The 143,033-nt window shown below is 48.7% G+C and overlaps 9 protein-coding genes and 2 long non-coding RNA genes across 14 annotated transcripts; 6 read left to right on the top strand and 5 right to left on the bottom strand.

Moving 5' to 3' along the window:
* Positions 1-23,756: 23,756 nt before the first annotated feature.
* On the top strand, positions 23,757-27,585 carry LOC127305334 (uncharacterized). The gene is made up of 2 exons (XR_007853835.2): positions 23,757-24,245; positions 27,108-27,585. It is a non-coding gene; the product is annotated as an uncharacterized lncRNA (long non-coding RNA).
* Positions 27,586-27,991: 406 nt separating this feature from the next.
* On the top strand, positions 27,992-28,573 carry LOC127309815 (CASP-like protein 1U3). Its single transcript, XM_051340537.1, has one exon. The coding sequence runs from the start codon at positions 27,992-27,994 to the stop codon at positions 28,571-28,573; it is 582 nt and encodes a 193-aa protein (XP_051196497.1).
* A 17,763-nt stretch (positions 28,574-46,336) lies between these two features.
* On the bottom strand, positions 46,337-47,377 carry LOC139832722 (BTB/POZ and MATH domain-containing protein 1-like). Its single transcript, XM_071822542.1, has one exon. The coding sequence runs from the start codon at positions 47,375-47,377 to the stop codon at positions 46,337-46,339; it is 1,041 nt and encodes a 346-aa protein (XP_071678643.1).
* Positions 47,378-47,635: 258 nt separating this feature from the next.
* Positions 47,636-53,947, top strand: LOC139831881 (uncharacterized). Of its 3 annotated transcripts, none has more exons than XR_011746202.1 (7): positions 47,636-48,021; positions 48,119-48,185; positions 50,824-50,935; positions 51,201-51,244; positions 51,546-51,655; positions 51,874-52,631; positions 52,712-53,947. It is a non-coding gene; the product is annotated as an uncharacterized lncRNA (long non-coding RNA). The 3 variants fall into 3 exon arrangements; XR_011746201.1 differs by having other exon boundaries at positions 51,201-51,655; positions 51,874-51,929; positions 52,214-52,631; XR_011746200.1 differs by having other exon boundaries at positions 51,201-51,655.
* Positions 53,948-77,256: 23,309 nt separating this feature from the next.
* LOC127309814 (BTB/POZ and MATH domain-containing protein 1-like) lies at positions 77,257-78,351 on the bottom strand. The gene has a single exon (XM_051340536.1). The coding sequence runs from the start codon at positions 78,349-78,351 to the stop codon at positions 77,257-77,259; it is 1,095 nt and encodes a 364-aa protein (XP_051196496.1).
* A 22,247-nt stretch (positions 78,352-100,598) lies between these two features.
* LOC127309813 (BTB/POZ and MATH domain-containing protein 1-like) lies at positions 100,599-101,645 on the bottom strand. Its single transcript, XM_051340535.1, has one exon. The coding sequence runs from the start codon at positions 101,643-101,645 to the stop codon at positions 100,599-100,601; it is 1,047 nt and encodes a 348-aa protein (XP_051196495.1).
* A 767-nt stretch (positions 101,646-102,412) lies between these two features.
* On the bottom strand, positions 102,413-104,935 carry LOC127305333 (uncharacterized). The gene is made up of 9 exons (XM_051335744.1): positions 104,812-104,935; positions 104,604-104,670; positions 104,462-104,527; positions 104,233-104,326; positions 104,030-104,146; positions 103,759-103,859; positions 103,257-103,331; positions 103,052-103,144; positions 102,413-102,945 (listed from the first exon to the last, which is right to left on the bottom strand). Exons 1-9 carry the CDS (start codon positions 104,823-104,825, stop codon positions 102,673-102,675), a joined length of 900 nt encoding a protein of 299 aa, XP_051191704.1. The 5' UTR covers positions 104,826-104,935; the 3' UTR covers positions 102,413-102,672.
* LOC127305332 (putative pentatricopeptide repeat-containing protein At5g40405) lies at positions 104,840-109,377 on the top strand. Of its 2 annotated transcripts, XM_071821237.1 has the most exons (6): positions 104,840-107,147; positions 107,687-107,768; positions 107,869-107,986; positions 108,110-108,294; positions 108,496-108,695; positions 108,780-109,377. In XM_071821237.1, the coding sequence occupies exon 1, from the start codon at positions 104,984-104,986 to the stop codon at positions 107,141-107,143; it is 2,160 nt and encodes a 719-aa protein (XP_071677338.1). In that variant the 5' UTR covers positions 104,840-104,983; the 3' UTR covers positions 107,144-107,147; positions 107,687-107,768; positions 107,869-107,986; positions 108,110-108,294; positions 108,496-108,695; positions 108,780-109,377. The 2 variants fall into 2 exon arrangements, with proteins under 2 accessions (XP_071677338.1, XP_051191701.1); XM_051335741.2 differs by lacking the exon at positions 108,496-108,695.
* Positions 109,378-115,602: 6,225 nt separating this feature from the next.
* Positions 115,603-116,665, top strand: LOC127305331 (uncharacterized). Its single transcript, XM_051335740.2, has one exon. It carries the CDS (start codon positions 115,758-115,760, stop codon positions 116,433-116,435), a length of 678 nt encoding a protein of 225 aa, XP_051191700.1. The 5' UTR covers positions 115,603-115,757; the 3' UTR covers positions 116,436-116,665.
* Positions 116,666-119,631: 2,966 nt separating this feature from the next.
* LOC139832721 (uncharacterized) lies at positions 119,632-130,029 on the bottom strand. Its single transcript, XM_071822541.1, has 3 exons — positions 129,450-130,029; positions 128,991-129,372; positions 119,632-119,737 (listed from the first exon to the last, which is right to left on the bottom strand). The coding sequence occupies exons 1-3, from the start codon at positions 129,625-129,627 to the stop codon at positions 119,632-119,634; spliced, it is 666 nt and encodes a 221-aa protein (XP_071678642.1). The 5' UTR covers positions 129,628-130,029.
* Positions 130,030-138,234: 8,205 nt separating this feature from the next.
* Positions 138,235-139,261, top strand: LOC127305330 (uncharacterized). The gene has a single exon (XM_051335739.2). It carries the CDS (start codon positions 138,413-138,415, stop codon positions 139,055-139,057), a length of 645 nt encoding a protein of 214 aa, XP_051191699.1. The 5' UTR covers positions 138,235-138,412; the 3' UTR covers positions 139,058-139,261.
* The last annotated feature ends 3,772 nt before the right edge of the window (positions 139,262-143,033 follow it).

Genomic DNA, 143,033 nt, shown 5'->3' with positions numbered 1-143,033 from the left:
CAACTCGTGGATACGAGCCATCAAGGTTTCTGTCGACGCCCTTTCTTCTTCGGTGGCCTCCGCGTCCCAGGAGCGGCGGCGAAAGATTTTCTCGGCACCATCAAAAGGAGGGATGTTGTCCTCCGCACATCCATGGTTCTCCTCCTGAATGTACAACCACTTCTTGCGCCATCCTTGAACTAAGTCAGGAAGCTTGACGTCGAAGTAGTCGACAGTGGGCCGAACAGAAATCACAACGCCGCCTATATTATAGGCGACATTGGGCGAACCATTACGGCGGCAGAAGAAAATGCGCTTCCATAGCACCCAGTTAGGCTGGACGCCAAGGAAGGCCTCGCACAGAGTGATGAAAATAGAGATATGGAGGATTGAATTTGGCGTGAGGTGGTGGAGTTGCAGACCGTAGATAAAAAGAAGTCCACGGAGAAAAGGATGAATGGGGGCGGAAAGACCGCGGATGAGGTGGTCGACAAAACTTACCCGGTACCCCATTGGAGGGGTTGGGTAGCTTTCCTCCTTGGGGAAGCACAATGCCTTGGGTTTCTTGCTGATCCCAAGCTTCTTGAGCATGTTGATGTCTTGAGTGGAAATCTTCGATCTTTCCCACTCCGCCGCCCCAAGATCCACGGCGGCCATGGAGGACTCCGGCGTGCTGTGCCTTGTCAATCGACGAGGTGGCATCAACAATGGCGCAGGGTTTGCAGCTTGGAGGCGAGGAGTTTAGGAGGCTGTGGATCGCAGGAGGAATTTGAAGATGAGAGAAGGAGGACGGCGCGAGCGGAAGTGCTCAAGGAGGAAGAAGACGAACTTATATAGGGGTGCGGTGAACCGGCGGACCGTTGGATAAGGAAAGTGTGTGGCAGATGATAGCCACGTGGCAACAAGGGTAAAAAAGTAATTCAACGTTGGGGAAGTTACGGTACGTGCGCCAGAAAAAGTGGAGGACGTGTGTCCCCCACTTGCACGACGTGTCAAGAAAGTGGATCAATTGGGCCCGCAAGGCAGTGGGAGAAGGCTTCTCGCGATTTTCGGATCGCAATCGTGGCTATCGTCAGCAACAACGTCATCTTGGCAGAAGAAAACAAAAAAAATTTCGACTCAACAGCTTCATAAAAGGCGACACGGAAAAATAATGCTGAGCCTTTGATCAAATACAAGTTTTTGATCAAATACTCGGGGGCTACTTTGGAAAAAAGGAAAAGATCCAGAAGGACAAGATGGAAATGGCGTGAGCCTATGACCAAATATAAATATTTGTTCATAGCCTCGGGGGCTACTCCCATCGGGAGCGCTGTTCGCGCACCCGAGAAATTATAAAACTTCGGGAGATAAAAGAAAATATATCGGCATAAGGCGTGGAGCCTACACCCAAGTACAAGTCCTTGGCTGTAGCCTTGGGCGCTACTCCCATCGGGAACGCTGCTCGCGTGCCCGATGAAATTATAAAAAAGAAAGAAAGAAAGAGAAAAAGAAAGATAGAAGAGCAAAAGAGTATATTTCGAGTTATAAATAACTCTACATATACTCCCATCGGGAGGGCAATATAAGTCATCTTTGACTCGATAAAATGTGCCATTCCAACAGCCGAAAAAGCACTCGACAATATATTCTCAGAACGCCAAAGTTGCGATCAGTTTCTGAATGCCGCAAATTTGCGAAGATAAGACCCCAGATCCGTTCTGCTGGGCGTGGCATCGCCGAAGACTGCGCTCTGCTACTTTTATCCGTATCAACAGATACGAAGAAAAATCCTAACGGACGCGTTAGCTACCCGATAAATTTTACTGGGACTCGACAGAATGGTAAGACCTTAAGCGGCACCTGTCGAAGTTTACACCGGTATCCCGAGGTCATGTCCAGGGACGTGATCTTGAAGTAGGTTTTTGCGGATTGCCACTAGAGCAGTTAACTAGTACCTGATCCGTCAGATGAACTAGCCCCAACTACCATTATCCCTGTACAATATAGATGTTTATGAGAAGAAATATAGAAAAGTCGAAGCTGTCGAATAAAAATAAACAGTGGAGATTTTCCTTGACCCTACGATTCAAGCAAAATCTCGGGGGCTACTGACATAGGCATCCCAAATGGGCCTGCCGGAGATAGTACCCGGGGTTTACTGAAGGCCCACTACCCGAAGAATAAGAAGATTCGGAAGCCCAAGATATTATTAAGGAAAGCTAGAGTTGTAATAGAAAGTCTTATTTGTAATCTTGCGGGATGAGTTAGAAACCTTCCCGGACTCTGTAACTTGTACGGCACGAATCCCTCGGCTCCGCCTCCTATATAAAGGGGAGTCGAGGGACGCAGAAATCATCGAATCATTGTTTACAAACCCTAGTTTTCATAATCGTCGAGTACTTTTCGGCTGAAACCTTCGAGATCTACTTGTCCTCTACTTCCAACTAAACCCTAGCCTACAATCCATAGGCATTGACAAGTTGATACCTTGTCACCGTGGGCCGCAGTCAAGTTGTGCCACAGGTGCTTCGTCTATTCCAGGAGCACAAAACTCTGCTGGAAGAATGAACACCATGTTTGTACTAGCCGATGTCTCATCATCGGCTTTCCTTTGCTTGGGGCGCCACTCCATCTTTTGTGGTCGACCCTCTTCGTCCAGGGTTCGTTGAATTTTTGCGGCCAGATCGGGCCGCGCCTTCCTTAGCGTGTGCAGGTATAACCTTTCGGCTTCCTCCAAGCCACGCAGTCGTTGAACCCTACGCTTTTGGGAACGGCTGAGTCCATCAGGGCACCACCTTGGCCGGTGGTACTTGTCCTCTTCTTCTTCGTAGTCATCTTCCAACTCCTCGAGGTCTTCTTCCCGAGAGGACTCAGTTTGCTTGTTCCTAAATGGGAGAGGTCCAAGACGTTTGAACACTGACACGTCTGTTGCACCCTTCTTCTTCTGTCCACATCCTAGGCAGTTGCCGATTGTAGGCAATCGGCTCATTCCTGAATCCCAGCAGTGTTTGAAGAAAGGACAGTCCCAGTGCTTGTCCACGTTGTCTTGTTCTCTTGACCTTTCCTTGGCACGGCGCTCGTATCTCTCCTCATTGCGATCATGCCGACGGTGTCTCCTGGCGTCCCTGCCAGCCAGACGATCTCTTTCATCGTCGTTGTTGTACCGCCGGCGCTAGTCGTACTGACTTACATATTTGTTGAGGAGATGATCAGAGAGAGGTCGTTGATATCGCACATTCTTCACTTCTCCCTCTGTGATGTAGCGTTTGCCATCGTGCCAGAGCCGATCGCGTGGAGCGGCTTCCTCTTTGTCCTTGCTACGAGAGCGGCTGCTCTCGCCTTTGTCCTTACCAGAGTGGTGCCCAGGCTCGACCATGTTAATGCTTAACGAGAAACCTGGCTGGCACCCTTCGGGGTAAGCGTACTCCACCGTGTTAACGGCGGGGAAGGGGTGTGTGTCGACTTTCATGGCGTACTGGTTGAAAATTAGACGTCCTTGTTCTATCGCCATTTGGATCTGCTGACGCTACACCCTGCAGTCGTTGGTGGTATGGGAGAACGTGTTATGCCACTTGCAGTATGGCTTTCCGTTCAGCTCCTGTACCGTGGGGATTTTGAGGCCTTCAGGTAACTTCAGCTGCTTCTCCTTAAGTAAGAGGTCAAAAATTTGCTCAGTTTTAGTCACGTCAAAATCAAACCCTCTGGGCGGACCTGGTAGCTTAACCCATTTGCAGGATACGGGGGTTGCCCCCCGAGTCCATTCAGCCACTGCTACCTCTTGATCTCCCGCAGACCCTTCATCTTCCTCTGTCTCAACCAGGATTACTGCACGTTTGAATTTGTCCTGGTACAGCTCTGGGTGGCGCTGCTCATATAATGACAGTTTCTGAACCATGTGCGCCAGTGAAGGGTAGTCTGCTTGGGAAGCCATATCCTTGATCGGTGAGGCGAGACCCACCACCGCCAACTCGACTGCTTCTTTTTCAGTCAAACGAGCCGAATAACATCGGTTCCTTACGGTCCTGAAGCGTTGGATGTACTCTGACATTGTTTCCCCGCGCTTCTGTCGTACTTGGGCTAGATCGGCAATGCCAGCCTCGGAAGCTTCTGAGTGATACTGCATGTGGAATTGCTCCTCCAACTGCTTCCAAGTCCGGATCGAATCTGGTGGCAGTGATGTGTACCACCCAAAAGCCGATCCTGTGAGGGACTGTGCAAAGAACCTCACGCGTAGTGCATCTGCAGCTGAGATCGTGCCCAGCTGCGCCAAATATTGGCTTATATGCTCGATAGAGCTGGAGCCATCCGACCCACTAAACTTGGAGAATTCAGGGAGCCGATACTTGGGTGGTAGTGGGATCAAATCGTAGTCGTTGGGGTACGGCTTGGAATAGCCGATTGCCCTCCTTTTCGGCACCATGCCGAATTGGTCTCTCAAGATCGTGCTGATCTGATCCGCGGTGCTAGCTGCAGGAGTGGAGCTCTGAAGATTCGCTGGCGTGGCATATTTAGCCAGCCACGCTTGCTTCTCAAGATCTGAGCTAGCTGCAGGAGTTGGGCTCTGGACGTTCGTCGGAGTGGCATACTTAGCTAGCCACGTCTGCTTCTCAAGATCTGATCCAGAGGCTCCTCCTGCTGTTCCGGAAGTCCCTGCTGTTGCAGCCTGGTTCGTAAGTGCCCAGTTACTGCTGTCTGGCACGTATGTGCACGTGTATCCGTGAGGGATCTCCTTAGGCGCCTTATACAAGAACTGGTAGTCGCTAGGATCGCCACCGATCTTGTAGACAACGAATGCCGGTGTACTCGGCACCTCTGGTGCTGCCAGCGCGAACGGCAGCAGTGGTCGGCTCTGGAGTGGTAGCTCTCCTTGGTGAGTCCCTAGAGCAGGTCCTGACGGAGAGTACTGATGCCTCAAGATTTCATGGAGCACCCGAAGGGCGACACGCTCCAAAGTGTTCACCAGGCTCTCAGAATGGCGGTGTAGCGAATGAGCTACCATGAAATTGATCTCCTGGCGCAAGGACCTGGTGCGTTCTTCTGAAGGGGTGGACAGGTCCACTCCATCGAGCGCGACTTCAGGTGTGAACCCTCTCCACCTGATGTCGTGCGAGCGGGTCCTGTGGAAAGAGCCGATGAGGTCGGCTTCGAGGATAGCTTTGACGTCGTCATACTTCTTCTTGAGCTCCTCGGGCAGATCCTCGTACGTGACTGGAGTACCTTCCGCCATCTCAGACGTAGATGGCGATGCAGTTGATGTCGAAGACTGTCCCACCGGGCGTGCCAGATTGTGTTGGCTTCCGAAACCCACCGGCGAGCTACGGCTGGCAACACGAAGAGCCCGGAACAACCTTAGGGCTGCGGCTGGCCCTGGTCCCTCCGAGCGACGGCCCGCAAAGCTCCTGGTACACACGTCCCGATGCTGGTGCAAGGGCGTGCCACCTGATCTATTTGCTTCGCTTAGTTTCCTGCATGGCATACACGTAAACATTAAATACGAGCCTCGATCGGCTCTCAGGTTGTCCTGTGAATCGGCTCAAGGAGCCGATCCACCCATGGTTCGTATGAGGTCTACGATCACATGGTGGTCCTGCTTGATCAATACGTAGCTAAAACGACCTACGACGATTTAGGGTTTTCACCGCATAATCGGAACATCCTACTCGTGATTGAGCCTGGCAGCTACGCACGGTGATAATAAACCGGCCCTAGACAAGGCCTAAAAACCAACATTAAGTTGATCCCCGGAACATCTTGTCTAGGGTTAGCAAACTACACCCTACGTACCACTGGATCATTCAACCCGTTTGTAAGGCCTAACTATGCAGATATTAAACTAATCCTTGAAGAATCAAGGAGCAATCATAACAGATCGGATCTACTAAACAATGATCAAGCAAGGTGCCGCCCTTACACCTAAGAAAGGTGTAAGGACGGCTAGACGTCTAAGGGTTGCATGGACGAAAACATGTAGCACGGTAAAGCAATGCTAACCCTAACACATCTATGATAACTACGTTGCTCGCCATAAAAAAGGTTTCAATACGAGCAACGCATGAACAACGAATAAACGTATACTGCCTAGATCGCAAGATGCGATCTAGGCAGCATGATGCTTACCCGGAAGAAACCCTCGAAACAAGGGGTCGGCGATGCGCCAAGATTGGTTTGTGATGAACGTGATTGTTGTCTTTCTTGATAACCCTAGATACATATTTATAGTTCGTAGACTTTCTAACGTGGGAATAATCCCAACCGTGCACGAGCCAAACTCTAACTAACCGACACGTATCCTACTATATTTACAGATACAAGGGCAAACTAGCCCAAACTTCGTGTACAAGGCCGGTTCACGTATTCTTCCATGTATATTCTTTAAGCCCAATCTTGATCGCGGCCCACCTCTGACTCGGTCAAATTCTGGTGATAACAGTAATGTAATCAATAACTACATCCTCGGACATAGCATCGATGTTTTATCCCTAGTGGCAACAGCACATCCACAACCTTAGAACTTTCTGTCACTGTCCCAGATTTAATGGAGGCATGAACCCACTATCAAGCATAAATACTCCCTCTTGGAGTTACTAGCAAAAACTTGGCCAGAGCCTCTACTAATAACGGAGAGCATGCAAGATCATAAACAACACATAGATAATAGATTGATAATCAACATAACATAGTATTCTCTATCCATCGGATCCCAACAAACACAACATATAGCATTACAGATAGATGATCTTGATCATGTTAGGCAGCTCACAAGACCCGACAATGAAGCACAATTAGGAGAAGACGACCATCTAGCTACTGCTATGGACCCATAGTCCAGGGGTGAACTACTCACTCATCACTCTGGAGGCGACCATGGAGGTGAAGAGTCCTCCGGGAGATGATTCCCCTCTCCGGCAGGGTGCCGGAGGCGATCTCCTGAATCCCCCGAGATGGGATTGGCGGCGGCGGCGTCTCTGGAAGGTTTTCCGTATCGTGGCTCTCGCACCGGGGGGGTTCGCGACGAAGGCTTTAAGTAGGCGGAGGAGATAGGTCAGGGGGCCACACGAGGGCCCCACACGCCAGGCCGGCGCGGCCAAGGGCCAGGCCGCGCCGCCCTGCTGTGTCGCCACCTCGTGGCCCCACTTCGTGACTCCTTCGGTCTTCTGGAAGCTTCGTGTGAAAATAGGCCCCTGGGCGTTGATTTCGTCCCGAGTAGAGGTAAACGATAACAAAGATAATTTCTGGAGTGACATGCCATCATAACCTTGATCATACTATTGTAAGCACATGTAATGAATGCAACGATCAAAACAATGGTAATGACATGAGTAAACAAATGAATCATATAGCAAAGACTTTTCATGAATAGTACTTTCAAGACAAGCATCAATAAGTCTTGCATAAGAGTTAACTCATAAAGCAACAATTCAAAGTAAAGGCATTGAAGCAACACAAAGGAAGATGAAGTTTCAGCGGTTGCTTTCAACTTGTAACATGTATATCTCATGGATATTATCAATGTAAAGTAATATAACAAGTGCAATATGCAAGTATGTAGGAATCAATGCACAGTTCACACAAGTGTTTGCTTCTTGAGGTGGAGAGAGATAGGTGAACTGACTCAACATAAAGTAAAAGAAAGGCCCTTCGCAGAGGGAAGCATTGATTGCTATATTTGTGCTAGAGCTTTGGTTTTGAAAACAAGAAACAATTTTGTCAACGGTAGTAATAAAGCATATGTATCATGTAAATTATATCCTACAAGTTGCAAGCCTCATGCATAGTATACTAATAGTGCCCGCACCTTGTCCTAATTAGCTCGGATTACCTGGATTATCATCGCAATACATATGTTTTAACCAAGTGTCACAAAGGGGTACCTCTATGCCGCCTGTACAAAGGTCTAAGGAGAAAGCTCGCATTGGATTTCTCGCTTTTGATTATTCTCAACTTAGACATCCATACCGGGACAATATAGACAACAGATAATGGACTCCTCTTTAATGCTTAAGCATTCAACAACAGTTGATTTTCTCATATGAGATTGAGGATATTTGTCCAAAACTGAAACTTCCACCATGGATCATGGCTTTAGTTAGCGGCCCAATGTTCTTCTCTAACATTATGCATGCTGTAACCATTCTAGTGGTAAATCTCCCTTACTTCAGACAAGACGGACATGCATAGCAACTCACATGATATTCAACAAAGAGTAGTTGATGGCGTCTCCAGGAACATGGTTATCGCACAACAAGCAACTTAATAAGAGATAAAGTGCATAAGTACATATTCAATACCACAATAGTTTTTTAGGCTATTTGTCCCATGAGCTATATATTGCAAAGGTAGAGGATAGAAATTTAAAGGTAGCACTCAAGCAATTTACTTTGGAATGGTGGAGAAATACCATGTAGTAGGTAGGTATGGTGGACACAAATGGCATAGTGGTTGGCTCAAGGATTTTGGATGCATGAGAAGTATTCCCTCTCGATACAAGGTTTAGGCTAGCAAGGCTATTTGAAACAAACACAAGGATGAAGCGGCGCAGCAAAACTCACATAAAAGACATATTGTAAACATTATAAGACTCTACACCGTCTTCCTTGTTGTTCAAACTCCTTACTAGAAATTATCTAGACCTTAGAGAGACCAATTATGCAAACCAAATTTTAGCAAGCTCTATGTATTTCTTCATTAATAGGTGCAAAGTATATGATACAAGAGCTTAAACATGAGCACAACAATTGCCAAGTATCAAATTATCCAAGACATTTTACCAATTACTACATGTAGCATTTCCCGTTTCCAACCATATAACAGTTTAACGAAGAAGATTCAACCTTCGCCATGAATATTATGAGTAAAGCCTAAGGACATATTTGTCCATATGCAACAGCGGAGCGTGTCTCCCTCCCACACAATGAATGCTAGGATCCATTTTATTCAAACAAAAACAAAAACAAAAAACAAACCGACGCTCCAAGCAAAGTACATAAGATGTGATGGAATAAAAATATAGTTTCACTAGAGGAACCTGATAATGTTGTCGATGAAGAAGGGGATGCCTTGGGCATCCCCAAGCTTAGACGCTTGAGTCTTCTTGAAATATGCAGGGGTGAACCACCGGGGCATCCCCAAGCTTAGAGCTTTCACTCTCCTTGATCATGTTGTATCATCCTCCTCTCTTGATCCTTGAAAACTTCCTCCACACCAAACTCAAAACAAATCATTAGAGGGTTAGTGCACAATGAAAATTTACATGTTCATAGGTGACATAATCATTCTTAACACTTTTGGACATTGCTCAAAGCTACTGAAAGTTAATGGAATAGAAAAATCCATCAAGCATAGCAAAGCAGGCAATGCGAAATAAAAGGCAGAATCTATCAAAACAGAACAGTTCGTAAAGACAAATTTTATTGAGGCACCAGACTTGCTCAACTGAAAATGCTCAAATTGAATGAAAGTTGCGTACATATCTGAGGATCACTCACGTAAATTGGCATAATTTTCTGAGTTACCTACAGAGAATTAGGCCCAGATTCGTGACAGCAAAGAAATCTGTTTCTGCGCAGTAATCCAAATCTAGTATGAACCTTACTATCACCGACTTTACTTGGCACAACAATGCAACAAAACTAAGATAAGGAGAGGTTGCTACAGTAGTAACAACTTCCAAGACTCAAATATAAAATAAAGGTGCAGTAGTAAAAACATGGGTTGTCTCCCATAAGCGCTTTTCTTTAACGCCTTTCAGCTAGGCGCAGAAAGTGTGTATCAAGTATTATCAAGAGACGAAGCATCAACATCATAATTTGTTCTAATGATAGAATCAAAAGGTAACTTCATTCTCTTTCTAGGGAAGTGTTCCATACCTTTCTTGAGAGGAAATTGATATTTAATATTACCTTTCTTCATATCAATGATAGCACCAACAGTTCGAAGAAAAGGTCTTCCCAATATAATGGGACAAGATGCATTGCATTCAATATCCAAGACAACAAAATCAACGGGGACAAGGTTATTGTTAACGGTAATACGAACATTATCAACTCTCCCCAAAGGTTTCTTTGTAGAATTATCAGCAAGATTAACATCCAAATAACAATTTTTCAATGGTGGCAAGTCAAGCATATTATAGATTTTCCTAGGCATAACGGAAATACTTGCACCAAGATCACATAAAGCATTACAATCAAATTCATTGACCTTCATCTTAATGATGGGCTCCCAACCATCCTCTAGCTTCCTAGGAATAGAAGCTTCACGTTCTAATTTCTCTTCTCTAGCTTTTATGAGAGCATTTGTAATATGTTTCGTGAAAGCCAAATTTATAGCACTAGCATTAGGACTCTTAGCAAGTTTTTGTAAGAACTTTATAACTTCAGAGATGTGGCAATCATCAAAATCCAAACCATTATAATCTAAAGCAATGGAATCATTATCCCCAATGTTGGAAAAAATTTCAGCAGTTTTATCACAGGCAGTTTCAGCAGTTTTAGCAGTTTCAGGCAGTTTTTCGCGCTTTGCATTAGAAGTGGAAACATTGCCAACACCAATTCTTTTACCATTAATAGTAGGAGGTGCAGCAACATGTGGAGCATTAGCATTACTAGTGGTGGTAATAGTCCAAACTTTAGCTATATTATCTTCTTTACCATTTTCTTCTTTTTCCCACCTAGCACGCAATTCGGCCATCAATCTTATATTCTCATTAATTCTAACTTGGATGGCATTTGCTGTAGTAACAATACTATTATTATGATTTTCATTAGGTATAACTTTCGATTTCAAAAGATCAACATCAGCAGCAAGACTATCGACTTTAGAAGCAAGTATATCAATTTTCCCAAGCTTTTCTTCAACAGATTTGTTAAAAGCAGTTTGTGTACTAATAAATTATTTAAGCATGGCTTCAGGTCCAGGGGGTGGATTCCTATTATTGTTGTAAGAATTCCCATAAGAATTACCATAGCCGTTGCCATTATTATAAGGATATGGCATATAGTTGTTACTAGAATTGTTCCGGTAAGTATTGTTGTTGAAATTATTATTTTTAATGAAGTTTACATCAACATGTTCTTCTTGAGCAACCAATGAAGCTAACGGAACATTATTAGGATCAACATTAGTCCTACCATTCACAAGCATATACATAATAGCATCAATCTTATCACTCAAGGAAGAGGTTTCTTCGACAGAATTTACCTTCTTACCTTGTGGAGCTCTTTCCGTGTGCCATTCAGAGTAATTAATCATCATATTATCAAGAAGCTTTGTTGCGTCGCCTAGAGTGATGGACATAAAGGTACCTCCAGCAGCTGAATCCAATAGGTTCCGCGAAGAAAAATTCAGTCCTGCATAAAAGGTTTGGATGATCATCCAAGTAGTCAGTCCATGGGTTGGGCAATTTTTAACCAAAGATTTCATTCTTTCCCAAGCTTGTGCAACATGCTCATTATCCAATAGTTTAAAATTCATTATGCTACTTCTCAAAGATATAATTTTAGCAGGGGGATAATGTCTACCAATAAAAGCATCCTTGCATTTAGTCCATGAATCAATACTATTCTTAGGCAGAGATAGCAACCAATCTTTAGCTCTTCCTCTTAATGAGAAAGGAAACAATTTTAATTTTATAATATCACCATCTACATCCTTATACTTTTGCATTTCGCATAATTCAACAAAATTATTGAGATGGGCAGCAGCATCATCAGAACTAACACCAGAAAATTGCTCTCGCATAACAAGATTTAGTAAAGTAGGTTTAATTTCAAAGAATTCTGCTGTGGTAGCAGGTGGAGCAATAGGTGTGCATAAGAAATCATTATTATTTCTGGTTGTGAAGTCACACAACTTATTATTTTCAGGAGTACCCATTTTAGCAACAGTAAATAAAGCAAACTAGATAAAGTAAATGCAAGTAACTAATTTTTTTGTGTTTTTGATATAGCAAACAAGATAGCAAATAAAGTAAAACTAGCAACTAATTTTTTTGTGTTTTGTTTTAGTGCAGCAAACAAAGTAGTAAATAAAATAAAGCAAGACAAAAAACAAAGTAAAGAGATTGGAGGTGGAGACTCCCCTTGCAGCGTGTCTTGATCTCCCCGGCAACGGCGCCAGAAATTTAGCTTGACACGCGTACATCACGCGACCGTTGGGAACCCCAAGTGGAAGGTGTGATGCGTACAGCAGTAAGTTTCCCTCAGTTAGAAACCAAGGTTTATCGAACCAGTAGGAGTCAAGAAGCATGTTGAAGGTTGATGGCGGCGAGATGTAGTGCGGCGCAACACCAGGGATTCCGGCGCCAACATGGAACCTGCACAACACAACCAAAGTACTTTGCCCCAACGAAACAGTGAGGTTGTCAATCTCACCGGCTTGCTGTAACAAAGGATTAGATGTATAGTGTGGATGATGATTGTTTGCAGAAAACAGTAGAACAAGTATTGCAGTAGATTGTATTCGATTAAAAGAATGGACCGGGGTCCACAGTTCACTAGAGGTGTCTCTCCCATAAGATAAGTAGCATGTTGGGTGAACAAATTACAGTTGGGCAATTGACAAATAAAGAGGGCATGACCATGCACATACATGATATGATGAGTATAGTGAGATTTAATTGGGCATTACGACAAAGTACATAGACCGCTATCCAGCATGCATCTATGCCTAAAAAGTCCACCTTCAGGTTATCATCCGAACCCCTTCCAGTATTAAGTTGCAAACAACAGATAATTGCATTAAGTATGGTGCGTAATGTAATCAATAACTACATCCTCGGACATAGCATCGATGTTTTATCCCTAGTGGCAACAGCACATCCACAACCTTAGAACTTTCTGTCACTGTCTCAGATTTAATGGAGGCATGAACCCACTATCAAGCATAAATACTCCCTCTTGGAGTTACTAGCAAAAACTTGGCCAGAGCCTCTACTAATAACGGAGAGCATGCAAGATCATAAACAACACATAGATAATAGATTGATAATCAACATAACATAGTATTCTCTATCCATCGGATCCCAACAAACACAACATATAGCATTACAGATAGATGATCTTGATCATGTTAGGCAGCTCACAAGACCCAACAATGAAGCACAATTAGGAGAAGATGACCATCTAGCTACCGCTATGGACCCATAGTCCAGGGGTGAACTACTCACTCATCACTCTGGAGGCGACCATGGCGGTGAAGAGTCCTCCGGGAGATGATTCCCCTCTCCGGCAGGGTGCCGGAGGCGATCTCCTGAATCCCCCGAGATGGGATTGGCGGCGGCGGCGTCTCTGGAAGGTTTTCCGTATCGTGGCTCTCGGTACTGGGGGTTTCGCGACGAAGGCTTTAAGTAGGCGGAGGAGATAGGTCAGGGGGCCACACGAGGGCCCCACACGCCAGGCCGGCGCGGCCAAGGGCCAGGCCGCGCCGCCCTGCTGTGTCGCCACCTCGTGGCCCCACTTCGTGACTCCTTCGGTCTTCTGGAAGCTTCGTGTGAAAATAGGCCCCTGGGCGTTGATTTCGTCCAATTCCGAGAATATTTCCTTACTAGGATTTCTGAAACCAAAAACAACAGAAAACAGCAACTGGCTCTTCGGCATCTCGTTAATAGGTTAGTGCCAGAAAATGCATAAATATGACATAAAGTATGCATAAAACATGTAGATATCATCAATAATGTGGCGTGGAACATAAGAAATTATCGATACGTCGGGGATGTATCAGTCGCGCACCCGATAAAAATGGAAAAGATGGAAATTTGACAATATAGCGACAAGACAGCTAAAAGGTGAGCCTACAACCAAGTACAAGCACTTGGCTGTAGCCTCGGGACTACTCCCATCGGGAACGCTGGTCACGTACCCGATGAAATATAAGGAGTCAACTTGGACATATTCGAGTTAAAACATAACTCTTCATATACTCTCATCGGGGAGTCAAGATAGCAAGTCATCATATGACTCGAGTAAATATGCCATTCCAGCAGCCGAAAAAAGGCACTCGACAAATATATTCTCAGAGCGCGTTCGTCGCGAATAAATCTCTGAATACCATAATACTTTACGAAGGTAAGACCCCGGGATCCGTCATGTGTGGCGTGGTATCGCACATGAATGCGCTCTGCTACTTTTTTCCGTATCAACAGATGCGAAGAAAAATCCTAACGGGCGCGCTAGGTACTTGATAAAATATGACTGGAGTTCGGTATATGGTAAGACCTTAAGCGGCGCATGTCGAATTACGCCAGTATACCGGGGTCGTGTCCAGGGACTTGACCTTGAAGTACGTTTTTGCGGGATTGCCACGAGAGCAGTTAACTGGTACCTGATCCGTTAGATGAACCAACCCCATTTACCATTATCCCTGTGCAATACATGATTATTTTATGAAAGATGTTTAGTGTCTCGAGGAAATTATGTGTTAATTGTAATGATGGAGATTTTACTCGATTCTCCGATTCAAGCAAAATCTCGGGGGCTACTGACATAGGCATCCCCAATGGGTCTGCCGAAGAAGGTACCCGGGGTTTACTGAAGGCCCATAACTCGAAGAATATAAAGCTCGGAAGCCCAATAAAATGTCTATATGGAAGATAGAGTTGTATTAGGAATAAAGACTTGTAACTATACGGGACGAACTAGAAAAGTCTCCTGCTATTTGTAACTTGTGCATCACGAAACCCTCGGCTCCACAACTATATAAGGGGGAGTCGAGGGAGAAAGAAAGGATCGATTTCATTGTTAACACAACCCTAACTTTTAGCAATCGAGTACTTATTCGGCTGAAACCTTCGAGATCTACTTGCCCTCTACTTTCCGCGAAACACTAGTCTACAACCTGTAGGCATTGACAAGTCAATACCTTGTCACCTGCGCCCTCCTCGTCTTCGCAGGAGGACCGCTGCTTCGAGTTCCTCCTCCGCATCGACGACAACCCACTCGGCATCAAGCGGCTCCCAGACAAGTTCGTTGAGTTTGTCGATGGCGTCGAGCCGGCGCATTTGCAGCTACGGGAGACCAGCTGCAACTTCTGCCGCTGGACCGTGGAGGTCTTGTTCGACGGGCAGGGCAAGATGTACCTGCACACGGGGTGGGACAAGTTCGCCCGTGACCTCGCGCTCGAGCCCGGCTGCTAGCTCACCTTACTCTACGAGCGGGACGGCGAGATGATCGTCAAGGTGTTCGACGATACAGCCTGCTGATGTCTACGGGTGCTTCTATTCTTGTAGACAGTGTTGGGCCTCCAAGAGCAGAGGTTTGTAGAAGAGCAGCAAGTTTCCCTTAAGTGGATCACCCAAGGTTTATCGAACTCAGGGAGGAAGAGATCAAAGATATCCCTCTCAAGCAACCCTGCAACCACAAAGCAAGAAGTCTCTTGTGTCCCCAACACACCTAATACACTTGTCAGATGTATAGGTGCACTAGTTCGGCGAAGAGATAGTAAAATACAGGTGGTATGAATGTATATGAGCAGTAGTAACGGCACCAGAAAATAGCTTGATGCTACAACTGGCGTGTGGTTGATGGTGGAAATATTGCAGGCAGTAGAGATGCAGTAAAACAGTAAACAAGCAGCGATGATTGCAGTATTTGGGAACAAGGCCTAGGGATTATACTTTCACTAGTGGACACTCTCAACATTGATCACATAACAGAATAAATAAATGCTATACTCTACACTCTCTTGTTGGATGATGAACACCACTAATTGCGTAGGATTACACGAACGCTCAATGCCGGAGTTAACAAGCTCCACAATATTCGATATTCATGTTTAAATAACCTTAGAGTGCATGATAGATCAACACAACTACACCAAGTACTAACATAGCATGCACACTGTCACCATCACACTATAAAGGAGGCATAGATCACATCAATACTATCATAGCAATAATTAACTTCATAATCTACAAGAGATTACAATCATAACCTACGCCAAGTACTACACGATGCACACACTGTCACCATTACACCGTGCAGGAGGAATAGAGTACTTTAATAACATCACTAGAGTAGCACATAGATGAATTGTGATACAAAACTCATATGAATCTCAATCATGTAAGGCAGCTCATGAGATCATTATATTGAAGTACATAGGAGAGAGATTAACCACATAGCTACCGGTACAACCCCTTAGCCTCGATGGAGAACAACTCCCTCCTCATGGGAGACAACAGCGGTGATGAAGATGGCGGTGGAGATGGCAGCGGTGTCGATGGAGAAGCCTTCCGGGGGCACTTCCCCGTCCCGGTGGCGTGCCGAAACAGAGACTCCTGTCCCCCAGATTTTGGCTTCGCGATGGCGGTGGCTCTGGATGGTTTCTCGTACCGTGGCTTTTCCATCTCGATGTTTTAGGTCAGGGACCTTTATATAGGCGAAGAGGCGGAGTCGGAGGGCTGACAAGGCGACGACACAATAGGGGGGCGCGTCCCACCCCCTGGCCGCGCCAGCCTAGTGTGTGGGGCCCCCAGGGCTCCCCTCTGGCGGCTCTCGGGTGTTCTGGAAGCTTCGTCCAATTCTAAGACTCTGGGCGTTGATTTCGTCCAATTCCGAGAATATTTCCTTACTAGGATTTCTGAAACAAAAAACAGCAGAAAACAGGAACTGGCACTTCGGCATCTCGTCAATAGGTTAGTTCCGGAAAACGCATAAAATCATCATAAAGTGTGAACAAAACATGTAGGTATTGTCATAAAATAAGCATGGAACATAAGAAATTATCGATACGTTGGAGACGTATCAGCATCCCCAAGCTTAGTTCCTACTCGTCCTCGAGTAGGTAAACGATAACAAAGATAATTTCTGAATTGACATGCTACCAACATAATCTTGATCATACTATTGTAAAGCATATGAGATGAATGCAGCGATTCAAAGCAATGGTAAAGACAATGAGTAAACAATTGAATCATATAGCAAAGACTTTTCATGAATAGTACGTTCAAGACAAGCATCAATAAGTCTTGCATAAGAGTTAACTCATAAAGCAATAATTCAAAGTAAAGGCATTGAAGCAACACAAAGGAAGATTAAGTTTCAGCGGTTGCTTTCAACTTGTAACATGTATATCTCATGGATAGTTGTCAATGCAAAGTAGTATAATAAGTGCAATATGCAAGTATGTAGGAATCAATGCACAGTTCACACAAGTGTTTGCTTCTTGAGATGGAGAGAAATAGGTGAACTGACTCAACATAAAAGTAAAAGAATGGCCCTTCGCAGAGGGAAGCATTGATTGCTATATTTGTGCTAGAGCTTTGGTTTTGAAAACAAGAAACAATTTTGTCAACGGTAGTAATAAAGCATATGCATCATGTAAATTATATCCTACAATTTGCAAGCCTCATGCATAGTATACTAATAGTGCCCGCACCTTGTCCTAATTAGCTCGGATTACCTGGATTATCACCGCAATACATATGTTTTAACCAAGTGTCACAAAGGGGTACCTCTATGCCGCCTGTACAAAGGTCTAAGGAGAAAGCTCGCATTGGATTTCTCGCTTTTGATTATTCTCAACTTAGACATCCATACCGGGACAACATAGACAACAGATAATGGACTCCTCTTTAATGCTTAAGCATTCAACAATTATTAATTTTCTCATATGATATTGAGGATATTTGTCCAAAACTGAAACTTCCACCATGGATCATGGCTTTATTTAGCGGCCCAATGTTCTTCTCTAACAGTATGCATGCTCAAACCATTCAACTCATGGTAAATCGCCCTTACTTCAGACAAGACGGACATGCATAGCAACTCACATGATATTCAACAAAGAGTAGTTGATGGCGTCCCCAGGAACATGGTTATCGCACAACAAGCAACTTAATAAGAGATAAAGTGCATAAGTACATATTCAATACCACAATAGTTTTTAGGCTATTTATCCCATGAGCTATATATTGTAAAGATGAAGAATGGAAATTTTAAAGGTAGCACTCAAGCAATTTACTTTGGAATGGCGGAGAAATACCATGTAGTAGGTAGGTATGGTGGACACAAGTGGCATAGTGTTTGGCTCAAGGATTTTGGATGCATGAGAAGTATTCCCTCTCGATACAAGGCTTAGGATAGCAAGGTTATTTGAAACAAACACAAGTATGAAGCGGTGCAGCAAAATTCACATAAAAGACATATTGTAAACATTATAAGACTCTACACCGTCTTCCTTGTTGTTCAAACTCTTACTAGAAATTATCTAGACCTTAGAGAGACCAATTATGCAAACCAAATTTTAGCAAGCTCTATGTATTTATTCATTAATAGGTGCAAAGTATATGATGCAAGAGCTTAAACATGAGCACAACAATTGCCAAGTATCAAATTATCCAAGGCATTTTACCAATTACTACATGTAGCATTTCCCGTTTCCAACCATATAACAATTAGCGAAGCAGTTTCAACCTTCGCCATGAAAATTAAAAATAAAGCTAAGAACACATGTGTTCATATGAACCAGCGGAGCGTGTCTCTCTCCCGAACAAGCATTTATTCAGACAAAAACAAAAATAGAAACACACAGACGCTCCAAGTAAAGTACATAAGATGTGATCGAATAAAAATATAGTTTCAAGAGAAGTGACCTGATAATTTTGTCGATGAAGAAGGGGATGCCTTGGGTATCCCCATGCTTAGATGCTTGAGTCTTCTTGAAATATGCAGGGATGAACCACCGGGGCATCCCCAAGCTTAGAGCTTTCACTCTTCTTGATCATATTGTATCATCCTCCTCTCTTGTCCCTTGAAAACTTCCTCCACACCAAACTCGAAACAACTCATTAGAGGGTTAGTGCATAATCAAAAACTCACATGTTCAGAGGTGACACAATCATTCTTAACACTTCTGGACATTGGCTAAAGCTACTGGAAGTCAATGGAACAAAGAAATCCATCCAACATAGCAAAAGAAGCAATGTGAAATAAAAGGCAGAATCTGTCAAAACAGAACAGTCCGTAAAGACGAATTTTATAGAGGCACCATACTTGCTCAAATGAAAATGCTCAAATTGAATGAAAGTTGCGTACATATCTGAGGATCACTCACGTAAATTGGCATAATTTTCTGAGTTACCTACAGGGAAGTAGGCCCAGATTCGTGACAGCAAGAAATCTGTTTCTGCGCAGTAATCCAAATCTAGTATGAACCTTACTATCAAAGACTTTACTTGGCACAACAATGCAACAAAACTAAGATAAGGAGAGGTTTCTACAGTAGTAACAACTTCCAAGACACAAATATAAAACAAAATTACTGTAGTAAAATAAACACATGGGTTATCTCCCAAGAAGTGCTTTCTTTATAGCCATTAAGATGGGCTCAGCAGTTTTAATGATGCACTCGCAAGAAATAGTATTTGAAGCAAAAGAGAGCATCAAGAGGCAAATTCAAAACAAATTTAAGTCTAACATGCTTCCTATGCATAGGAGTCTTGTAAATAAACAAGTCATGTAGGCATAATGCAATAAGCATAGGAAAACTAGACAAGCTCAACTTCAAAAATTTCAGCACATAGAGAGGTATTTTAGTAACATGAAAATTTCTACAACCATATTTTCCACTCTCATAATAACTTTCAGTAGCATCATGAGCAAACTCAACAATATAACTATCACATAAAGCATTCTTATCATGAGTCTCATGCATAAAATTATTACTCTCCACATAAGCATAGTCAATTTTATTAGTAATAGTGGGAGCAAATTCAACAAAGTAGCTATCATTATTATTCTCATCATCAAATATAGGAGGCATATTGTAATCATAATCAAATTTATCCTCCATAACAGGCGGCACCAAAAGACCACTATCATTATAATCATCATAAATAGGAGGCAAAGTATCATCAAAGTAAATTTTCTCCTCAATGCTTGGAGGACTAAAAAGATCATGCTCATCAAAACCAGCTTCCCCAAGCTTAGAATTTTCCATATCGTTAGCAACAATGGTGTTCAAAGCATTCATACTAATATGTTCCATGGGTTTTTTAATTTTTGCATCAAACCATCCATGTCTTAACTCTGGAAAAAGAATAAAAAGCTCCATGTTGCTTTCCATTATGCCAAACAAGTGTAAAACAAGAAACAAAAAGATGCAATTGCAGGATCTAAAGGAAATAGCTTCGAGTACTTACAACGGCGCCGGAAAATAGCTTAGTAGCCGAGATCCGGAGTGTGAGTACCTTTTACCTTTCCTCCCCGGCAACGGCGCCAGAAAAGTGCTTGATGTCTACGGGTGCTTCTATTCTTGTAGACAGTGTTGGGCCTCCAAGAGCAGAGGTTTGTAGAACAGCAGCAAGTTTCCCTTAAGTGGATCACCCAAGGTTTATCGAACTCAGGGAGGAAGAGGTCAAAGATATCCCTCTCAAGCAACCCTGCAACCACAAAGCAAGAAGTCTCTTGTGTCCCCAACACACCTAATACACTTGTCAGATGTATAGGTGCACTAGTTCGGCGAAGAGATAGTGAAATACAGGTGGTATGAATGTATATGAGCAGTAGTAACGGCACCAGAAAATAGCTTGATGCTACAACTGGCGTGTGGTTGATGGTGAAAATATTGCAGGCAGTAGAGATGCAGTAAAACAGTAAACAAGCAGCGATGATTGCAGTATTTGGGAACAAGGCCTAGGGATTATACTTTCACTAGTGGACACTCTCAACATTGATCACATAACAGAATAAATAAATGCTATACTCTACACTCTCTTTGTTGGATGATGAACACCACTAATTGCGTAGGATTACATGAACCCTCAATGCCGGAGTTAACAAGCTCCACAATATTCGATATTCATGTTTAAATAACCTTAGAGTGCATGATAGATCAACACAACTACACCAAGTACTAACATAGCATGCACACTGTCACCATCACACTATGAAGGAAGCATAGATCACATCAATACTATCATAGCAATAATTAACTTCATAATCTACAAGAGATTACAATCATAACCTACGCCAAGTACTACACGATGCACACACTGTCACCATTACACCGTGCAGGAGGAATAGAGTACTTTAATAACATCACTAGAGTAGCACATAGATGAATTGTGATACAAAACTCATATGAATCTCAATCATGTAAGGCAGCTCATGAGATCATTGTATTGAAGTACATAAGAGAGAGATTAACCACATAGCTACCGGTACAGCCCCTTAGCCTCGATGGAGAACTACTCCCTCCTCATGGGAGACAGCAGCGGTGATGAAGATGGCGGTGGAGATGGCAGCGGTTTCGATGGAGAAGCCTTCCGAGGGCACTTCCCCGTCCCGGCGGCGTGCCGGAACAGAGACTCCTGTCCCCTAGATCTTGGCTTCGCGATGGCGGCGGCTCTGGATGGTTTCTCGTACCGTGGCTTTTCCGTCTCGATGTTTTAGGTCAGAGACCTTTATATAGGCGAAGAGGCGGAGTCGGAGGGCTGACGAGGCGACAACACAATAGGGGGGCGCGGCCCACCCCCTGGCCGCGCCAGCCTAGTGTGTGGGGCCCCCAGGGCTCCCCTCTGGCGGCTCTCGGGTGTTCTGGAAGCTTCGTCCAATTCTAAGACTCTGGGCGTTGATTTCGTCCAATTCCGAGAATATTTCCTTACTGGGATTTCTGAAACCAAAAACAGCAGAAAACAGGAACTGGCACTTCGGCATCTCGTCAATAGGTTAGTTCCGAAAAACGCATAAAATCATCATAAAGTGTGAACAAAACATGTAGGTATTGTCATAAAATAAGCATGGAACATAAGAAATTATCGATACGTTGGAGACGTATCACCTGCCGTAGGCACTACCACACCGGTGAATCCGGCTCGGACACCGATAGTTAGAACTTATAGAGTGTTCTTTCTTTGCAGCGAATCTAGCTACGGGCCAGACGAAACCAGTAGTCGAGGTTTCTGGATGTTCGTCCCCGGTAGAACCAACAAGGGCACCATCTCACGCTGGATTTTCCAGTTTGGGTGACTGGGTGTGCCCTCGAATGTTCTTTCTTGGCAGCGAACATATGAAAATCAACACAACTGGTTTTCTCATTTTACAATGTTTTATTTGTGTCCACCATGGTTCAAACTATGTATTAGTTTGTGTAAACCATGTTCCCAATTATGTATTAGTTTATGTAAAACCATGTTCCAATATATAATATTTGGAACTATGTTTAAATAGAGAAGAGAAAAAAAATAAGAAAAATAAATGCATCGCCCCGCTGGAGCCACCCCCAGACGAGACGCAAACGGACGCGCGGACAAAAACGGTCATTTTAGCGTCCGCGACGCGACACAAACGGACGCTCGTGGACAATAAAATGCGTCGCGCCGCTGGAGATGCCCGAAGGAATTATCAGTCGACTGCTCCCTAGGCATTCCCTTGTAAAAAAACAAAATAGTAGTTGCATTTTATTAATTTGGCATGACGATGTACCTTACCTGGCCATACATGCTTGCTGGCTATACTAAACATAACATGTTCAATTGTACCGCTCTACAATATTAGAAGAGCTCCGAGTTGATCCTAACCAACTTCTGTTAGAAGTAACACGTACAATGCAGCCTGTAATTAGTTGCAATTGTATAATGAGATAATAATTGAAGAACATGCAGTTCGAACTATATATAAACTAATTAAACCGAATTACTAAGTCGATCACAGACCTTCAATCAGTGTATTTATTTAATAATGAGAGAAGAGAAGTTCCTATCGAATCAAATACTAGACCTGAAGATTACAGAATTTGGAATAAGCTACGTTGGTGCCAACCTACCGAGCTACCTAATCGATTAACCAACGTCTCATCAACAATATAAATCTCATCATCTTGATGTTAGGATAAGACCTACCCGTACTAATCATTTATCACGCTCACGCTCGCGCGCAGAGCCCGGCCTTACAATTAGAGGCTCGTTCTCTCTAGCTAGTCTTGCTCATTCATGGTCGTACGTGGCCTCAAGTCTGAACTGAACCACTCCTTGCCATGGCTCGTGACAAAAAAGTATCATTTTTTGAAGTGGGGCTGTGCAAACTTAGACCAAGTTTATACAAAAAAATATTAACATCTAGAGTATCAAGTCAGTACCATTTGATTAATTATGAAGTACTACCTCTGTTTCAAAATATAAACCTTTTTAGAAATCCACTTCAGATTTCTAAAAGGCTTATATTTCGGAATGGATGTAATATATTTTTAATATGGTATACATTTGGTATTGTAGATATCTATAATTTCTTTTAATAAACTTGGTCAAAAATAATGGAGTTTGACTTTCCCAGAAACCATTAGAGACTATATTATGGCAAGGAGTGAGTATTGTAAAAAACAAAATAGTAGTTGCATTTTAATTAATTTGGCATGACGATGTACCTGCTTACCTGGCCATACATGCGTGCTGGCTATACTAAACATAACATGTTCAATTGTACCGCTCTACAATATTAGAAGAGCCCCGAGTTGATCATAACCAACATCTGTTAGAAGTCACACAATGCATCCTGTAATTAGTACTTGCAATTGTATAATGAGATAATAATTGAAGAACATGCAGTTCGAACTATATATAAACTAATTAAACAGAATTACTAAGTCAATCATAGACCTTCAATCAGTGTATTCATTAATGAGAGAAGAGAAGTTCCTATCGAATCAAATACTAGACATGAAGATTACAGAATTTGGAATGCTACGTTCGAGCAAGTTGCCAACCTACCGAGCTACCTTAATCGATTAACCAACGTTATCTCATCAACAATATAACGCAATTTCTATTTCTTGCCTGGGCACTGTATTGTCTACCACGGTGCTCCCTAGTCCGGTCCGTCAGATCCCCATCTAACGATCCAAAGGAAAAAAGACAGTAACGTCCAAAACATCGCTAGTAGAATTTCCCTTCCTCTTCTCTTTTTTTCCCGTGCCCGTTCCAGTTCATCCCCATTCTCCTCTCTGCTCGCCCCTCCTCGACGTCCCTTCCCGATCTCCACCGCTGATTCAACCTTGTCGGGGGCGAGCGGTCTGACGAAAATCCTCGGCGGAGTATCCCTGGTTGGTTCGAGTAGTGGTGGACCAGTTTGGTCGGCGCGGAGAAGCGGATCAAGGAGTTCGGGCGCGGGTGAGGCCGTTCTGGGAGGGTCCTGTCTGCGGCGGGGCGCCGCCAATCCGACGATTCTGAGGCGGCGCGAGGTCCTTGGTGAAGGATATCTTCGCCGCTGCTCCAGGATATATTCGACGCTATTGTGGCGTCGCGACCGTCATCGTAATAGTGGTCAAAGGAGAGCATCCGCGTAGAGGCGCTGGTGAGTCCTTCGTTCCTCTCTGATTTCCTGCATGCTCATGTTGATTTTGGGGGCGGCGTTTGGTCGACGCGAGTTCGATTTTGGTCATGGCGGTGCTAATTTCTTATGTACCCATGTTTTTGCCCATCTAAATCAGGCAGCTGTGCTCGATTTTTACCCATGGATGAGAATGATCTAGTTGTTCTGTGTGTAGTAATTAGGTTCTCTTCTAGTAGCCACACAGATATGCGTCCATGTAGTTACAGTTTAGATTGCTATATGTCCAGTTCAGTGTATCTGTACATCCGAACTTTTTCAGGTATATGTTAATTGTAGGATGTACAATTTTGGTAGTTTATACATCTTAGGCATATTGGAAGTAGTATATGTACGCTCATAGGATGTATTTTCTATACACTTGTTCGTTTGTATAAATCAGAAGAAATTACTGAACCTGCTTTGGACCTGCTTTTGTCATCCCACTGGATGTATATTTGAACAATTTATACATCTTAGAATTATGTATCCGATCCATATATATGTATTTAGACATATTATTGGTATAGGTACATCCACACTAGTGGCAAGTAATATGAATCGGAGGGAGTAGTTAGTTTATGCGACACATGTAGGATGTATTTTTTGTCACTCAACATCAATTTGTAAGCTGAGTTCCCCGACTGACAGTCAAACTGTCTCGCTATGTATCCGCATCTGCTCACATGTTCTTGTACATGCATACAAATTGATGTTGGCTGTCTGGTCCAGTTTCTTTTTGTTCGGTGGTGTTAGTTCATGGAAGATAGAGTAGTTTTTCAGTGTTAATCATGCTACTGTAATTGTACAATATTTAGTTTTTGGTAATAAGGGCATATGGGTCTTCAGATTGTCCGCTCATAGGATGTATATTTTCCATCCTGGGCTAGGTTTTCAGATTATTTGTGTGCTAATTAATACATTCCGCCATCTAAAAGTATATACTCAGGATATATTCCCCACCCCCCCCCCCCCCCCACCCCAGGTTTTGTTGTTTCTTTCATAGCATGTATTATTTTTTCCTGCGCGTTGATGGGCGTAACAAATCAAAGGAATCATGTACCCGACACAGGCAGGAGCATGTCTTACACGGTGCTCATGCGCGTGAGTCATCGGATTAGAAATGGGTGGTCGATTGAAAGCGGTGGGTGAGGTCCGACGGCTTTTGGTGGCCAGCGCGCACGTGTAAGTGGAGCTCCAAAATTTCCCCATTCTTGTTCGTTTTCTTCTCCTTGATCTCCATCCCCACTCTCCAATCGATTATCTGCGGCGGCGTAGCGGCACAGGCAGGAGCACACATCGGCCAACCTAATCCCAACGCCGGGGCTATCCACCACCCGTCCTCAGCCTCCCTTCCTCCTGGTGATCGTCGGGTGGAGCACCCCCACGAGCAGGGGAGGCGACACGCGTGGTCCCTGGTGGTTGAGAAAGGGCGGCGCGTCGATGGCGAGAGGCCAAGATGGGGGAACGTGGGCGGTGGGAGGAGCTTGCGGTGTGGAGGAAGACCTGGTTGTGCTTCTGCTGCCGGTAGCGCTACTCCTTACTGTCAAGATCTGAGGCGGGCATCGGCGGCATGGTTGCTGCCTAGGCTCTGCCTCGGCGGTGGTCGGTTCCACGGGTCGCGGTGCGGATATGCTTCCACGGTACGGCCATGATCCATGCGTTCGCAGTTTGTTGATCTCGCGGGCGATGCAGCCTTGGAGACGAGGATGCTGCGGTGGGACTCGGGCATGTCGGACTGCACGACCACCACAAGTAGGTATGCCGAGTCTGCCTTGCGCAGGCCCTTGGCAAGCCCAGCCACACCCATCCAATAATCACCGTCGCCGACTAGGAATGTCATGAATTCCTGTCTCGATTAGGTGCTTATTTTCTTGTAGCTTTTTGTGTGTCCAAATGCAATTTACTTCAGCATCTTATGACTTCTTTTTTGTTCATCCATATCTTCATGATTTCATGTAACATGTTTGTGTTAGGATGTTCTGTTTGATCGAGCCGCATGGCTAGGTGTAGGAGGGCTCCATCTTCTCCCTCCGCTTCCGCTCGATTTATATATCTCTGCTTCTCCGCCATGTCTCTACGCTTTGTGCTGCCGGTGGTAGTTGCGGATGTGCTATATTACTGCTAGTCTGCTACTACTTGCGTTGTGGGTAGCTGTTTGTTGCTAATGTAGTGATGTACTGTGTCTGCTTGAAATCTGCATGATTGCTTACTACTTGCTGTTCTAGGGCCTGGGCAAAACATAAAGACACCAAGCTAGCGTTTTTCTATGAAAAGAAGTATTTTCCTAGGAAAATCAACGGCAAAACAATGAGGCTTTGCTGCACTTTCTATTGAGTTTATCAGCTGAGCCCGGGTAGCTGCTTGCCGGGAGGTGCCTTCAACACTTTTTAGGTTGATCTGGTTATAGGGCAGTAGCATAGTATTATTTGAACTAGGATAGTATCTCTTGATCCCGTTCTATGTATTTTTAGATCCAACATGTAGTTTTTGCATAGATTCTTGTATTTTGTTGCATCCGTCGATTTGGTTTGCATAAATCTCTAAATTTTATTACATCTAAATACTATTTTGTTACATGTAAGCACTATTTTGTTACATGTAACATGCAATTGGATATCTCTGGATTTTATTACATATAATTAGCATTTTGTTACATCTAATTAGTATTTTTTTTACATCTAATTAGCTTGTAGCTACACTTTTTGATACATCCAGTTCATCTATTTCTACTTTTCAGAATTAGCTTATTATGTAAAAGTTGCTAGTCTCATTACTGAATTTCTGTTTATACAGTACAACACCAACTATGTCTTACTAACATGTATGCTTGTCACTTTGTTACAGTTAATAAACCATGGCGGTCTACACTTGGAGAAAGCAAAAAATACTAAGAAAGTACATTCAGTTCTTATCGGTGCACAAAGTTGGAAAGGGTTCGTTTGATTTTGGATCAGTTCTCGTCTGTACACTCTGTCCGTCTTTAGTGTAGTTGGATTTAGGAGGTGTACATTGTGTGTATCTATTTTCCTTCTGTTTTCTTAGTTTGAATCTGGTAAACCTCGTCTAGATTAGGATGTATTTTTTGCGGAAACAAACTTTTATCCTGATGCTTGCTTTGCTTTGGTGCGCCTGGTGGAGTAAATCTAGTGCTTCTCCAAAAAATATGCATGTAATTTCTGGTTCTGACTGGGGCGCACTCTACCGTGCCGGAAACTAAGCGAGAAAAAGTGGTCCTAGGCCACATTTTTCTCTTCTGTTAATGTGTCACTATCAGGTGACGGGACCACTTTCCCTTTCTGTTGTTTGGTTTTTCTGGAAATAACTGGTGTGTGCGTGCGATGGGGGGGGAAACTTTCTATTTTGGGACGGGCAGATACAGTCCTTTTTCTATTTTTGGGTGGGGCACCCCGTAAGACCAAATAGTGCCTGGGCACTGTGTAGCAAAGCCCACAATATAAATGTCATCATCTTGATGTTGGGATAAGACCTACCCGTACTAATCATTTATATATATGAGACTTCAAAATAGTACACAACTTGATCATTCAGTGTCAATCATTGTTACTCTATTCCTGCGAATAGGACCTAATATGTTTTCACAATTCTCACGCTCGCGCGCAGAGCCCGGCCTTACAATTACAGGCTCTTCCTCTCTAGCTAGTCTTGCACTCTTGCTCATGCTTGTACAGTTGTACTTGGTCTCAAGTCCGAACGAACCACTCCTTGCCATGGCTCGTGACAAGTCCGGCGCTTCGAACGCGACCAGCCTCGCGCTGCGCATCGCCACGGTGGCGCTTTCGGTGGCGTCAACGGTCATGATGGCCTCGGCCTCGGCCTCGACCACCGGGAGCCCCGCTCCGACTCCGGCGAGCAACGTCTCCTACAGCGACTACAGCTCCTTGAGGTATTCATTGGCCGCCAACGTGGTATCCGCAGCTCTGCAGGCGCTGGCGGTGTACCTGACGACGACGAAGGTGCGCGGCAACATCGGGGAGCATGAGGCGAAGGCGGCCAAGTCGCTGGCCCAGCTCGTCGACACCGCCGCGCAGGTGCTCCTCTACTCGTCGTCGGCCATGTCGTTTGCCGTGGACGACTTCGGCTCCTGCGGCCAGAGGCTCAACGGCGTCTGCAAGTTGGCGGGGGAGTTCTGCCGTCAGGTCCATGTCTCCGGAGCTATCTCGATCGCGGCCGCCGTCGCCCTGTCCGTGTCGCTGTACATCGAGGATGTTGTGCCCATCTCGGTTTCATTGGACGGAGATGGATGTAAGTCAGGAGCTGGTTGTGAGCGTGGCTGCCATTGCGACCATTAGTTAGCTGTTTATCATCTCCAACTTCTTTGAGTGCGAACTTCATGTTGTTACAACTTGCAACAAAATTCAGAAACAGGGAGCGGTGAGCAGTACCACATTCATTGATTATACAATTTCAGACAGCGATTGAAATCATTAGGTTTCAGATTTTTGAAACACAACAAAACTTAATGTTACTCTCTCCGATTCATATTAGTTGATGCTAATATAAATGTATCTAGACACATTTTAGTTATAGATACAACTATTTTAGCATCAAGTAATATGAACCAAATGAAGTACTTGCGGCATGAATCTAAAAGCAGATAACAAAACGAATCAGAGGGCAACCACATGCACGAAGAAAGACATTTCTAACAATTTCAGTACATCCGGCAAAAGATCACAATACCGTAGCATTCGTTGGGTTACTATGCATACTGTAGGAACACACAATACTCTGTCACTAATCTAGTACCTATTGAAGTTAGAAACTTGTGTGATTAAGTATGACATAACGGGAAAAGTGTGCCTTCTCATTTTTTGTCCTTTTATTTTTTTATCTCTTTAATTACATAATATTTTGATTAGATTTTTTTGCAAGTCACTAAAAAAACAAATAGAATGGAGAAAAAATAGTTCGGAATTTTTTTGTGTAAATTTAAATTTTAAATTATTTAAAATTCAAAATAAATTCTTGAAATACATATATAGATAATGACATGAAAAATTCAAAATATTTTTCCCACATTTCAATTGTTATGTTTAAGTGATCTGCAAATCTTTGAGTTCAAACAATATGTGGTGTGAGAGACATAAAAATGAGAAATTTTTTGAGAGAGGACAAAAGAATTTGCACTTATGCAGTATACACGGCGATCTAGATATGGGTGCTTGGTACTAAAAGCATATGCTTGCAGCATTGATATATACCGTACATTGTTGCTGATTACTAATAGTCAATTGGAAGTAGTTAGCAGATCGACAATGAGTTTACTCTCTCCGGAGGGGCCGCGGGATGCCATGGCTTCTGGAAGCACACGGCTTCTGATGGTCACTTAGGATATCTTGTGTCAGGTTGGTTGGTTGGCGACATACTAGAAGACTATATCGATGTGTAGTTATAGTATGTGTTATTTTCGATGGTTGATTTTGTATCAATCCTCGGTGATACGTGTGTTGTAAACGATAGTACTTTGAACTTTTTCTAATAAATAACCGTGTGCATCGTCATGATGCAGAAGCCACCCCATTTCGAAAAAAAACTCCTATGTAACTTAGTGGATTCTAAGGATGCTGGCGACTGCCTTGCAGAAACATCCGAGGAAAGTAAAACAACCGAGCTGCTGGTCGTGTGGGTGATCCTCCCTGCTTGTTAGCACTAAGCCATTGTCCATGCCTAATGTGATGATGAACTCAACACAAGCATCCTTAAGCTGGTGGCAGCCATGCAGATCAGCTAAAGCCAACGTAGCAACAGTGTGCACGTTCAGGCTCGTTAACAAGATGTGGCTCGTTGACAAGATGTTGGCGCACTACGCCTTGAGCCTATCCATGTCGTACCGATCAGCTGCGGCGAGCAGATGCCGCGCGAGCTCTCGGCTGTAGTCCTCATTGAGATCGTGCATGGCAGCAGGGAAAGCGTCCGTGTAGATGACGTCGAGCAGGACCTTGAAGACGGCAGGATCCCACGTCTTGGATCGTGATGCACCCGCTCTCGCTCATCGGCCCAAAGAGCTCCCCCTTGAACACCGGGGACCTCATGGCGAGCACCATCCTGTGCGCGGCGTACCTCGCCCCCCGCACTTGGAACGTGACGTCCGCCAGCTCCCCGGACTCGAGCAGGCGCCCCACACATAGGGTTGCACCACACACATACATGTGTAGCGCGTGCGCTCGCGTGAATATTCGCGACTTAAGACTTTGAACGCTTAGCGACGACGCGGCCATCGAACTAGCAAATAAAGTTTATACTATTTTTAGATAAAATAAATGTTTTACTTTCCTCGGATGTTTACTTAATGCAAAATTCTGGCTATTTGGGGCTACACAAAGATGAAAATGTCTGATAAATTTTCAAATTTTGTGCCGCTCAGTATCCATACTTCTACTATATTTGTGTAATCTATGATGCGTGTGGTTGGCACGTCCGTTGGGAACCCCAAGAGGAAGGTGTGATGCGCACAGCGGCAAGTTTCCCTCAGTAAGAAACCAAGGTTTAATCGGACCAGTAGGAGTCAAGAAGCACGTTGAAGGTTGATGGCGGCGAGATGTAGTGCGGCGCAACACCAGTGATTCCGGCGCCAACGTGGAACCTGCACAACACAACCAAGATACTTTGCCCCAACGAAACAGTGAGGTTGTCAATCTCACCGGCTTGCTGTAACAAAGAGTTAACCGTATTGTGTGGAAGATGATTGTTTGCAGAAAAACAGTAGAACAGTATTGCAGTAGATTGTATTTCAGTAAAGAGAATTGGACCGGGGTCCACAGTTCACTAGAGGTGTCTCTCCCATAAGACGAACAGCATGTTGGGTGAACAAATTACAGTTGGGCAATTGACAAATAAAGAGAGCATGACCATGCACATACATATCATGATGAGTATAGTGAGATTTAATTGGGCATTACGACAAAGTACATAGACCGTCATCCAACTGCATCTATGCCTAAAAAGTCCACCTTCAGGTTATCATCCGAACCCCTTCCAGTATTAAGTTGCTAACAACAGACAATTGCATTAAGTATGGTGCGTAATGTAACTAGTGACTACATCCTTGAACATAGCACTAATGTTTTATCCCTAGTGGCAACAGCACAACACAACCTTAGAACTTTCTCACATCGTCCCTGTGTGTTAATGCAGGCATGAACCCACTATCGAGCATAAGTACTCCCTCTTGGAGTTACAAGCATCTACTTGGCCAGAGCATCTACTAGTAACGGAGAGCATGCAAGATCATAAACAACACATAGCATAACTTTGATAATCAACATAACAAGTATTCTCTATTCATCGGATCCCAACAAACGCAACATATAGAATTACAGATAGATGATCTTGATCATGTTAGGCAGCTCACAAGATCCGACAATTAAGCACAATGAGGAGAAGACAACCATCTAGCTACTGCTATGGACCCATAGTCCAGGGGTAGACTACTCACACATCACACCGGAGGCGACCATGGCGGCGTAGAGTCCTCCGGGAGATGATTCCCCTCTCCGGCAGGGTGCCGGAGGCGATCTCCTGGATCCCCCGAGATGGGATCGGCGGCGGCGGCGTCTCTAGAAGGTTTTCCGTATCGTGGTTCTCGGTACTGGGGTTTTCGTCACGGAGACTTTTTATAGGCGAAAGGGCAGGTCAAGAGGCGGCACGGGGGCCCCACACCACAGGGCCGCGCGGCCAAGGGGGGGCCCGCGCCGCCCTATAGTGTGGCCCCTCCGTGGCCCCTCTTCGTCTCTCCTTCGGACTTCTGGAAGCTTCGTGAGAAAATAGGCCCCTGGGCTTTGATTTCGTCCAATTCCGAGAATATTTCCTTACTAGGATTTCTGAAACCAAAAACAGCAGAAAACAAAGAATCGGCACTTCGGCATCTTGTTAATAGGTTAGTTCCAAAAAATGCACGAATATGACATAAAGTGTGCATAAAACATGTAGATAACATCAATAATGTGGCATGGAACATAAGAAATTATCGATACGTCGGAGACGTATCAGCATCCCCAAGCTTAGTTCTGCTCGTCCCGAGCAGGTAAAACGATAACACAGATAATTTCTGGAGTGACATGCCATCATAATCTTGATCATACTATTTGTAAAGCATATGTAGTGAATGCAGCGATCAAAACAATGTGTATGACATGAGTAAACAAGTGAATCATAAAGCAAAGACTTTTCATGAATAGCACTTCAAGACAAGCATCAATAAGTCTTGCATAAGAGTTAACTCATAAAGGAATAATTCAAAGTAAAGGTATTGAAGCAACACAAAAGAAGATTAAGTTTCAGCGGTTGCTTTCAACTTGTAACATGTATATCTCATGGATATTGTCAACATAGAGTAATATAATAAGTGCAATAAGCAAGTATGTAGGAATCAATGCACAGTTCACACAAGTGTTTGCTTCTTGAGGTGGAGAGAAATAGGTGAACTGACTCAACATTGAAAGTAAAAGAATGGTCCTCCATAGAGGAAAAGCATCGATTGCTATATTTGTGCTAGAGCTTTGATTTTGAAAACATGAAACAATTTTGTCAACGGTAGTAATAAAGCATATGCATCATGTAAATTATATCTTATAAGTTGCAAGCCTCATGCATAGTATACCAATAGTGCCCGCACCTTGTCCTAATTAGCTTGGACTACCTGGATTATCACCGCAATACATATGCTTTAACCAAGTATCACAAAGGGGTACCTCTATGCCGCCTGTACAAAGGTCTAAGGAGAAAGCTCGCATTTGGATTTCTCGCTTTTGATTATTCTCAACTTAGACATCCATACCGGGACAACATAGACAACAGAGAATGGACTCCTCTTTTAATGCTTTAAGCATTCAACAACAATTAATAATTTTCTCATTTGAGATTTGAGGATTGTTGTCCAAAACTGAAACTTCCACCATGGATCATGGCTTTAGTTAGCGGCCCAATGTTCTTCTCTCACAATATGCATGCTCAAACCATTCAACTCAGTGTAGATCTCCCTTACTTCAGACAAGACGAACATGCATAGCAACTCACATGAAATTCAACCAATGAATAGTTGATGGCGTCCCCAGTAAACATGGTTATCGCACAACAAGCAACTTAGTAAGAGATAAAGTGCATAATTACATATTCAATACCACAATAGTTTTTAAGCTATTTGTCCCATGAGCTATATATTGCAAAGGTGAATGATGGAATTTTAAAGGTAGCACTCAAGCAATTTACTTTGGAATGGCGGAAAATACCATGTAGTAGGTAGGTATGGTGGACACAAATGGCATAGTGGTTGGCTCAAGTATTTTGGATGCATGAGAAGTATTCCCTCTCGATACAAGGTTTAGGCTAGCAAGGCTTATTTGAAACAAACACAAGGATGAACCGGTGCAGCAAAACTCACATAAAAGACATATTGAAAACATTATAAGACTCTACACCGTCTTCCTTGTTGTTCAAACTCAATACTAGAAATTATCTAGACCTTAGAGAAACCAAATATGCAAACCAAATTTTAGCATGCTCTATGTATTTCTTCATTAATGGGTGCAAAGCATATGATGCAAGAGCTTAATCATGAGCACAACAATTGCCAAGTATCACATTACCCAAAACATTTATAGCAATTACTACATGTATCATTTTCCAATTCCAACCATATAACAATTTAACGAAGGAGAAACTTCGCCATGAATACTATGAGTAGAAACCAAGGACATACTTGTCCATATGCTACAGAGGAGCGTGTCTCTCTCCCATAAAGTGAATGCTAGGATCCATTTTATTCAAACAAAACAAAAACAAACCGACGCTCCAAGAAAAAGCACATAAGATGTGATGGAATAAAAATATAGTTTCAGGGGAGGAACCTGATAATGTTGTCGATGAAGAAGGGGATGCCTTGGGCATCCCCAAGCTTAGACGCTTGAGTCTTCTTGATATATGCAGGGGTGAACCACCGGGTGCATCCCCAAGCTTAGAGCTTTCACTCTCCTTGATCATGTTGCATCATACTCCTCTCTTGATCCTTGAAAACTTCCTCCACACCAAACTCGAAACAACTCATTAGAGGGTTAGTGCACATTATAAATTGACATATTCAGAGGTGACACAATCATTCTTAACACTTCTGGACATTGCATAATGCTACTGGACATTAGTGGATCAAAGAAATTCATCCAACATAGCGAAAGAGGCAATGCGAAATAAAAGGCAGAATCTGTCAAAACAGAACAGTTCGTATTGACGAATTTTAAAATGGCACCAGACTTGCTCAAATGAAAATGCTCAAATTGAATGAAAGTTGCGTACATATCTGAGGATCATGCACGTAAATTGGCTTAATTTTCTGAGTTACCTACAGGGAGGTGGACCCAGATTCGTGACAGCAAAGAAATCTGGAACTGTGCAGTAATCCAAATCTAGTACTTACTTTTCTATCAACGGCTTAACTTGGCACAACAAAACACAAAACTAAGATAAGGAGAGGTTGCTACAGTAGTAAACAACTTCCAAGACACAAAATAAAAATAAAGTACTGTAGGTAAAACATGGGTTGTCTCCCATAAGCGCTTTTCTTTAACGCCTTTCAGCTAGGCGCAGAAAGTGTGTATCAAGTATTATCAAGAGGTGAAGTGTCAACATCATAATTTGTTCTCATAATAGAATCAAAAGGTACCTTCATTCTCTTTCTAGGGAAGTGTTCCATACCTTTCTTGAGAGGAAATTGATATTTTATATTCCCTTCCTTCATATCAATGATAGCACCAACAGTTCGAAGAAAAGGTCTTCCCAATATAATGGGGCAAGATGCATTGTATTCAATATCCAAGACAACAAAATCAACGGGAACAAGGTTATTGTTAATGGTAATGCGAACATTATCAACTTTACCCAAAGGTTTCTTTGTAGAATGATCAGCAAGATTAACATCCAAATAACAATTTTTCAGCGGTGGCAAGTCAAGCATATTATAAATTTTCTTAGGCATAACAGAGATACTTGCACCAAGATCACATAAAGCATTACAATCAAAATCTTTAATCTTCATCTTAATGATGGGCTCCCAACCATCCTCTAACTTTTTAGGAATAGAGGCTTCACGCTCTAGTTTCTCTTCTCTAGCTTTTATGAGAGCATTTGTAATATGATGCGTGAAAGCCAAATTTATAGCACTAGCATTAGGACTTTTAGCAAGTTTTTGCAAGAACTTTATAACTTCAGAGATGTGGCAATCATCAAAATTCAAACCATTATAATCTAAAGCAATGGGATCATCATCCCCAATGTTGGAAAAAATTTCAGCAGCTTTATCACAGGCAGTTTCAGCAGTTTTAGGCAGTTTTTCGCGCTTTGCATTCGAAGTGGAAACATTGCTAACACCAATTCTTTTATTAGTATGAGTAGGAGGTGCAGCAACATGTGTAGCATTAGCATTACTAGTGGTGGTAATAGTCCAAACTTTAGCTATATTCTTCTCTTTAGCTAGTTTTTCATTTTCTTCTCTATCCCACCTAGCACGCAGTTCAGCCATTAATCTTATATTCTCATTAATTCTAACTTGAATGGCATTTGCTGTAGTAGTAATTTTATTATGATGATTCTCATTAGGCAAAACTTTTGATTTCAAAAGATCAACATCAGCAGCAAGACTATCGACTTTAGAAGCAAGTATATCAATTTTCCCAAGCTTTTCTTCAACAGATTTGTTAAAAGCAGTTTGTGTACTAATAAATTCTTTAAGCATGGCTTCAAGTCCAGGGGGTGAACTCCTACTATTGTTGTAAGAATTCCCATAAGAATTACCATAGCCGTTGCCATTATTATAAGGATATGGCCTATAGTTGTTACTAGAATTGTTCCGGTAAGCATTGTTGTTGAAATTATTATTTTTAATGAAGTTTACATCAACATGTTCTTCTTGTGCAACCAATGAAGCTAATGGAACATTATTAGGATCAATATTAGTCCTATCATTCACAAGCATAGACATAATAGCATCAATCTTATCACTCAAGGAAGAGGTTTCTTCGACAGAATTTACCTTCTTACCTTGTGGAGCTCTCTCCGTGTGCCATTCAGAGTAGTTGATCATCATATTATCAAGAAGCTTTGTTGCTTCACCAAGAGTGATGGACATAAAGGTACCTCCAGCAGCTGAATCCAATAAATTCCGTGAAGAAAAATTTATTCCTGAATATAAGGTTTTGATTATCATCCAAGTAGTCGATCCATGGGTTGGGCAGTTTTTAACCAGAGATTTCATTCTTTCCCAAGCTTGAGCAACATGTTCAGTATCTAATTGTTTAAAATTCATTATGCTACTCCTCAAAGATATAATTTTAGCAGGGGGATAATATCTACCAATAAAAGCATCCTTGCATTTAGTCCATGAATCAATACTATTCTTAGGCAGAGATAGCAACCAATCTTTAGCTCTTCCTCTTAAGGAGAAAGGGAACAATTTTAATTTTATAATGTCACCATCTACATCCTTATACTTTTGCATTTCACATAATTCAACAAAATTATTAAGATGGGCAGCAAGATCATCGTAACTAACACTTAAAATTGCTCTCGCATAACAAGATTCAAGAAAGCAGTGTTTAATTTCAAAGAATTCTGCTGTAGTAGCAGGTGGAGCAATAGGTGTGCATAAGAAATCATTATTATTTGTGGTTGTGAAGTCACACAACTTAGTATTTTCAGCGTTGGCCATTTTAGCAACAGTAAATAAAGCAAACTAGATAAAGTAAATGCAAGTAAACTAATTTTTTTGTGTTTTTGATATAGCAAACAAGATAGCAAATAAAGTAAAACTAGCAACTAATTTTTTTGTATTTTGATTTAGTGCAGCAAACAAAGTAGTAAATAAAACTAAGCAAGACAAAAACAAAGTAAAGAGATTGAGAAGTGGAGACTCCTTGCAGCGTGTCTTGATCTCCCGGCAACGGCGCCAGAAATTTGCTTGATGCGTGTGGTTGGCACGTCCGTTGGGAACCCCAAGAGGAAGGTGTGATGCGCACAGCGGCAAGTTTCCCTCAGTAAGAAACCAAGGTTTAATCGGACCAGTAGGAGTCAAGAAGCACGTTGAAGGTTGATGGCGGCGAGATGTAGTGCGGCGCAAAACCAGTGATTCCGGCGCCAACGTGGAACCTGCACAACACAACCAAGATACTTTGCCCCAACGAAACAGTGAGGTTGTCAATCTCACCGGCTTGCTGTAACAAAGAGTTAACCGTATTGTGTGGAAGATGATTGTTTGCAGAAAAACAAGAGAACAAAGTATTGCAGTAGATTGTATTTCAGTAAAGAGAATTGGACCGGGGTCCACAGTTCACTAGAGGTGTCTCTCCCATAAGACGAACAGCATGTTGGGTGAACAAATTACAGTTGGGCAATTGACAAATAAAGAGAGCATGACCATGCACATACATATCATGATGAGTATAGTGAGATTTAATTGGGCATTACGACAAAGTACATAGACCGTCATCCAACTGCATCTATGCCTAAAAAGTCCACCTTCAGGTTATCATCCGAACCCCTTCCAGTATTAAGTTGCTAACAACAGACAATTGCATTAAGTATGGTGCGTAATGTAACTAGTGACTACATCCTTGAACATAGCACTAATGTTTTATCCCTAGTGGCAACAGCACAACACAACCTTAGAACTTTCTCACATCGTCCTGTGTTAATGCAGCATGAACCCACTATCGAGCATAAGTACTCCCTCTTGGAGTTACAAGCATCTACTTGGCTAGAGCATCTACTAGTAACGGAGAGCATGCAAGATCATAAACAACACATAGCATAACTTTGATAATCAACATAACAAGTATTCTCTATTCATCGGATCCCAACAAACGCAACATATAGAATTACAGATAGATGATCTTGATCATGTTAGGCAGCTCACAAGATCCGACAATTAAGCACAATGAGGAGAAGACAACCAACTAGCTACTGCTATGGACCCATAGTCCAGGGGTAGACTACTCACACATCACACCGGAGGCGACCATGGCGGCGTAGAGTCCTCCGGGAGATGATTCCCCTCTCCGGCAGGGTGCCGGAGGCGATCTCCTGGATCCCCCGAGATGGGATCGGCGGCGGCGGCGTCTCTGGAAGGTTTTCCGTATCGTGGTTCTCGGTACTGGGGTTTTCGTCACGGAGACTTTTTATAGGCGAAAGGGCAGGTCAAGAGGCGGCACGGGGGCCCCACACCACAGGGCCGCGCGGCCAAGGGGTGGGCCGCGCCGCCCTATAGTGTGGCCCCTCCGTGGCCCCTCTTCGTCTCTCCTTCGGACTTCTGGAAGCTTCGTGAGAAAATAGGCCCCTGGGCTTTGATTTCGTCCAATTCCGAGAATATTTCCTTACTAGGATTTCTGAAACCAAAAACAGCAGAAAACAGCAACTGGCACTTCGGCATCTTGTTAATAGGTTAGTTCCAGAAAATGCATGAATATGACATAAAGTGTGCATAAAACATGTAGATAACATCAATAATGTGGCATGGAACATAAGAAATTATCGATACGTCGGAGACGTATCAATCTACAATGCAAAATATTTATCATTTTGTATTGATATTAACTATATATCCCTATATGCTAAAATATAGTGCGTATAAGATTTTTTTCGAAGTCAAACCGTGTAAAGTTTGATTAAGTTTATACAAAAAATACTCCTAGAGTATCAAATTAGTACCATTTGATTAATTATGAAGGATATTTTAATATGGTATATATTTGCTTCTCTAACACCTGGGAGACCCAGTCGGATCTGCATTGGTCTTCCACCGTAATTTCCTGCTCAGGGGCGGATTGGGTGGGCGCTGAATTTTTCAGATCTAAGGCGGATTCTTCCTTAGGAAGTTCCTGCATCTCAGATTTTCCTGGAAGTGATGATGAGAAGACAATGGCCGATGTCAAGCGCGGTTTCACCCTATGGTCCAAGAAATACATCGTCCTCGGGCGCGTGAGTACGTCGATCGGATCAACAGAGGCAGCCGCAACATCCCATTCTTCCCTCATAGTTTCTCCAAAGTTCTCTTCCCTGAACCACTTTGCTTCAAATTTGTTTAGCTGTATTGGCCGATGTGAATTAGTTGATCCATGGTATTCTGTATCAAGCAGCAATGGTCCATGATCCGAATGGTTGTACTCCAGGTGGACACGGCAGCGTCGCCATGCATTTGAGTCCAGCTCGAATTGCCCACCGCTCTGTCAAGTCTTGACCTCATATTTCATCTACGCCATGTAAATAGATCACCCACATAACCAAGATCATGCAGATTACAGTCCTCAAGTGCATTTTGAAAATCTTGCATATATCTCGGGGGTTGTCGCCTCCCCCCTTATTTTTCATGATCAAACATAATTTCATTAAGATCACCCATGATAACCCAAGGAAGATTATTATTTTGATGAATTGCTCTCATTCTGTCCCGTGTCTTATACTTCTCCTCCCACTTAAACTCCCCATACATTCCAGTGAATCTCCAACTATTATTCGCATCTTCGTCAATACGAACATCAATAAAATTTGGTTCAACCCTTATTTGATAGAGTTTCACTTCCTTTTTCCAGAACAATAGGATTCCTCTCCGCCTACCATCACAAGCTTGCACAATCTTGAAGTCCATCCAAGTTCTCCTCCTAAGACATTCTGTCGGATATTCTTCAAGGTGGGTCTCCGACAAGAACACCACATCGGGGTTATATCGTTTCAAGACATCAAGAAGCGCTCGAACTGCCGCGGCATTACCCAAACCGTGGCAGTTCCAAGATAGAATTTTCATTGCAACCGGACGGGACCCTCAAGGGATCCCGCCAATCCTAGTGAAGGGGAGTCAGCTCCATCCTTCTTTGGCCTTTTTGTCCTTTCTTTCTTTTGCTCTGTCTCAGTTTTCTCTGGTAAAGCTCCATTACCTGTCATATCACCAGTCTCGTTTGGATACTCACTCTCATCCATAGCCTTCTCATTTTCATTCTCCTCCACTTGTCCGAATTCTAAAGGCCTTTTTGTTTGACAATTTATGACATCATTCTTATCCACCTCCATATTTTGTCCCTTGACAGGGCTAGTTGCTGTATCTGTGAGCTCCGGGTCAGAATTCATAGTATTTGCAACACCAATAGCATTGTGCCTCCATGGACCAACAACTCTTCAACGCCCCACGGAATCTCTTCCAAAATTTCCTTCCCGACCACACCCGGTATGGCCATTTGTTCTACCTCCTCCACGACCAGCGCCAAAACCACGGCCATGCCACGTATCCCAATCAGCTCTCTGGAAGTCCCCCCACTTGAGGTTATTCTCATCATGCTCTCCCGAACCACATTCCAGATGCGAGTGCCCAAAGAATCCCCAGGTGCGCTGGCAGGTCCGACGACGACGGCGTGATACGTCTCAAACGTATCTATAATTTCTTATGTTCAATGCTACTTTTATGATGATACTCACATGTTTTATACACACTTTATGTCATTATTATGCATTTTCCGGCACTAACCTATCGACAAGATGCCGAAGAGCCAGTTGTTGTTTTCTACTGTTTTTGGTTTCAGAAATCCTACAAAGGAAATATTCTCGGAATTGGACGAAATCAACGTCTAGGGTCTTATTTTTCCATGAAGCTTCCAGAAGACCGAAAGGAATACGAAGTGGGGCGACGAGGCGCCACCACAACAGGGCCGCGCGGCCAAGAGTGGGGCCGCGCTGCCCTGGCGTGTGGGGCCCTCGTGTCGCCCCTAAACCTACCATTCCGCCTATAAAAAGTCTTCGTCGCGAATACCCCAGTACCGAGAGCCACGATATGGAAAATCTTCCAGAGACGCCACCGCCGCCAATCCCATCTCGGGGGATTCAGGAGATCGCCTCCGGCACCCTGCCGGAGAGGGGAATCATCTCCCAGAGGACTCTTCATCGCCATGATCGCCTCCGGAGTGATGTGTGAGTAGTTCACCCCTGGACTATGGGTCCATAGCAGTAGCTAGATGGTTGTCTTCTCCTCATTGTGTTATCATTGTTAGATCTTGTGAGCTGCCTATTGATACGTCTCCAACGTATCAATAATTTCTTATGTTCCATGCTTGTTTTATGATGATACACACATGTTTTATACATACTTTATGTCATATTTATGCATTTTCCGGCACTAACCTATTAACAAGATGCCGAAGAGCCAGTTGCTGTTTTCTGCTGTTTTTGGTTTCAGAAATCCTAGTAAGGAAATATTCTCGGAATTGGATTTAAATCAACGCCTGTGGGCTTATTTTTCCACGAAGCTTCCAGAACACCGAAAGGGAAACGAAGTGGGGCGACGAGGCTCCGCCACACTAGGGCGGCGCGGCCCAAGGGGGGCCCGCGTGGCCCTAGCGTGTGGCCCCCTCGTCAGCCCTCCGACTCCGCCCTTCCGCCTACTTAAAGTCTTCGTCGCGAATACCCCAGTACCGATAGCCATGATACGGAAAACCTTCCAGAGACGCCGCCGCCGTCAATCCCATCTCGGGGGATTCAGGAGATCGCCTCCGGCACCCTGCCGGAGAGGGGAATCATCTCCCGGAGGACTCTTCACCGCCATGGTCGCCTCCGGAGTGATGTGTGAGTAGTTCACCCCTGGACTATGGGTCCATAACAGTAGCTAGATGGTCGTCTTCTCCTAATTGTGCTATCATTGTTAGATCTTGTGAGCTGCCTAACATGATCAAGATCATCTATTTGTAATGCTACATGTTGCGTTTGTTGGGATCCGATGAATATTGAATGCTATGTTATGTTGATTATCAATCTATCATCTATGTGTTGTTTATGATCTTGCATGCTCTCCGTTATTAGTAGAGGCTCTGGCCAAGTCATTACTTGTAACTCCAAGAGGGAGTATTTATGCTCGATAGTGGGTTCATGCCTCCATTAAATCTGGGACAGTGACAGAAAGTTCTAAGGTTGTGGATGTGCTGTTGCCACTAGGGATAAAACATCAATGCTATGTCTAAGGATGTATTTGTTGATTATATTACGCACCATACTTAATGCAATTATCTGTTGTTTGCAACTTAATACTGGAAGGGGTTCGGATGATAACCTGAAGGTGGACTTTTTAGGCATAGATGCATGCTGGATAGCGGTCTATGTACTTTGTCGTAATGCCCAATTGAATCTCACACTACTCATCATAACATGTATGTGCATTGTCATGCTATCTTTATTTGTCAATTGCCCAACTGTAATTTGTTCACCCAACATGCTATTTATCTTATGGGAGAGACACCACTAGTGAACTGTGGACCCCGATCCATTCTTTACATCGAATACAATCTACTGCAATACTCGTTCTTACTGTTTTCTGCAAACATCATCATCCACACTATACATCTAATCCTTTATTACAACAAGCCGGTGAGATTGACAACCTCACTGTCACGTTGGGGCAAAGTAATTTGGTTGTGTTGTGCAGGTTCCACGTTGGCGCCGGAATCCCTGGTGTTGCGCCACACTACACTCCGCCGCCATCAACCTTCAACGTGCTTCTTGGCTCCTACTGGTTCGATAAACCTTGGTTTCTTACTGAGGGAAACTTACTGCTGTACGCATCACACCTTCCACTTGGGGTTTCCAACGGTCGCGTGCTGTGCGCGTGTCACCTATCATGATCAAGATCATCTATTTGTAATGCTACATGTTGCGTTTGTTGGGATCCGATGAATATGAAATACTATGTTATGTTGATTAACACCAGGGCAAATGCTGGTTAGTAGTACTACTAGCAGCACAATGGAAGAAAGTCTCATGTACTAATTAATACCATGGAAAGCTTGGATGTTTCCGGTCTACGCCCGTACTACTTCAACTACTCCCTCCGTCCCAGTTCGCAAGGCAACGTTTTCAAATATCTTGGCCCAAGGTGAATTCTCATTGGCTCTAAATTTTCATGTAAAAACATTAACATCAATGCTGCAATTAATTGGAAAATTAAAAAGAACTTTATTTTCTATCTTTTAATTGGTGGGATACGAAAGTAGGAGTCTTTTGCATGCAAATGAATCAGTTTTACTCCCACATTAAATGCAAATGTGCCTAGGAGGTGAGCTATTTTGGGACAAATATTTTTTAAAACTTTGCCTTACGAACTGGGATGGAGGGAGTATCATATGTTTATATATAATATCAACGACCATGTGATAGGGGAGCGCCATATAGAGCCGTAGCAAGTTGTTGCCTGCCACCGGCGTCAGCATGATACGTACCCATAGGTGGATAAAGGCATACTCCTATGTCAAATAAATTAGAGCACGCATGATTTGCATTGCCTTTTTCCCATGCATGCATCAACATGGTCTTTTTCGTTGGGATGGCATGCAAGTATTTAAGCCAATGGATAGACAAGAGTGTGGAACGTATCAGTGGGTGAGTATAGAGGCCCATTTGAAGCACCGGTGGCCCATTGGCAAAATACTGAGAACTCTAGTGGCATGTCCAAACTTTAGTCCCACATTGCTAAGGGAAGAAAGTTTGGACCAACTTATAAGGAGAACTCTTGTTGACATCTAAAATGGTAAGAACACACATAGAGTTGCACCACACACACATGTCTGTGTAGCGCGTGCGCTCGCGTGAATATTGGCGACTTAAGATGTTTGGCGACGGCGCGGCTAGCAAACTAGCAGTATACTACCTACATTTATTAAGGTGCTCCATTTTGTTTCTGGAAGTGAATTTATGTTCTGGACCTTGGTAAAACTTTTGTAGGTTGTAGTTTGGAGTCTAGCTACCGTGGCTTTGGGTCAGTCGAGTGGTTGCAAATGACTCGTGACAAGTCCGGCGGTTCGTACTGCCAACGCACTAGGGCTATGCCGTCGGTGTAGACCTTGCCGCGTGTCCCCTGCATGGCCCATGCAGACGCCGAGGGTCTGGCCGTCGGCGTAGACGCCGCAGATGGCAGCCTCATGACGCGCCACGTCGCTCCACGGCGCGCACTTCGCGTGGCTACGCCGAGGGCAAGGCCGTCGGCGTCTGATGCACCTCCGTTAACGGCGACGACGCGCCGTGGCCAGACGCCGAGGGCAGCGATGCCGAGGGTGAGGTTGCACCATCGGCGTAGGCGTCGTACGCCGACGGCCAGGCCTACGCCGACGGCACGGAAGCCTATGCCGAGGGACCCAGACGCCGAGGCTACGCCGAGGGCCAGGCGTGGCTACGCCGAGGGCAGCCGGCCGTCGGCGTCTACGTCGATTCCTGCAGTGCAAGTGAGATGTTGGCACATGGCGCCACAACACGGTCAAAATGTTTCTGTCTTTTACAAGTTGCTAGCTGGTCTCACCACCCAAAAAAGGATCCACCTAGGTTTACACCAGAACTCCAGGACGACTCCATCTTCAGTTTCGTCCTATCGTTCTCACTACTTAATCTTCTCACCAGGAGAGCTGACCTCAGATGGTAATCAGGCCTGCATCCACTGACGAACCTTATGCTACCGTTACCTGAAGCTGGATCTGATTGTTTTGGTCGAGCATCTACAGGCCATCCCCTCCTCCCCTTGAGCGCCGTCATCCGCGTCCATGGCCAGCTCCATGCTGCCCCGGACGACGGCACAAACTCGCAGCCAACAGAGGCGCAAACGTCGGCGAGGTCTTTGACACGTCGTGCTCGACGCCGGTCCAGCAAGCTCGCCCCTGGGTCTTTGCTGGTGGGGTTATGCAGAAAGGGTGGCAGAGTGGACGTGCCGGTGAGAGCCACCACAGTCAAGCGGCAGAGCGGAAATGTCCCAAAGAGAAAGGGGATCGAAGTCACTGGCGTGCATCACCGTCAGCCACACGTGGCATGGTTTCTTCCCGGCCAGGCACCTGGGCTTGCGGAAGCGGCGGTATAGGAGGTCAGGCTCGAGGCGATGCACCTTGGCGTGCTAAGCGGAGGAATACAACGGACACACACGATTTGTCGGGGGTTGACACCGTGGAGGTAGGTGGCCAGGGAACGACGCCGGGGCGGTGCGGTGCAGGAAGGCAGGGTAGTGGCGATCGATGACAACGGAGGCTCTCGGGTTGTCTAGCGAGCCTCCAAGCACTCTTTAGCAATTGAGACCATTTGTTTCTATATATATCAACGACCATGGAATAGAGGAGCGCCATAGAGATACCCTGCAAGTTGTTGGCTGCCGGGGGCGGCAGCATGATATGTACCCACCGGTGGGTAAGGGCAGACTCCTGTGTCAAATAAATTAGAGCATGCATAACTTGCATTGCCTTTATCCCATGCATGCATCAGCATGGCCTTTTTTGCTGGGATGGCATGCAAGTATGTAGGCCGATGGATAGACAATAGTGTGGAATATCTCAGTAAGCAAGTAGAGAGGCCCATTTGAGGCACCGGCGGTCCATTGGCAAAATTCTGAAAACTCCAGTGCCATGTCCAAACTTTAGTCCTACATTGCTAAGGGAAGAAAGTTTGGACCAACTTATAAGGAGAACTCTTGTTGACATATAAAATGGTAAGAACACACATAGGGTTGCACCACACACATGTGTATGTAGCGCGTGCGCTCGCGTGAATATTCGCGACTTAAGACTTTGGACGCTTGGCGACGGCACGGCTAGCAAATGAATTTATACTTTTTTAGTTCTCACAAACTGTGTGATGTAGAAGCGATTACTCATACAGTAAAGCAAAATAGAATGGAGGAAAATTAGTTCTGAATTTTTTGTGTAAATTAAAAATTTAAATTATTTAAAATTCAAAATAAATCCTTGAAATACATATGTATATAATGACATGAAAAATCCAAAATATTTTTCCCATATTTCAATGGTTATGTTTAAGTGATCTGTAATTTTTTTTAGTTCAAACAATGTGTGGTGTGAGAAAATAAAAATGAGAAATTGTTTGAGAGAGAACAAAAAGAATTTGCACAAACTTGATGCAGTATACATGGTCTAGATATGGGTGCTCACCAAACACCTGCTCTAAAAGTATATGCTTGCAGCCTTGATATATACTGTACATTGCTGCAGATTACTAATAGTTAATTGGAAGTAGTTAGCAGATCGACAATGAGTTAACCACACATATTCGACTTAGTGGATTCTAAGGATGCTGGCGACTGCCTTGCAGAAACATCCGAGGAAAGTGAAACAACCGAGCTGCTGGTCGTGTGGGTGATCCTCCCTGCTTGTTAGCACCGAGCCATTGTCCATGCCTAATGTGATGATGAACTCAACACAAGCATCCTTAAGCTGGTGGCAGCCGTGCAGATCAGCTAAAGCCAACGTACTAGCAACAGTATGCGCGTTGAGGCTGGTCGACAAGATGTTGGCGCACTGCGCCTTGAGCCTATCCATGCCGTACCGATCAGCTGCGGCGAGCAGATGCCGCGCGAGCTCTCGGCTGGAGTCCTCGTCGAGATCGTGCATGGCAGCAGCAGGGAAGGCGTCCGTGTAGATGACGTGGAGCAGGAGCTTGAAGACGGCAGGATCCACGTCTTGGATCGTGATGCACCCGCTCTCGCTCATCGGCCCAAAGAGCTCCGCCTTGAACACCGGCGACCTCATGGCGAGCACCATCCTGTGCGCGGCGAACCTCTCCCCCCGCACTTGGAACGTGACGTCCGCCAGCTCCCCGGACTCCAGCAGGCGCCCCAGGTGCGCCGGTAGGTCCGACGACGGCGGCGCCGGGACGCCCAGCCGTGTCGCCGCGGACGTGCGGGGCTCGCCCATGACGGTGAGGGTGACCTCGATGACGAGGCGGTCGCTGTCTCGGTCGACGTAGGTGGCCTCAAGCGCGGCCGTCGTCATGGGGCTGATTCCTTCCCTGGCATGCGCCGTGTTGTATTGCCCGATCCCGCTGTGTCGGATCCTCCGCGACCGCCCCGTGGCCGGGTTCACGAACCGCGCGACGAAGGCCGCCCTCGCCGTGGCGCCGCTGGTCATCAGCTCGAGGTAGAGCGACATGTTGCCTGCTCTGGGCGCGTAGAGGCATCCCGAGGGGTAGAAGACGACGGACCAGTCGTAGCCGCCGACGGGGAAGGTGCCGGACCTTACCCAGTTGGCGGCGGAGATGCCTTTGATCAGGCTGTAGTTGCGGACCTCGAACCGGTGGAAGCCGTCCACCTTGTCCATGGTGCACGTCGACTTTGTCCCCGTTTGGCTAGACGGCGGCCAGGCGGCAGCCATCCTCGATCTCGATTCGGGCGCGCGCGCGACTTCCTGCTTGCCTAGTCTGCACGTTACGGACATTTGTTTTGTCTTTCGTCGGTTAAAAATCCGCGGTGCCGGTGCGGTTCAGGAGCTTTCGTCGCCAATTCGACTCCTTTGCTTCCGCGCCCAAAACAAACCCCCGACGCACCGAAACTCACCTCTGCCACGAGTGCACACGCCTCCCCCCCTCTCTCTCTCTCTCTCTCTTGCGCACCCACCCACCGCTCTCCCTCCACCAATCAATCCCCAAATCCAGACGCCACCCTCTACAGCCACTTCCATGGCCACGGCGACGGCGCGCCTTCCCGACGCCGACGGTGCTGCACGCCGGCGACCTCGCTGCCCTTCCTTTCGTGGACCTCGTCGCTGCCACGGGCCCCTCCTCTGCTCCGCCGCCAAACCCTAGCACCACCAGCGGGAGGACATGCCGCCGCCCCGTGTGCTCCCCTCAGACGGCGCAGCCCCAAGGCCAGCTGCTCGGCCCGCCTCCGACTCCTTCCTTCACCGGCCAACGGCGCGGCGCCGCCCTCCGCTGCTCCTCCACCTCGTCCCCAATCCAAACAAAGGTACCGCTTTTCTTTTTTAGATTTCGATTTCCATCCTCTTCCATTACTTGCTTGCCTCCCCCCATCTACCTTAACGCCAAGGCTTATTTTCCACCAGATCTCGATGCTGTTCCGGTGCTGCTCCTTCCGCTGCATCACGGCCTTCACCCTCCATCTATCTCAAGGTCCTGTCTCCATTCCGGCCTAGTTCTTTCTTTCTTTCTTTCTTTGGACAGACACGTGTTCCTATATGTATCTATCTTTGCCTACACATTTGCCATCATAAGAGCATCTCCAGTCGCGTCCCCCAAACCGTCCCCCAAAGGGATTTGGGGCGCGCCGGACAGAAAATGCGTTCCAGCCGCGTCCCCCAAAGCCCTTTTTTGTCCGGCGCGCCCCCATACGGTGTCCGGCGCCCCGAGCCCGTCCCCGTCCCACAGGGGACGCTCCGGGGACGCCGGACACAACGAAAAGCGAGGCCAACCGACGCGGGGCCGACCCGTCAGCGGCACAGGGAAAAGTCGTCTCACACTCCCGCCAAATCCCGCCGCTCCCGCCAAATCGCGCCTATACCGCCGCGCACAGGCCTCCCAAAACATATCCCGCCGCCGATTCATTTCTCCTATCCCGCCGATTTCTTTCTCCCTCCCGCCGTCCACCCGCCGCCGCTACCCTCTCCCCATTCCATGGCGCCGCCGACAGCCCCCAAAAAGATGGCGAAGAAAGCGGCCAAGAAGCCGCCGGGCAATGCGACGATAGGGGCGAAAGCGCCGTTCGCGAAGCCGCGGAAGGCGCCGGCTGCGAAGAAGAAGCCTGAAGGAATGACCGAAGATCAATGGCAGCAAGATTGCCTGCGCCGGAAGCTATCGACGGCGGAGCGGAAAGGACGGAGGGCGGTGGAGCTGGAGAAGAAGGCTCAGGCGGCGCGCCAGCACCAGCACGTAATGGCCGGGTGTATCGCCGCCACCAACGCGAGCCCATGGAGTACGTCCATGCCGGTGTACGTTCCCGGAGTGATCTCTCCGTCGCAAGCCGCCTTCTACAACGACGGCCCCTCCGCCACTCCCGGGTGCGTGACGCCTAACTTGTCGCCGCACTACCAGGATGCGCTGCCGCACGGCGGCTTCAACCCCAACAACCTCTACTCCCCGGCGTACGAGCAGCGCGAGCCAGGACTCGGTCCGGACGGCGACCCTTTCACCGGCCGCAGGGGTCCGCTCGAATACGACGGCGCCGGTGCTGAGGAGGAGGACGGGGTTGAGGAGGAGGACGACGAGGAAGAGGAGGGGGTGGAGGACGACGAGGAGGACGACGATGAGGACGAAGAGGGCGTTGACGAAGAGGACGACGAGGGTGCCGGTGACGATGATCTCGTGGAGGTAGACGCGGACGGCGTGAGGACGAAGAAGAAGAAGAAGAAGGCGTCGGGCACACGAGGCCCGAAGTGGACGCCTCTGGAAGATCTTTGTCTGTGCGAGTCGTGGGCGACGGTGAGCCATGACTCCATCATCGGCGCGAACCAAAAAGGCGGGAAGTATTGGGCGAGGATCAAGGCCGAGTTCGATGAGCGCAAGCTCATCAACAGCGACTACCAGAAAGTGACAATGAAGAGGAGCCAGAAGGCAATGTCGACGCGATGGGCCATCATCCAGGCGTCGGTGAACTCCTTCCATGGGTACCATCAGGACTTAGAGACCAGAGGCGACAGCGGCGCCGACGTCGCCCAACTGGTACGACTGTTTCTTCCATAATCTGTAGCGCCTACATTGTGTTCGATGAAATGACTCTGCTTCCTTTGGTTAGTTTGATAGGGCCATGGAGGTTTACGCGAGGAATTCAGATGGGCATAAGCCGTTCGCGCTGATGCATTGCTATGGCAAGCTCAAAATGAATGAGAAATGGCGGCTGACGCGCTTGTCGCTGTCCAAGGGGAAGGACGCCATTGATCTGGACGCGCCGCTGGCAACTTCGACAGGGCGTCCTACTGGCAACAAGGCTGCCAAGGCCGCCTTGGCCGACGCTGCGTCGTCTGAGAAGACGCAGGCGTCGATCACGAAATGCCTCGCCGACGTCTCCTCGACCTTTATCTCCCGCGACAAGAAGGCCGACCAAAGGTGGGCCGAGCTGCTCAAGAGGCAAGAGGAGAAGCTGGAGCTCAAGAAACGCAGGGACGACATGTCCCTGCTGAGAACGTCGACAGAGGGAATGTCTCCCCGGACGCGAGCGGCGCACAACTTCTTCAAAGGCCAGATCCTCGACGACATCGAAGCCAAAATGGCGGCGGCGGACGCGGCGGCCCTGGCAGCGGCAGCGCAGCAAGAGCAGGCTGACGCGTCTTCTACTGCTACACCTGCGTCGGCCTCCGCGTCGGCGACGGAGCAGACGCACCATGCACAGGAACAGGCAGATCGCGACGAGGTCGTCGTGCTCGACGGGCCTGCGTCGACTCAGGACACGACGCCGTCCACCAACCCCTGCCCCTTCTTCTAATTTGCATGCACCACCGGTCTGTAAATATGATCGCGCGCCAAGATTTCTTTGATCGATCGCCGCTACTCTGATCACGACGAATCGGCGGGAACGATCTCTTTTGAATGCATCTATTTGAATTTCTGATTGGGGGCGGCGGTTTGGGGGCGCGGCTGGGGAGCGACGCCCCCAAACGCTGCACGAACAAAACACGCCCCCAAACGCTCGATCCGGCGCGGTTTGGGGGACGGTTTGGGGGACGCGACTGGAGATGCTCTAAGCACTCAACCTCTAATGGCGCACATTTGTCATTGCTGCCTGCCCAGGCACTTAATTTGTGCATCCTACTTGCAGGACAGAGAAGCCGGTCGCTGGGTGTGGCCACGAAGGAGGTACTCCTGCCAGTCTTCCTCTACGCGTGTGTCGGCCGTTTGGGTCATGCCAATCAATCCCCTTGTCTCTGTAGGTGTGATGCTATGCACTCTTCCTCTTTGTTTTATTTGAATTGTCGTCCGGATGTCCACAAAAAGAAAAAGAAAAAAGTCAACTGGCATGATAAAGTTTCAAATACTAATGCATTGCCATGATAACCATTCAACCTCTAATATATGGCGTAGCATTACAACGCACATATCTATGTTTGACTAGCCAGAAATGGGCTTCCAATTGATGTGCGATTTTTTTTTTACTCTTCTAACTGTGGACCTCTGTTTGGCAACGGTATTCTGCAGGACGGAGGTTTCAATACTACTGGTCAATGGCATGGCAGCTGCTGGTATAAGATGAGGCTGTGTCCTGTGCTTCTGCTTCCTTTACTAGTTATTATACATTCATATGTAAATTTTACTCTTGTTATGCTGCTCTCATGACTATGATTTGGTCGGCGCTCATATATATATGTTTTCCGCTTTTGTTCCTACATTAGACGGAGTACAAACTTGTGCATCGACATTTTCCTGATGCTCCTTCTCATGCTTGCTGTTGCTGCCTGCATATCTTCAACTTGAAAGCAAGATTCTGCAGAGTCCACTTGATTCTTGGTCCCCACTAACTTAGTTTGTGCATCCTACTTGCAGGACGGAGAAGCCGGGCTAGCTGGGTCTGTCCAGGAAGGGGCTACTCGTGGCATTAATTCTTCCTCTACCTGTCGGTCGTTTCGGCAATGGCAATCCCCTTGTCTCTGGAGGTGTGCTGCTATGCACTCTTACTCTTTGTTATTTGAATTCTCGTCTCGACATCCAAAAGGAGGTCAAATGCCATGAGAAAATTTCGAATACTAATGCATTGCTATGATAAGCATTCAATCTGTAATGGCGTACCATTAGAAAACACATATCTATGTCTGAGTACCCGGAATGGGCTTCCACTTGATGCGTGATTTTTTTTGGCAATGATATTCTGCAGGATGAAGGTTTGGATACTACTGGCCAAGGGCATGGAAGCTGCTGATATAAAATGAGGTTGTGTCCTGTGCTTCTACTTCTTCTTCTAGTTATACATTGATCGGTAAATTTTACTCTTGTTGTGCTGCTCTCCTGAGTTCCTGAGTATGATTTGGTGAGCTCATATATAGATGTTTTCCGCTTGTTCCTACATTAGACGGAGTACAAACTTGTGCATCGACATTTTCCTGATGCTCCTTCTCATGCTTGGTGTTGCTGCCTGCATATCTTGAACTGAATTCAAATTCAGAGTCCACTTGATTCTTGGTCCCACTAAGTTAGTTTGTGCGTTCTATTTGCAGGATGGAGAAGCCAGGCTGGGTGTGTCCAGGAAGGGGGTACTCGTGGCATTCTTCCTGTGCTGCTATGCACTCTTACTCTTTATCATTTGAATTGTCGTCTAGATGTCCAAAAAAAGGTCAAGTCATGAGAAATTTTCAAATACTAATGCATTGCCATGATAACCATTCAATCTGTAATGGCGTACCATTAGAACGCACATATCTATGTTTGACTAGCCAGAATGGGCTTCCAATTGACTTGCGCTTTTTTCTCTCTCTCTTTTAACTGTGGACCTCTGTTTGGCAACGATAATTCTGCATGTTGAAGGTTTGGATACTATTGGTCAAGGGCTGGAACCTACGAAAAGCATGCCACCTACTGATATAAACTTGCTGTCCTGTGCTTCTGCTTCCTTTTCTAGTTATTATACATTGATAGGTAAATTTTACTCTTGTTGTGCTGCTCTCTTGACTATGATTTGGTGAGCTCACATATAAATGTTTTCCGCTTGTTTCTAGATTAGACTGAGTTAGAACTTGTGCATTGACATTGTCCTGATGCTCCGTGTCATGCTTGGTGTTGATGCCTGCATATCTTGAACTGAATTCAAATTCAGACGATTGAAGCCAGATGCCATGGGTTTGCTATGCGACCAGGTCATGTTCAAGTCACTTCTCCAGGAAATCATGCAGTCATTTGCAATTCTGGTGACATGTTTTTTTCTCTTGATGCCAATGCTTTGATATCACCCAGATCAGCTTTATAATCTTAGTGTTGCGCAGCAGCACATTTGTGCTTGCGTTGGCCCGTAAGAATGTGAGGCTCACGCATCAGATTCAATTGCCGTGCTGTTTGTGAATGTTTATTTCTTTGCGATGTAGCTAGCACAATGTAATAGCATACCCTGTTTTGACTCAAATGGTTGATGAAGAATTCACTTGCTGTCATTTAGTTGGTAGTTGCAATCATGGAAATGGCATGTCCATGTGTGTCCCATGTTTTCTACTTGCTAGTTCTTCCAGTATTTAGTCCATGCATAGAGAATAATTTCCATCTATCGCTATTTATTGCCCGAATAGCTCGAAAACTGTGATGTAGAAGCGATTCCTCATACATAGGTGGCGCCTGGCATTTTGAGTGAACAATAACATGTGCTAGGTATCCTGTTGTAGATAGATAGATGCATGGGTGCTGCCCTCCGTTGTTGTGCGTGTCTAGTCCAAAGCCTCTCCCAAAATGATTTGTTTATATGCTAAATCTGCTTTACAGCTGACCATCATATGTTTTGTTCCAGTTGGAGGTTAAGGATGTCGCATTTTTGTCGCTTGGAAGGAAGGAATCGAGCTGGAAGACCCCGGGGACAAGGGGATGTATGTTGGTCGTTAAGCACTAGCTAGCAGCTTGATTAACTTTGTGAAGCCTGATGCATGTGCCCTTGTCATGTCCGTTCCAGGATTGATTGCATGAGCTTTGCTCTATGCACCTTTGTCCTTTTTGTGAAGTTTATGGTCTGCTGTGGGATCCAAATGTCACCAAACAGCAAATGTTTGGGCAAATTTTTCTACTCTTCGTGATGATTAATTAGCTTAACTATATATTTCTCTTAAAGAAATTTCCTTGTATTCTATGGTTGTTCAGTTTGGACAGTCATGAAACTTTGTTGGTTCGGTACGTGCAGTCGCTGATGCTCCACTTGGGCTAGCTGTATGGGTAGAATCTTGGACAAGAAATCTTCCCAAGTTAAATTTCTGCAATTTCTGATTTGCTAGTGGCTACTAGCTAGATAGTCTGCCGAAAATGCATTTGGGTAGGGAAAATAAAAGGATTTTGCTATCTAGCTAGCTGCAATGGAGCTAACATGAATGAAGAGGCCGTTCTGATCGATCACATGCATTTGCACCAGGCGATTCCCGCCCAAATCTCGCACGCGCTGAGGGTGTGACTAGCTAGCTCGTACTAGCATCCCTTCCCCGCCCAAGTGCATCTATAATAGCTAGTAGAAAAATCCTGTTGGTTTCGCATGATTTCCCTGACGATTGGGGAAGCGCTGCCATCAGTTCCAGAGATCCTCTAGTGTCGCAACGCCCAAAAGAGACTACCCATGTATTGTTTAGTGTTGCAACACTCAAAAAAGATGACAATGAACTTTCTCGTAGATGAGTTTTGGGTGGAGATTAGATTCCCAACTGGTAGTGATGCAATGTGTCTGGCAGCTCTATCGTGCGGAGGTATGGTCTTGCCTGCTGCTGCTGAGAACAGAAGCATGGGGACCTGTTCTATTTCGTTGGATGGAGATACAGGTGTGGCAGAGCTGGCGAACCTAGGAGGAGGCGTTCATCTTCACCATCAAGGTCGCCCGCCCACTCCGTCTTACTCGTCGTCGGCGGTGGCATGTGTCCCTGTGGTTATGTGACAACATAGCACAATATATTTTCCATTTGACTGAGCAGTGAAGAAAATTACTATATCTCTCTCTGTGTCTTCCACAAAATACCGTTGCCAAGCAGAAGACACATGCCAACTCTTGTCGTACGTGAACCATGAGAGAGGCATGCATGTAGGGTTACAGAAACGGTATCCACATTCCCATGATTAGTGCAAATTTTACTACAGGACCCTATTCCACATCTACTTCAATTGTACTACTCAGACACCAATCTGCCCGCTTGCATCCCTACATGCATGTAGGCAGTGGCGGAGCGTGGCGCAAAACAAAGGGAGGGCCCATTGCATGTATTGCCGAACAGTCACATAGATTTCTTCCATAACATGCCCAATTTGATGCTCCATGACCAGTGTCCACGGCGGCCGACGGCGCCATCGCCATGGGCTGGCCATCACATTTTTGAAATTGCTGTAGCTTTTGGTTCACCACGTGATGTTACATGGACAAACTGTTTTGGCAGGTTGAACCAGCGGGAGGAGGATAAAGAGCAAGGCCATGGCGATTGAAGGGGAGAAGGAAGACTTGAGAGATCATGAGTCCGGGGGACTGAATATTTGGAGAAGAGACAGAGCCACGCGCAGATGAGGGACGAGGAGTCAGGCATCTGTCGCATATATAACTCACGGGGTGAAAGATGGGCTTCGGTCACATATCATAGTAACACGGAATTTGTACTTGGAGAAGACTGGGCCGGAGCCCAGTATGGCCTCCACGACCCGCCGCCAGTGCATGTAGGTACTTTCTCTTGACCATGATATGACTTGACGACAAACATTGGCATGTGGATCCTTCCAAAAAGTACCAATTTGACGTCAACATGACCTATATTTTCATATAATTGAACTCCCACACTGCCAAAGTATAAAACTATTTCTCTTTTGAAATTTTCTGTACATCAATCTATTTCTTCAATTTACATGCCACCGACCACCATAATTGTCACTCACATGGATCAACTCAGCAGCTCGACCAATTGTCTACAACGACTGCTATGTTGGCTGATCGTTCATATATCGCCATTGTCGCCCATCCAGTCGACGTGCGACAACCTAGTCTTTGGGCGGGAAAAGTCCCACCATTTAGAGCGTGGAATCTTCATATGTTGCAACTGGATCATGATGTGTCGCTTGGAAAGAAGGAACCAAGCTGGAAGACCCTGGGGACAAAGAGACGTTTGTTGGTACTTGAGCACTAGCTAGCAACTTGATTAACTCTGTGAAGCCTGATGCATGTGTCCTTGTCATATCTGTTCCAGGTTGATTGCATGAGCTTTGCTCTATGTACTTTCGTTTTTTTTGTGAAGTTTATTGTCTGCTGTGAGATCCGAATGGCACAAAACTTCAAACGTCATGGCAAAATTTTCTATTCTTACCGATTGAACTTTAGTTGATTATAATTGCCTTACCTATGTATTTCTCTTAAAGAAGTTTCACTGTTTTCTATGGTTGTTCAGTTTTGCCAGTCATGAAACTTTGTTGGTTTGGTACGTGCAGTCTGATGCTCCACTCGGGCTAGTTGTATGGGTAGAATCTTGGGCCCAATTTTGCTCTTGTACCTTGAAGAAAATTTCCGCAATTCTGATTTGCTTCTGGCTGCTTGCTAGATAGTCTGGGAAGAAAGCATTTGGGTAGGCAATAAAAAAAAGGATTTAGCTGTCTACTACTTCCTCCACGGGGGCGCATGATCGTACATGTCAGGAGCCTAGGAATGAGATTGGAGGTAGTAGCTAGCTGCAACTGAGCAAAGCATGAACTTGAGGAAATTGCACATACCAGTAACATTCGGGGCAGAAGTTGCACAGACCAGTGACTCAAACTTGTTTTTGCACGAACCAGCAACTTTAGAGGTAATTCATTGCACAAAGCTCTAATCATCAGATTACACAGGTTAACTGGATATTTGACAAAGTAGGCTCACCTTCTAAGCTGACCTGGCTGCCATCGTGGCTTTGCCTGGATTGGTCAACGTGGAGCTGGACGAGCCGAACCAGCTTATTCCGTCAGACAACAATATGAGCATTTGTAAAAAATATGACAGTAACACAGGAGCATTAGGGCATCTCCAACGCGGCGACGCATTTTGGATACCCAAATTGTCCGCGGGCGTCCGTTTGCGTCGGGGGTGGCTCTAGCGGGCCGACGCATTTCCGGCGCGGGCCAGTTAGTTTCAGAAAATTTAGAAAAGAGGTTGTAGCCTCAAATTAGCTAAAATTTGCATGAAATTATACGTCAAATTAAGGTCTGAAATAAGTTCATCAAACTTTACACACGGTACGATGGAAAGTGGAATCCAAAAGGGGCACAACAAGGCATGAACATCATAAAAGGTCCAAAAGGAGACCATGGTGCTGGGCGCATGGCGCCGGTGATCAGGTGTCTCACGCACGGATTTCGGCGCGCCTCTTCATGAACCAGGTTCTGGTGTCATCGTCGACGCTTCTCAAGTCGGCTAGCATGATATTTGTGTCCTCTGCACGGGTCTTGGCCTCGGTGTCCATCCTCCTGGCCGCGGCGTCACGCAATTTGGCATCGGTGCCTGCCTTTTTTGCCTCGACGTCCATCCTTTGGACCTCAATGACCTATTTCGTGAGGTTGAGGTAGATGGCAGCTGCGGCCTCTTTTTCCAGACGCTTCTCCACGCGTGCAACACATTGCACACGGGCATGCAAAATGGCACGACAACGGGATAGGCCCACTGGAAACTGGCTATTCGGGCATTCCTCCAGGGCCTATCCTGTGAGGTGCTTTGAGAACCGGTTGAACCACAACGCGAACCTCTTGCTGTGCAACCAAACGGATCGGTTTTTGCTGGATCGATGCGAGTCAAAGGCTCACAGCCTACCAAACGCACCCTATGCCTAGCATTACAACCTTCTTCTTTCCAATTCTCAGAACCAAGATCTGCAGTGAAATAACCACGTGGTCTATGTGGTAAGCAACCCCAAAACATTGAAAAAATAAACCTACGGGTGAAATAGCTATATGTTCTAGAATTTAGACAGCCGACTCTCCTTTGTTGTCCATGTGGAGCAGCAGCCTGTCACGAGAGAAGCTGGCTCGGCTCGTCGAGCTCTGCCTTGACCGATCCGGGCATACAAAGGCCACAATGGCATGCCAGGTCAGCTCAGAAGGTGGGTCTCCTTAACCAGATATGCAGTTAACCCGCGTAATATGAGGTTTAGAGCTCTGTGCAACGAATAACATCTTTTTTCAAGGATACACCCTGGAAGGTGCATCAAATTTCATAGAAGAAGAGGCCAAGACGGCCGAACAACGCCAACGAAGGCAACCCGATACAAACACGACGCCACACGGATTACAACACAAACCACACCAGCTGAACGACAAACTCGCCTTGCACCGTCCAGAGGAGACGATACACTAAGCTACTGGCCGCGTCACGACCGAAGAAAGGAACTCCAGGAAGCCAACTCCAACTTCAAGATGGCACAAGCCAACACACCGCCCACCCAAAAGTGCCCAGGAACGGCGAGTGAACGGCGGGGTTGAACCAGATCGAAGGAGGCATCGACCACGAAGAAGAGCCGCCGACGGTGTACATAGCGCCCCGGAAGCCCAAGCTCTGAGCGGCTGCCACCACCGACTCCAAATGGCGCACCGAGGACTCCCGAACCATCTAGGCGACGCCTCCAAGAAGGAAAAACGACACAGCCGTGCCGCCGCCGCCCGATCCGAAGACCGGATCAAGGTTTCCCCCGATGTTCGATGCGGGGAAGAGGGAGCAACACCATGGCGACGCCTCCAACGAGGTGACGGCGCCCGCGGGCGTCGCCGTCGCCAGCTTACGCAGGGATTTCTCCCCGGTCCTGCCGCCAAACCCAAGCCCATCGGAGAAGCGCCGCAAGGAGCCGCCTTTCTGGCCACACCGCCGTCGAGAAGCAACCCTGCCGCCGCCGGAGAGGGAGGTGCTGACCTCCGTCTCACCGCACGAAGAACGGGGACTGGAGGGTGAGGCTCCAGCCCGCCGCCGCCCAAACGGCCGCCGACACCTCCATGGTGCCCAGCAGCCGACGCCTACAGGCGTCCACGCGCCGGCCTGCAGCCACGGCGGGCCTTGAGATCCCGGCCGCCGCCGCAGGGGACGCCTCCATCGCGGGGGAGAGCGGCACCTCCGCCGACCTGAGCTGCGTCGTTCGCGCCGGACTCCTGCAGCACCTCGCCACCAGAGCGCCGCCGCGTCCCGCACCACCGCCGCCGGAAGAGGAGGCCGCCGCCGCGCGAGGGAGAGGCCCCGCTGCCGCCGTCACCGCCCGGGCTTTGCCCGGCGGGACCTCTGGCGGCGGCGGAGGGGGAGGGGGAGCGGGAGCCTAGCAACGAATAACATCTAGAGTTGCTGGTCCGTGCAAAAACAAGTTTGATTCGCTGGTTTGTGCAACTTCTGCCCCAGGTGTTACTGGTTTGTGCATTTTCCTCCATGAACGAAGATGCCATTCTGATCGGTCACATGCACCAGGAGATTCCATGTGACTAGCTAGCTAGCTCGTACCAGCATCCCTCTCCCACCCAAGTACATCCACATTAGCTAGAAAATCTTAGTTTCGCTAGATATACATTTGGTTTCGCTTGATTTCTCCCAAAATAGACGGACAATAAACTTACTCGTTTTGGGCGGAGATTAGATTCCCGACATGTGTCCGGCAGCCACACGTACGCCCAAAAATGACGGCAAGAAACTTTACTCGTGGATGAGTTTTGGGTGGAGATTAGATTCATGACTCTGGCTTCTCGCTACTAGGAGCGCTGCCATGTGTCTGGCAGCCAGACTAGGGTGTCATCGTGTGGGATTCCATCTAAATCACATTTGTAGTATATTTTGCCTTTCCAGTATAAATTTTATCATCAAAATTTGTGCTAGAAAAGACAAAATACAGTAAAAGTGAAATTCCGGTGGGATCCCACCTTGACACCTTACAACCAGTCTATCATGCGGAGGTATGATCTCATATGTTGCCATTGAGAAAAGAAGTTTGGGGACCCGTTCTATTTCGCTGGATGGAGATACCGGTATGGCAGAGCCGGCGAAGCAAGGAGGAGGCGTCCATCTTCACCATCAAGAGGTCACCTGCCCATCAGGTCTTACTTGCCATCGCCGGTGGTGTGTGGCCGGGTGGGTATGTGATGCAGCACATCAATGTAGTCCTGCATGTTACTCCATGTAACAATTTTTCTTTCTTTTGACAAGCAGTGAAGAAAGTGTGATTTAAATTCTCGTGTACCTACAATTATTACTATTCTCTATGTCTTCCATAAAACACCGTGGCCAAGGGCGCGGAATACATATGTAAATTCTCACCGTGAACCATGTGAGAGGCATGCATGTAGGGTTGCAGAAGCGGGATCCTGCATATCCCGCACGACTCAATGATTAGTGCAAAAAGTACTACACAGGTTCGCATTCCACATCTACTTAAATTGTGCTAGTCGGACACCAATCCATCCGCTGACATCCCTACATGCACGTAGATACTTGCTCTTCACCATGATAAGTTTACATGCGATGATGCATTACTCCAACTCGGCGAAAAAAATTACCACACCGATCTCTCAAAAAAAGTACTACCACTGGTCCATATTAATAGACTCAACTTTGTCTAGATTCCTATGTATCTAGTTTAGTTTTTAGAATAGATGCATACGAATCTAGACAAAGTTGAGTCCATTAATATGAATCGGAGGGAATATCAATTTGTGTGAACTATTTTCATATTATTGAACTTCCACACAGCCAAAGTACAAAAATATTTATCTCATATTTTTCTCTACATAATCTATTTCTTCATTTTACGTGGTACCTACCGAGATAATTGTCACTCGCACGACTCAACTCGGGAGCTTAGCCAATTGGCTACAACTATTCTTGTGCTGGCTGATCGTTTATATGTCGCCGTCATCGCCCATCCCATCTACGTGCCACAACCTAGTGTGGTCATTCATGCGGCCCTCCCAAACCGTACCGACCCATGACATCCTCGGATGCCTCTCTCGCATGCTTAAAAGTGGGCGGGAAAGCACCAAGATGGAAATTTGGGTGGGAAAAATCCCACCACCTAGAGCGTGAAGTCTTCATACGTAGTCGGCCCCGGGCATGAAAGAATGTCCCCAAGGACAAGAGGTGATGAGATGGCGCATGGAATGACGAGTGTGATGACATGAATTCATGCATAGAATAACGGGGTGCATATAAAGAAGGGCACTTGGAGTGAGGGGTAATACCTAAAATGAGCAAGTATTATCTTACGAGGTGAAAATCCGAGGTCTGGTCTTAATTAGTTGTGCATGACAATGACCTTGTTAAAGGTATTGTTTTGAACGTGGGGACTATCTTCAGGTGGAAACCTAAGATCTTTGATCAGGCGATGATGGTGTTTGTGCACTATTTTTTTCTTAGAGGTGTCTTTTGGAAGGGGGGAGGGGGACACCGGAGCACACTACTTAAATTAAATGAAAGAACATAGTACAAGTCCAATTCACCAAAGCTGCAAAAACAATTCGTGGCTTAGCTATCCATGCATGGAAGACGAAGAAGTCGGGGCGTAGGAACAATGGTATGACAAAGGTGCACACTGTCTTACCTAAAATGAGACAACAAGACGCCACATCCAACAAAATGTAATAATGTACCCAAAAGGCCCTTTGAAGTACAAACAATTGTTATAAAAAATATGGTCATTCTTTTGTTGATTCAAGCGAGTGGGCCCCAAATGGAGGTTAAGAGCATCTCCAGTCGCGTCCCTCAAAACAACTCCTAAAGCGTTTGGGGGACGATGTTGCTTGGTGTCATGTTTAGGGAGCTTCGCTATTGTCCCCCAAATAGAATTTATTTTTTAAATTTAGTCGAATTCATGAAAATTTGTTATATATTACATGGATTTGAACGAAATTCGATGAAATTCAAACCTAAAACCAAACTAGTACTACTTGCAGCGTCTGGGATCGTAGTACTGGTGAAAGTTGTACATGCTGTCATCGACGACGTTCTGCTTGCCGCGCTCTCGATGGGCTCGTCCTTCACGGTGCCGCTAACGTCCTCGTCGACGGGCTCGTCCTTGACCGTGCCGCTGGGTCTAGCTTCATCGCCGTCGTGTGTGAGATGGATTCACGACATGCCAGAGTCGCGGATGGACATAGAGATCACGTCGTCGATGTTGCCCCTCCATGCTTTTGTGTCGTTCAACAACATCATGAACTCTGCGTTGTACCACCGGCAGTCCTCGGGTCGTCCCTGCCGGCGATGAGGTGCTACCGACGAAGGTACTCCGCCACCTTCATGGCCTTCGCGGCCTCCTCCTCCTTCACCTCCGGCTTCGGGACGAGGAGGCTCCTGCCACCGGAACCCGCTCGTATCTTTGCTTCCGCGCCGGTTCACGGAATGTGATTCCGCCGCGCCGCCGCGCCTCCAATTTTGGGACGGCGTCGCGTACTCCTCCTTTACCTCGCGCCGGCACGATGTAGGGGCCGGCATGCTGGGAGGACAACGCTGACCGCGCTGGTCACGAGGAAGAAGAGTGGGAGGAGGACGAACTCGCCGTCCTCCTCTGCCACCAGCGCACGGCTGGCATCGTTGGTGACCCATCGGGCCTGCCACTCGCGACGCGCTTTCCGCGGTCTGTACGGCATGCCCTTAGTGTCCCCTTTGGAGCGGGGATGGCCTCGGGGCGTGGACACCGTATTGGGCCGCGCCGGGCGAAAAAGCCCTTTGGGGCGTGCGGCTTGGGCTGATTATATGTCCGGCGGTCGGCGCACCCTAGACGGCCTCGGAGCCGCTTTGAGGGACGCGACCGGAGATGCTCTAATACAATTTATTTTGGGATAAAAACTTTTCCCATGAATTTGTCTTCCCCGTTTATATTATATGCACATAACTTTAACGACATGCTAAAATAGCTTAAAAGTCTGGGGGAGCGCAACGACATCGCTAACTTCTCAATAGGTTTCCCATTAAATCTTTAGACGAATAAGTTGGGTGGGAACACCACAAAAGTATGTGCATTCTTAAAAGTGGGCGGGGAAGCGCAATGAAATCTGGGCAGGAAAATGGTGAGACAAAATATTTTGCAAGGGAAGTCCGGAATTCTCTGATGATCTGATCGCACCATATGGATCACTTGAATGAAAATCATCACTCGGGATTTTTGATCAAAAATTGGCAAGACAAAATAATCTGATATAGCTATGAAATATTCGGACACCCGGGAACCCTAGCACATCGCCACGACGACACACGAAGAGATAACTAAATACCTCCGATTTTGTGTATAAAATGATAAGGCCGACCATACTTTAAACAAAAGGCACACCAAAGCATAGTATCCATCCCCCTAGCATATAATAAGGGTACATCATGGGACGGCTAGAGGCACAAAATGATAGGTATAGTAGGTAAACAAATGCCCAAATACACGCAGAGACGAGGTGGAACATGGAAGGAATTGTTATTTATGCATAAAAATAGCGTGCGACATAACGAAGACACAAAAAATGATTAGAAATGCATAAAATAACTTCATGAATAAAATAGTAACCGAGGCAACAAAGCCATCGATGGCCGGGGGAGGCATCGACTCCTACACTGGTTAAATGAGAGTTGATCTGAATTAGTAAAGTGGTTGATTTTTGTAATGACATCTACTAGCAAAGTGGTGGAATTAAGCCTCAATAATGATCTTGAGAGTTGATCAGAATTAATAAAAAATGGTTACTGCAAAGAGAGGCAATGACAAGGCATCAAGAGCTATGAGATCACAAAATTAATTCTCACATGTAATAACGAATGATGCTTTATTGTCGGCATGAAAAAATCATGGTTAGTTTGCACTTGTGAGTTATGAGGTCCATGTAACCTGAATCAATTTTAAATTTGTCTGCTAATCAGTTGTGCACTAGTGCATCATCCACAAGTCAGCAGTCAGCACTCAACAAGTGCATCAATGGGAATGACTGAGATGCACGATCGAATGTTTGAAGACGTTTCGCAAGGTTTACCCCAACTGGTCAACAAGCCGGTATACATGGTTTTTTCAGAGCTTTGGCATGATCGGGGTGGGCAACAGACATAAGACATTTTTCTGGACGAATAGATGTCTCCATGGGTTCTCGGTTAGCGACATTGCAACACTGCTACTGCCTTTAGTCAACTCTAGGGCCAAGAACAAGCGCACGGTTGCTGCGGGCATGGAGGACAACAAATGGCTACAAGACATTTATAGGACCTTGGACCTAGGAGGTAGCCTCACAGCGGGCTTTAGATCAAAACAACATCAGTTCAGAGGGACGTGCATGACAACGACAAGTTCAGCTGCCCATGCTTATCCTCAAGTATTAATTCGGCAAGCTCGAATTACAACATATACTACTGTGCCATGGCAAGGAGGTTTTTGGGGCCGCAAACTGCATATGGGTGTGTCACTTAAATGCAGAATCTGGCTCGGAACACCTCAAAAGTACGTGCATGATTAAAAGTGGGTGGGAAAGCACAAGGAAATTTCAGCGGGAAAACGCCAAAACAGAATTTGGAGGAGGCCAAGTCCAAATTCTTTGACCGTGCACCATAAGGATCACTTGAAGGAAACTCACCACTCGGGTTCTTTGATAATTCGGTGATCTAACCCCATTCCACGTAGCTGGGCCGGGAAGTCTAGCATGCAGTCACGACAATAATTGGCAAGGAAAACAATCTGCTATAGCTATCAAATCTTCGCACACCCGGGAGCCCTAGCACACCGCCACGACGACAAGACGATACTTGAAGACGTAGGTAAATATCTATCATTTTGTGCATAAATGATAACGCCGTACTTTAAAAAAAGGGCACGTGAAAGCATAGCTAATACCTATATCCCTATCATATAATTAGGAGAAAATTACAAGAAACTACCCTAATTGGGCCGAATACGATTGGTCAGTACCCATTTTGTTAATTTTTTCAAGTAAGTACCATTTCTGAGGCAGGGAGCAACAAATCGAATAAAACCTTAGTAGGTAGTGTTTTAACCTTTATGGCCCCACTATTAATGATGACGCGGCTTGACGGCCATCCCCGCAGTCCAATTTTGTTAAAGGAGGAGCTGAGATGGAGATGGAGCCCACCAGCCAGTACCAGTTTTTTATTCGATGTTCTTTTAATTCCTCTCTCTATCTCTTTCGGGGAACTACCTCCCTCTACCTCCTGCTCACCTCGCTGCCCGGCTCCTCCCGCCTCCGGCGCCCCTCCTCCGGCCGAGCGGTGCTCGGCCGTGTCGCGCCGCTCAGCAACCACTCCGCCCGTGCGCGTCCTAGCTCCTCTTTTGTTGCGCTCCGCTCGCGTCGGCGATCCCCCAGGCCGCGCCCGTCCTGCTGCGGCTCGGATGGAGGGGAACCCCTCTCCATCCGCAAGCAACATATCCATGTCGTGCCGCCACCGTGCATGTCCTGTGAGCAGCAAATCCATGCCGCGCCACTATCGGGCACGTCCTACTGCGAGCAGCCACTCCAAGTCGCACCGTCGGGCCTCCAGCATCGCCTCCGCGTGCGCAGCAGACCACCAGGAGAAGACGGATGGTGCCACCATGGCCATGTCGTAGCAGGGTATCATCAGCGGCTTGGATGACGTCAAACGCTTAATCAGCCGTCATCCGGCGGGTGCGCGAACAGCGCTGCCACAAGGAACCCGCCGGCGCCGGCGCCGGACCCAGCCGCCAGGTTGTACTAGTCCATGACTTGCGCGATAGCGTTGTCGTGGAGCTGCTGTAGCTGATGCTAGAGCCTAACGAGCGTGGCCGCGGCCACAACCAGCGCACCATCATCCTCTCCCCCACCGATGGAGAGCACGAGCACGCGGCTCGCGGGACACGCCCTAGCTCGACCGGCGTAGCCGCAGCTCCTGCACACATCGCGCGCCGTCACCTAGCCTCTGGACGAAAGGCCCACACGACCGCAGTGGCACACACTAGGTCACAACGCATCGGCGCTAAGCCACCCAACACATGCCCATTACCTCTGGCCCACCTCCGCGCTTGCACGCCTCGCTCCAGCGCCGCCGCGTGTTTCCTAGCCGATTCGGTCAACGCCCCATACCAGACCGGATATTCGCCCGTCATTGGTCTAAACGTCATGGTGGCAACCGTTAGTCCAAGTCATCACTGACAGTGGGACAACAAAGATTAAAACTATGTCGGTAGAGAATTAGCTCCATCTTTTGCTCCCGGCCCTATAGATGGTATTGACTTGATTTTTTTAACAAAATTGCCGTTGAATTCGCCTCAATATTGGTATTTCCTTGTAATTTACTCTATAATAAGGTTGTGGGATGGCTAGACGCACAAAATGTTAGTACTAGGTAAACAAGGGTCCCAAATACACAATGGTGAGGTGGAACATGGAACAAATTTTGTGTGCATAAACTAATAACGGCGTGACACAAGGAAGACACACACAAAATGAATGGGAATGCATGAAATTACTTCATGAATAAAACAATAACCAAGCCATCGATGGCCGGGCGGGCGAGGCATCGACTCCTATACTGATGAAACGAGTTGTCTGATGGATTTTGTAAACGACATCTACTATCAAAATGGTGGAACTAAGTCTCAATAATGAACTTGGGAATATATGAGAATTAGCAAAAAGAAAAGTCGATACAAAGATAGGCAATGGCAAGGAAACAAGAGCTGTGAGACCACAACATTAATTCTCACATGTAATACCAAATAATAATTTATTGTCAGCATGAACAAATCATGGTTAGTTTGCACTTGTGAGTTATGAGTTTCATGTAACCTGAATAAATTATAAATTTGTTTGTTTATCAATTGTGCATCAGCTCATCATCCACCAATCAGCACTCAACCGTTGCATCAATGCATGGATGGAAGTAAAGCATTAGGACGCAAAGCAAAATCATTTACACTACATGAACTTCCATTTGCTTTGCAGCTACACACGTACAATTGTTCCACTCCAGATAAACTAGTAGGCAACTACGAAGTATAATCATTCTACTCCAGCAAGACTAGCTCATAGTCGATCCGGAGCACTGCCTCGAGACGCTTGTGGGTGTCGACAATGACATCGCTGCGCTTCCTCCTCCCGCTTTGCAGCCTTCAGTTACTCCTGTAGATGCATTAACACAAAAAGTCGTAGCTAATTTGGTTCTGCCGTTCTTGGAACACTAAGACATGACACAACATAAGAGGGGGAAAATGGACCTTTTCCTAGGCGTCACCTTTTGGTCGAGCATCTACAGGGCCACCCCCTCTTCCCCTTGAGCGCCGTCGTCCGCGTTCATGGCCAGCTCCATGCATGCTGCTCTGGACGACGGAACAAACTCGCAGCCAACAGAGGTGCAGGCATCGGCGAGGTCCTTGACACGTTGTGTGCCAGTCCAACAAGCTCGCCACTGGGTCTTCGCTGGTGGGGTTATGCAGAAAGGATGGCAGAGTGGACGTGTCGGTGAGAGCCACCACAGGCGAGCGGCGAAGCGGAGATGTCCCAAAGAGAAAGGGGATCGAAGTCACTAACGTGCATCACCGTCAGCCACACCTTGGCAGTGCTAAGCGGCAGCTGCCATACGTGAGGTGTAGAGCAGGGGAAGTAGGCGACGACCGCTCGCGATCGATGAAAACGGGGGCTCGGATTGTCTAGCGAGCCTCCAAGCACTATTTAGCAATTGGGACCATTTGTTTCTATATATATCAACGACCATGGAATATGGGAGCGCCATAGAGATCCCCTGCAAGTTGTTGGCTGCCGGCGGCGTCAGTGTGATATGTACCCACCGGTGGGTATGGGCATACTCCTGTGTCAAATAAATTAGAGCATGCATGACTTGCACTGCCTTTATCCCATGCATGCATCAGCATGACCTTTTTCGTTGGGATGGCATGCAAGAATTTAGGCCGACGGATAGACAATAGTGTGGAATATCTCAGTAAGCAAGTAGAGAGGCCCATTTGAGGCACCAGCGGCCCATATGCAAAATTCTGAGAACTCTAGTGCCATGCTCAAACTTTAGTCCCACATTGCTAAGGGAAGAAAGTTTGGAGCAACTTATAAGGAGAACTCTTGGTGACATATAAAATGGTAAGAACACACATAGGGTTGCACCACACACATACATGTGTAGCGCGTGCGCTCGCGTGAATATTCGCGACTTAAGACTTTGGACGCTTGGCGACGGCGCGGCTTGCGAATAAAGTTTATACTTTTTATTAGATAGTGCGCTATTTTAATATTCCTATCGTTCTCACTACTTAATCTTTCTCACCTGGAGCGCTGACCTCAGATGGTAATCAGGCCTGCATCCACTAATGAACCTTACGCTACCGTTACCTGAAGCTGGATCTGATTGTCTTGGCTGGCTTTGTCTCTACAAAATCAATAACATTAGATAGATAATAAAATGTATTTTTTATATGGTATCTACAAAATATCATGTTTGGTTATAGATTCTAAAAGTTCATTCAAACTTTACTTGTTTTTAGTTTTGGAAGAAAAATCTTAAGTTTTAAGACGATGGTAGTACATGACAGACGACACACTTGGCGCTTGCAACTGAAGACACAAACGGTCCTGACTATAGGTTCCGTAATCGGAGGATAGTTGTAAGCGTGTAGCACGAGAAGATTTACATGCGAATTTTTGGTTTTAATTTTTTTGAAATTCAAAATATGTGTAAGATGCATTTCAAAATAGAGGGAGCATATGCTCCCATGTTCCAAAACACCACTCACATAGTATTAATATTTTATTATAGATAGTTGATCATAGTATTAATATTTTATTATAGATAGATAGCAGAAACATCCGAGGAAAGTAAAACAACCGAGCTGCTAGTCCTGTGGGTGATCCTCCCTGCTTGTTAGCACCGAGCCATTGTCCATGCCTAATGTGATGATGAACTCAACACAAGCATCCTTAAGCTGGTGGCCGTGCAGATCAGCTAAAGCCAACGTACTAGCAACAGTATGCGCGTTGAGGCTGGTCGACAAGATGTTGGCGCATTTTCTTTTGTCGCCGTAATGGCTCCTCCAACGTTGCCTACAATATAGGTGGCGTTGTAATTTCTGTCCGTCCCACTGTCGACTATTTCGACGTCAAGCTTCCTGATTCAGTTCAAGGATGGCGCAAGAAGTGGTTGTACATCCAGGAAGAAAACAACGGATGTGCTGAGGACAACATCCCTCCTTTTGATGGTGCCGAGAGAATTACTCGCCGCCGCTCCTGGGACGCAGAGGCTACCGAAGAAGAAAAGATTGCGACCGAGGCCCTGATGGCTCGCATCCACGAGTTGCAAAATACTCGTGGCCAAGAATTATCAGGCATCCAAATCACAGCCTATTTTCTGAGGACCAGAGTGCAGCCTCTCCAAGCTCGCAAACGCCCTCTCTGGAAATATTCTGGCGACACGGACTCTGATCGGTTGTCGACGGATTTGGAGGTCAAGAATTTAGAAAAGCTTGTCCGAAAAATCTCGTCTCTCAGCAAAAAAGATCCTGTCCCTTCTTCTTGCCGCGTTGAACCATTCAGCGCCGCCAATCCGCTTCCCAAGGTTAACTTTTTTACTTGTCCTGCCATTGTTTGGATCGCTGCATTCATTACATATGCTTACAATAGTATGATCAAGGTTATGATGGCATGTCACTCCAGAAATTATCTTTGTTATCGTTTACCTGCTCGGGACGAGCAGAAACTAGGAGGGCACCCTGTTGCCCCTCCTGCGCCGCCTCTTCGCCTATATAACCCCTCGCGACCTAAATCTTCGATACCTTTTGACGAAACTCCAGAAAGACTCCAGGGGCGCCGCCGCCCTATAGTGTGGCCCCTCCGTGGCCCCTCTTCGTCTCTCCTTCGGACTTCTGGAAGCTTCGTGAGAAAATAGGCCCCTGGGCTTTGATTTCGTCCAATTCCGAGAATATTTCCTTACTAGGATTTCTGAAACCAAAAACAGCAGAAAACAGCAACTGGCACTTCGGCATCTTGTTAATAGGTTAGTTCCAGAAAATGCATGAATATGACATAAAGTGTGCATAAAACATGTAGATAACATCAATAATGTGGCATGGAACATAAGAAATTATCGATACGTCGGAGACGTATCAATCTACAATGCAAAATATTTATCATTTTGTATTGATATTAACTATATATCCCTATATGCTAAAATATAGTGCGTATAAGATTTTTTTCGAAGTCAAACCGTGTAAAGTTTGATTAAGTTTATACAAAAAATACTCCTAGAGTATCAAATTAGTACCATTTGATTAATTATGAAGGATATTTTAATATGGTATATATTTGCTTCTCTAACACCTGGGAGACCCAGTCGGATCTGCATTGGTCTTCCACCGTAATTTCCTGCTCAGGGGCGGATTGGGTGGGCGCTGAATTTTTCAGATCTAAGGCGGATTCTTCCTTAGGAAGTTCCTGCATCTCAGATTTTCCTGGAAGTGATGATGAGAAGACAATGGCCGATGTCAAGCGCGGTTTCACCCTATGGTCCAAGAAATACATCGTCCTCGGGCGCGTGAGTACGTCGATCGGATCAACAGAGGCAGCCGCAACATCCCATTCTTCCCTCATAGTTTCTCCAAAGTTCTCTTCCCTGAACCACTTTGCTTCAAATTTGTTTAGCTGTATTGGCCGATGTGAATTAGTTGATCCATGGTATTCTGTATCAAGCAGCAATGGTCCATGATCCGAATGGTTGTACTCCGTGGACACGGCAGCTGCCGCCATGCATTTGAGTCCAGCTCGAATTGCCCACCGCTCTGTCAAGTCTTGACCTCATATTTCATCTACGCCATGTAAATAGATCACCCACATAACCAAGATCATGCAGATTACAGTCCTCAAGTGCATTTTGAAAATCTTGCATATATCTCGGGGGTTGTCGCCTCCCCCCTTATTTTTCATGATCAAACATAATTTCATTAAGATCACCCATGATAACCCAAGGAAGATTATTATTTTGATGAATTGCTCTCATTCTGTCCCGTGTCTTATACTTCTCCTCCCACTTAAACTCCCCATACATTCCAGTGAATCTCCAACTATTATTCGCATCTTCGTCAATACGAACATCAATAAAATTTGGTTCAACCCTTATTTGATAGAGTTTCACTTCCTTTTTCCAGAACAATAGGATTCCTCTCCGCCTACCATCACAAGCTTGCACAATCTTGAAGTCCATCCAAGTTCTCCTCCTAAGACATTCTGTCGGATATTCTTCAAGGTGGGTCTCCGACAAGAACACCACATCGGGGTTATATCGTTTCAAGACATCAAGAAGCGCTCGAACTGCCGCGGCATTACCCAAACCGTGGCAGTTCCAAGATAGAATTTTCATTGCAACCGGACGGGACCCTCAAGGGATCCCGCCAATCCTAGTGAAGGGGAGTCAGCTCCATCCTTCTTTGGCCTTTTTGTCCTTTCTTTCTTTTGCTCTGTCTCAGTTTTCTCTGGTAAAGCTCCATTACCTGTCATATCACCAGTCTCGTTTGGATACTCACTCTCATCCATAGCCTTCTCATTTTCATTCTCCTCCACTTGTCCGAATTCTAAAGGCCTTTTTGTTTGACAATTTATGACATCATTCTTATCCACCTCCATATTTTGTCCCTTGACAGGGCTAGTTGCTGTATCTGTGAGCTCCGGGTCAGAATTCATAGTATTTGCAACACCAATAGCATTGTGCCTCCATGGACCAACAACTCTTCAACGCCCCACGGAATCTCTTCCAAAATTTCCTTCCCGACCACACCCGGTATGGCCATTTGTTCTACCTCCTCCACGACCAGCGCCAAAACCACGGCCATGCCACGTATCCCAATCAGCTCTCTGGAAGTCCCCCCACTTGAGGTTATTCTCATCATGCTCTCCCGAACCACATTCCAGATGCGAGTGCCCAAAGAATCCCCAGGTGCGCTGGCAGGTCCGACGACGACGGCGTGATACGTCTCAAACGTATCTATAATTTCTTATGTTCAATGCTACTTTTATGATGATACTCACATGTTTTATACACACTTTATGTCATTATTATGCATTTTCCGGCACTAACCTATCGACAAGATGCCGAAGAGCCAGTTGTTGTTTTCTACTGTTTTTGGTTTCAGAAATCCTACAAAGGAAATATTCTCGGAATTGGACGAAATCAACGTCTAGGGTCTTATTTTTCCATGAAGCTTCCAGAAGACCGAAAGGAATACGAAGTGGGGCGACGAGGCGCCACCACAACAGGGCCGCGCGGCCAAGAGTGGGGCCGCGCTGCCCTGGCGTGTGGGGCCCTCGTGTCGCCCCTAAACCTACCATTCCGCCTATAAAAAGTCTTCGTCGCGAATACCCCAGTACCGAGAGCCACGATATGGAAAATCTTCCAGAGACGCCACCGCCGCCAATCCCATCTCGGGGGATTCAGGAGATCGCCTCCGGCACCCTGCCGGAGAGGGGAATCATCTCCCAGAGGACTCTTCATCGCCATGATCGCCTCCGGAGTGATGTGTGAGTAGTTCACCCCTGGACTATGGGTCCATAGCAGTAGCTAGATGGTTGTCTTCTCCTCATTGTGTTATCATTGTTAGATCTTGTGAGCTGCCTATTGATACGTCTCCAACGTATCAATAATTTCTTATGTTCCATGCTTGTTTTATGATGATACACACATGTTTTATACATACTTTATGTCATATTTATGCATTTTCCGGCACTAACCTATTAACAAGATGCCGAAGAGCCAGTTGCTGTTTTCTGCTGTTTTTGGTTTCAGAAATCCTAGTAAGGAAATATTCTCGGAATTGGACGAAATCAACGCCCAGGGGCTTATTTTTCCACGAAGCTTCCAGAACACCGAAAGGGAAACGAAGTGGGGCGACGAGGCTCCGCCACACTAGGGCGGCGCGGCCCAAGGGGGGCCCGCGTGGCCCTAGTGTGTGGCCCCCTCGTCAGCCCTCCGACTCCGCCCTTCCGCCTACTTAAAGTCTTCGTCGCGAATACCCCAGTACCGATAGCCATGATACGGAAAACCTTCCAGAGACGCCGCCGCCGTCAATCCCATCTCGGGGGATTCAGGAGATCGCCTCCGGCACCCTGCCGGAGAGGGGAATCATCTCCCGGAGGACTCTTCACCGCCATGGTCGCCTCCGGAGTGATGTGTGAGTAGTTCACCCCTGGACTATGGGTCCATAACAGTAGCTAGATGGTCGTCTTCTCCTAATTGTGCTATCATTGTTAGATCTTGTGAGCTGCCTAACATGATCAAGATCATCTATTTGTAATGCTACATGTTGCGTTTGTTGGGATCCGATGAATATTGAATGCTATGTTATGTTGATTATCAATCTATCATCTATGTGTTGTTTATGATCTTGCATGCTCTCCGTTATTAGTAGAGGCTCTGGCCAAGTCATTACTTGTAACTCCAAGAGGGAGTATTTATGCTCGATAGTGGGTTCATGCCTCCATTAAATCTGGGACAAAGGATGTAAGAAAGTTCTAAGGTTGTGGATGTGCTGTTGCCACTAGGGATAAAACATCAATGCTATGTCTAAGGATGTATTTGTTGATTATATTACGCACCATACTTAATGCAATTATCTGTTGTTTGCAACTTAATACTGGAAGGGGTTCGGATGATAACCTGAAGGTGGACTTTTTAGGCATAGATGCATGCTGGATAGCGGTCTATGTACTTTGTCGTAATGCCCAATTGAATCTCACACTACTCATCATAACATGTATGTGCATTGTCATGCTATCTTTATTTGTCAATTGCCCAACTGTAATTTGTTCACCCAACATGCTATTTATCTTATGGGAGAGACACCACTAGTGAACTGTGGACCCCGATCCATTCTTTACATCGAATACAATCTACTGCAATACTCGTTCTTACTGTTTTCTGCAAACATCATCATCCACACTATACATCTAATCCTTTATTACAACAAGCCGGTGAGATTGACAACCTCACTGTCACGTTGGGGCAAAGTAATTTGGTTGTGTTGTGCAGGTTCCACGTTGGCGCCGGAATCCCTGGTGTTGCGCCACACTACACTCCGCCGCCATCAACCTTCAACGTGCTTCTTGGCTCCTACTGGTTCGATAAACCTTGGTTTCTTACGTAGGGAAACTTACTGCTGTACGCATCACACCTTCCACTTGGGGTTTCCAACGGTCGCGTGCTGTGCGCGTGTCACCTATCATGATCAAGATCATCTATTTGTAATGCTACATGTTGCGTTTGTTGGGATCCGATGAATATGAAATACTATGTTATGTTGATTAACACCAGGGCAAATGCTGGTTAGTAGTACTACTAGCAGCACAATGGAAGAAAGTCTCATGTACTAATTAATACCATGGAAAGCTTGATGTTTCCGGTCTACGCCCGTACTACTTCAACTACTCCCTCCGTCCCAGTTCGCAAGGCAACGTTTTCAAATATCTTGGCCCAAGGTGAATTCTCATTGGCTCTAAATTTTCATGTAAAAACATTAACATCAATGCTGCAATTAATTGGAAAATTAAAAAGAACTTTATTTTCTATCTTTTAATTGGTGGGATACGAAAGTAGGAGTCTTTTGCATGCAAATGAATCAGTTTTACTCCCACATTAAATGCAAATGTGCCTAGGAGGTGAGCTATTTTGGGACAAATATTTTTTAAAACTTTGCCTTACGAACTGGGATGGAGGGAGTATCATATGTTTATATATAATATCAACGACCATGTGATAGGGGAGCGCCATATAGAGCCGTAGCAAGTTGTTGCCTGCCACCGGCGTCAGCATGATACGTACCCATAGGTGGATAAAGGCATACTCCTATGTCAAATAAATTAGAGCACGCATGATTTGCATTGCCTTTTTCCCATGCATGCATCAACATGGTCTTTTTCGTTGGGATGGCATGCAAGTATTTAAGCCAATGGATAGACAAGAGTGTGGAACGTATCAGTGGGTGAGTATAGAGGCCCATTTGAAGCACCGGTGGCCCATTGGCAAAATACTGAGAACTCTAGTGGCATGTCCAAACTTTAGTCCCACATTGCTAAGGGAAGAAAGTTTGGACCAACTTATAAGGAGAACTCTTGTTGACATCTAAAATGGTAAGAACACACATAGAGTTGCACCACACACACATGTCTGTGTAGCGCGTGCGCTCGCGTGAATATTGGCGACTTAAGATGTTTGGCGACGGCGCGGCTAGCAAACTAGCAGTATACTACCTACATTTATTAAGGTGCTCCATTTTGTTTCTGGAAGTGAATTTATGTTCTGGACCTTGGTAAAACTTTTGTAGGTTGTAGTTTGGAGTCTAGCTACCGTGGCTTTGGGTCAGTCGAGTGGTTGCAAATGACTCGTGACAAGTCCGGCGGTTCGTACTGCCAACGCACTAGGGCTATGCCGTCGGTGTAGACCTTGCCGCGTGTCCCCTGCATGGCCCATGCAGACGCCGAGGGTCTGGCCGTCGGCGTAGACGCCGCAGATGGCAGCCTCATGACGCGCCACGTCGCTCCACGGCGCGCACTTCGCGTGGCTACGCCGAGGGCAAGGCCGTCGGCGTCTGATGCACCTCCGTTAACGGCGACGACGCGCCGTGGCCAGACGCCGAGGGCAGCGATGCCGAGGGTGAGGTTGCACCATCGGCGTAGGCGTCGTACGCCGACGGCCAGGCCTACGCCGACGGCACGGAAGCCTATGCCGAGGGACCCAGACGCCGAGGCTACGCCGAGGGCCGTGCGTGGCTACGCCGAGGGCAGCCGGCCGTCGGCGTCTACGTCGATTCCTGCAGTGCAAGTGAGATGTTGGCACATGGCGCCACAACACGGTCAAAATGTTTCTGTCTTTTACAAGTTGCTAGCTGGTCTCACCACCCAAAAAAGGATCCACCTAGGTTTACACCAGAACTCCAGGACGACTCCATCTTCAGTTTCGTCCTATCGTTCTCACTACTTAATCTTCTCACCAGGAGAGCTGACCTCAGATGGTAATCAGGCCTGCATCCACTGACGAACCTTATGCTACCGTTACCTGAAGCTGGATCTGATTGTTTTGGTCGAGCATCTACAGGCCATCCCCTCCTCCCCTTGAGCGCCGTCATCCGCGTCCATGGCCAGCTCCATGCTGCCCCGGACGACGGCACAAACTCGCAGCCAACAGAGGCGCAAACGTCGGCGAGGTCTTTGACACGTCGTGCTCGACGCCGGTCCAGCAAGCTCGCCCCTGGGTCTTTGCTGGTGGGGTTATGCAGAAAGGGTGGCAGAGTGGACGTGCCGGTGAGAGCCACCACAGTCAAGCGGCAGAGCGGAAATGTCCCAAAGAGAAAGGGGATCGAAGTCACTGGCGTGCATCACCGTCAGCCACACGTGGCATGGTTTCTTCCCGGCCAGGCACCTGGGCTTGCGGAAGCGGCGGTATAGGAGGTCAGGCTCGAGGCGATGCACCTTGGCGTGCTAAGCGGAGGAATACAACGGACACACACGATTTGTCGGGGGTTGACACCGTGGAGGTAGGTGGCCAGGGAACGACGCCGGGGCGGTGCGGTGCAGGAAGGCAGGGTAGTGGCGATCGATGACAACGGAGGCTCTCGGGTTGTCTAGCGAGCCTCCAAGCACTCTTTAGCAATTGAGACCATTTGTTTCTATATATATCAACGACCATGGAATAGAGGAGCGCCATAGAGATACCCTGCAAGTTGTTGGCTGCCGGGGGCGGCAGCATGATATGTACCCACCGGTGGGTAAGGGCAGACTCCTGTGTCAAATAAATTAGAGCATGCATAACTTGCATTGCCTTTATCCCATGCATGCATCAGCATGGCCTTTTTTGCTGGGATGGCATGCAAGTATGTAGGCCGATGGATAGACAATAGTGTGGAATATCTCAGTAAGCAAGTAGAGAGGCCCATTTGAGGCACCGGCGGTCCATTGGCAAAATTCTGAAAACTCCAGTGCCATGTCCAAACTTTAGTCCTACATTGCTAAGGGAAGAAAGTTTGGACCAACTTATAAGGAGAACTCTTGTTGACATATAAAATGGTAAGAACACACATAGGGTTGCACCACACACATGTGTATGTAGCGCGTGCGCTCGCGTGAATATTCGCGACTTAAGACTTTGGACGCTTGGCGACGGCACGGCTAGCAAATGAATTTATACTTTTTTAGTTCTCACAAACTGTGTGATGTAGAAGCGATTACTCATACAGTAAAGCAAAATAGAATGGAGGAAAATTAGTTCTGAATTTTTTGTGTAAATTAAAAATTTAAATTATTTAAAATTCAAAATAAATCCTTGAAATACATATGTATATAATGACATGAAAAATCCAAAATATTTTTCCCATATTTCAATGGTTATGTTTAAGTGATCTGTAATTTTTTTTAGTTCAAACAATGTGTGGTGTGAGAAAATAAAAATGAGAAATTGTTTGAGAGAGAACAAAAAGAATTTGCACAAACTTGATGCAGTATACATGGTCTAGATATGGGTGCTCACCAAACACCTGCTCTAAAAGTATATGCTTGCAGCCTTGATATATACTGTACATTGCTGCAGATTACTAATAGTTAATTGGAAGTAGTTAGCAGATCGACAATGAGTTAACCACACATATTCGACTTAGTGGATTCTAAGGATGCTGGCGACTGCCTTGCAGAAACATCCGAGGAAAGTGAAACAACCGAGCTGCTGGTCGTGTGGGTGATCCTCCCTGCTTGTTAGCACCGAGCCATTGTCCATGCCTAATGTGATGATGAACTCAACACAAGCATCCTTAAGCTGGTGGCAGCCGTGCAGATCAGCTAAAGCCAACGTACTAGCAACAGTATGCGCGTTGAGGCTGGTCGACAAGATGTTGGCGCACTGCGCCTTGAGCCTATCCATGCCGTACCGATCAGCTGCGGCGAGCAGATGCCGCGCGAGCTCTCGGCTGGAGTCCTCGTCGAGATCGTGCATGGCAGCAGCAGGGAAGGCGTCCGTGTAGATGACGTGGAGCAGGAGCTTGAAGACGGCAGGATCCACGTCTTGGATCGTGATGCACCCGCTCTCGCTCATCGGCCCAAAGAGCTCCGCCTTGAACACCGGCGACCTCATGGCGAGCACCATCCTGTGCGCGGCGAACCTCTCCCCCCGCACTTGGAACGTGACGTCCGCCAGCTCCCCGGACTCCAGCAGGCGCCCCAGGTGCGCCGGTAGGTCCGACGACGGCGGCGCCGGGACGCCCAGCCGTGTCGCCGCGGACGTGCGGGGCTCGCCCATGACGGTGAGGGTGACCTCGATGACGAGGCGGTCGCTGTCTCGGTCGACGTAGGTGGCCTCAAGCGCGGCCGTCGTCATGGGGCTGATTCCTTCCCTGGCATGCGCCGTGTTGTATTGCCCGATCCCGCTGTGTCGGATCCTCCGCGACCGCCCCGTGGCCGGGTTCACGAACCGCGCGACGAAGGCCGCCCTCGCCGTGGCGCCGCTGGTCATCAGCTCGAGGTAGAGCGACATGTTGCCTGCTCTGGGCGCGTAGAGGCATCCCGAGGGGTAGAAGACGACGGACCAGTCGTAGCCGCCGACGGGGAAGGTGCCGGACCTTACCCAGTTGGCGGCGGAGATGCCTTTGATCAGGCTGTAGTTGCGGACCTCGAACCGGTGGAAGCCGTCCACCTTGTCCATGGTGCACGTCGACTTTGTCCCCGTTTGGCTAGACGGCGGCCAGGCGGCAGCCATCCTCGATCTCGATTCGGGCGCGCGCGCGACTTCCTGCTTGCCTAGTCTGCACGTTACGGACATTTGTTTTGTCTTTCGTCGGTTAAAAATCCGCGGTGCCGGTGCGGTTCAGGAGCTTTCGTCGCCAATTCGACTCCTTTGCTTCCGCGCCCAAAACAAACCCCCGACGCACCGAAACTCACCTCTGCCACGAGTGCACACGCCTCCCCCCCTCTCTCTCTCTCTCTCTCTCTTGCGCACCCACCCACCGCTCTCCCTCCACCAATCAATCCCCAAATCCAGACGCCACCCTCTACAGCCACTTCCATGGCCACGGCGACGGCGCGCCTTCCCGACGCCGACGGTGCTGCACGCCGGCGACCTCGCTGCCCTTCCTTTCAGGGACCTCGTCGCTGCCACGGGCCCCTCCTCTGCTCCGCCGCCAAACTCTAGCACCACCAGCGGGAGGACATGCCGCCGCCCCGTGTGCTCCCCTCAGACGGCGCAGCCCCAAGGCCAGCTGCTCGGCCCGCCTCCGACTCCTTCCTTCACCGGCCAACGGCGCGGCGCCGCCCTCCGCTGCTCCTCCACCTCGTCCCCAATCCAAACAAAGGTACCGCTTTTCTTTTTTAGATTTCGATTTCCATCCTCTTCCATTACTTGCTTGCCTCCCCCCATCTACCTTAACGCCAAGGCTTATTTTCCACCAGATCTCGATGCTGTTCCGGTGCTGCTCCTTCCGCTGCATCACGGCCTTCACCCTCCATCTATCTCAAGGTCCTGTCTCCATTCCGGCCTAGTTCTTTCTTTCTTTCTTTCTTTGGACAGACACGTGTTCCTATATGTATCTATCTTTGCCTACACATTTGCCATCATAAGAGCATCTCCAGTCGCGTCCCCCAAACCGTCCCCCAAAGGGATTTGGGGCGCGCCGGACAGAAAATGCGTTCCAGCCGCGTCCCCCAAAGCCCTTTTTTGTCCGGCGCGCCCCCATACGGTGTCCGGCGCCCCGAGCCCGTCCCCGTCCCACAGGGGACGCTCCGGGGACGCCGGACACAACGAAAAGCGAGGCCAACCGACGCGGGGCCGACCCGTCAGCGGCACAGGGAAAAGTCGTCTCACACTCCCGCCAAATCCCGCCGCTCCCGCCAAATCGCGCCTATACCGCCGCGCACAGGCCTCCCAAAACATATCCCGCCGCCGATTCATTTCTCCTATCCCGCCGATTTCTTTCTCCCTCCCGCCGTCCACCCGCCGCCGCTACCCTCTCCCCATTCCATGGCGCCGCCGACAGCCCCCAAAAAGATGGCGAAGAAAGCGGCCAAGAAGCCGCCGGGCAATGCGACGATAGGGGCGAAAGCGCCGTTCGCGAAGCCGCGGAAGGCGCCGGCTGCGAAGAAGAAGCCTGAAGGAATGACCGAAGATCAATGGCAGCAAGATTGCCTGCGCCGGAAGCTATCGACGGCGGAGCGGAAAGGACGGAGGGCGGTGGAGCTGGAGAAGAAGGCTCAGGCGGCGCGCCAGCACCAGCACGTAATGGCCGGGTGTATCGCCGCCACCAACGCGAGCCCATGGAGTACGTCCATGCCGGTGTACGTTCCCGGAGTGATCTCTCCGTCGCAAGCCGCCTTCTACAACGACGGCCCCTCCGCCACTCCCGGGTGCGTGACGCCTAACTTGTCGCCGCACTACCAGGATGCGCTGCCGCACGGCGGCTTCAACCCCAACAACCTCTACTCCCCGGCGTACGAGCAGCGCGAGCCAGGACTCGGTCCGGACGGCGACCCTTTCACCGGCCGCAGGGGTCCGCTCGAATACGACGGCGCCGGTGCTGAGGAGGAGGACGGGGTTGAGGAGGAGGACGACGAGGAAGAGGAGGGGGTGGAGGACGACGAGGAGGACGACGATGAGGACGAAGAGGGCGTTGACGAAGAGGACGACGAGGGTGCCGGTGACGATGATCTCGTGGAGGTAGACGCGGACGGCGTGAGGACGAAGAAGAAGAAGAAGAAGGCGTCGGGCACACGAGGCCCGAAGTGGACGCCTCTGGAAGATCTTTGTCTGTGCGAGTCGTGGGCGACGGTGAGCCATGACTCCATCATCGGCGCGAACCAAAAAGGCGGGAAGTATTGGGCGAGGATCAAGGCCGAGTTCGATGAGCGCAAGCTCATCAACAGCGACTACCAGAAAGTGACAATGAAGAGGAGCCAGAAGGCAATGTCGACGCGATGGGCCATCATCCAGGCGTCGGTGAACTCCTTCCATGGGTACCATCAGGACTTAGAGACCAGAGGCGACAGCGGCGCCGACGTCGCCCAACTGGTACGACTGTTTCTTCCATAATCTGTAGCGCCTACATTGTGTTCGATGAAATGACTCTGCTTCCTTTGGTTAGTTTGATAGGGCCATGGAGGTTTACGCGAGGAATTCAGATGGGCATAAGCCGTTCGCGCTGATGCATTGCTATGGCAAGCTCAAAATGAATGAGAAATGGCGGCTGACGCGCTTGTCGCTGTCCAAGGGGAAGGACGCCATTGATCTGGACGCGCCGCTGGCAACTTCGACAGGGCGTCCTACTGGCAACAAGGCTGCCAAGGCCGCCTTGGCCGACGCTGCGTCGTCTGAGAAGACGCAGGCGTCGATCACGAAATGCCTCGCCGACGTCTCCTCGACCTTTATCTCCCGCGACAAGAAGGCCGACCAAAGGTGGGCCGAGCTGCTCAAGAGGCAAGAGGAGAAGCTGGAGCTCAAGAAACGCAGGGACGACATGTCCCTGCTGAGAACGTCGACAGAGGGAATGTCTCCCCGGACGCGAGCGGCGCACAACTTCTTCAAAGGCCAGATCCTCGACGACATCGAAGCCAAAATGGCGGCGGCGGACGCGGCGGCCCTGGCAGCGGCAGCGCAGCAAGAGCAGGCTGACGCGTCTTCTACTGCTACACCTGCGTCGGCCTCCGCGTCGGCGACGGAGCAGACGCACCATGCACAGGAACAGGCAGATCGCGACGAGGTCGTCGTGCTCGACGGGCCTGCGTCGACTCAGGACACGACGCCGTCCACCAACCCCTGCCCCTTCTTCTAATTTGCATGCACCACCGGTCTGTAAATATGATCGCGCGCCCAGTACTTTGATCGATCGCCGCTACTCTGATCACGACGAATCGGCGGGAACGATCTCTTTTGAATGCATCTATTTGAATTTCTGATTGGGGGCGGCGTTTGGGGGACGCGGCTGGGGAGCGACGTCCCCCAAACGCGGCACGAACAAAACACGTCCCCCAAACGCTCGATCCGGCGCGGTTTGGGGGACGGTTTGGGGGACGCGACTGGAGATGCTCTAAGCACTCAACCTCTAATGGCGCACATTTGTCATTGCTGCCTGCCCAGGCACTTAATTTGTGCATCCTACTTGCAGGACAGAGAAGCCGGTCGCTGGGTGTGGCCACGAAGGAGGTACTCCTGCCAGTCTTCCTCTACGCGTGTGTCGGCCGTTTGGGTCATGCCAATCAATCCCCTTGTCTCTGTAGGTGTGATGCTATGCACTCTTCCTCTTTGTTTTATTTGAATTGTCGTCCGGATGTCCACAAAAAGAAAAAGAAAAAAGTCAACTGGCATGATAAAGTTTCAAATACTAATGCATTGCCATGATAACCATTCAACCTCTAATATATGGCGTAGCATTACAACGCACATATCTATGTTTGACTAGCCAGAAATGGGCTTCCAATTGATGTGCGATTTTTTTTTTACTCTTCTAACTGTGGACCTCTGTTTGGCAACGGTATTCTGCAGGACGGAGGTTTCAATACTACTGGTCAATGGCATGGCAGCTGCTGGTATAAGATGAGGCTGTGTCCTGTGCTTCTGCTTCCTTTACTAGTTATTATACATTCATATGTAAATTTTACTCTTGTTATGCTGCTCTCATGACTATGATTTGGTCGGCGCTCATATATATATGTTTTCCGCTTTTGTTCCTACATTAGACGGAGTACAAACTTGTGCATCGACATTTTCCTGATGCTCCTTCTCATGCTTGCTGTTGCTGCCTGCATATCTTCAACTTGAAAGCAAGATTCTGCAGAGTCCACTTGATTCTTGGTCCCCACTAACTTAGTTTGTGCATCCTACTTGCAGGACGGAGAAGCCGGGCTAGCTGGGTCTGTCCAGGAAGGGGCTACTCGTGGCATTAATTCTTCCTCTACCTGTCGGTCGTTTCGGCAATGGCAATCCCCTTGTCTCTGGAGGTGTGCTGCTATGCACTCTTACTCTTTGTTATTTGAATTCTCGTCTCGACATCCAAAAGGAGGTCAAATGCCATGAGAAAATTTCGAATACTAATGCATTGCTATGATAAGCATTCAATCTGTAATGGCGTACCATTAGAAAACACATATCTATGTCTGAGTACCCGGAATGGGCTTCCACTTGATGCGTGATTTTTTTTGGCAATGATATTCTGCAGGATGAAGGTTTGGATACTACTGGCCAAGGGCATGGAAGCTGCTGATATAAAATGAGGTTGTGTCCTGTGCTTCTACTTCTTCTTCTAGTTATACATTGATCGGTAAATTTTACTCTTGTTGTGCTGCTCTCCTGAGTTCCTGAGTATGATTTGGTGAGCTCATATATAGATGTTTTCCGCTTGTTCCTACATTAGACGGAGTACAAACTTGTGCATCGACATTTTCCTGATGCTCCTTCTCATGCTTGGTGTTGCTGCCTGCATATCTTGAACTGAATTCAAATTCAGAGTCCACTTGATTCTTGGTCCCACTAAGTTAGTTTGTGCGTTCTATTTGCAGGATGGAGAAGCCAGGCTGGGTGTGTCCAGGAAGGGGGTACTCGTGGCATTCTTCCTGTGCTGCTATGCACTCTTACTCTTTATCATTTGAATTGTCGTCTAGATGTCCAAAAAAAGGTCAAGTCATGAGAAATTTTCAAATACTAATGCATTGCCATGATAACCATTCAATCTGTAATGGCGTACCATTAGAACGCACATATCTATGTTTGACTAGCCAGAATGGGCTTCCAATTGACTTGCGCTTTTTTCTCTCTCTTTTATCTGTGGACCTCTGTTTGGCAACGATAATTCTGCATGTTGAAGGTTTGGATACTATTGGTCAAGGGCTGGAACCTACGAAAAGCATGCCACCTACTGATATAAACTTGCTGTCCTGTGCTTCTGCTTCCTTTTCTAGTTATTATACATTGATAGGTAAATTTTACTCTTGTTGTGCTGCTCTCTTGACTATGATTTGGTGAGCTCACATATAAATGTTTTCCGCTTGTTTCTAGATTAGACTGAGTTAGAACTTGTGCATTGACATTGTCCTGATGCTCCGTGTCATGCTTGGTGTTGATGCCTGCATATCTTGAACTGAATTCAAATTCAGACGATTGAAGCCAGATGCCATGGGTTTGCTATGCGACCAGGTCATGTTCAAGTCACTTCTCCAGGAAATCATGCAGTCATTTGCAATTCTGGTGACATGTTTTTTTCTCTTGATGCCAATGCTTTGATATCACCCAGATCAGCTTTATAATCTTAGTGTTGCGCAGCAGCACATTTGTGCTTGCGTTGGCCCGTAAGAATGTGAGGCTCACGCATCAGATTCAATTGCCGTGCTGTTTGTGAATGTTTATTTCTTTGCGATGTAGCTAGCACAATGTAATAGCATACCCTGTTTTGACTCAAATGGTTGATGAAGAATTCACTTGCTGTCATTTAGTTGGTAGTTGCAATCATGGAAATGGCATGTCCATGTGTGTCCCATGTTTTCTACTTGCTAGTTCTTCCAGTATTTAGTCCATGCATAGAGAATAATTTCCATCTATCGCTATTTATTGCCCGAATAGCTCGAAAACTGTGATGTAGAAGCGATTCCTCATACATAGGTGGCGCCTGGCATTTTGAGTGAACAATAACATGTGCTAGGTATCCTGTTGTAGATAGATAGATGCATGGGTGCTGCCCTCCGTTGTTGTGCGTGTCTAGTCCAAAGCCTCTCCCAAAATGATTTGTTTATATGCTAAATCTGCTTTACAGCTGACCATCATATGTTTTGTTCCAGTTGGAGGTTAAGGATGTCGCATTTTTGTCGCTTGGAAGGAAGGAATCGAGCTGGAAGACCCCGGGGACAAGGGGATGTATGTTGGTCGTTAAGCACTAGCTAGCAGCTTGATTAACTTTGTGAAGCCTGATGCATGTGCCCTTGTCATGTCCGTTCCAGGATTGATTGCATGAGCTTTGCTCTATGCACCTTTGTCCTTTTTGTGAAGTTTATGGTCTGCTGTGGGATCCAAATGTCACCAAACAGCAAATGTTTGGGCAAATTTTTCTACTCTTCGTGATGATTAATTAGCTTAACTATATATTTCTCTTAAAGAAATTTCCTTGTATTCTATGGTTGTTCAGTTTGGACAGTCATGAAACTTTGTTGGTTCGGTACGTGCAGTCGCTGATGCTCCACTTGGGCTAGCTGTATGGGTAGAATCTTGGACAAGAAATCTTCCCAAGTTAAATTTCTGCAATTTCTGATTTGCTAGTGGCTACTAGCTAGATAGTCTGCCGAAAATGCATTTGGGTAGGGAAAATAAAAGGATTTTGCTATCTAGCTAGCTGCAATGGAGCTAACATGAATGAAGAGGCCGTTCTGATCGATCACATGCATTTGCACCAGGCGATTCCCGCCCAAATCTCGCACGCGCTGAGGGTGTGACTAGCTAGCTCGTACTAGCATCCCTTCCCCGCCCAAGTGCATCTATAATAGCTAGTAGAAAAATCCTGTTGGTTTCGCATGATTTCCCTGACGATTGGGGAAGCGCTGCCATCAGTTCCAGAGATCCTCTAGTGTCGCAACGCCCAAAAGAGACTACCCATGTATTGTTTAGTGTTGCAACACTCAAAAAAGATGACAATGAACTTTCTCGTAGATGAGTTTTGGGTGGAGATTAGATTCCCAACTGGTAGTGATGCAATGTGTCTGGCAGCTCTATCGTGCGGAGGTATGGTCTTGCCTGCTGCTGCTGAGAACAGAAGCATGGGGACCTGTTCTATTTCGTTGGATGGAGATACAGGTGTGGCAGAGCTGGCGAACCTAGGAGGAGGCGTTCATCTTCACCATCAAGGTCGCCCGCCCACTCCGTCTTACTCGTCGTCGGCGGTGGCATGTGTCCCTGTGGTTATGTGACAACATAGCACAATATATTTTCCATTTGACTGAGCAGTGAAGAAAATTACTATATCTCTCTCTGTGTCTTCCACAAAATACCGTTGCCAAGCAGAAGACACATGCCAACTCTTGTCGTACGTGAACCATGAGAGAGGCATGCATGTAGGGTTACAGAAACGGTATCCACATTCCCATGATTAGTGCAAATTTTACTACAGGACCCTATTCCACATCTACTTCAATTGTACTACTCAGACACCAATCTGCCCGCTTGCATCCCTACATGCATGTAGGCAGTGGCGGAGCGTGGCGCAAAACAAAGGGAGGGCCCATTGCATGTATTGCCGAACAGTCACATAGATTTCTTCCATAACATGCCCAATTTGATGCTCCATGACCAGTGTCCACGGCGGCCGACGGCGCCATCGCCATGGGCTGGCCATCACATTTTTGAAATTGCTGTAGCTTTTGGTTCACCACGTGATGTTACATGGACAAACTGTTTTGGCAGGTTGAACCAGCGGGAGGAGGATAAAGAGCAAGGCCATGGCGATTGAAGGGGAGAAGGAAGACTTGAGAGATCATGAGTCCGGGGGACTGAATATTTGGAGAAGAGACAGAGCCACGCGCAGATGAGGGACGAGGAGTCAGGCATCTGTCGCATATATAACTCACGGGGTGAAAGATGGGCTTCGGTCACATATCATAGTAACACGGAATTTGTACTTGGAGAAGACTGGGCCGGAGCCCAGTATGGCCTCCACGACCCGCCGCCAGTGCATGTAGGTACTTTCTCTTGACCATGATATGACTTGACGACAAACATTGGCATGTGGATCCTTCCAAAAAGTACCAATTTGACGTCAACATGACCTATATTTTCATATAATTGAACTCCCACACTGCCAAAGTATAAAACTATTTCTCTTTTGAAATTTTCTGTACATCAATCTATTTCTTCAATTTACATGCCACCGACCACCATAATTGTCACTCACATGGATCAACTCAGCAGCTCGACCAATTGTCTACAACGACTGCTATGTTGGCTGATCGTTCATATATCGCCATTGTCGCCCATCCAGTCGACGTGCGACAACCTAGTCTTTGGGCGGGAAAAGTCCCACCATTTAGAGCGTGGAATCTTCATATGTTGCAACTGGATCATGATGTGTCGCTTGGAAAGAAGGAACCAAGCTGGAAGACCCTGGGGACAAAGAGACGTTTGTTGGTACTTGAGCACTAGCTAGCAACTTGATTAACTCTGTGAAGCCTGATGCATGTGTCCTTGTCATATCTGTTCCAGGTTGATTGCATGAGCTTTGCTCTATGTACTTTCGTTTTTTTTGTGAAGTTTATTGTCTGCTGTGAGATCCGAATGGCACAAAACTTCAAACGTCATGGCAAAATTTTCTATTCTTACCGATTGAACTTTAGTTGATTATAATTGCCTTACCTATGTATTTCTCTTAAAGAAGTTTCACTGTTTTCTATGGTTGTTCAGTTTTGCCAGTCATGAAACTTTGTTGGTTTGGTACGTGCAGTCTGATGCTCCACTCGGGCTAGTTGTATGGGTAGAATCTTGGGCCCAATTTTGCTCTTGTACCTTGAAGAAAATTTCCGCAATTCTGATTTGCTTCTGGCTGCTTGCTAGATAGTCTGGGAAGAAAGCATTTGGGTAGGCAATAAAAAAAAGGATTTAGCTGTCTACTACTTCCTCCACGGGGGCGCATGATCGTACATGTCAGGAGCCTAGGAATGAGATTGGAGGTAGTAGCTAGCTGCAACTGAGCAAAGCATGAACTTGAGGAAATTGCACATACCAGTAACATTCGGGGCAGAAGTTGCACAGACCAGTGACTCAAACTTGTTTTTGCACGAACCAGCAACTTTAGAGGTAATTCATTGCACAAAGCTCTAATCATCAGATTACACAGGTTAACTGGATATTTGACAAAGTAGGCTCACCTTCTAAGCTGACCTGGCTGCCATCGTGGCTTTGCCTGGATTGGTCAACGTGGAGCTGGACGAGCCGAACCAGCTTATTCCGTCAGACAACAATATGAGCATTTGTAAAAAATATGACAGTAACACAGGAGCATTAGGGCATCTCCAACGCGGCGACGCATTTTGGATACCCAAATTGTCCGCGGGCGTCCGTTTGCGTCGGGGGTGGCTCTAGCGGGCCGACGCATTTCCGGCGCGGGCCAGTTAGTTTCAGAAAATTTAGAAAAGAGGTTGTAGCCTCAAATTAGCTAAAATTTGCATGAAATTATACGTCAAATTAAGGTCTGAAATAAGTTCATCAAACTTTACACACGGTACGATGGAAAGTGGAATCCAAAAGGGGCACAACAAGGCATGAACATCATAAAAGGTCCAAAAGGAGACCATGGTGCTGGGCGCATGGCGCCGGTGATCAGGTGTCTCACGCACGGATTTCGGCGCGCCTCTTCATGAACCAGGTTCTGGTGTCATCGTCGACGCTTCTCAAGTCGGCTAGCATGATATTTGTGTCCTCTGCACGGGTCTTGGCCTCGGTGTCCATCCTCCTGGCCGCGGCGTCACGCAATTTGGCATCGGTGCCTGCCTTTTTTGCCTCGACGTCCATCCTTTGGACCTCAATGACCTATTTCGTGAGGTTGAGGTAGATGGCAGCTGCGGCCTCTTTTTCCAGACGCTTCTCCACGCGTGCAACACATTGCACACGGGCATGCAAAATGGCACGACAACGGGATAGGCCCACTGGAAACTGGCTATTCGGGCATTCCTCCAGGGCCTATCCCAGAGGTGCTTTGAGAACCGGTTGAACCACAACGCGAACCTCTTACAGGCAACCAAACGGATCGGTTTTTGCTGGATCGATGCGAGTCAAAGGCTCACAGCCTACCAAACGCACCCTATGCCTAGCATTACAACCTTCTTCTTTCCAATTCTCAGAACCAAGATCTGCAGTGAAATAACCACGTGGTCTATGTGGTAAGCAACCCCAAAACATTGAAAAAATAAACCTACGGGTGAAATAGCTATATGTTCTAGAATTTAGACAGCCGACTCTCCTTTGTTGTCCATGTGGAGCAGCAGCCTGTCACGAGAGAAGCTGGCTCGGCTCGTCGAGCTCTGCCTTGACCGATCCGGGCATACAAAGGCCACAATGGCATGCCAGGTCAGCTCAGAAGGTGGGTCTCCTTAACCAGATATGCAGTTAACCCGCGTAATATGAGGTTTAGAGCTCTGTGCAACGAATAACATCTTTTTTCAAGGATACACCCTGGAAGGTGCATCAAATTTCATAGAAGAAGAGGCCAAGACGGCCGAACAACGCCAACGAAGGCAACCCGATACAAACACGACGCCACACGGATTACAACACAAACCACACCAGCTGAACGACAAACTCGCCTTGCACCGTCCAGAGGAGACGATACACTAAGCTACTGGCCGCGTCACGACCGAAGAAAGGAACTCCAGGAAGCCAACTCCAACTTCAAGATGGCACAAGCCAACACACCGCCCACCCAAAAGTGCCCAGGAACGGCGAGTGAACGGCGGGGTTGAACCAGATCGAAGGAGGCATCGACCACGAAGAAGAGCCGCCGACGGTGTACATAGCGCCCCGGAAGCCCAAGCTCTGAGCGGCTGCCACCACCGACTCCAAATGGCGCACCGAGGACTCCCGAACCATCTAGGCGACGCCTCCAAGAAGGAAAAACGACACAGCCGTGCCGCCGCCGCCCGATCCGAAGACCGGATCAAGGTTTCCCCCGATGTTCGATGCGGGGAAGAGGGAGCAACACCATGGCGACGCCTCCAACGAGGTGACGGCGCCCGCGGGCGTCGCCGTCGCCAGCTTACGCAGGGATTTCTCCCCGGTCCTGCCGCCAAACCCAAGCCCATCGGAGAAGCGCCGCAAGGAGCCGCCTTTCTGGCCACACCGCCGTCGAGAAGCAACCCTGCCGCCGCCGGAGAGGGAGGTGCTGACCTCCGTCTCACCGCACGAAGAACGGGGACTGGAGGGTGAGGCTCCAGCCCGCCGCCGCCCAAACGGCCGCCGACACCTCCATGGTGCCCAGCAGCCGACGCCTACAGGCGTCCACGCGCCGGCCTGCAGCCACGGCGGGCCTTGAGATCCCGGCCGCCGCCGCAGGGGACGCCTCCATCGCGGGGGAGAGCGGCACCTCCGCCGACCTGAGCTGCGTCGTTCGCGCCGGACTCCTGCAGCACCTCGCCACCAGAGCGCCGCCGCGTCCCGCACCACCGCCGCCGGAAGAGGAGGCCGCCGCGCGAGGGAGAGGCCCCGCTGCCGCCGTCACCGCCCGGGCTTTGCCCGGCGGGACCTCTGGCGGCGGCGGAGGGGGAGGGGGAGCGGGAGCCTAGCAACGAATAACATCTAGAGTTGCTGGTCCGTGCAAAAACAAGTTTGATTCGCTGGTTTGTGCAACTTCTGCCCCAGGTGTTACTGGTTTGTGCATTTTCCTCCATGAACGAAGATGCCATTCTGATCGGTCACATGCACCAGGAGATTCCATGTGACTAGCTAGCTAGCTCGTACCAGCATCCCTCTCCCACCCAAGTACATCCACATTAGCTAGAAAATCTTAGTTTCGCTAGATATACATTTGGTTTCGCTTGATTTCTCCCAAAATAGACGGACAATAAACTTACTCGTTTTGGGCGGAGATTAGATTCCCGACATGTGTCCGGCAGCCACACGTACGCCCAAAAATGACGGCAAGAAACTTTACTCGTGGATGAGTTTTGGGTGGAGATTAGATTCATGACTCTGGCTTCTCGCTACTAGGAGCGCTGCCATGTGTCTGGCAGCCAGACTAGGGTGTCATCGTGTGGGATTCCATCTAAATCACATTTGTAGTATATTTTGCCTTTCCAGTATAAATTTTATCATCAAAATTTGTGCTAGAAAAGACAAAATACAGTAAAAGTGAAATTCCGGTGGGATCCCACCTTGACACCTTACAACCAGTCTATCATGCGGAGGTATGATCTCATATGTTGCCATTGAGAAAAGAAGTTTGGGGACCCGTTCTATTTCGCTGGATGGAGATACCGGTATGGCAGAGCCGGCGAAGCAAGGAGGAGGCGTCCATCTTCACCATCAAGAGGTCACCTGCCCATCAGGTCTTACTTGCCATCGCCGGTGGTGTGTGGCCGGGTGGGTATGTGATGCAGCACATCAATGTAGTCCTGCATGTTACTCCATGTAACAATTTTTCTTTCTTTTGACAAGCAGTGAAGAAAGTGTGATTTAAATTCTCGTGTACCTACAATTATTACTATTCTCTATGTCTTCCATAAAACACCGTGGCCAAGGGCGCGGAATACATATGTAAATTCTCACCGTGAACCATGTGAGAGGCATGCATGTAGGGTTGCAGAAGCGGGATCCTGCATATCCCGCACGACTCAATGATTAGTGCAAAAAGTACTACACAGGTTCGCATTCCACATCTACTTAAATTGTGCTAGTCGGACACCAATCCATCCGCTGACATCCCTACATGCACGTAGATACTTGCTCTTCACCATGATAAGTTTACATGCGATGATGCATTACTCCAACTCGGCGAAAAAATTACCACACCGATCTCTCAAAAAAGTACTACCACTGGTCCATATTAATAGACTCAACTTTGTCTAGATTCCTATGTATCTAGTTTAGTTTTTAGAATAGATGCATACGAATCTAGACAAAGTTGAGTCCATTAATATGAATCGGAGGAATATCAATTTGTGTGAACTATTTTCATATTATTGAACTTCCACACAGCCAAAGTACAAAAATATTTATCTCATATTTTTCTCTACATAATCTATTTCTTCATTTTACGTGGTACCTACCGAGATAATTGTCACTCGCACGACTCAACTCGGGAGCTTAGCCAATTGGCTACAACTATTCTTGTGCTGGCTGATCGTTTATATGTCGCCGTCATCGCCCATCCCATCTACGTGCCACAACCTAGTGTGGTCATTCATGCGGCCCTCCCAAACCGTACCGACCCATGACATCCTCGGATGCCTCTCTCGCATGCTTAAAAGTGGGCGGGAAAGCACCAAGATGGAAATTTGGGTGGGAAAAATCCCACCACCTAGAGCGTGAAGTCTTCATACGTAGTCGGCCCCGGGCATGAAAGAATGTCCCCAAGGACAAGAGGTGATGAGATGGCGCATGGAATGACGAGTGTGATGACATGAATTCATGCATAGAATAACGGGGTGCATATAAAGAAGGGCACTTGGAGTGAGGGGTAATACCTAAAATGAGCAAGTATTATCTTACGAGGTGAAAATCCGAGGTCTGGTCTTAATTAGTTGTGCATGACAATGACCTTGTTAAAGGTATTGTTTTGAACGTGGGGACTATCTTCAGGTGGAAACCTAAGATCTTTGATCAGGCGATGATGGTGTTTGTGCACTATTTTTTTCTTAGAGGTGTCTTTTGGAAGGGGGGAGGGGGACACCGGAGCACACTACTTAAATTAAATGAAAGAACATAGTACAAGTCCAATTCACCAAAGCTGCAAAAACAATTCGTGGCTTAGCTATCCATGCATGGAAGACGAAGAAGTCGGGGCGTAGGAACAATGGTATGACAAAGGTGCACACTGTCTTACCTAAAATGAGACAACAAGACGCCACATCCAACAAAATGTAATAATGTACCCAAAAGGCCCTTTGAAGTACAAACAATTGTTATAAAAAATATGGTCATTCTTTTGTTGATTCAAGCGAGTGGGCCCCAAATGGAGGTTAAGAGCATCTCCAGTCGCGTCCCTCAAAACAACTCCTAAAGCGTTTGGGGGACGATGTTGCTTGGTGTCATGTTTAGGGAGCTTCGCTATTGTCCCCCAAATAGAATTTATTTTTTAAATTTAGTCGAATTCATGAAAATTTGTTATATATTACATGGATTTGAACGAAATTCGATGAAATTCAAACCTAAAACCAAACTAGTACTACTTGCAGCGTCTGGGATCGTAGTACTGGTGAAAGTTGTACATGCTGTCATCGACGACGTTCTGCTTGCCGCGCTCTCGATGGGCTCGTCCTTCACGGTGCCGCTAACGTCCTCGTCGACGGGCTCGTCCTTGACCGTGCCGCTGGGTCTAGCTTCATCGCCGTCGTGTGTGAGATGGATTCACGACATGCCAGAGTCGCGGATGGACATAGAGATCACGTCGTCGATGTTGCCCCTCCATGCTTTTGTGTCGTTCAACAACATCATGAACTCTGCGTTGTACCACCGGCAGTCCTCGGGGTCGTCCCTGCTGGCGATGAGGTGCTACCGACGAAGGTACTCCGCCACCTTCATGGCCTTCGCGGCCTCCTCCTCCTTCACCTCCGGCTTCGGGACGAGGAGGCTCCTGCCACCGGAACCCGCTCGTATCTTTTGCTTCCGCGCCGGTTCACGGAATGTGATTCCGCCGCCGCTGCCGCGCCTCCAATTTTGGGACGGCGTCGCGTACTCCTCCTTTACCTCGCGCTTCGGCACGATGTAGGGGCCGGCATGCTGGGAGGACAACGCTGACCGCGCTGGTCACGAGGAAGAAGAGTGGGAGGAGGACGAACTCGTCGTCCTCCTCGGCCACCAGCGCACGGGAGGCATCGGTGGTGACGCATCGGGCCTGCCACTCGCGACGCGTTTCCGCGGTCTGTACGGCATGCCCGTAGTGTCCCCTTTGGAGCGGGGATGGCCTCGGGGCGTGGACACCGTATTGGGCCGCGCCGGGCGAAAAAGCCCTTTGGGGCGTGCGGCTTGGGCTGATTATATGTCCGGCGGTCGGCGCACCCTAAAAAGCCTCGGAGCCGCTTTGAGGGACGCGACTGGAGATGCTCTAATACAATTTATTTTGGGATAAAAAACTTTTCCCATGAATTTGTCTTCCCCGTTTATATTATATGCACATAACTTTAACGACATGCTAAAATAGCTTAAAAGTCTGGGGGGGGGGGAGCGCAACGACATCGCTAACTTCTCAATAGGTTTCCCATTAAATCTTTAGACGAATAAGTTGGGTGGGAACACCACAAAAGTATGTGCATTCTTAAAAGTGGGCGGGGAAGCGCAATGAAATCTGGGCAGGAAAATGGTGAGACAAAATATTTTGCAAGGGAAGTCCGGAATTCTCTGATGATCTGATCGCACCATATGGATCACTTGAATGAAAATCATCACTCGGGATTTTTGATCAAAAATTGGCAAGACAAAATAATCTGATATAGCTATGAAATATTCGGACACCCGGGAACCCTAGCACATCGCCACGACGACACACGAAGAGATAACTAAATACCTCCGATTTTGTGTATAAAATGATAAGGCCGACCATACTTTAAACAAAAGGCACACCAAAGCATAGTATCCATCCCCCTAGCATATAATAAGGGTACATCATGGGACGGCTAGAGGCACAAAATGATAGGTATAGTAGGTAAACAAATGCCCAAATACACGCAGAGACGAGGTGGAACATGGAAGGAATTGTTATTTATGCATAAAAATAGCGTGCGACATAACGAAGACACAAAAAATGATTAGAAATGCATAAAATAACTTCATGAATAAAATAGTAACCGAGGCAACAAAGCCATCGATGGCCGGGGGAGGCATCGACTCCTACACTGGTTAAATGAGAGTTGATCTGAATTAGTAAAGTGGTTGATTTTTGTAATGACATCTACTAGCAAAGTGGTGGAATTAAGCCTCAATAATGATCTTGAGAGTTGATCAGAATTAATAAAAAATGGTTACTGCAAAGAGAGGCAATGACAAGGCATCAAGAGCTATGAGATCACAAAATTAATTCTCACATGTAATAACGAATGATGCTTTATTGTCGGCATGAAAAAAATCATGGTTAGTTTGCACTTGTGAGTTATGAGGTCCATGTAACCTGAATCAATTTTAAATTTGTCTGCTAATCAGTTGTGCACTAGTGCATCATCCACAAGTCAGCAGTCAGCACTCAACAAGTGCATCAATGGGAATGACTGAGATGCACGATCGAATGTTTGAAGACGTTTCGCAAGGTTTACCCCAACTGGTCAACAAGCCGGTATACATGGTTTTTTCAGAGCTTTGGCATGATCGGGGTGGGCAACAGACATAAGACATTTTTCTGGACGAATAGATGTCTCCATGGGTTCTCGGTTAGCGACATTGCAACACTGCTACTGCCTTTAGTCAACTCTAGGGCCAAGAACAAGCGCACGGTTGCTGCGGGCATGGAGGACAACAAATGGCTACAAGACATTTATAGGACCTTGGACCTAGGAGGTAGCCTCACAGCGGGCTTTAGATCAAAACAACATCAGTTCAGAGGGACGTGCATGACAACGACAAGTTCAGCTGCCCATGCTTATCCTCAAGTATTAATTCGGCAAGCTCGAATTACAACATATACTACTGTGCCATGGCAAGGAGGTTTTTGGGGCCGCAAACTGCATATGGGTGTGTCACTTAAATGCAGAATCTGGCTCGGAACACCTCAAAAGTACGTGCATGATTAAAAGTGGGTGGGAAAGCACAAGGAAATTTCAGCGGGAAAACGCCAAAACAGAATTTGGAGGAGGCCAAGTCCAAATTCTTTGACCGTGCACCATAAGGATCACTTGAAGGAAACTCACCACTCGGGTTCTTTGATAATTCGGTGATCTAACCCCATTCCACGTAGCTGGGCCGGGAAGTCTAGCATGCAGTCACGACAATAATTGGCAAGGAAAACAATCTGCTATAGCTATCAAATCTTCGCACACCCGGGAGCCCTAGCACACCGCCACGACGACAAGACGATACTTGAAGACGTAGGTAAATATCTATCATTTTGTGCATAAATGATAACGCCGTACTTTAAAAAAAGGGCACGTGAAAGCATAGCTAATACCTATATCCCTATCATATAATTAGGAGAAAATTACAAGAAACTACCCTAATTGGGCCGAATACGATTGGTCAGTACCCATTTTGTTAATTTTTTCAAGTAAGTACCATTTCTGAGGCAGGGAGCAACAAATCGAATAAAACCTTAGTAGGTAGTGTTTTAACCTTTATGGCCCCACTATTAATGATGACGCGGCTTGACGGCCATCCCCGCAGTCCAATTTTGTTAAAGGAGGAGCTGAGATGGAGATGGAGCCCACCAGCCAGTACCAGTTTTTTATTCGATGTTCTTTTAATTCCTCTCTCTATCTCTTTCGGGGAACTACCTCCCTCTACCTCCTGCTCACCTCGCTGCCCGGCTCCTCCCGCCTCCGGCGCCCCTCTCCCTCCGGCCGAGCGGTGCTCGGCCGTGTCGCGCCGCTCAGCAACCACTCCGCCCGTGCGCGTCCTAGCTCCTCTTTTGTTGCGCTCCGCTCGCGTCGGCGATCCCCCAGGCCGCGCCCGTCCTGCTGCGGCTCGGATGGAGGGGAACCCCTCTCCATCCGCAAGCAACATATCCATGTCGTGCCGCCACCGTGCATGTCCTGTGAGCAGCAAATCCATGCCGCGCCACTATCGGGCACGTCCTACTGCGAGCAGCCACTCCAAGTCGCACCGTCGGGCCTCCAGCATCGCCTCCGCGTGCGCAGCAGACCACCAGGAGAAGACGGATGGTGCCACCATGGCCATGTCGTAGCAGGGTATCATCAGCGGCTTGGATGACGTCAAACGCTTAATCAGCCGTCATCCGGCGGGTGCGCGAACAGCGCTGCCACAAGGAACCCGCCGGCGCCGGCGCCGGACCCAGCCGCCAGGTTGTACTAGTCCATGACTTGCGCGATAGCGTTGTCGTGGAGCTGCTGTAGCTGATGCTAGAGCCTAACGAGCGTGGCCGCGGCCACAACCAGCGCACCATCATCCTCTCCCCCACCGATGGAGAGCACGAGCACGCGGCTCGCGGGACACGCCCTAGCTCGACCGGCGTAGCCGCAGCTCCTGCACACATCGCGCGCCGTCACCTAGCCTCTGGACGAAAGGCCCACACGACCGCAGTGGCACACACTAGGTCACAACGCATCGGCGCTAAGCCACCCAACACATGCCCATTACCTCTGGCCCACCTCCGCGCTTGCACGCCTCGCTCCAGCGCCGCCGCGTGTTTCCTAGCCGATTCGGTCAACGCCCCATACCAGACCGGATATTCGCCCGTCATTGGTCTAAACGTCATGGTGGCAACCGTTAGTCCAAGTCATCACTGACAGTGGGACAACAAAGATTAAAACTATGTCGGTAGAGAATTAGCTCCATCTTTTGCTCCCGGCCCTATAGATGGTATTGACTTGATTTTTTTAACAAAATTGCCGTTGAATTCGCCTCAATATTGGTATTTCCTTGTAATTTACTCTATAATAAGGTTGTGGGATGGCTAGACGCACAAAATGTTAGTACTAGGTAAACAAGGGTCCCAAATACACAATGGTGAGGTGGAACATGGAACAAATTTTGTGTGCATAAACTAATAACGGCGTGACACAAGGAAGACACACACAAAATGAATGGGAATGCATGAAATTACTTCATGAATAAAACAATAACCAAGCCATCGATGGCCGGGCGGGCGAGGCATCGACTCCTATACTGATGAAACGAGTTGTCTGATGGATTTTGTAAACGACATCTACTATCAAAATGGTGGAACTAAGTCTCAATAATGAACTTGGGAATATATGAGAATTAGCAAAAAGAAAAGTCGATACAAAGATAGGCAATGGCAAGGAAACAAGAGCTGTGAGACCACAACATTAATTCTCACATGTAATACCAAATAATAATTTATTGTCAGCATGAACAAATCATGGTTAGTTTGCACTTGTGAGTTATGAGTTTCATGTAACCTGAATAAATTATAAATTTGTTTGTTTATCAATTGTGCATCAGCTCATCATCCACCAATCAGCACTCAACCGTTGCATCAATGCATGGATGGAAGTAAAGCATTAGGACGCAAAGCAAAATCATTTACACTACATGAACTTCCATTTGCTTTGCAGCTACACACGTACAATTGTTCCACTCCAGATAAACTAGTAGGCAACTACGAAGTATAATCATTCTACTCCAGCAAGACTAGCTCATAGTCGATCCGGAGCACTGCCTCGAGACGCTTGTGGGTGTCGACAATGACATCGCTGCGCTTCCTCCTCCCGCTTTGCAGCCTTCAGTTACTCCTGTAGATGCATTAACACAAAAAGTCGTAGCTAATTTGGTTCTGCCGTTCTTGGAACACTAAGACATGACACAACATAAGAGGGGGAAAATGGACCTTTTCCTAGGCGTCACCTTTTGGTCGAGCATCTACAGGGCCACCCCCTCTTCCCCTTGAGCGCCGTCGTCCGCGTTCATGGCCAGCTCCATGCATGCTGCTCTGGACGACGGAACAAACTCGCAGCCAACAGAGGTGCAGGCATCGGCGAGGTCCTTGACACGTTGTGTGCCAGTCCAACAAGCTCGCCACTGGGTCTTCGCTGGTGGGGTTATGCAGAAAGGATGGCAGAGTGGACGTGTCGGTGAGAGCCACCACAGGCGAGCGGCGAAGCGGAGATGTCCCAAAGAGAAAGGGGATCGAAGTCACTAACGTGCATCACCGTCAGCCACACCTTGGCAGTGCTAAGCGGCAGCTGCCATACGTGAGGTAGAGCAGGGGAAGTAGGCGACGACCGCTCGCGATCGATGAAAACGGGGGCTCGGATTGTCTAGCGAGCCTCCAAGCACTATTTAGCAATTGGGACCATTTGTTTCTATATATATCAACGACCATGGAATATGGGAGCGCCATAGAGATCCCCTGCAAGTTGTTGGCTGCCGGCGGCGTCAGTGTGATATGTACCCACCGGTGGGTATGGGCATACTCCTGTGTCAAATAAATTAGAGCATGCATGACTTGCACTGCCTTTATCCCATGCATGCATCAGCATGACCTTTTTCGTTGGGATGGCATGCAAGAATTTAGGCCGACGGATAGACAATAGTGTGGAATATCTCAGTAAGCAAGTAGAGAGGCCCATTTGAGGCACCAGCGGCCCATATGCAAAATTCTGAGAACTCTAGTGCCATGCTCAAACTTTAGTCCCACATTGCTAAGGGAAGAAAGTTTGGAGCAACTTATAAGGAGAACTCTTGGTGACATATAAAATGGTAAGAACACACATAGGGTTGCACCACACACATACATGTGTAGCGCGTGCGCTCGCGTGAATATTCGCGACTTAAGACTTTGGACGCTTGGCGACGGCGCGGCTTGCGAATAAAGTTTATACTTTTTATTAGATAGTGCGCTATTTTAATATTCCTATCGTTCTCACTACTTAATCTTTCTCACCTGGAGCGCTGACCTCAGATGGTAATCAGGCCTGCATCCACTAATGAACCTTACGCTACCGTTACCTGAAGCTGGATCTGATTGTCTTGGCTGGCTTTGTCTCTACAAAATCAATAACATTAGATAGATAATAAAATGTATTTTTTATATGGTATCTACAAAATATCATGTTTGGTTATAGATTCTAAAAGTTCATTCAAACTTTACTTGTTTTTAGTTTTGGAAGAAAAATCTTAAGTTTTAAGACGATGGTAGTACATGACAGACGACACACTTGGCGCTTGCAACTGAAGACACAAACGGTCCTGACTATAGGTTCCGTAATCGGAGGATAGTTGTAAGCGTGTAGCACGAGAAGATTTACATGCGAATTTTTGGTTTTAATTTTTTTGAAATTCAAAATATGTGTAAGATGCATTTCAAAATAGAGGGAGCATATGCTCCCATGTTCCAAAACACCACTCACATAGTATTAATATTTTATTATAGATAGTTGATCATAGTATTAATATTTTATTATAGATAGATAGCAGAAACATCCGAGGAAAGTAAAACAACCGAGCTGCTAGTCCTGTGGGTGATCCTCCCTGCTTGTTAGCACCGAGCCATTGTCCATGCCTAATGTGATGATGAACTCAACACAAGCATCCTTAAGCTGGTGGCCGTGCAGATCAGCTAAAGCCAACGTACTAGCAACAGTATGCGCGTTGAGGCTGGTCGACAAGATGTTGGCGCATTTTCTTTTGTCGCCGTAATGGCTCCTCCAACGTTGCCTACAATATAGGTGGCGTTGTAATTTCTGTCCGTCCCACTGTCGACTATTTCGACGTCAAGCTTCCTGATTCAGTTCAAGGATGGCGCAAGAAGTGGTTGTACATCCAGGAAGAAAACAACGGATGTGCTGAGGACAACATCCCTCCTTTTGATGGTGCCGAGAGAATTACTCGCCGCCGCTCCTGGGACGCAGAGGCTACCGAAGAAGAAAAGATTGCGACCGAGGCCCTGATGGCTCGCATCCACGAGTTGCAAAATACTCGTGGCCAAGAATTATCAGGCATCCAAATCACAGCCTATTTTCTGAGGACCAGAGTGCAGCCTCTCCAAGCTCGCAAACGCCCTCTCTGGAAATATTCTGGCGACACGGACTCTGATCGGTTGTCGACGGATTTGGAGGTCAAGAATTTAGAAAAGCTTGTCCGAAAAATCTCGTCTCTCAGCAAAAAAGATCCTGTCCCTTCTTCTTGCCGCGTTGAACCATTCAGCGCCGCCAATCCGCTTCCCAAGGTTAACTTTTTTACTTGTCCTGCCATTGTTTGGATCGCTGCATTCATTACATATGCTTACAATAGTATGATCAAGGTTATGATGGCATGTCACTCCAGAAATTATCTTTGTTATCGTTTACCTGCTCGGGACGAGCAGAAACTAGGAGGGCACCCTGTTGCCCCTCCTGCGCCGCCTCTTCGCCTATATAACCCCTCGCGACCTAAATCTTCGATACCTTTTGACGAAACTCCAGAAAGACTCCAGGGGCGCCGCCGCCATCGCGAAACTCCAATTCGGGGGACAGAAGTCTCTGTTCCGGCACCCTGCCGGGACGGGGAAGTGCCCCCGGAAGCCATCTCCATCGACGCCACCGCCTCCATCATGCTCCGTGAATAGTTCCCCCATGGACTACGGGTTCTAGCAGTAGCTAGTTGGTATTCTCTCCTCCATGTACTTCAAAAAAGTAGTTAGCAGATCGACAATGAGTTAACCACACATATTCGACTTAGTGGATTCTAAGGATGCTGGCGACTGCCTTGCAGAAACATCCGAGGAAAGTAAAACAACCGAGCTGCTGGTCGTGTGGGTGATCCTCCCTGCTTGTTAGCACCGAGCCATTGTCCATGCCTAATGTGATGATGAACCCAACACAAGCATCCTTAAGCTGGTGGCAGCCGTGCAGATGAGCTAAAGCCAACGTACTAGAAACAGTGTGCGCGTTGAGGCTCGTGGACAAGATGTTGGCGCACTGCGCCTTGAGCCTATCCATGCCGTACCGATCAGCTGCGGCGAGCAGATGCCGCGCGAGCTCTCGGCTGGAGTCCTCGTCGAGGTCGTGCATGGCAGCAGGGAAGGCGTCCGTGTAGATGACGTCGAGCAGGAGCTTGAACACGGCAGGATCCACGTCTTGGATGGTGATGCACCCGCTCTCGCTCATCGGCCCAAAGAGCTCCGCCTTGAACACCGGGGACCTCATGGCGAGCACCATCCTGTGCGCGGCGAACCTCTCCCCCCGCACTTGGAACGTGACGTCCGCCAGCTCCCCGGACTCCAGCAGGCGCCCCAGGTGCGCCGGCAGGTCCGACGACGGCGGCGCCGGGACGCCCAGCCGTGTCGCCGCGGACGTGCGGGGCTCGCCCATGACGGTGAGGGTGACCTCGATGACGAGGCGGTCGCTGTCTCGGTCGACGTAGGTGGCCTCAAGCGCGGCCGTCGTCATGGGGCTGATTCCTTCCCTGGCATGCGCCGTGCCCGTCGTGTTGTATTGCCCGATCCCGCTGTGTTGGATCCTCCGCGACCGCCCCGTGGCCGGGTTCACGAACCGCGCGACGAAGGCCGCCCTCGCCGTGGCGCCGCTGGTCATCAGCTCGAGGTACAGCGACATGTTGCCTGCTCTGGGCGCGTAGAGGCATCCCGAGGGGTAGAAGACAACGGACCAGTCGTAGCCGCCGACGGGGAAGGTGCCGGACCTTACCCATTTGGCGGCGGAGATGCCTTTGATCAGGCTGTAGTTGCGGACCTCGAACCGGTGGAAGCCCTCCACCTTGTCCATCGTGCACGTCGACTTTGTGGTGGCCCTCGTCCCCGTTTGGCTAGACGGCGGCCAGGAGGCAGCCATCCTCGATCTCGATTCAGGCACGCGAGAAGCAGGCGCAACTTCCTGCTTGGTTGGTGCCTACACTGCACGTTAACTAGTAGTCTATAAGATAGAATACGATCCTATGTCGATTTTGAATGGAACTCGACTAATTTCGAAGCATCAACTATTTCTCCGTAAGGGACAATTAGCCATATTGGCCAAGGATCGTGTTCTATCAGTACTTTTTATTGACCAGTGAAACGGTAGAGGAGGCCTCTACGGTGCATCTTTTCATTTAAATGAAAGAACATAGTATAGGTCCAAGTCCTAAGGTGGGATATTTACATGAGGGCAAAAAAAAAAAAACAGAAAAATAAGAGAGACAGAAAAAACAGCAGCTCTAGTCTATCTATTATGGACAGCTCTGAGAATCCTGCGACTTCTATGTTCAATTTTGCCTTAAATTTTACTTTCGCTTTGTTGTAGGAAAAAATGGTTCGACTAAAAAGTGACGTGGTAATGTTCTTGCTCTATCCTGATGTATCTTAACCCAGTATTAAAATGTAACCAAAGCTAACTGAAGGTGTTCCTTTGTTGGTTCTCAGCATGCATTTGTAGAATAGAAGGAATTGTGCTTAACCGGAGGTGCTGAACTTGCTGAAGAAACATAGCAGCTGCAGGGTCTGATCAGTGCAGTTGAGATTTTGGCCCGAGTAGCATGGGGCACGTGGAATCCCGTGTGAATCAGCAAGGACCACCTTGCAAGGCTAAATGAGATGGATTTCACTCTGGTGAGTTATAGCCAGCATTCGACACACTTTACAGCAAATGCGTCTCCAGAATAACATGGCTTGAACTAATAGAAATCAGGGTACACCTTTTATGACAAGGGAAACAAAACGAAAAAGAAATGATGTTCATCTTCACTAGAGTGCAATCAATCATGGCACACACACAAAAAAGTAGAACATCAATGATAAAGTCATTCATCATATCCAACTCATGTTAGCTTCACATCTTTGAGAAGTCTTGCAGCCATAGCCCCAGACCTTCTGATTTCCCAGTCATCCATGTTTCCGTTTTCCGCTTCTTTAGAAGAAGCACAAGATTCAGTCTTCACTCCCGGATCTTCATATTCTCCACCTGGGTTGGAGGCATCATCATCCTCCTCCTCGGTGATACCGTTATCGTTGGGTCCAGCATCGAGGACATGTGGAGCTTTGAGGTCCATCATGTAAAGATTTATACTAGGATGCTGATATTTAGCATCCATCTGTGAAAGAATTCAGAAGACGTGAGGGTGAAAAGCATCTTAAACACGGATGCAAACAAGTAGAAAAGAATAAAACAATGTAATGAGCTGAACCCAAAATAAGTACCTTCGATTTAGATATAGTTTTCACATCAAAGTTGCTTTTCCACATCTCCATCATCTGTTCATGGACGGTGGTAGAACGGATCTCATGTCCTAGCTGGTTATAAAGCAACTAAACGTTCAGTTGTGCCCTTATGCAGGTCTTTTGCGCACGAGTAACTAAATATCCTAGCTGGTTATAAAACAATCGAAGAGGGGAAACCACCCACCAGTACTTTTGTCTTGGGACCAGATAGTGCAATAATTGTCTCCAGTAGAGGTTGCAATAGATGTTCTGAATAAACCTTGAGAATAAGCAAATGAACAAGTGGTAAGTCTCTCTGTTATCGATGAACCACTATATTGTTACGGTCGATTATAACTTGTTCTGTTGAATGTTTGTCATCTGCCTTTAAATTTCAACATGTTCTCTGAATTAATATTTCAATTCATAGGGTATGGCCACAGTTTATGATAGTACAAAGATAAGTGTTCCAAAATCCAAAGAATCGGTAATGTGACCAAGAAGAATAAATAAATAAATTTAGATAGATGTTTGCGAGGTTCCTCATGTAAAGGAACTGGTAACTCAATTATGCATGGGTCATGGATGATGTGTATAATAACTATTTCCGGATTGTAAATTTGTAATTCAGCATGTATAAACTTGCATAAACTGGAAGTACAATATGCTATCTTGCACAGAACACAAGACTACACCAGAAAGCTTACAACATCAGTTCCAATGATGTAATCAAACGGAGGTTCAACAGCTCTGATATGTTCTTTGTTCCCCCAATCCAGTTCTGCAACCGTAACCATACCGAAGGAACCTACATGCCATACACTCTGTAATCACCAGGAATATCCATGCGTGGTAAGAATAATAATCCACTGAAGGAACACATGCTATAACAAAGTGTGGATAACCAGTAAGCATTATTATAACATAAAGTCGCTTCTATTAAGAGTACTCCTGCTGGTTCTCTTTGAAAACAAAAACCTGAGTCAGGATTTGACTGTGCGATCCACGATTTGTTGCGTTCAACATTCCTCATGAGCAGCGGGAGCACCTCAACTTGGTCGGTCGTAACAACGTCACAGCCCAGCAACGCCATTCCTAAATGAAAAGCGTAGATTATTTTCCTTCAAAGAGTACCTCCAAAGATATAGATACCTCAGAAAGTACAACGAGATTCAGCTTACCCAGCCCGGCAAGACCACAACCAGCTCCTAACTCAATCGCCCGTTTCCCTTTCAGTTTAGATGGACAAAACCTGCCTTTCCTGCTATTCTTTTCCTGCAAACATCAAGTGTGCTGATGGTGATAAGATTAAACTGAAACCAAAGTCGGACATCGACACTAACGCTAGCAAATCAAGCTTGCAAGCTACAGAACTGTAAAGGGGAGCATCTCAGAATCCCAAACCATTACCATGAATTTGGCAAACACCATTGATGAGTCCCATACAGTAGTCCCAAGGTGCTTAGAGTTAGGGTCCTGCAGATAATAAGCAAATACTAAGAAACAAACAGAAAATTCAGACTGCGGAGTGGCAGCACGGAAGCTCAGAGACCTGAGAAATATGCAGGCGATGACCCATCAGTTCTAGCGTGATCGCCGACGTGCTCGGGGAGTTGAGCCTGCCATCAGATGCCACCGTATGAGCGAAGCGAGATGGTCTGACTACACCCAATCTCTGCTAGAACTACAGATAACTAACTAGAACTACAGCTAACTAGGTGCAGAGTAAAACGCGCGATGAGAGGGCGTCGCGTGCTTGCCTGTCGTAGTCCATGGCCGCCGGACTCCGGCGGCGGCGAGGGTTTCGGCGAGGATAGGAGGACAGTGGAGTCAAGCTGGTTCGGCGTTGTGTCGCGGAGGCCCATACGTTTAGTTTAGTTGGGCTTTGCGCCGACTCCCAAGCCCACTCCACGCGTCCGATTCAAACACCAGATGAGCGGCGCCGCGTCTCCCTCCACCTCTCCGGCGCCGGCGAGGCCTCCCGCCATGCGCCGCCTGTCCAGGCTCCGCCGCGCCGGCGGCGCGATCGCCGCCGCCGCACCGGGAGGCTTCCTCCACCTCTCCCTCCTCGCATCGCTCCGCCGCCGGCCCTCCCTCCCGGCGCACGCGCAGCTCCTCCTCCTCGGCCTCCCGCTCCCCGCCCACGCCGCCTCCCGCCTCCTCCGCCCGCACCTCCGCTCGGGCCACCATCTCGCCTCGCTCCGCCTCTTCCTCCGGATCCTACGCGACCGCGACAGAGAACCTCCCGTCGACACAGAGACCGTTCCAAACTCCCACTCCCTCTCCGCCGCCCTCGCCGCCTGCTCCCGCCACGCGACCCCCGCGCCCGGGCTCTCCACCCACGCCTTCCTCATCAAGTCAGGCCACGCCTCCGACCTCTTCGCCGCCAACTCGCTGCTCCACTTCTACGGATCATTCGGTCTACCCGCCCTCGCGCGCAGGCTGTTCGACGAAATGCCAGTCAGGGACACTGTATCCTTCAACACTCTGATCGACTCATATGTCAAGTCCTTCTGCATCGACGATGCTTTCGCGGCATTCGGTATGATGCTGGACAGAGGGTTCCGGCTGGATAGGTGGACTGTCACAGCATTGTCGAGCGCGTGTGCCGGACTGATGGACTTGAGGGTGGCTAAAGCGGTGCACGGAGTTGCCAGGAGAGCGCTTGCCACCAAGGTGTTTCATTCACAGGAGGTGGTGATCGGGCTGGTGGACATGTATTTGCAGTGCGGGGGGCTGGCACTTGCTAGGAAGGTGTTTGATTTGGCAGGGGAGAAGGCCAGGGATGTGAGGTTATGGAGCATGATGGTGTCAGGGTACGCAAGGTCCGGGGAGGTTAACATGGCTAGAAAGTTATTTGATGAGACGCCTAAGAAGGATCTGGTCGCGTGGACGGCTCTTATTGGTGGATATGTGCAGGCGGGCAGGTACAAGGAGGCATTGCTGTTATTTGAGGAGATGGAGGAGGCAGGGTTTGAGGCGGATCAAGTCACGGTAGGTACACTGGTTTCAGCTTGTGTTCAGTGTGGTACGATCGATGTGGCAAAGAGGCTTCATCACCGTGTGAGGCGTAATGGGCTGATTAGCAGAGATGCAAGGCTCGCTACATGCTTTGTGGACATGTATGCGAAGCATGGGTGCATACAGACTGCTATGGATGTGTTTTGTGGTGTCGGTGACGAGCTTAAGACCGTGGAGTTGTTCAATGCTATGATAAATGGACTTGCTCATGGCAGCTTTGGTGAGAAAGCCGTTGCTCTTTTTGATGAAATGGGGTCGCTTGAGCTCCATCCTGATAAGATCACGTTCATGGCAGTCCTGTGTGCGTGCAGCCGCAGTGGCTTGGTGTCACGAGGGATTGAAATATTTGATTCAATGGTAGACAAGTATGGAGTCGAACAAGACATTAAGCATTATGCTTGCATGTCTGAAATCCTTGCAAGAGATGGACGGCTTGACGATGCTTACCGTTTCATCCAGAACATGCCTTTCGAAGCAAATAAGGTTGTGTGGTCAGCTCTTCTCAGAGCATGTAGGATCCATGGAAATATTAAGATTGGAAAACTTGCAGAAGGGAAACTTCTTCAGTTTGATGATCATAGCCGCAAGCCAGAAAACATCCTCTTGTCTGACTTATTTGCAGATGGAAAGAGAAAAGAGAGGGCTGCAAGGGTGAGAAAGGCTATAAACCACAAACCTGAGCACAGGCAACCAAAACGTAGCTATATAGAGTGGAACGGTAAGCTTCATCAATTTGGAACTACCACTGATACTTCCCACCCACAGGCCAAGGAAATTAGTTTGATCCTTGAAGAGATGTCGAGGAAGTTGTGCATTTTAGGACACAATTTGAGTAGTAAGGGCGAGACTGCTTACCATAGTGAGATGGTCGCTCTAGCATTTGGGTTGGTAAATTTAGTCCAAGACCCTCAAACCCCAATAAAAATTGTCAGTAAGCGTCGGATGGATGTTTCTTGCCATTCTTCTTTCAAGTATCTGTCAAAGATTTACAACAGAGATATTTGTGTGAATGATGGGATCAGGCTCCATAAAATGAAGCAAGGGTCATGCTCTTGCATGGACCACTGGTGATGATGTGAGTAACTTTCTATTACTTTTCTTTTCCTTTTTTATTGTGGTACACATACAGACTTTTTGTTCAGAATTTTGAAAACCAAATCCTTTTTTGTGCCTGTTGATTAAGATCTAAACCTAAGTGAGTTGACCAAAAACCAACAACTCACAATTGAATGCAGATTGACAGCTGACCTACCTCTGTCAGAATTGAAACTGAACATTTCACATCATTGTGTTGTTAAACCGCAAAGTAAAGTAAGAGCACAAAAGGAAGCTCACAATTGATTGTTGCAATGGCAAATAACTGGGTTTTCGTCACCTTTTTTTAGAAGAATATGTGCTGCGAAATATAAATTCATATTCTCATAATTAATTCTACAATTTGAAATCTACATTGTTGTTATGTTGCTCTGTTTCAATATTTATATGTTTTTATTTATACTGGTTATCTGAAGTCAGATTAAGCATTCCTTTTCATCCACAAGAATGTGAAGAAGGTGGTGGCCAACCACAACAATAGCTAACCTTTTCTTTTGTGCTTAACCTCTTTGCTTTCAGTATAAGTAAGATACTCACACTCTTCCTGGTGAACTGAAGTATCAAGAAAGCTTAAAACAAGGTATATGTGATCATGGGAAAGGTATGTTGTGTGTAGCATCTTAACCTATGTGCATAGCCATACTACAACTAATTCTTCATATTATGCTATGAGACTCAGAGGTTCTTACGATGTGTGACAGGAACACCACAAGGACGATGCGTCAAATACTTGTGTTCTTAAGGTCATCATGCACTGCCAGTGCAATGGTTGCATCAAGAAGATCAATGATGGGGTAAGAGAGATCGCCCTTTCAGAAGGTACTTGTGCAAGTTGCTCAAATGAGCATCTCTTTCTGATAGACTATTTGTTCATGTCTTCTGTTGGACTGCATTTCTGAATGAACTAAATTATGGCCTCCTTCATGTTTCTATGTTATGAAGGGGTGGAGAGGGCTGATCTGGTGGTAGAGACAGCAGAGGTGATAGTTGTCGGCAGAATGGACCCAGAGAAGCTCTGCTGTTTGTTGCATGAGCTAACACAGAAGCATGTGAAGATTGAAACCCAAACAACCGTTTCCGAAAAAGATACTGCAGCATCTCAGCAAACCAAGAACGGGGTTAGCCAGGTACAATGATTTTCAGGCTAAAAAGTCAATTTTCCATTGAAAGAACGATGATAAATCATACTACAGATATAATTATCACGTCGAAAAGTAGAAAGCTAGTGCATGTTCTCGAAAAAGAGAAGTACAAAACTGGCTGCTGTAGGTTGGCATACCGTTGTTTCAGCCTTATTTATGTTGCTATTGCTTGGTGTTCTTTTGTAGTTGTGGGAATAGCAGGTGCATAGAACACTGAATTCAGGTTGTACCGAGTTAGGTAATTTGGCTGCCGTAGGCTTCTCATTTGTCTAATTAAGTCTGGCTATGTCCAAACGCCACATTCTGATTATATGTCTCCTTCTGGATGTCATTAAATATTTGAAACTGTGCCTCCATTTCGTCGAAGAGAAGTAGGAGGCTAGTAGGTCAGCGGCTATCCTTTTCTTTTAGAGAGGTCGCCTGCTATCTGATCCACTTCATGATCACATTTCGTCAACTGGATATTTCAGGATCCGGAGAGCCCAGGAAGACGGCAAAATGGCATCGGTGCCTTCCCCGTGATGCCAAGCGCCCCGCCACTGCCGGAGACGTGGAGGAGCCCGGGCGTGCCTTCTGGGCGATGCGCGTTCGCTGGTCAGCGCCTTGTCCCGGCGAGCTCGGCGTGTGGGCCGCATCCGACGTGACTGGCACACTGGCAGCCTATGAGCTCTGAATGCGGAGCCACCAGATGCTGCAATCCATCGTCAACTTCATGCTAGATCACCATTGTTCCTTGTTCTAGTTTAGCGAGGTCCCGGTTTGGAGCATTTGTCAGTTGTCATCCCCTATGACTGGCAAGGGTACTAACCTAAGATGAGCGGAGGGCACGTTCTGCTTTGCTTCTTTGTGATGTTCTGTATGATCACGAGTACTGTATCAACGTTTATTAGAAGTTTAGGAATAGACTAGTAAAAGTGCCCATGCCTTGCACCGGGACTCGGGGAGTTACAAAATCAACATTTGTTTGGATGAAGAATGTCGGCACGATTCAAGTTTTGCCCTAATTCAGATGAGTCGCATAACCCCTAGGCTTAATTTGCCCTTTAATATAAAAATATTTATTTTTCATGTCTACTCTTTTGTTTTTCAATTTTTTTGTTGTACTATTTATGCTCTTTTAGTAATTTTGATATAATTTTTTTAGTATAATAATCTACCCAAGATGATAAAACATGGGTTATCTCATGGCACTTTTATGAACTTCAAAAGGAAGATCAATTTCAGATATCACAGGTTAATTCCTTTCCACTATTTGTGATACTTGTACATATGCCGTAATGAGTATAAAGATTACGTGACAAATTCAACAACAAAATAGGTACTTAGATCAAAATGGAATTAATTATACAGTTGAAAATCAATTTGTTCACACCAAGAAAAAGCACGTCAAAACAGGTTGAGAAATAGGTTGATGCGCAGATGATGATGTCTGTTTCCGCAACGGACGATGCACACAGTGCAGACATGCAGGTGCAGCTTCGTGTACGTCTACATGTATCTTTTCGCGGTTCTGTTCAACTTCCTCAGGCTACCATCAGCATCAGGCTCTGCAGAACCGGACACCTTATTTGTATCTTTTCGTGGCTGCGTCTGCGTCTACGCCTACATGTATTTTATTATGGATCTGGTCGACGTCCTCCAGGCTACCATCAGCAACTGCAGAAGCGATCACCTTAGGGCATGGGCTATGGATCGGAGGCATTGGGTTGTCGTCGCTGCCCCGTGACAGAAAGTAAACGAGAAGAAGATGAAGCAGCCGTCGAGACAAAAAAAAATCGCAACGCACAAAACTGAGCAACCAGTTTAGTGGGTCCCACCTCTATATCTCCCAGTGTTCTCTTCCTCCCAAATTGCAGTGACCTTGAGGTGCATCGCAGTGACGACCAAAATGACGTTGACGAACCTTCACCCTAGCCCCTCATTCACTGCCGGTGTTGTCGGAGAGACCCTACAGCATGACGCGGGCGCTGCCGCCGGGGCCAAGGAAGGCGACGATCTGATTGACCGGGGGCCCTACCGCACGCGAGTTTTTTCTTTGCGTGTATGCGAGTTAGCAGACCTCGCTCATGGCTAAGGCGGCCTCGTCCATGTCTACCTATGCGAGGTTCATCGTTGGCAATCGTTGTCGAAGCTATCGGTAAGGACACGCAGCGTGACGTGCTCATCTGAGGTTCCGGCTAGGTTGTCTAGAGCCGCGCGAAATTTTGATCGAATCCTCGCCCAAGAATTCCTTGCGATATATAAGTCGACTTAATGATGGGTTAACTCAGCGGCAAAGTGGCGAAGATCGTGCGGGTCGATAGGCCGTTGGGTATCGGCGTATATATGAGCATGTAACACAGTCGGTTAACCTAGAGACCGGATTATATTGTATATGTACATGTACACGTAACTTTTCTGGGCTCATATAATAATAAGGCAGGCTTGTGAAGTTCAGTTCGTGCTAGGAGAGGAATCAAGAACCTCGATCTACCGCGTTGCGGATACCACGACTCGAGATATGGAAAGTTTTATTTGGGGCAGACTCTTATACTCCGTACCACACACGGTGTCTTGTATATTCCGTAATAGCCAACGCAGAAACAAGCTCCTCTTCCCCCGGTTGTGCATAGTAAACGATGCTGTGTAGTAAACCGATGCAAACTCCTTTTTCCAAATCGTTCTAGTCCATGCCCAGCTAGGAAATCGATCCGGGCAAACCAGCCACACGCGTCGTACGAGAGAAACAAGCCACGGAACCAAAAACAACTACGGACGACGGAAATAAACGAACCGGTACAATCCCATGGCAGGTGTAGTATTATGTAATTTGATGGGAGGGCAAAACCGTCCAATAAAAAATTAGACGACTACCGAGGGAGAAACCCTTTTTCTTTTATTACTCCGTATTAGGTATAGATCTGGCATGTGTCGCAGTAAAGCAAGAAGCAAGTGCGGGCACTGAAGGAACAATCAAGGAAAGGAAGCCTAAGTCATGCGTCAACCACGCGTTGGATCGCCATTAAGAAGAAGGAAGCAGTTAGATTTTGGAACATGGGTTGGAGATCTGGCCAGATCCCAGCAATGAGCAATGGCCAGCGTGTGTGATGAGCCACGCGGCGCGACTCGGGTCCGGTCAATGGGCTCGAGTCTTGCTGGTCCGCTGTTTATTTACTGTGACGAGCTGCGCATTTCCTTGTTTATCTTTGTTGTACAGTAAGAAGAAGGATCTCGTTAGGCTTTGCAGCAGGAGCTGGACACGAGAGATCAGACCCCAGCCATCGGCACCGTGTCTGTCTGTTTGTCTGTGATGGACCCCGCGGAGCGACTCGAGTCCGGTCAATGGCTCCGAGTGAATTGCAGAGTCTCCTTGTGCTGAATGTTGTTTCGTTTTCTGTATCCCTCTCTTCCTATGTCTGATCGCTGCAGAGCCTCTGGCTCCATGTATATAGTTGCATTGGGACACAGCACGGTGCTGCATGAATGTAACCAAAATGAACCCATCGGAATCCGCTCGTTTTGGGTCGAAAAGCGACGGTGTGTCTGGTCGGTGCCAGAAAAAAACCACGCTACCGGAATTTGCAAGACAGGAGTCGGTAGAGCAACATTGGCTAACGTTTGGTTTGCCATCAATGAGCAAAGATAGGCGCCTCGCCATATCAGCATGGGCCGTATGCCCGAACCAGATTCACACATGGACAATGTGCCTTGTTTTGCTTTCAGTGTATTCAGAATCAAAAAAAGGAAAATTGTCAAGTCGTTTTTCTGCATCAAACCAAACCCACTCCCTGTTCATTTTTTCTTGACAAAGAGATTATTGAATATTATGGAGATACTAATTACAACTATCCTCCACAACAATGCAATACCCTATAAATATTACAGATGCACACAACCAAAAAACAAAAAGAATAAAAGGAAGAAAAAAAAAGTCCCGCTACGGTGATTTTTTCCTTGTAGCGCACATTCACTACCAAGATAACACTTGAAATTCGAATTCTCCAAAAGCAAAGCTTCTAAGAAGGAAATAATGTACAAGCGCAATCATCACCGAATTATAGATCTTACGTTTTCACCCTGAAGAAAGTTATGTGCTCTTAAAATAGTGTCTTCAACAAGATCATTGTCAGACACAACGAATTAAGGCCAGATCTTTGGATTTTTACTCTGAAATATAAGACTTCGTACTCCTCATGTGTTGTCGCTCCCACTTGCCGATGCCGCTGCTATGAGTCACGAATCACCATGAAAGTTCATCACCGCTCCGAAGACTTGATTCACCATTACTAGGCCTTAGAACCTCCACTGGCATGCCATTCTCCACCACTGACTTCACCATGGGACTCAAAATACATGTCCCATGATGGGAACATACAAAGAAGCTTCACGTCTCGCCCTCCTGAAACCGTACGACAAGAAAATGGGTGCACACGACCGAATCTCGTCCGATCCGGCAATCTACATGCATCAAGTACCCAAGATCGACGGTGAATCCTTCTGAAACTTGTCACCGGCCAGATCAATGAGAGCAGGTAGCAAGCAGAAGAGCATCTTGGCGCGAGGAGAACCCTAGGAGCACTTCCTTTATGGGGAGATCAGCAGGCCCCCACACCGCCGCCCACCGGCTTCCAACAGCAGATCGGAGATCTCAGCGGGCACCACCGCCACCCGCAGCACGCGAAGATGAGGGGTTGAGCCGCGCCGAGTCCTTCGAACCAGGTGCAGCCCTTGTGGCCACAATGGTCGCCAAGGTCGACGAAGAAGTCCGAGGCCACCACCCCAGCGTTCATCTAGGCCAAACAAAGGACGCCGTCCACATGGGCGGCGCTGGGGGTATTCCCCTGTCTTCCATGGAATACCCATGTTTTTGATGGGAAAAAAAATTAGATCGTATTTGGCCCAGCCCAACAGGTAGACTCGCAGCAGAGTCACAGGCAGACGCACGCCGCACGCGACGCAGCACGCAGACCTGCCCACGACCGCCGCCGGCGATGCATCCCCGAGCAGCAGGCGATGGCCCCGCGCCCGCCGCGGCGGCGGCGGCGCCCCGGCCTCGGCCCCCGCCGACCCGCGCCCTAGCCCCTCCTCCCGTCTGCGCAGCCCCATCCGGCCCGGCGATGCATCCCGGAGCAGCGAGCGACGGCCCCGCGCCCGCCGCGGCGGCAGCGGCGGCGCCCCGGCCCTGCCCCCTGCCGACCCGCGCCCTAGCCCCTCCTCCCGTCCGCGCCGCCTCATCCCCATCCTAGGCTTCCCAGCGCCGAGCAGCGGTAATGGCGTACTACTGCCCCCAATTTTATTTTTTGCTGTTACTTTACTTCATTGTTTGCTTTCTAGATAAATCATTCACTCCTATTAGCTTCATAGAATCATAGATGCAAGATTTTAATTTTCTATTTCTTGTTTTTTATTGTAGAAGAAGAAGAGTGGTATTGTTGGTAGTAGCATACATACAATGTGGGAAAAGGCTGCAAAAACAAGGAAAATGAATGAATCATCCACACCGAATCATACAACAACTGCATCTAGTGTTGTTCATCTTGAGAGCAATTTGCAAATGGTGTTATGGCAAGCACCGGAGAGTAGAGAAGAAACCTCAACACCTCATGTAGAAGTAGAAGATTATGAATCTATAGATGAAGATGATGAAATGATGCAAACAGATTTAGAGGCACTCGAACATGATCCTGGAAAGCGGATTCCCATCTCTATGTATGATGTCAATGATCAAGATAGAGTAAGAAGGAGATTTATTGAGATGGGGCCATGTCAACCAAAGAATCATAAATTTGAGTTTACAAATAAAGGTGGAAGAGAGCGTCCTTACTTCCCCGTTGGCCGGCCTAGAAGGGGTGTATGCAATGGTGTGATCAATTACCACCGCTTCAAGGTAGATATGTTTGTGTCTGTCATTGATAGGCAAATTGGTGAGCTAAATGGCAGATTTGATGAGGTAAACACAGAGCTACTTATTTGCATGGCATCATTTAGTCCACTTCATCTATTTGCTGCTTATGATCAAGAGAAGTTGGTTAAGCTTTCTACAAAGTTTTATGCTTCTGATTTTACAAGAGATGAACTAGCAAGGCTTCCATGGCAACTAAACATGTATGTTGCTAATTTGCGTAGAGATGAAAGATTTCAAAACTTGAAAAATCTGTCTGAGCTATCAGTTATGCTTGTCAAGACAAAGAAGCATGAACAATATCATATTGTTTACAAGCTTCTTAAGTTGGTATTGATTCTACCAGTAGCCACTGCTAGTGTTGAAAGAATGTTCTCTTCAATGAGCTATTTGAAGAATAAGCTAAGGAACAAAATGGGTGATGACTATTTAAACTATTGTATGGTTACATTTGTTGAGAGAGATTTCTTCAGGCAAGTAAAGGATAAGGATATCATCAATCTCTTCCAAAAAGGCAAGCGCAAAGTTATAATGTAAGATGTAACATCATCACTTTATCAATCAAAAGGTACCTATGTATTCATGTCGTTATGGGCTTATAAATTGAAATATTGCTATTGTTGTCATGCTAGTGTTGTTTTATTCATATATTGATAGTATTGTGGTGTTTGATTCATATACTACATTTAGAGCAAAAAAAAATTTTTGGGCGGAATACCCAGGCGCCATTTCCTGGCGCCGCCACTGGCCGTCCAGGGCTACCACGAATCTCCGGCCGGAGATCCCACCACGCGAGGAGGAAGAGGCCACCGGCGCTGCCAGTCGTGCTCGGGAATGAGAGCTCGCCATTGCCATTTGCCGCGCATCATTTGATCAGCGGAATGCTTCGACGACGGTGGGGGTGGAGGGGAAGGGGGAGGCGGTGGCGGTGGCTTGGGTCCCGCTCGAGCCGCCCCTCGTGGGAGTGTTGTGCCACCTAGTTATAAATATGTTTGTTGTCCCTGTTCATTTCTACTTTTTTTTGCGAAAATAATTTTCATTTTCTACTCTGATAGAGCAACTACAACTTTACAAGCCGCTAGGATCACCAACAATGGAGCTAATTCGATAAACGAATTGGCCGAGACCTTGCTGGAGATCGGGGTCAAGAATTAGCTGGCCACTGGTCAAATTAAAACGGCTGGCACTAGCAGTGAAGTGCAGCGGCAACACCGAGTGAATGGTCACTTCCCTGTTTTCCCATCCAATCCAATCACGGTCAGCTGCTGCTGCATGCTGCATGCTGCATGCTGGTACGAACACGAAAGCCCACGTCGACGACGTCGTCCCTTCGCTTTGCATCCTCACGCTGACAGACAGACAAACACTATTGACTCGCACTCTCTCTAGTCTCTACACACTTTGTGCCTCCTCTCGCACTCCCGCTCGCTCTATATAGACCATCGTAGAGGCCTTCTGTTTAGCCACTTCCATCCATTGCCCTGTTTCCCCATTTGTTCCAGTTTCAGGCTGGTTAAGGCTAGCTAGCTAGACACTGATCGGTAGGTTGCCAAGCAGAGAGGAGATCATGGGATCGCAGATGGGGAAGAAGAAGAGCGGTCGCGGCCATGGCGGCGGGGAGACGCGCGGCGAGCCGGAGGTGGCGAGGGAGTTCGTGCTGAAGGTCGCCATGCACTGCCTCTGCCGCGGCTGCAGGGACAAGGTGCGCGCCGCGGTGCGTGCCCTGACGATGGCGCAAGGCGTGGTGGCGGCGGACAGCTCGGCGGCCGAGAGCAGCGGCGAGGTGCGCCTGCTCGCCACGGCCGACCCCGAGCGGCTCCGGCGCCGCCTCCGCAAGGCCACCGGCAAGAAGGTCGATCTGCTGCTGCCGGCAGCCTGCAAGGAGCCTGGCGCCGGCGCCGGAAAGAAGGTGAACCCGCTCGACGACGCCGCGATCCAGGCCCTGCTCGCCGACTTGCAGCTGCAGCAGGCGCCGGCCCGCCAGCAGTACGGCGGTGGACACGGAGCGGCCTCGGCGTGGGCCGCGAACCACCACCAGCAGCAGCAGCTGATGGGGCTCGGTCTCGGCGGCGCCGGGGCCTACGGGGCGGCGTACCCGTGGGCGTCGCCGTCCTCGTCCTACCCGGCCGCGCCGGCTGCTTCTTGGCCGGGAGCGTACGCGTATGCTGCTCCTCCGGCTCCCGCGCCGGCTCACGGCCTCGGCTACTACAGCGGCGTAGGCGCTCCGGCGTGGCCCGGCTACTGATCACCTTCCCAACCAAGACGACGACGGCATTGGCATGGCCGGGCTGCATCAGCGATCTACGTACCGTATATTAGTAGCAGTAGTAGTAGTTTGATTGGCGCTCTTTCGTGTGTTTGTTAAGCTGATTAGCACTAAGATTTGCCAGTAAGTAAACTAGCCAATGCCTTGTCGATCGGACGGTGATGTGATGTACTGCTATTGCTGCTAATCTATATATACCCTTTTGGCAATATGGCAACCTCTGCTTTTTCTCTCTTTTGTGCATCGTCTGCATTTGCTATACTCTCTCCTTCATGTGTCTTTTCCAACGTGCCTTGTCTTGTCAACACACGGGCACCAATTGATGCGACCATTTCTCGAGCTACTCACTGGTACTACTAGTGGTACTAACACGATGGTCATGATTTGATCTGCCATGGACCTGCTCCGTATGAATTCAGGCACGTATACAGGCAAGCAAACAATGAGACCGATCGTACATTACGGCAGTTTTTCTTTTTGCGAATTAAGGAGATTCATTTCTAAACCAGTGAGATTATAATCTCTTGCCAAGATATCTACTACTCCCTCCGGTCTCTTTTAATTGACTCAGATTTAGTACAACTTAAAAAAGAACGGAGGGAGTAGGAATGATGGCATGTGCAGTTAGTCCACATGCACCGCCTTCTATCAGAATTAGCTATCTTAGCGGAGGCATGTTGTAGTCTCCATTGGTGCATGCTAACTCTAGAATTAGCTATCTTAGCGGTGGCGCAGTCCCTCCATCCAGTGGCCACGCGGGGAAGCCGGCGGGGTGGTTACTGGACGGGATGTGCCGACATTAACACTGCGACATCCATGACGGTCAAAAAAAAAAAGAAATCAGCCCACATTTTTTTCTTCTTCCGATCCAAAATTCCAAACAGACCAAACCAGATACATTGTGTCTCAAATGGGCCAAGCCGGTGGTGAAAATGCCCTAAATGATGTAAACAGGTCATTAGGCGTTTTGGTGGGTCAAGCAGGGATGTCTTTGTTGGCTGCCTTTTTACATGCATGGCCATGCATGTAGGGCCCGACGTCAGTTCAGAGGGAGGGAGGCAGGGTCCGGATGGGAAGCAGGAGCAGTACGAGTCAATCTGCTGTCTATCGGCCAGAAGCAGCCAAGCCTAGCAAGGAAAGCCAGCAGAAGGCTTTGACGCTTGTTTGCTTTTCCGCTTTGCTGCTCTCGTCTCGTCTGCGTACATCACGTCACGTCCATCATCCTCGCCTCCACCAGCAAATGGACGAGTTGATTCGGCCGGAAGATACGGCGCCGATGGATCTTTGTGCATGCTGTGCTATATACACGCAGGGTGTGTTTGTACACCGGCCGACCTGAGATAATCTCATCTCAACCTAGCTCAAACCACTATTTCTTGTTTGTTAGCATGGGTGGAAGCGCAGTGTTCACCTCGTACCAAAAACACCTCTCAGTCAGGCTGTTATGAGAAGTTCAAATCGAGAAAACTCATCAAACACGATGATAACTGACTAATGTAGACCAAGCAACGACCCAATCTCACCTCGATGCCAAATGGTCCGCAATGCACCCAACCGAGTTGTCTTAGCATGGGCACCTCGCGCCGACCAGCCAGCCTCACACGGCGGATCTCGCTTCCACCGCCGCACCACCCTCCATGGTGGGGCCCGCCAGGGGATGAAACTAAGAGGGAGACTTGGGTGACTAGGCTTTTCCCCTAGCGCGGCGTGAGGGGCGATGTGAGGGGGACGGGGATTCCAGCATGGCACTGTAGTCGATCGTCTATGACACCGATAGTGGGATCATCCTCTCGCCACTTGTTGTATACGTACCGGTCCGTTACTCCGCTTGAGTGAACGGTGAAAATAGGGTTTGCTAGTTCTCTAAGTTCATGCTCAGTTAAGTTCTACATTGTTAGATTCGCTTCGTCATTTGTGCTAGTTATCAATTACAACATGAGTTGCAACTGAGATTTGTGTTAGTTTTCAGTCGACCGGAGAAATAGCCACGCCCGTGAAAGTAAGGGCATCTCCAGCGGCGCGACGCAAACGGACGCTGAGCAACCGTTTGCGTCCGCCTTGACCGAAAATGCGTCTGGCACCACCTCCAACGGGGCGACGCAAAGTGACCGGGCCGTCCGCGGAGACGCAAACCTGGCCCAAATAGGCGGCAGGTTTGCGTCTCTGCGGATGCTGCGCGGACGCGCACAGTGTCTGCTCGCGTCTCCACCGGGCCCGCCTGGCAGCGAGTCTGCATCGAGGGCATCGCTTCGGCGGTCAGCGCTTCCGCGTCTGCACCGCAGGCTTCGCCATCAATGGCGCGGCTGCCTGTTCTGCGCGCGCACTGGCGGGCGGTGGCTGGGCTTCTGCGCCGCCTTCAATGGCATCGTATCCCGCGCGCGGCCGCCCTTAAAAGTCCACCGGCCGCGTTCCTGCTTCGCCCACACCTCCACACGCACCACCACCGCCGCAGCACCATGGGGAAGAAGAAGAACGACTTCGAGGCGTCCGGCAGCGGCAGCAAGAGGGTGCCGCTCCCCGTCACGGTAGGGAGACTCATGCACGGCAAATGGTTGCCGTGCGACGATGCCTGGTCCGGCGTGCAACTGCCTGGCGGCTAGCGGCTCAGCTGCCGCCGGGTGTCCATCCCTCCAGTCCCTGCGCGCGAGCCTAATCGGAGCGCGGAGATCCGGCGTAGGAGGCGGTACCTGCCGCCGGACCTCCGCGCCGATCTGGCGTACTCCATCGACTCGGAAAGTTGGCGGACGTATCTGTCGACCGAGACAGATAGGAGAAGAAGGGCGAGCTTCATGGGCGACAGGGATTTTCCCTTCGCGGCTGCAGCGCCGACTCGTCCACGAAGACAGGAGGCGTCGACACGTCGTGAGCAGGCGCCGACGCGCGTGCAGTACAACGACCGCGACGACAACGACGACGACGATGACGACGACGACGACGATGCCTACGCCGGCTACGACGACGAGGACGAAAAAAAATGATTCGGCCAAAAAATGCGTCGTGCCGCTGGAGCCACCCCGACGCAAACGGACGTGCGCGGACGCTAAAATACGTCGCACCGCTGGAGATGGCCTAAGTTGCATTGCCGTTTCGCAAAAAATAAAAAATAAGTTGCATTGCCGAGCGGCCTCCATCGGTCTCTCTCCCTCTCTGTTGCGACCTGCCAAAACACAGCACATCACAGCACTCCACTTTGCTCTGTGTCCGCGCCGCTGCGGCGCTGCGCCAAGCAAGAGACAGAGAGGGAGTGGGAGATGGACTGCCTGTCCGCGCCGGTGACCGTGCTGCAGCAGTGCAGCCACGCCACACACACACCACTGCCAGTCTAGTTCAGTTCAAGTTCAGAGGGAGTCATGCATGCATGCAGAGGAAGCAGCCAAGCAGGCTGCAGAAAAAGGCGACTGTGTTCCTTTCTCGGTTTCTTCTACTTTGCTACTCCTATGCACTACGAAGTGTAGTGAATTATTTTCAATATTCGGTGAAACGATCCGCTCATTTATGCAATAATAATAGAATTATACTATGCATAATTGCATGACGGAACACCAAGTGATACTATGCCCACCGAGATATCACAATGAAACTATTACCAGCTTCATTCCTCAATAAAAGATTGTTTTAGATTTATCAAAATTTAAATGTACATATACACTAAATAGTATCTATATACACCTAAGTTTAGAAAAAATTAAGACTTCTTTTTATGGGTGGAAGAAGTACATTATACTACATGATATGTGGATTTAATTACCGAAAAGTTGCCGCACCTACCAGAATTTGCCATCCTCAAAAAGTATATTCACGGAGAAAATCTCATACCGCTTCAATTTTAGTCGGGCAAGGCCCAAACCCTAGCTGAGCCATCGAGGATGCTGGCACGGCCCTTGTAGAACTGTGTCGTGGACATCTCCTACGAGTGGGCGTTTGAGGATTCTGCTCGTCTCCTCATAGCCATCAAGCGACAGAGGATCATCGAGTTCAATACCCAGCAACTCGCTGAGCCTGCCACTGGTGTTGTGGGTATACTTCATGGGTGTACCATCGACAGTGCCTAGATCCGGCAAGCCCGGGTGGCCCACAGACGGTGATGAGGCATGTGGCCCATCGGGCGGCCCAGTTGCTGTTGATCATGAAGGAAGAAGTCCAGCCCAGGATCAGCAGGCCGGATCCGTACCGACATAGGAGTAACCCGGATCCATGGAGGTCCACGAGGAACCCGGATCCAGTGCGACGTGTATGGGTGGCGGATCCGTGGCGTGCACGGCAAGATATTGTACCGTAGCTAGGCTATCTGTAATCCGGCTAGGACTCTCCATGTAAACCCTAGATCCGTGCGCCTTTATAAGCCGGATCCCGGGAGCCCTAGAGGCAGAACCACAACTCATTGTAACAACGCGAAAGCGCCCAGATAATTCCAGACAAGCAGCAGTAGGCCCTGTGATCGTGCAGGTGTTCCGAAGCTGGGTAACTCGCGTACCACCGTCCCGTGTGCACTCCGCCCTATGGCCCCTACTTCTTCTCCCCCTCGTGAGGATCCCTCCTCCGAGGTACCGTCGATTAGGCAACGACAGTTGGCGCCCACCGTGGGGCTCGTGGCGTTCGGAGGCCGGAACCGGGAGGGTTCCGCCATGGGAAGCTACGACGACACCATCGCTGTGGGGCGCGTCCTTTACGCCGGGAATCTGCCGATCGTCCCTCCGGATGAGTGCTGGATTCCGGCTAGGACAAACCCCGTCAAGCTCTCCATCGTCCCTATAGGCGGCATACACATCTTCATCGGGGAAACCGTCGATTCCGACGGAAACCCACTGGTAAGTAACGCAGACGCGACCGCCGCAGAGCTGGACGCTGTCGCGAAGATCCGATCCGAGATGCAGGAGCTCCCCAAGGAAGATTCCGCCTTAGATCGGGAAATTTCAAAGCCCACCCAATCCGCCCCTGAGCAGGAAACAACGGTGGAAGACCAGTGCAGATCCGCCTGGGTCTCCCAGGTGTTAGAAAAGCAGAGGTGCCACTTCGTACACTTCTTGGCCCATACCGCCGGAACCGCCCCTCAAGAAGCCGGAGCTGGTCCTGAGCAGGTAGAGGCACCGGAAAACAGCGCAGATCCGGATCAGGCTCAGCCTGTCGGAAAAAGCGAAGCTCCGGTTGAAGAATCGATTTTGGGCAATCTGAGCCCAATTTCCGGAGATACCTCCTCCATGGAGTCTGATGACTTCGTTCGCAAGATAAGGGAATACGGATACAGTGATCAGCCCGAAGTCGACTCCGCCCAGCCTAAGCAAGTTCTCGCAACGATAGCAGCGCAGGGACAAACCGGATCTGAAGAGCCAACCAACCAATCTGACCCTCAACCATCCCAACAAGGATCTCCAATGTCTCGGGTGCGACCCCACAGGGATCCTTCCTCGGAGGAAATCCTGTCAGCAGAGGAGGTGGCCGCGCGTGCAGTTCTTAACACACCTATAACCCCGGGCGACGCCGCAGATCTGGAGGCTCTAGAGACCGCCAGAAAGGAAATGCTGGCTACAGCCAAGAGACTCGCCCATACCGAAGCTGCGTTAAAGGTAGGAAGGGCAGATCATGCACTGGGCCGGGAGAACTTCGACAGACAGGACCGCGAGATCACTGCCACACTCGAGCAGGTCAAGAACATGAGGGCTGAGTGGGAAGGAAAGATGACCTATGCGCAGGCGGAGGCCGATCGTATTGTTAGAGAAGCAATTCCGCCTCGCAGGATACCCTTCAATACGCCCGCAGATCACCAGCCGCTGGAAACTCCAAAGGACAACATGCAGAAAGCAGCGGAATTGCTGAAGAAGAACGACGAAGAAGTTGACATCAACTATCTCCGCACACTTGTCGCTTCAGCAATGCAGCAGCAGAGCAAGGCAGATACTTCGCGCAGGTTGGAATCCAATCCGGATAACTGTGTATCTACCGCGCAGAAGGACGATGAATCGCATACCGGATCCTCGGAGCGCAGAAAAAGGGCCAGGGAGCACCCAAATCCGATCCCCGTTCCGTCACAGACGCCTCCGTCGGATCCAAGAAAGGGAAAGGATGCGATGTACTCCGGAAGAGACAAATACCGCAACCCCTCTCCTCCGCCCAACGGTTACCCGCGACCCCCTCGCCGCCGTAGTCCAGCCGGAAACACCAGGCCCATAGGGCATGGTGCACTTGTTATCCGCGACAACGTGCTGCCAAGAAACAGAAACAGGGAGCGCTCGCCGGAACCTCGCCGGAATCAGAACAATGTTCATGAGCCCGAGCCCAGGAGGAGTCGGAATGAAGACCGCGGTCCAGAGCCTCGCCGGAACCGTGATCCAGAACCTCGCCCGAGCCGGGACCCAGAGCCTCGTCGGAGCCGTGACCCGGAGCCTCGCCGGAACGACCAGGGCAGCCAGCGCCAAGGCGAGGGCAGCCACAGGAGCCGGAGTCAGCACCAGGAAGGCCGAGGAGATTCAGATGGCGGAAGCAAGAAGTCAGACCGCCCACCTCGCAGGTCTCCCTCACCACCACCTAGCGGTGGCGGCGGAGGTGGAGGCGGAGGCAATGGCCGGAGATCTCGCTCTCGCTCAAAGTCTCCTCGCCACGGCTCGCGCGACGCGCGGGACCGCCTTAACGAGTACAGAACCGACTACATTGGCCCGAAGTGCTTTGGCAGGATGATTCGAGAGGAACCAAAGCCAAGGATGAACCTCAAGCTACCCGGAAATCTGAAGCATTATGATGGCACCGAAAGGCCGGATACCTGGATCGAGGATTACTACAACGCTGTAACCTTCGCTGGAGGAACCCCTAACATCGCCTGCCACATGCTCCAGTTGTACCTTGTAGGTCCAGCCCGGATCTGGCTCAGCGACCTCGAGAAGAACTCCATCTTTTGCTGGTTCGACCTGAAGAACGCTTTTGAGAAACACTTCAGGGGTACCTACAAGAGACCTGCCACAACAAGCGACCTACAGGCTTGCATCCAGAAGAAGGGCGAAACATCGAGGAATTTCCTCACCCGATGGTTGGCATGCAGAAACGAGTGCGAGAACGTTGACAACCGCACAGCAATGCACGCCTTCATTGGGGGCTTGCAGCGAGGAGGATTGCTGCGACACAAGCTAACCTGCTTGGTCAATGCAAATAAACTGACGTTGGATGACATGATCACCATCGCTAGCGATCACACTGCCGCCGATGACGACGCAGGCGGTGATCTCGCAGCTACAGCACTCCCCCTGCATCAACAAAAGAAGAACCGTGACAACGGCGGCAGCAGCAGCCATAAGCGCAAGAACCCTGATGACCAAAAGAGTGGCGGATCCGAGATGGTCGCCATGGCGTTTCAACGCGGAGGTCCAGGAGGCGGAAGAGGACGCGGACGCGGAGGCGGAGCCGGCAGGGGTCAGCAGCATACCTCCGAGGTCACTGCTGCCGGATCCCGCGCCCCGCAAACCTATGAGGAATACAGAGACATGCCCTGCCTGGCCCATCTGGATCCGGTTACAGGGAAGTCCACTCATACCAACCGCAACTGCAAGTGGGTCAATGATCTAAAGAACGACCCGGAGGCCGGATACAAGCGCGCCCGGAAGCACCGCCCTCGCGGAAAAGGTGGCAAGGGCAAGAACAAAGACAAGGAGGACGATAGTTCCGAGGCGATGGATGAGGATGATAACTCGCCGGATCCCAAGGCAGGAGCCGCAGGTAAATCCAATCCATTCGACAAAAAGAGCGTGGGGCTTACCACACTTTCCTCGGAACCCCAACGATGCGCGCCTCCAAGTCAGCTACCCGGATCCCGAACGCCATAGTTCCGGTGTGCCGCAAGACGTCGTGGTCGGAAATCCCGTGCACATTTGACAGGAAGGATCACCCCGCAATTGTGCCAAAAGAATGCTACGCCTTGGTTGTAAGTCCCCGCATAGACGGGTATGACTTCTCCAAGTGCCTCATGGATGGCGGAGCCAGCTTGAACATCATGTACCTGGAGACTCTAGAGCGGATGAACCTCACCAAGGAACAGCTCAAACACAGCAACACTGAGTTTCATGGCGTGGTTCCGGGTAAGAAGGCGAACTCCCTCGGCAGCATCACACTTCCCGTGGCTTTTGGCGATGTTCATAATTTCCGCGAAGAGAAGATCACGTTTGAAGTTGTGCCCTTCAAGAGCTCCTATCACGTCATCTTCGGCAGGCCCACCTACCACAAGTTCCACGCAAGAGCGTGCTACATCTACAACAAGCTCAAGATTCCGGGTCCTAAAGGTATGATTACCGTATCCGGAGACTACAAAAAGGCTCATGAGTGCGAGTTAGGTGAAGCCGCCTTCGCAGAGTCTGTGAGATCCGGAGACGAGCCGAAAGGCTACAGAGCCGCGGTGGATCCGACTGAGATGCAGACCACCAAGAAGCAAATCTCCGAGCAGAAAACCTCCTTCAAGCCCGCGATAGAAACCAAGAAGCATGACCTCATCCCAGGTGACTCTTCCAAGGAGGTTTCAGTCGGAGCCAACATGGACCCCAAATAGGAAAGCGCGCTCGTCGAGTTCCTCCGCGCTAACATGGATATCTTCGCATGGCAACCTTCTGACATGTCCGGAGTACCTAGGGAACTCGCCGAGCACTACCTCAACATAAATCCGGGGGCCAAACCAGTGAAGCAAGCTATGCGACGCTTTGGAGATAAGAAGCGCCGCGCCATAGGAATGGAACTAGCAAAGTTACTAGAAGCAGGTTTTGTAATAGAAGTTATCCATACCGATTGGGTCGCGAATCCCGTCCTTGTACCCAAAAAGAACACTGAAATACTAAGAATGTGCATCGATTACTCTGGCTTGAACAAACATTGCCCGAAGGATCCGTTCCCCTTGCCGCGCATTGACCAAGTCATTGATTCGACGGCGGGGGTGGAACTTCTGTGTTTTCTTGATGCGTATTCCGGGTATCATCAGATCCGGATGAAGGAATCCGACCAAAAGGCGACTTCATTCATTACCCCGTTCGGTACTTACTGCTATGTTACTATGCCCTTTGGTTTGAAAAATGCAGGTGCTACCTACCAACGTACGATGCAGCGGTGCCTGAAGGACCAAATTGGCCGGAACGTGCACGCTTACGTCGACGACATCGCGGTCATGACCCGGAAAGGATCCGACTTGATCAGCGATCTCACGGAAACCTTCGACAACCTCCGCAGGTACAAGATGATGTTGAATCCGCTGAAGTGCGTCTTTGGCGTGCCAGCCGGAAAACTCCTTGGCTTCATAGTCTCTCACAGGGGCATTGAGGTTAACCCGGAAAAGATCAAGGCAATTCTGTGTATCAAAAGGCCAACTTGTCTCAAAGATGTGCAACGACTTACTGGTTGTGGCGCAGCAATCAGTAGGTTTGTTAGCCGTTTTGGCGAGAAGGCATTACCTCTGTACAAGCTGCTGAAGAAAACAGACAAATTTGTCTGGGATGACGCAGCCGACGCAGCGCTTCGAGGGTTGAAGGAAATACTTACCTCCCCTCCTATCTTGGCAGCTCCAGTAGAGTCAGAGCCAATGCTCCTTTATCTGGCAGCTACCAACAAAGTCGTCAGCCTCGTCATCGTGGTGGAGCGAAAGGAAGAAGGTCATGAATATGACGTCCAGAGACCTGTCTACTACATTAGCGAGGTGTCGACGGAATCAAAACAGAGATATCCTCACTTTCGTAAACTAGCTTATGGCGTGTTCCTAGGCAGCCGGAAGCCGAGGCATTATTTCCAAGAGCATCCAAGAATGCCGTGAGCAAGGCTCCGCTGTCAACAATTCTCAACAACGCTGACGCAACAGGACGTACGGCTAAATGGGGCATCGAATTATCCGCCTTCGACATCGCTTACAAGCCAAGGACTGCGGTAAAATCCTGTGTTCCGCAGATTTCGTTGCAGATTGGACAGAAGCTCCGGATGCAAGTCTGGAGCCGGAACCAGAGACATGGGTCATGCACTTCGACGGATCCAAGCAGCATCAAGGCTCAGGAGCCGGAGTCACCCTGAAGTCCCCTACCGGAGAAGAACTGCAGTATGTTCTGCAGATCCACTTCGAAGCTACTAACAACATGGCGGAATATGAGGCTCTATTACACGGTCTGCGCATCGCTAAGGAACTTGGGATCAAGCACATCATATGCTGTGGAGATTCCGACCTGGTGGCACAACAAGTAGCCGGAACCTGAAACGCCAGAAATTCCGTCATGGCGGCCTACAGAGACGAAGTTGACGAGATCGCCAAGAGCTTTCTCGGATACGAAGTCAAGTACGTCAGGAGAGACGATAACACAGCGCAGACATGCTATCCAAGCTCGGATCCGGCAGGAAACCAATTCCGCCTGGCATTTTCCTGGAGCATCTCCGGATACCCTCAGTTAAGGGCGCTAACCCGGAAAACCCAGAGGTGGCAGTATCTCCGGCTAGGGAAGTGATGGCTATCATTCCTGCTTGGACACAGCCTTTCTGGACTACCTCATCGATCGAAGTTGCCAGAAGGACGAGGTCCTCGCACGACGCATCGTCGACGAGCAAGAACCTACACAATAGTTGATGGACAGCTCTACAAACGAAGTGCAGCAGGGGTATTTCTTAAATGCGTCTCCAATCAAGATGGCATTGAAATCCTCAGAGAGATCCACGCAGGGGATTGCGGGCATCACGCCGCTCCCAGATCACTCGTTGCAAAAGCTTTTCGGTTAGGTTTCTATTGGCTTACAGCTAAAGAAGACGCCGATAAAATAGTCAAGACCTGCCGAGGTTGTCAGTATTACGCTACTCAACCAAACGCTCCAGCCCAAGAGCTGAAGACCATACCTATCACCTGGCCATTTGCGGTCTGGGGGCTCGATATGGTTGGTAAGTTAAAAAGATCATCTCCTGGCGGTTTTGAGTACCTCCTGGTCGCTGTTGACAAGTTCAGCAAATGGATCGAGGCTAAGCCAGTGAGAAAAGCCGATGGTGCTACGGCACTAAAATTCGTCTGCAGCCTCGTGATGAGATTCGGCATCCCACACAGCATAATCACAGATAATGGCACGAACTTCGCTCAAGGAGAATTAAGGGATTATTGTGAAACAATGGGGATACGACTGGACCTCGCATCTGTGGCTCACCCACAGTCCAATGGTCAGGTTGAAAGGGCTAACGGCCTAATATTATCAGGAATTAAACCACGCCTTGAAGGACCGCTGCGACGAGCAGCTGGAGCTTGGGCTGATGAGTTGGAAGCTGTTCTGTGGAGTTTACGAACTACCCCTAACAGATCGACAGGGTTTACCCCTTTTTTCCTGGTATACGGATCCGAAGCCGTGCTTCCCTCCGACATCATCCACGATTCACCGCGAGTTTCCGCCTACAATGAAGAAACAGCTGACGAGGCCAGACAGCTATCTGTGGACCTGATCGAGGAAGCTCGGAACTTAGCAGACCAGAGATCCGCCATCTACCAGCAAAAGCTCCGACGTTATCACAGTCGTCGAGTTCGGAAACGCTCCTTCATGGCAGGAGACCTGGTCCTCCGCCTTCGACAGGTGAAAGACCATAAGCTGCAATCTCCATGGGAAGGACCCTTCGTCGTTAGCAAAGTGCTTCATAACGGGTCGTACTACCTTGTTGATTTCCGCGAGCTGAAGGATAGACCTGCTAATTGGCACCGGAAACGCAAGCGTGAGGATCCGGATGACATCTACGACGAGACAGATCGCCCTTGGAACATCGCACAGCTACGTCCTTTCTACACTTAGCATATTTTTTCCGAGTTACAAACTCTGTAATAGTTATACATGATCAATGAAATAAAGCTTATGGTTCACTCTTTGAGTCTTTTACCTCCTTTAATTGTTCATTTTAGATCGTGTATGTTTTTTCCAACTAAAACCGCAGAGCTGGATATTTCCGCCTAGGCGTGTATGAAAGTTGTGATTTTCAAAATCGTCCTTTAGGACGTAAGCTTAAGTTTTCTGATTAAGTTGTTATCTGTTGCGAACTCGTGGATTCCTAGTAGCGATTTCCGGCACCTATGCCTGGGGGCTTGTTTCCGCGGTTATGGACGGACTGCCATTGGGCTTCGTCGCCGCTGGCGAGCGTTTCCGGCTAAGGTTTTCCGGCTCGTGGAAGGTCAAGCGGGCAAGCCAGAAAATAACGAAGTCAGCACTTGCTTTCCGACATAAAACGAAACATGCACATAATATTTAACGGATAGCAGGATAAGTGTTTCCGCCCCATGCATAATCGTTTCGTTCCTAGCTACTTAAGAATTTAAAGTCTTATTACAAACCCTCGCTGGGGCCAAAATGATGCAACTTGTTTCATTGTTTCAAACAGGAACTCTACTCGGAGTCCTCCTCTTCAGATTGTTGGTAGCTGGAGCCGTTATCGCTGCCACCAGATCCGGCTTCAGAGTCGTCTCCAGAATTTTCTCCGGAGTGCTCGCTGCTGGACCCGGATCCTTCCCCATAATACTCTGGCTCGCCTGCTTCCTCTGCATCGGAAAAACCTTCGGGCAGATTGTGCTTGTTGTACCAGAACGAGTGATCCACTCGCCTGACAAACAGCTCTTCATAGCCTTCAGTTTCCGCGAGGAGGGCGCTCATGTCGGAACTCTCGGGGGCTCCGCGTGCAACTTGCGCCAGGTTGAGTGAGGGGAAGAAAGCCTTGCAGGTGGCCAGGACTAAGGAGGCGGCTCCGCGCGCTGAAGACTTCTGCCAGTCCTTGATGAACTCCGGCACCTGTCGCATAAGTTTGGTCATCGTATCGATGACTGTGGTTTTGGCCTTCTTTAGCGACAGAGCCGTGGCGATTCCGCGACAGGCTTCAAACAGCGCATCAATTGACATCCGCGCTTCATCGTACGCCTCCGTCCTCGTCAGGTTTGAATCTTTTGTCCACTCAAAGCCAAGGCTTGCTGTGAAAGAAAGAGGTTCAGTTCCGTCAGAGAAAACATGCAAGGTGGTCGGAGCAACGACGCGGAAAAATGCTTACGGAAGATAAGCTTGTCAATGGCTTCCGCCTCCGCTTCCAGGGCTTTGTTCTTGGCAATTGTGGAGATCACGCGGCCCTGGCTTTTCTCCAGCTTGTCAATCAGCTCCGCCTGCTCACGGGCATGCTTCTCGGAGAGCTCCTTCCTCGCCTCAGTCTCTTTGCTTGAGGATTCTTTCATGAAGTTTCTGAGGGACTCGTTCTCCGCCTCAAGCACCTTGACCTTGGCAGATAGTTCATCAAGCGAGGAATGCTTGGCAGTTTCTTCTGAAAGCAGAGTTGAACATATTATGCACCCTGAACAACTGTCAGTACAAAAAAGTGAAGATCCGGATCTCGTACCTTGAAGTCGGGTCTCAAGCAGCTGGATAGCCTTTCGGCTATTTTCCGCGTGTTGGCGCAGCCCCTCGATCTCCGTGATTTGCTCCAGCACGTGTATGCGCAAATCTTCGTGCAGTTTCCGCGTGGACTGAGAAGCAGCAGAGAGTCGGATATTAAAATCTGGGGGGCTGGCGAAGATTTCAAAGACTTGGATAAAAATTTCAAATTTCCGCCTAACAGTACATTTTGAGAAAGCATTGGCTAATACATGTTACACGGAACTATATCACCCAATGCTTGGGGGCTAGTATTACCTGCCGCACTTCCTTGTGCTTGGCGAAAAATTCCTTCAGGCTGTCTTCCAGCTCGGCGAGATAACCCACCTCCTCCTCCGGCTTCCCCCATACCTTGTTCAGCATGGCGGAAACTTCCGCGTGACGCTCTGCGAGGGTAAGTTTTTGGAGGGACGGAGTTGGCTCGAGGCTGACTCGGGTCGCATTGGTAACTTGGAGAAGCTTGACCTTTTGCTCTTGCTCTTCATCAGTAGGCCCCGCGAAAGCGGAACTTGGTTGATCTGGTGGAGGAATGGGTGAGGAATTCCCCTGGGCGGAGTCGCCATGGTGAGCAGGGTCTTCAGGAAGGTCTTCAAGGTCAATGATGTCCTTCGGATCCGGCTTACTGGCAGAAGAAGCTTTGGGCGGAACTTCCACCTCAGGAGTGATAGGGAAAGAAGCCGGAGATGGTTTGGCCTTCTTCTTGATGACCCTTGGGGCCTTGGGAGGCTGGCTTTCGGAACTTCAGGAAAAACATACAAATATAAGAGCGTGTGTTAAACCAGAGCTTGGGTCTCGGAAGAAGACGCTTACCCGGAAGGCTTGAAAAAGTGCTGGATGGCAGGCTGCCCTTTGTTGCTGGTATTAATCAGCGCGAGGCGCTTCTTTTCCGCCTCAGCTTTCCGGGTAGCCGCGATGCTGAGCGTTTCGCGGGGGCGTTTCGCGTAAGGGCTGGAAGGGGCTGGCTTCTTCCTCTTCGCGGGACGTGAAGCTTCAGGAGCTTCCGCCTCTGACGTGGCTTCCGGATCCGCGTGGCCGGTGGATGGGACTCGGAGGAGAGTTCCGAGCTCATTTTCCTCAAGCGCCTCGAGCTAGTTCAAAGTTACACTTAGCCAAAAGTTTGAAGAAAAACGATAAACCAAAGTCAAGACGACGTACCGCAGTTCCGGATCCCTCCGTGTGGATGTCTTTGTTGCATACGTGAACGTGGAGTTCACGTGGGATTTTGATGAGGACCCGGATCCTCTTGTCGATGGCGTCGGCGGAGAGATTATCCTTGGTGGTGCGCATCGGATCGTCGCGCCCTGTGTATTCAAACATCAGGCGGTCTCTATGTTGCAGCGGCTGGATCCGCTTCGTGAACCAGGAGAGGGTTAGGTCTTTCCCCGTCAGCCCCTCCTCCGTGAGCTTGCAGATCCGCCTGACAGCGCGGGTCAGCTGAGGCGAGTCGGAGAAGTGGGGGCAGTGCGTCCATGACGGAAGCTCGGTGGCGGGGCAGTTCTTGAAAGGTGGTAGCTTCTTGTCGCTCGCGGGGTCGGAGACGTCCTTCAGATAGAAGAAACCCCTGCACCGGTATCTCGCGGATTCGTGGCGGTCGGTGGGGGGTAGACGCGGCCCGGGCGGATGATGAAGGTGACAGATTCGCAAGTCGCCAACTCGGAAGTTTGGCGGATCTTCTCCTTCTTGACAGAGAAATAGTATTGGAAGAGGGAAAGCTCGGAGTTACCCGGAGGTGGCCTTCGCAGAGAGCGACGTGGTTGCTGATGGCGAGCACGCTGTTCGGAGATATGTTGTGGGGTTGGAGTCCATACGTCTTCAGAATCTCCCGGAAGAAATCCGAAGGCGGAAATGAAAATCCGCGCTCCACTAGTGCCTTCGTCAGCACCATCTCGTCGTCCCTTGGAGCCGGAGCAGGTTCATTTGGAACTGACCTCCAGCTTCCGGGTTGCAGGAAGCCCTCCGACTCGAGATTCTTCAATTCCATCTCGGTGGTGGTGCAGGGCCACCATTTTCCCTTAGCTTCGGAGTCGCGCTTCCGAGCTTTCGATTTCTTGGCAGCTTCTTCTGTTTGCTGCTCCGACTGGCCCGCCCCGGAGGTTTTCTCCGGGTGAGCGGAGGTCCCCTCAGTCTCCTTGCCGGAATCCTTTGAAGGATCCAGCCTGATTGGGACAAAGGGAGGAGGGGCGGAGGAGATTGGCGTCGCCATGATTGGCTCCGAGCTCGGAGGCGGAGTCGTTGAAGACATCTGAAGAAAAAGGTTGGCGGAAACTTTTCTTAGTCGGATCCCACGTTGTCTTCCCCAAGTTCATCCCTACCAACAACGGCGCGAAAGTAAAGCTCGAAGGTTACCGTAATGGTGCGTGCGGTGGACGGAGCTGATCGGCGGCGAGTTTTCCGTGCGGTGGCTCGCCGGAGTTAAGAACACGAAGAACACTGCGGCGGAGGGCTCGTTCCGGCGATGCTCCGGTGACTTTCCGGCAGGTTCCGGCGCGGCGGAGGAAGGGCTCACGGGCGGCGCTCGGCAGAAAGATGAATAGGGGGGTGAATGGGGTAAAGGGGTCAACGGCTGATATTTATAGGCTGAGGGGATAAGATTCGTGTTCCGCATCCTGTGGTCGGAACGCAAGCGTCGCGCCGTTGGATGCGTGACACGTGTCCCAAACCCTAGCGGTAAAAATGGCTAGAGATAAGTTACCGCGCGAATCGTGCAAAAATGGCGCCAGAATTGGCGGAACCGTTTGAGTCTTTTAAGATTCCGGGAAAGTGCGTGAAGATAAGTTGGCTCTCGTTCGCGCGCAGGGAGTAACCCGGAAATGTTCTTTGGAACGTCGATGGGTGAAGTCCCGCAGGATGAGAGCATTTTCCGGCTGTAAGTTGGAAAAAGAAGAAAATGCAAAGTTGGAGCTCTTCAAGTTTCTCCGCGTTGCCGACGATGCCGGAAACTTAAGGAACAAGCATGGCGGAAACTGCAGGTGAAACTCGGAGAACTCTGGGGGCTACTGTTGTGGGTATACTTCATGGGTGTACCATCGACAGTGCCTAGATCCGGCAAGCCCGGGTGGCCCACAGACGGTGATGAGGCATGTGGCCCATCGGGCGGCCCAGTTGCTGTTGATCATGAAGGAAGAAGTCCAGCCCAGGATCAGCAGGCCAGATCCGTAGCGACATAGGAGTAACCCGGATCCATGGAGGTCCACGAGGAACCCGGATCCAGTGCGACGTGTATGGGTGGCGGATCCGTGGCGTGCACGGCAAGATATTGTACCGTAGCTAGGCTATCTGTAATCCGGCTAGGACTCTCCATGTAAACCCTAGATCCGTGCGCCTTTATAAGCCGGATCCCGGGAGCCCTAGAGGCAGAACGACAACTCATTGTAACAACGCGAAAGCGCCCAGATAATTCCAGACAAGCAGCAGTAGGCCCTGTGATCGTGCAGGTGTTCCGAAGCTGGGTAACTCGCGTACCACCGTCCCGTGTGCACTCCGCCCTATGGCCCCTACTTCTTCTCCCCCTCGTGAGGATCCCTCCTCCGAGGTACCGTCGATTAGGCAACGACAACTGGGAAGGCCAAACGGCTGGCCAAGAACGACTAGTCTTAGTAGCGCAGGGATGCTCCGTCCATACCAGCGGTATTGGCGCACATGCAAATGGTTGAAGCCAAGGAAGAACGACGCGCCATGGCCAGCACCGTCCAACCAGTGCAGAACAGGAGGACGCAAGCCAAGAATGCATGGGACGACGATGAAGCTGGCCGCTCTCGCGGCCCCATTGACGGCGAATAGATTCAGGTCTAGTTTAAAATTTAGTTGAATTTCATTCAACTTTGCAATACATAACGAAATTTGAATAAATTTAATATCCACTTGAATTTTAAAACACATTTATTTAGAGGCATAGATGTTCATAAAGGCCGCAACATGCGTCGGCGTTCCTATTTGGCCGACCCGGCGCATTTATCGGACGGTGTTTGGAGAATGCGGCCAAAGATGCTCCCAATTAGTCGAACCAATTAGATCTCTTCCCTCCTTTTACAAAGAAGACACTGACATATGTTCTATTTGTCAGTTCCAGAGGCTCTTGCATGATCATGTGCAAACTATATGTAATTCATGGTTTCATCAACGTTTGCTAGAAGTAGATTTTGCATGTGTGTGCTGCAGTAAACAAGATGCAACTTGGGGCGCCACGGAAGTATGGAACTAGCAAGGAAAGAAAAGAGCCAAGTCTTGCGTCAACCACGCGTTGGATCGCCATTAAAAAGAAGCCAGAGTTGTTAGATTTCGTTGGAACATGGGTTTAGAGATCAGATCCCAACGCACGATGGCCCAGTGTGTTTGATGGGTTGATCACGCGGCACGACTCGAGTCGGGTCAATGGGCCGATTCTTTTAGGCCGCTGCTACGTTGGGTGAATTGCGCACGCAGTTCCTTCTGCTGCATGTATTGATCTGTCGTCTGGCTCCCTCCTCTCTCTCTCTCTCTCTCTCTCTCTGCTTGCTGCAGCGGCGAATCAGGCAAGCAAGCCTGGCTCCATGTGGTTGGAACTCGAGTTTCTTCCATTGGTTGCAACGCTCAGAATCCATCCAAATCCACCCGTTTTGGCCAAAGAAAGGACATGGTTTGGTCGGGTGCCAGAAAGATCCGTATCGCAAACATTCACAAGACAGGATTTGGTAGCAGGGCAAACCCAAAGCTAAGCTTGGACAAGGTTTGGTCTGCCATCAATGAGCATGGGCATGGGATTTACAGTATACCCATATCCTGCACATTGACCAAGCGGCATCTACATTTGGCAGATCATGTCTTGTTCTGCTAAGGCATTCTCTGTTCATAAGGGAACTTTGTAAAGGCACCAAATTAAATGAAGCCAAACCATTGTTCTGATTTAGTAGCCATGCGATTAGCGTGTGGAATTTTTTGGAGCAACCTGCCTTTTCATTAAGTCAAGGGGAATTTGGCCAGTTTATAAGACAAACTAGCCGAAAACAGATACAAACACGACACCGTGTCCCGATTTATAAGGAAAACTAGACAAGAAAAAACCAGCACGGTGCAGTTTTTTGGGAAAACCTGCGAAAACCGCACACCTAGCCACACAACCTAGATACTAGGTCTGGAGCGCAGCCGAATGGTACCAGCACGACGGAAACAGCGGGCGCCGCTACTGCCCAATCCACATCCTGGAAAGGAGGTCAGAGCCGAAAGAGACGGCTAGGCCTTTCAAGCTTCGAGGGGTGATGCGGGACGCAAAGGAAGCCAGCGACACTCGCGCACCAACGGAATACGAAGACGTCGCCCTAAGTAGTAGCCAAGGCATTGCCGTTGGTGGCTCCCAAACATTCCAGAAAATGACGCCTCCAAGGAGGTCACGACTTCCAAAGACGCCGCCGTCATCCAATCTAGCGGAGCCGGATTTTGGTTTTCACCCGGGAATGATGGGCGGAGGTGTGTAAGGACCCCAAGGCAATGCCTCCAAGGAGAAAAACGACACCCTCGAGCGTCGCCGTTGCCAGCACCGACCGAGTTGGGCAAGACATTCGTCTAGAGACCTACATCACCGCCACTGTCACAAAGACAGCCCAAACCCTAAATGAGCATAAACCACCACAACTGGGGAGCTGCTCACGCGGCGAGAGACATATCATCAACACACCTTGGTCCCTGAGCCGACGTCCGGCCTACACGCGCGGCAGGCCACCGACTCATGCCAACCTGCCACCGTACCTGAGGCGCAGCGAAACAACGCCCGGTCCAATAAGAGTCGTGTCGCCGTCCTTGCACCATGGCTCACCTCTGCCACGGCTTGCAGATACCAGGCGGGCCGCGCCCGGCCAGCCTGCCGCCCACGATGGTCCACCGTAGCCACCGAGCTTCAGCAGATTGGGGCGCGGGGCCCCAATCCGCATCCTCCACGCGACCTCCGCGTCGAGAAGAAGCCGGGCCGCCAAACCTTCATCACCACGTGCCTCGGGGCCGCCGCCGAGGCATCCCGCACCGCCAGAAATCACCGGGCCGGCCCTCGACCCCCAACCGCCCTCCGCGTCCACCACGAGCTCTTCTCGTGCCGCCTTTGGAGTCTGGTGCTGCTCCCTCCGCGATGACAGTCAGCGGCAGCGGCGAAGGGGCAGCCACGAGCGAGATCGGGCCGACGCGGCGTGGCTAGGGTTCCCCTGAGTTGCTCTGCTAGCCTAGACAATGTTTCGTAATCATGGGAAATCGATCCTGGGCGTCTTCTTGCTTACTCTGTTAATGTGGATTAGCGTCGGAATCAATGGGAATTGATCCAGGGCGTCTTCTTGCTTGCGAAGGAAGCCCTCATCTCTGGTGGTCAAAGAGGAGCTCTGTGTCTATCTTTCTCGGTAGTTGGGGAAGGCAAGCAGGCAGCAGTGCAAGAGCAGTGAGCGACTGAGCACAGTGACGTGAATGGTCACTTCCAGTCTAGCCAATCACGTCGGAAACAGATGAGTGGCTACTGCGAAGTGCGAACGTATCGTCGTCGTGGCAACACGAAAGCTCCGTTGATTGACATGCCATGACTTTGACTCCTCTGTCCTCGCGCACACTCACTCTCTCTCACTACACGTGCCCACTACCTAGCTCGATCCTCTGGCTCTATATAGCCTGGCCATGGCGCTCCTCGTTTATTAGAGCATCCCCACTCGTTGGCGCTCCCCACGTCCAAATCCGGCGAATTTTTCGTCCGGATTGGAGGAAGATTTGGCGTGGGGAGGAGTAGTTTCCCAGTCGTGTGCTCCCCAAGCGGCGTTTCTCGGGGAAAAAGAGGATGGCTCGGGGAATCCGGACGAAAGAGGAGACACGTGGGCGTGGGCGGTTGGTTTAGCTTCGTCCGGAGTCCCCGAGCGCGCCCCGGGGGGCCGGGGATGGCGTGGGCTCGCCGGATGGATGAAGGGTCAAATCCGGACGAAAACGAGGAACCGGGGGCGCGACTGGGCCGAATTTCGCCTTCCGGATGGAAAAAACGTCGCTCGGGGGCCTCGTCGGGGGGACGAGTGGAGATGCTCTTAGCCACTTCAATCCATCTGCCGGAATAGTATTGTAGAGTCCCTCTCGCGTCCCTCGCGTCGCCTCCTCCGGGCGACTCGGGGGGCGAACCCAACTCCCAGCCGCCGCCGCCCCTCCTCCCCTCCTCCCTCTCGTCGTCGCCCCCCAAGGTGGTCGGCCGGCAAAGCCGTGCGGCGCCGGTGAAGGGGGCGGCGGGGACCTAGTCCCTCTCGGCTCCTAGTGCGGCGGCTCGGAGGGAGGCCTCCCTGCTGGGGACCGGAGGCTGTCTGGCCGGCGACGCGGTGCAGAGGAGGCGTGGCGTCGCTGGGGCGAGGCGGCTTGCTGCGCCGGCGGCGGCTGTGTGCACGCAGGCCTGGATGGGCTCGAGCGGGCCTAGATGGGCTCGTGCGGGCCTAGATGGGCACGTGCGGGCCATGCCCTCTGGTCGAGCCGGCTCGTCGCCCGGCCACGGCGCGGCCCCTACTGTTTGGGGCGGCCGCGGTTTCCGCCTGGCGCGGCGCTGCCTTCTGCGCCGCCGGCGCTCGCGCGCGGGGCTCTGTTGGGCGGCCTCTTGCGGGCTCAGATGGGCCCCTGCGGGCCCCGATGGGCACCTCCCAGCTCTGCTTTCTGTTTGGTGGACGGCAACAAGGCACCCTGCTCGGCGGGTCACCTCTTCTGCCAGGGCCTACGTTGGGCCTGACGACAGCCGACAGCGTCGACACTCCAGGCGAAAGCTTCGCACCATTCGGTGCCGATGTTGGCGGTGCCCTTGGGTACCGTTTTCCCTGTTGAGGGCTTCATCGGGGAGCTTCGTCTCCTGCTGTCGCGAGTTCTTGCGTTCTCCGGGTGAAAACCTCTGCTCCTTGGAGCGGGCGGCGGCGACACACTGTGCCGTTACCTTCTTGAAGGCGCTGCTTTTGGAGTCCGTAGTCCTCGTGGTGTGGTAGTTGTGCGGTAGTTGTGCTTGGTTGCCTTGTCGCCGAGGGTGGTGGATGCCGGGGCGGTGGCCCCGGACGGTTGACGTGCGCCGAGGCGGCGGCCTCGGATGGTCTTGCAGCGATGACTCCATGGGGTGTGGTCATGGTCTTGCAAGGCATGGGTGGCGTGTTCGTGCTACGTGGGTAGCGAGCTCGTCGGCCCGGCCTACGCGACGGGGTGGTCGGTGTGGCTGGCAAGTCGGGGCGGCGGCCCCGGACCTTTTGGCGCGGCGTTCGTGGTCTGCGGGTGGTCGCCTTGGTAGCTTGGGCTACAGGTCGTCCACGCCGTGCGGCGTTGCGGCTCGCCTCCGAGCAGGGGACGTCAGAGCAGCGGCTCCGGGCTTGGTGGTGTGTGTTTGGTCGTCGGTGGTCTCGTTTCGTGTGGGCGATGTGGCCCCGACTTTTGTGCGGTTTTTTTCAGCCGGTTTCCCTCATAAACTCGGCCACTCTGTATGGTTTTTGGGCCCGGTTTCCCTGATTAACTGAGCCAAATCTTCTTCTAGTAATATATCGAGCAGCTCACCTGCCGAATTCTCAAAAAAAAAAATCCATCTGCCCGCTTCCTAATTAGCTCCAGTTCCAAGTCGTGAGAGAGGGAACCAGTGGGTCGATCATGGGCAAGAAGAAGAGCGGCAATGCCGGCGGGGGTGGTGTGGAGGAGGCGGCGGTGGCGGTGGCGAGGGAGTTCGTGCTGAGGGTGGCGATGCACTGCAGCTGCAACGGGTGCAAGGGAAAGGTGCGCGCCGCCGTGAGGGACATCACGCTGGCCCGGGGCGTGGAGGCGGCGGACAGCTCGGCGGCCGAGAGCAGCGGGGAAGTCAGGCTGCTGGCGACGGCCGACCCCGAGCGGCTCCGGCGCCGCCTCCACAAGGCCACGGGCAAGAAGGTCGACCTCCTGCTGCCCAAGGAGCCGGCTCCCTCCAAGAAGCAGGAGAGCGCCGACGCCGCCGCGCTGCAGGCGCTGCTCGCCCAGCTGCAGGCGCCGGCTCCGGCCCGTCAGCAGTACGGCGGTGGACATGGAACGGCCGCGGCGTGGGCGGCGAACCAGCAGCAGCAACAGCATATGGGACTGGGTCACGGCTGGAACGGCGGCGCCGGGGGCTACGGCGCGGCGTACCCATGGCCGCCCTCGTCCTCCTACTACACGGCCGCGCCCTCCACTAGCTGGGGCACGTACGGGTACGCTCCTCCGGCGCCTGCTCCGGTCCACGGCAACGTCGGCCACTACGGGGGCACGCCGGCGTGGCTCGGCTACTGATGTCGCACACAGTCCCCGCGCGCGCCTGGCGTTCCATACCGGAACGACAACGATGGCATCAGCTGGCTGCATCACCACCAACGTTCTACTGTAGATTAGTATATTTGTTAGCGCTGTTCAGTGTGTTTGTTTAGTTGATTATTATCCTAAGCTTGTAGTAATGCTCCTATATTGCTCGGATGCGATGTACTGCTATTGCTAATATCCAATCTCTTTCTATATATACTCTTTTGGGGAATATGGCAATCTCTGCTTTTGATTGTTTTGAGGGGTAGCTAGCTAGCGGACCTGTCATGTTGATGTCTTCTCCGACTTGCTTGTCTTGTCTTGTCAACACACGGGCTCACGTATCACGAATGTATCGGTGCACGCAGCCGATCAAGATTGGATCGCCGGAGTAGAGATTGTTGGTAGGGAAACATCGATTGAGAAAAGGATCATGATACAATGCTGGTTCAATTTTTGTCCCGTCCCGTTTAAATTCAGGCACGTACCACGATCGGCGGCCAGCGGCCAGGGAGAGAGGCAGAGGAGGGTACAAGAACAGTACAGCTGCCGGCAGAGACGTCTTTCCTGCTTTGCGTTGCATGCATGCATCTGGGGCCCGCAATCAGTTCAGAGAGAGCGGGGCCAGCTGCACTAGCGCTCTGTCTGTCCAGAGTGCAAAAGCAGCCAAGCCTAGCCACGAAAGGCAAGCAGGCTTTGCTCTGTGTTCTTTCTGCATCTGCTTTGCTGCTTTCACCTACATCGCGCTCGCCTGCAACAACTGCAGAGAGACTAGTTGATAGGCATCTCCCTCGATTCATTTTCAACAACAAAATTATCCGTTTTAGAGCGTCTTCAGCCGACGTCCCCTAAAGCGTCTCCCAAAGCGCGTCGGATTGAGTATTTGGGGGACGTGTTTTGTTCGTGCCGCCTTTGGGGGACGTCGCTCCCCAGCCGCGTCCCCCAAACGCCGCCCCCAAACATTTAAAATACTTTTTGTTGATTTTTTTATTTCAATTTCCACAAACTAATATATAATTTGGAACGTGGTTTACACGAAAACACATTTAGACACAAGGTTTTCTATAAACTAATACATAGTTTGAATCGTCGTGGACATAAATATAAAATTTTGCAAAGAAACTAAACCTAACAAGGCCGTGCATCGAAGGTTTCCTATGTTCGCTGATAAGAAAGAACACTCGAGGGCACACCCAGTCACCTAAACTGGAAAATCCAGCGGGAGGATGGTGCCCTTGTTGGTTCTACCGAGGAGGCGAACATCCAGAAACCTCCGTGCACGTGTTCGCTGCGGGAACTGCACCGTCGCTGCGTCGCTGCGGGAACTGCACCGTCGCTGCGTCGCTGCGGGAACTGCACCGCCAATAACTTCCGTCGCGAGGTAGACGACGGTTAGGTTAAAAATTTGTTGTGCCGCTGACAAGTCGGCCCCGCCACTCCCCGCATCGCTTTTCGTTGTGTCCGGCGTCCCCGGTGCGTCCCCTGTGGGACGGGGACGGGCTCGGGGCACCGGACACCGTATGGGGGCGCGCCGGACGAAAATGGGCTTTGGGGGACGCGGCTGGAACGGTTTTTTTGTCCGGCGCGCCCCAAATCCTTTTGGGGGACGCTTTGGGGGACGCGACTGGAGATGCTCTTAGTTCGTTTGGATCCGACGGCATAGACAAAACCAACTGTGTCACAAAATGAACCAGAACAGTTACACATTATACACCCTCCGTAAAAAACATGTGACTCACTTTTGTCTTGATAGGGGTGTATCTAGATGCATTTTCCTTAGATATACATCCGTTTCTAGATAAAATTGAGACATGTATTTTTAGACGGGAAAGTAGTATTCTTCTAAGCTAGCACCGCATTAGTTTCACGCCTATGCAGATCAAGTTAGAGCATCTCCAGTTGCGTTTCCCAAAGCGTCTTCCAAAGGTATTTGGGGTGCGCCGGACAAAAAATCATTCCCAACCGCGTCCCCCAAAGCCGCTTTTTATCCGGCGTGCCCTGATACGGTGTCCGGCGCCCCGAGGCCGTCCCCGTCCCACAGGGGACACATCGGGGATGCCGGACGCACTGAAAAGTGAGGCGGGCTCCCACATGTCAGCGATCATTTCCATTAACCGTTGGTTCGCGCTTTTTTTCTCGTCGCTCCTTCCCTCCTGCGCCTCCCACCCCTCCGCCGCCGCTGGATTTGCCGGCCGCTTCGACGACCGATCTCTTCTGAGAGTCGCCACCGTCGTCACGGCTGGCACTCTCGCCAGTCGTCCCGCCACCGCCACTTCGCCTGCGCGTCCCACAACGCGGCGTAAAATCGTCCCTACCTCCTCGCACACAAGGTGCTCGACGACTTGTCAGGTACGCGCGATTGGGCGCTGTTCGTTGCGTCGTTTGCCGCGGCTCAATTTTAACCATTGATTTTGCTTCAGACATGGATAGCGACGACGAGATGATTGCCCTACTGCTGGAGGACGAGCAAGCCTTCGACGACGACCTTCGGGAGCATTTGCTGATCATCGCGGCCCTCCAGGATGTGCTTAACGCCGAGACGGAGAAGAGGAAGAGGCCGCGCCGCGGAGGATCAAGGCCGGGGAGAAATAAGTCGAAGCCCCGATAGAGGATGGAGGGGCATACCATGCTGCACAACGACTACTTCGCAGATGACGCAAAACATGCCGACAATTTTCGATGCCGGTATAGGATGAGCAAGGGTCTGTTCATGAATATCCTCCACGGCGTTCGAGAGTTCGACCCCTACTTCAAGCTCAAGCACGACGTTGTAGGCGATGTCGGGTTCTTGTCGATTCAGAAGTGCACCGCCGCCATGAGGATGCTTGCATACAGAGCACCTGCCGATACACAGGACGACTACCTTCGCATGAGTGAGTCTACTGCTATTGAGTGCATGTACAAGTTTTGCCGAGTTGTGGTGGGAAAGTTTGACAAATACTACTTCAGAGGGCCAAGTGAGGAAGAGACTGCAAGGATCATGGCAAAAAATGCTGCCAGAGGATTTCCTCGAATGCTTAGAAGCATCGATTGCATGCACTGGGCATGGAAGAACTGCCCGTTTGCTTGGCAAGGTATAAACAGAGGGCGTCATGGATATTGAAGTGTGGTGCTTGAAGCTGTGGAAGATTATGACCTCTGGATTTGGCATTCTTTCTTTGACATGGCCGGATCACACAATGACATCAACGTGTTGCAGCAGTCTCCGGTGTTCAGCAGACTAGTGGAAGGGCATGCTCCAGCATGCAACTATGAGATCAATGTCCACCAATATACCAAAGGCTATTATCTAGCCGATGGTATATATCCAGAATGGGCCACTTTTGTCAAAACAATCTCGAATCCATCAGGTCAGAAGAATTCCCACTTTTCTACACGACAGGAGGCTTATAGGAAGGATGTCGAGCGGGCATTTGGTGTGCTTCAAGCTCAATTTGCGATTGTTCGGTACCCTGCTCTAAGCTGGTCTCACGACCAAATGTGGGAGGTGATGCAAGCTTGTGTGATCATGCACAACATGATCATCGATGATGACCGCATGAATCAGGCCAGGTCACATGTTGGTCCGTATGAATGTCAAGGCCCTCTTGCGGAGGTTGATCATGAGTTGCCTGCAGATTTTTTCTGATTTCCTAGCCATGCAAGCAGAGATTCGTGATAACAATGTTCACGATCAACTGAAAGCTGGTCTCGTTGAGCATTTGTGGACGATCAAAGGAAATGCCGCGGCACATTGATCTAGCCCTATTTATTTATTGTTTTACTGTTTGTTGTATTTTGATTTGAAAACAATCTCCGCAAACATATATATTTGTATGCCATATTTAATAAATGGTTGTGTTTTCAAAAATCCTTATTTAATGTTTGGGAGCGGCGTTTGGGGACGCGATTGGGGAGTGACGTCCCCCAAACGCGGCACGAACAAAACACGTCCCCCAAACGCTCGATCCGGCGCGGTTTGCGGACGCTT

This window comes from Lolium perenne, chromosome 6 (assembly GCF_019359855.2).
Source record: "Lolium perenne isolate Kyuss_39 chromosome 6, Kyuss_2.0, whole genome shotgun sequence".
In the NCBI taxonomy this organism is placed as follows: Eukaryota; Viridiplantae; Streptophyta; class Magnoliopsida; order Poales; family Poaceae; genus Lolium; species Lolium perenne.
The sequence above is the reverse complement of the archived record's forward strand: the minus strand, read 5'-3'. Positions and strand labels throughout refer to the sequence as shown.

What these genes read in the sequence shown, in the direction of transcription:
- LOC127309815 (XM_051340537.1), top strand. Translation starts at nt 27,992, where the DNA reads ATGGCTCGTGACAAGTCCGGCGCTTCGAACGCGACCAGCCTCGCGCTG.
- LOC139832722 (XM_071822542.1), bottom strand. Translation starts at nt 47,377, where the DNA reads ATGGACAAGGTGGACGGCTTCCACCGGTTCGAGGTCCGCAACTACAGC.
- LOC127309814 (XM_051340536.1), bottom strand. Translation starts at nt 78,351, where the DNA reads ATGGCTGCCGCCTGGCCGCCGTCTAGCCAAACGGGGACAAAGTCGACG.
- LOC127309813 (XM_051340535.1), bottom strand. Translation starts at nt 101,645, where the DNA reads ATGGACAAGGTGGAGGGCTTCCACCGGTTCGAGGTCCGCAACTACAGC.
- LOC127305333 (XM_051335744.1), bottom strand. An exon ending in ATCGCCTGCATATTTCTCAG is followed by an intron (nt 104,528 to 104,603) that starts GTCTCTGAGCTT and finishes TATTATCTGCAG; the next exon opens with GACCCTAACTCTAAGCACCT. An exon ending in TGGTGTTTGCCAAATTCATG is followed by an intron (nt 104,327 to 104,461) that starts GTAATGGTTTGG and finishes TGATGTTTGCAG; the next exon opens with GAAAAGAATAGCAGGAAAGG.
- LOC127305332 (XM_051335741.2), top strand. Translation starts at nt 104,984, where the DNA reads ATGAGCGGCGCCGCGTCTCCCTCCACCTCTCCGGCGCCGGCGAGGCCT.
- LOC127305331 (XM_051335740.2), top strand. Translation starts at nt 115,758, where the DNA reads ATGGGATCGCAGATGGGGAAGAAGAAGAGCGGTCGCGGCCATGGCGGC.
- LOC139832721 (XM_071822541.1), bottom strand. Translation starts at nt 129,627, where the DNA reads ATGAAAGAATCCTCAAGCAAAGAGACTGAGGCGAGGAAGGAGCTCTCC. An exon ending in CATTGACAAGCTTATCTTCC is followed by an intron (nt 129,373 to 129,449) that starts GTAAGCATTTTT and finishes TTTCTTTCACAG; the next exon opens with CAAGCCTTGGCTTTGAGTGG. An exon ending in CGAGTGGATCACTCGTTCTG is followed by an intron (nt 119,738 to 128,990) that starts GTACAACAAGCA and finishes GCACTGCTGCAG; the next exon opens with CACGGTCACCGGCGCGGACA.
- LOC127305330 (XM_051335739.2), top strand. Translation starts at nt 138,413, where the DNA reads ATGGGCAAGAAGAAGAGCGGCAATGCCGGCGGGGGTGGTGTGGAGGAG.